A 133,464-nucleotide genomic window follows, 5' to 3' on the forward strand; every position below is an offset into this window, starting at 1 on the left:
GCTAAATGTTTGTAGGTTATGGATTCGTCTCGATGAGAGAAATTAGAAAGGTAATTTTTTATTACTTTTACTCAAGTATTTTGAAAAATAACAACTTTTTAGCAAAAAAAGTCATTTTTTGCGCTAAAAAGTGGTTATTTCTCAAAATATTTGGGTAAAAGTAAAAAAAAAAAATTATTTTTCTGATTTTTCTAGTTGAGACGAATCCATAACCCACAAAAGTTTAGCGCAAAATTAACAAATGCGAAAAAAATTCAAATAAGGACAAAATTTTCAAATTTAAGTTTAGTTCATAAGAACGCAGCCTAAGCCCACAAAAACATGAATTTGGAAAATGCCATGATATTTTCCTCAAAAACATAATCAAAAGTCCAAATAACGGAAACAACTTCTCTAAAGATTACAAACTATAGATAGGTTTTTTATGGGTATTTTTTGTGCCACCGAAGCATGTTGTGCATATTGTTACGTTAAGTAGCAATGTAGCATACCTTTTGCTTAGTGAGACTATTGAATGGTGTACAAAAGTTCAAAAATTATTCTCCGAAACATTACGTACTTTTCAGAAAAGATACATACAGCAACATTTGTATTAACAATTGTACAAACTCTCATATGGATAGTATGTGCGATTGAGGGACCTGCTGCCTTGCCCCCAAGTCACAGCAGGGCCAGCAGACCCCCAAACCTTATTTATCCAAATTTATACAAGACAGTTTATCATTTTATAAAAACATGGACCATAACTCTCCTGTGCAAAGCTAAAACAAACCTCAGAGCATCAAAAAGTCCCTCAAGTATGCCTTAAGAAGTGTAAAGAAGAAAGAGAAAAAAGGATTTAGGTGACAGAATATGCATTGCCCTGATACCCTTTAACCGGTAAGAGCAGAGTTCATGGCACTGTGTACATCAACACCAATTTGGGCCTCAGCTTTCTCCCAATCTGTGGATGCGGAGTTTAGCTTCTGAGTGAACTCAGAAAGACCCTTCTGGACCTGGACTGGGTCGATGCGGTCAAGCGGCACGGCCTCAATGGCAACTATATCTGCAAAAGAGTTAGCGTGAATAAGCGCAAACCCGCTACTGACAAAGCACTTGGTCACTTCACTGCCTTCGTGAACCGATAGAACTCCTGGTTTCAACTGTGCAATCGTGGCTACATGCCCAGGGAGGATACCTATCTGTCCAGTTGTTGATGGAATGATGACCAAGTCAACCTGCAAATGGAATGAAAACCCATGAAACTTGAAGTATCATGTTCTCTTTCTTTCTTTTATTTTTTTTCCAATGGCGGACGCATGATTTGTACTTGCAGCCCAAACCACATGTACTTCTACATTAATAACAACAAATACAGGCGATAATTTATTTTGTTACTTGTTAGTTCTGATAAAGAGGTGAGATTGATTATATATACAGAGCTATCAATTAGTTTTACACCTGAGAGCGGAAAATATATTGCTGATTATTTGGTAATTTAGGGTTTTTTTTTTCACACAGAGATCATAATTCTACGAATTCTTTTTTCACCCACAGGACTTGCAAGAACCGATCTCATAGAACTTTCTTCAAATTTACTTGAAAAATTAGTATAATTATTGGGATATTTAGACTTGTGCAAGGCCCGAGCATTTTTTGTGTCCGCCTGCTTGTTTCCCAATTTGATTTAATCGAAAAATCTATGAGTACCGACCATTGGGGGAGAGAAAACGTACCGACGGCCGCCGGCGGGCCGTCTCCGGCCACCGGACGGCCGATCCGAGCCGTTCAAAAATTCTAAAAAATAAAACCGAGGGGGTCAACGCGGGAATCAAGGGCATCCGAGGTGTTTAGGGTGCTTGATCAAAGCACCCTTTTTTCGTGTATATATGTACACACACATATATACACGAAAAAAGGGTGCTTTGATCAAGCACCCTAAACACCTCGGATGCCCTTGATTCCCTCGTTGACCCCCTCGGTTTTATTTTTAAGAATTTTTGAACGGCTCGGATCGACCGTCCGGTGGCCGGAGACGGCCCGCCGGCGGCCGTCGGTACGTTTTCCCTCCCCGTGGTCGGTACATATAGCAACACTCTTTGATTAATCGAAAAATACCAAACCTTTTGTTCAGTGAAAAAGCTACTCCTACTCTTGCATTATGCTTTCACCCTCAATTGCGATGTACGAGCGAGAAGATCCCATGTTTCTAAACGTGAATGCTTCACTTCAATAGTATGACTAGGGGTTGGGGCACACACTCCGTGTGTGCAAGTGTAGATAGGTGAGAGTGGATAGTTTTCTTTGGGGGGGGGGGGGGGAGAGGGTGGGAGTGGGTAATTGAGTTCAAATAATTTTAGTTTCTCCCCTAATAATTAATTAGTGTTGTAGTGTAAGTCGTTGTGAATCTTGGTTTTGAAAACAGGACAACATCGAAAATCACAGCTTCCAAAATTAGTTCCCCAACTATTCTTTCTCGGGGACGAAACCTACATTTCATATATGGGGAGATCATAACAGCAACAATAAGATTTTGAAATTTCAAAGTTGAAGAATATCAAAAAGTTAATTGAAATAATATACAGTACTAAACACATTATCTAGGTGCTTGTCTCAAGAGAGAATTGAATTGTGATCCTGTTTGTACCATAACTGAGATTTCCTTTTTACCCGTCGATTGGACGACACGTGGCAAGGGTAAATATAGGCAAGTAAAAGAATAGAATGGACTCACCTTAATTATTTAGAATGGAAGTAAATCGATGATGAAATTATAAAAAGTCTTGTCCGTCGATTGGCCTACACGTGGCGTATTTCTATGGCCCTTTGGTCCGTCAATCAGGTGACAGGTGTCAAAAGGAATTAAGTCCCATGATTCCACGATTAAAGAGGATGTTAACCACAATTAACAAAACAGTTTTCCTGACGTGGGCATGATCGGCAGTTGAAGAAGGTTCTTCACCAGAATTCGAAGGAGTTTTAGCTGCTACTTTGGAGGGAAGATTTGAATTCAAATTGAAGGAGGCCTATTTAAGTACAAGATAGTAGTAGTTTTAGGGATACACACAAACAACACCAATCAGGCCTTTATTTTTTCTTTTCTAGGAGTAGAATTAACGTGTAATTGTTCACTCAATCATTTCGATTGATTGTTCTTCTACTTTGAGGGTTAATAAAGTCCATTTTGTTAATCTTATTCCATACTTCATCCACTTCATTATTTGTTTCTAAAAAAGTCCTGAAATACGGCAAGGAACCAAACTCCACTTTTCACACCTACATTCCAGCAAGCTTACGATACAATTTCTCATCCATTCTCCGTCGATTGGAGAGAAAACAAGAATTTTGGCAACAGATCCCAACTGAGGAAAAAAAACAGTGCAACAAATTTAACTCAAAAAACCCTTGTAGCACAATGAATTATCAAATCAAACTAAATGAACCCAGTTGCATATACCAATAATTCAACAGAAATAATCAACCAAATGAATCCTTGCATCAGCTAACAACGAACACCATCATCATCATGAGAGAGAGAGAGAGAGAGAGAGAGAGAGAGAGAGAGAGAGAGAGAGAAAGAGAGAGAGAGAGAGAGAGAGAGACCTCCTTGTTGGAGAGTTCGGAGGAGTAAGGGAGGACAAAGTTGACGGTGAGCTTGGAAGGGATGAAGGATGGCGGCGGTGGGCGGCGCTTCATGAAGGCCGAGGGAGTCTTGGGTGGCTCCAAGTTTCGTATGATTTTCTTCCAAGCCTGCACGAACGGAGAATCCCCCTCTATTTCCGCCGGGATATCGGTGGAAAGTTGGCGGCGACACCAGTTCGCCGCCACTGTGGCTCGGGAAACGAAGCGGTGCGACAGTCGGAACATGGCGCCTCAAACTGAATGAAGACACTAGGAACACACGGAGGCGGGGGATCTGCTGCCTGGTAGGAGCAGCAGGCCCGGCCCTACCCACACCTCAAAACCACGTAGTTTAGAGGCAAAACCGTTGGTCCTTTTCTTTTGTTTTGATCTGTTGGTTTTGCTCTCCTTTGTCCACAAAAAACAATTCTCATGGGCACAAACAAAAAAAAAAGAAAAGAATAGTTATGGTCCGAATTTTGAATCGGTACAAAAATCTTATTTTTTGTGATCATTTTTTCTTAAAAAGGTCATAATTAATTATTGGCTATAATGCTCTTATATGAGAGCCCTAAGAGCATCCGTAATGGGAATAATCAAAATCGATAACCAAAATGTGCCACGTCAGCATTTGATTATCCATTTAGTTCATAATCAAACCTAACAAACTTGATTTCCACATTGGTTATTTTTGTATCCCTATTAAAAAACCCCTTACAATACGCAATACATCTATGTCCAATTGCAAACGAGTTCCAATCACGCACCCGACCACACCAAATTATTCGTCTCGATGAGACGATTCTAATGTGAGGTGTTTTTTAATTTTTTAGTTTTGAATTTGGTTATTGGGTTTGGTTATTGAGTTTTGGTTATTGGTAAAAGTTGTTAAGTTTGGTTATTCAAAGGTCAAAATTTAATGAGTTGCTAAGAGGTTGCTAAGTTTGGTTATTACAATATGAGCATTTTTTTGAGCAAACATTGCTAATTTTAGCAACCTTTTAGTTTTGATTATTACATTGTGGATGCTCTAAGAGAGCCATAGAACCAAATAAAAATCATACATTTAATTATGAGAGCCCCATAGATAAATATTATATAAATATGATTCTTTAGGATAAAATTATCCGAAAAAAAAAATATTTGTACCGGTACAAATGGATTGAAAATTGGAGTACTTAATTTTTTAACTATATTTTTAAATATATAAACCATATAAAAATTTGTGAAGAATTATATTTATAATTGGGAACCTAATGGTGGAGATTCAGGTTTTTTTTTTACCCATGAGATTTTTTTTTTTTGGTCATTTGATGCTTGCACTACTAGGGTGATAAACGAGCCAAGTAGGTAGTTGATCAAACTTGGTTTGAAAATTTAACGAGTTTCAAAAATATGTTCGAGCTTAGCTTGTTTATAAGATAAGTCAATCTTAAACGAGTTTTAATCAAGCCAAACACGAGTCAATCTCAATTAGCTTGAATTTTTTACACATACTAATCCAAAGAGCTAAGTAATAGCTTGTTCAAGCTTGGTTTGAAATCTTAAGGAGCTTAAAAAAAAAAATTTTAAGCTTGGTTTGTTTATGTGACAAACCAATCTTGAACAAGTTTTTAACGAATGAACGCGAACTCAAACTCGAGTACCTTGGTTCGTTTAACAGTCCTACACTACCATATGTCTAATTCAATTTTTTTTCCCATGAGAATTGGTTTTTGTGGACAAAGGAGAGCAAAAAAGAGGCCCAAGCGGCCAGCACATCAAAACAGAAGAAGGGGACCAATAGTTTTGCCTCAAAACTACGTAGTTTTGAGGTGTGGGTAGGGCCTGCTGCTCCAGGCAGCAGAGCCCCCGCCTCCAGGAACACACACACTCCCTCTCCTTTTATTTGCTTCAACCGAAAAATATTACTGCCACCGTCCTGAGGGTCCTCCTTTACCTTTTTTCTGTTATTTTTATCTTTTTTATAATCTTTTAATTTGTAATATTTTTTATGATTTTAAAATTTTTGTATGATAAAATTAATTGAAATCTATCAAATAAAATTTATATTGAATATTTTTAACATTATAAATTTAAAAATATAAACAATTTTTTGAAATGCCCGGAATAATAACATGAGCTCTCGTTTAGGAACAGAAAGAGTATTGGAACAGAAAGAGTATTAGTATAATTTGGATAAAGGGCTCAGAAATTTGTGATACCAAAGAATGTACAACAACATGTGAGGCCCATATTTAAATCCCAAATGAATAATCAGAACCGTTCGATGCCTTGTTCAGATGGTGTTTTGAAAAAAAATTCAACTCGCAAAACACTCATTATCCCTACTTCCAATCATTACCTCTACTTCTTATCATTACTCTCTTCACTCATTACCTCTATCTTCTCATTTATCTCTATCTCTCTTCACTCATTACCCATAAAAGCCTCGTTCCCAAACTCAAAAGAAGCACTTATTTTTTAAGAAGGCAATTTCAAGCTCAAAAATCATGTAACGTAAATAATTTTTCTATAAATATAGATCTTGTTTGATCACATTGAGATTTTTTAAACGGCGCGAAAAAAATTGAAAAATTATTTTTCATTTACATTATTTTTTAATTTGAAAAAGTGAAATAAATTGCTTATTTTTTAAAAAGGTTTCTAGAACGGTTACTCTAATTTCTCTCTTCATTCATTGCTCAAAAAACCAAACCCAAAATTTTTCAAAACACCATATGAACAAGGCATGATTTCAAAATAATTTTTTGAATAGCCCCTGCAAAAAATTAGCTCAATTGGATATGTGTAAGTGGTTGATCCACTCTTCCATCTTTCATTCAAAATTCAGGATCCAAAGAGTGACTTATTGTGTTTAGAATAAAAAAGAAGAGTAGTGATTGTATAAATTTCTGGGAACCAATTAAGCAAGTCCACCCCTAGCCATTTGTCTCACTATTCCCATAATTTATCCTATTTTTTGGTAAAATCTACGTCCACCCATTGCCATTTGTTGAAACCGGAAAATGGCATTACCATCTTTTATTTCAAATATGGCACAAAATATGTTAATATGACATTACCATTTCTCCCACTTCATCCAAGTTATGTGATTACATTTCTTTTTTTGATCCGCAGTCATGTGATTACATTGAAGAATGAAATGAGTTTAATCCAATGGTCTGGAGTTGAGATTGTGTCAAAATGGCACTGAACCGATACAACAACATTGCTATTTTCTTGGCTTTCGATATTGTGGCAAGCAAAAAATAGCCTTGGCAAAGCCAATTTAGCATAAATGAGTGGACTTGCTCCAATACGTAGGTAATTTATCTTCATACCCTCTTTTGCCTTTTCCCTCTGGTTCTAACATCTTGCAGTAAATCACTTTTTCTTGGATGGTCCTCCACAAAACCCTGTTCAAGAAACATGGAAGCAGTTTTGAGCACAGCAGCAACAGGCAAACTCTATACCAGTCATTTATTAAAACCCATGAACTCTCTACCGATCATTTAACAATCAGAACAAAATTGAAGGGAGCCGAGTGACTTTCATAGGTCAATAGACTCAATACTTAAGCACCAAACCTATCTCAGAAGTTATTTAGCTTTTGAATCTCAATTTCCATTCTTCCTCTGCTTTCCGCTCTTCTTCTCTTTCTCTTTCAGCATCTCGGGCCTGTGCCTTTTCTAGTCTAGAACTGGCTGCTTCCCATGATACAAGATTCTCCATAAAGGTTGATATATAATCTGGCCGCCGGTTCTGTGAGAGACATCATTGTTGCAACATAATCAACAGCACATGAAGGCAGGAAAAAAAACCCCGAATTTCTTATACTAAGCAAAAACTTATATTCCATTTTATATTTATTTTAAGCAGTACCTGGAAGTCAAGGTAGTAAGCATGCTGTGATGATCAAAGAAATTTTGGAATCAATTAGTAATCAGCTAATAAAAATTCTTCTTCTAGGGAAAAAACAAAAGAGGAACTCGATAAGTGTGAGTGTAGGTTACCTCCCAAATATCAATAGTAAGCAGTGGCTGCAGCAAGCGAGTGAAAATATTATAAGATTCTCAAAGCCAATGAAATGTTATGAATGAATATACGATCAAAAGTTACAAGCTACCGCCAGCAGTTAACTTATAAAAAACCCAAAAGATGGGGATAATGGGACATTTAACTAGTTAGAAAGACTCACTGAATAATCCCAGACAAGGGGGTTCACGGCATTGGGACTCTTCACCACAACGAGCTTCTTGTCCTCCTCCTTTGGAAGAGGATTTACGGCGTTTCCAACATTAAGTCTATTTGCTTTGTCTAGAAGAAAACAAAACAGGAGTTTCAGTTATTGCTAAATGTACGAAGTTAGCTAGTTATACTACAAGCAAACTGGCGGATTTTGGAACAAGGGAGCTCCAATGCCACTCACATACAAGCCAAGCCCAACCGGAACCAAATTGTGTGGCTGCAGCTGCCTTGAACTCTTTGATTAACCCTTCTAAAGACCCAAAATCTCTGTTAATCAATCTTAGGAGCTCTCCAGATGGCTTTCCTCCACCACCTGGTTTCATAGACTCCCAGAAGAAATCATGATTCCATGCCTGCAGATGGTAGAAGGTTAAAATTTGCAACTATGATGTTAAATTAACAAATTTGTGAAAGTTTATTATCAGGGATGCACATGCGAAATGGAAAAAAAAAAAAAATTTACCCTCCATGAGATGGGAGAAAATCAGGAAATTTGTCATAAAACATGCTCCAGTATTCAAAGATGAAGGACTTCATCAAATGGAGTTGACAGTAATCCTAACTACAAATGTCTGATTAAAATGGTGAGAGATTCGGCTCCACATTCAACCAAAAAAATAAGTTAATGGGCATGAATAGTTTGAGAAGGCACACGGACATGTAGTTTGTAAATTCATACTTGTGCAGCATTATTGAAAACAGGATCGAGATTTCCCTTGTTGTATGTAGCGATGATAACGTCTTCCAATGCCATTCCATCCAACTCTGTTCCCTCTATGTGCTTGTTTAAGTTCTCAACATAAGTTCTGTGGTGCCTTCCCCAGTGGTACTCCATTGTATCGCTGCTCATATGGGGTTCCAAAGCTTTCTGCCATATATCAATCAAGGAATTAACGTAGAATCCTGATAATTATATTCCATTTCAGGTGGAAAAAGGTTTCGATGTTTGAGTAATAGCACAAAAAAATCTATTGACTTCTTGATGCTTTATACAATTATTTGTGTATTTATAGAAACAAGAAAATTAATAAAGTGACATAGTGATGGATGATGGAGCAAATTGAAGCCTAAGACCAGAGACTCTAAACGAAGGCAGCACAGGCCTAATCCTATAAAGTCAACGAAAAAATGTATCAAAATAGCTACCGTAAAATGCCATATAGCTGACAGAGCTCAATTATCTTAGCTTGCTTGTACTTTTCAACCAGTAATCCGACAAGAATTTCAAAAAGAATTCTACAAGTTGTGATGATATATCAAGGAGGCTTCAGTTCAAATCTTACCAGATCATACGGAGGAGGCTTCAGCTCAAATTGGGCTGTGATCATACCAGGACCAGATTTCCCTCTACATTTTCTCTGCAACATATGAAGTAGTTACTGATGACTTGTAAGATAATCCCATATTCCCACTATTTGCAGCTTCTGGGAAATTTGTGCAATATAAAATTTTCTCTTTTATTTGAAATCGCAACAGTATCAAAAGGTAAATCTGGACCGTAAAAAACTCAAATCTGTTGCTTATTGTGGAAGCATCTCGACAATACTGAAGTAACGACTGATTATCACCAAGAAATTATAAAGTTCTGTGCATAAGGTGATTTCTGTTTCTATAATAAAAACACCAGAACCACATGTTGCAAGCTGCAGTAGGAACATTAACCAAAATTATGTCAAGGATCACATTATGACTCCGAAAGGATTCATGTAGATGATCCCAAATGATTAGGATACAAGGTTAAGTTTCGTTTAACTGTAGATCATTCAGCATCAAGTTATCAACATCCAACTTTGTCCTTTTTCCTTGTTTTGTTTTGGATCAAATGAAGTGCGTTACCACTCGCACCAAACAACTTTCGACTTGACTGGGAGAATAGAAAAGAAAATATTCATCTTTGCAGTTTGAGTAACCAAACGAGATGACCCAGTCTTCTAATCACCGATGATAGCATCTGTGATAGAATGACCAGGAAGTATACACCAAACACATCTAGCATTCACCGAAACCCATTTTTTGGTGTTTAATGAGTTCTATTCTTGAATTCAAAATTCCAGTCTTTGATTAAAACTATATCCAGAAACATCAGAGGAAACAAAAAAATTGCCGAAAACAAAGCCAGTAGTTATCCCTTCGAGTCATTTTCTCGACAAAACCCTAAAAGCAAAACCAGCTCGTCGCTCGAAAAGCAAAAAAGAAAACGTAAACTAGTTCTTGAATACAGTACAATTGATGATATACTTGAGTCCAAGTTGGGCCCAATGCACTACCAACTAGTGCACGAACAGAGTGCAAAACAACAAATCATGCGTGGAGAGAGACGATTAGCTGCGAACACGAATCAATAACGAAATTCGGGCAGGCACATTTCATCGAACACCATATCTACAGTCCCCGTTGAGTAATACAAATTCCTTTCATAGTATTTCGTAGAAGGAAAACGGTAACCGACAGTTCTTTCTTGAGAATATTGAGATGCTGAGATTACAATAATCGCAAATGCATGATGTAAAGCTGACCTCTTTGTTCCTCCGCAGAAGGCTCCGAGTTGACCCACCTAATGTTCAACCAAAGGAGAAGACAATGAGAAAGTGAGTAACAGAGAGGGGGGATTTTAGTTACCAGGGGTTTTGAAAATGTTGACCTTGGGAAGGAAGAAGTGCGCACGATAGCGAAATGGCGGAAGAAATAGCTGTTGCAACCATCTCTCTCTCTCTCTCTCTCTCTCTCTCTCTCCTGCAAAGTTTGATACTTTGGATGTCAGGAGTGGGAAGATACAAGAAACTTACCAGACCAGGTTAATGTGGCTCTGTGACACGAATTATGATTTTGAAATTTTCACCACCAGTAATACAGGGTGCGGTGCCTGCTGCGTGAGGCCCGCTCTGCTATCACTCCGATTAATTTGAAAAAACGTTGTAGAGTAGAGTAGAACAACCATAGCATTGCCCGTGGCAAAATTTTAAACATGAAGCCAATTACTTTTTTTTTTTTTTGATCAGACGAAAAGGTCTACAAGGCTACAAAGGGACTTCATTACATAAAACAGTAAGTAAAGAAAAAGGGGGGGAAGCAGTCCAACTGGGTGGAAGATTTCTTCTCTTTGCCAAAGCTGCTACATGGTGGGCAACCCCATTAGCTTGCCTTCGAATCCATCCAAAGCTATGGCTCCCTCTTCTAGCCATGTCACGGATATCCAACACCACCGCCAAAACTTCCCAGGGAGGGACCAATTCAGAAACACTCAAAGAAATGGCTTGCTTGTTATCAGATTCTATCTTGGCCTCTTTAATATCCAAAGTCTTGAGCATCACACACGCTTCTCTTATGGCTGAAAGCTCCCCATGCAAGCTTGAAGAAACCTTTACTGGCTTAGTTCTACCATCTACAATTTTCCCTTCCCAATCACGTAGAACAACTGCAACAAACCCTTCTTTTTCTTTTGCTGACATAGCAACATCACAATTAACTTTGTATTTACCTCTGTCCGGAGCCTTCCAATGAGAAATATCATCTCTATGTGGAGGGTTATCCATGTGGACATTGAGACTGTCTCTAGTACATGAAAATTCTGTCATTGCAAAATTCGCCTTTGCAACTGTTTCCAAAGGGCTGACTCCCCCTCTACTAAAGATGGCATCATTTCTTGCTTTCCAAATGTACCAAGAGATAAGAGCCACTTTGCTGAGAAAGGTGACTGCATCTTTGGAACCCAACCTTTCAAACACCTCAGAAGACCACCGTAAAACTGATCCTGGACTGCTTCTGTCACCATTTAAACAAATGTTGCATCCAAACCAAACTGCCCTCGTCCACGGGCAAGCAAAAAGAAGATGTTCTATAGATTCTGTTGCCTCATCACATAATGGACACTTACTAGAATTGGCACATCTCCTTCTATACAGATTCTCCTTGGTTGCCACTGCATTTTTACAAACTCTCCACCAAAAATTACGAATTTTACTTGGGACTTTCAACTTCCAGACAAGTTTCCAGAAGCCTTCCTTAGGTTTGAAAGAAGGCTCTGGCTTATCTGTTTGTTGTCTCAAAAAAGCCTCATATGCCAATTGATATCCAGATTTAACTGTGTAAGCCCCATTTTGAGTAAAGTGCCACACCATAATGTCATTCCTGCTTTCAAGAGGAAGAGGAATACTCGTAATCGCTTTCCCAAAACAGGGTCATTTTGGGGCTGTCAAGGGGTTCACTATTTGTGCTGCAAGGGCCGGTTTGGTATCCATTACAAAAATAAAGATGATTCAAATTGCAAGTTATTCTTAAAATATTTTTTTATGGTTCCTAAAAAAAATTAGTTTAATCTGATAACTGTTTCAGAATTTGTAGGGTACGACTGATTCAAAATTCAAAGGATGCCCTACAAATTAAAGGTGTGGGCTCGAAATTGTTCGTTTATAATCCGAACCGAGTTGATCCGAACCGAGTCTCGAGTTGCTTGTCAATGGCTCGTTTCGTTTATAGACCTACTTGTCATCCTCTACTCTATCGAACATGGTGTGAAAAGCACAAATAAGCAATAAGCACAACGAAGCAAAAACCAACGTCTAAGCCCTAAAAGGAGCAGATGTCATCATCTTCCTCTGCGATAGCCCTTAGATGAAAGGAAAGTATGAGCAAATTTTTTTTTTTTGGATAAAGAAAGTATGAGCAATTCACTTATATAATATGTATGCTTGACGATTGCTTTAAAGATTCAATTCAACAAAATCCCCCTAAACGAATCACGGATCATAACTCTCAACAACTGAGTAGCTTACTACCAAGACAGACCGACCCAAGGCTGATGTCCGCGAGGTTAGGTAATCCGACATTGAGTCACTTCAGGATGACGGAAGTCCATATCAGAAGCATCAACAAGCGCTGATGGAATCTGACAAGAAAACAGGCAAAAAGGCAGCGAATCCACACCATGGAACACTATCCAAAAATGAAGGAAAATGTAATAATCAGGACTTTAGAGCATCCACAATGTAATAATTAAATGTAATAATTAAAACAAAAAGGAAGTTTGATCTATTGCAGCTGTGCACAAAATATTGTTAATGGTCACTCTGTCTTCCCTGATTTATCTTCTACGGAGTACTAATTTGGATCTCAACATGTTCTATGAAATTTTGCTCCCGATGAACAGGGGTGAAAAGTAACTCTCTCGGAGTAATTTTCCCAACTTTTAGCACGTGAATTTAGGCATTTAGCCCCATCCTACTAACTATGGAAGAAGTCACCTCAAATAAAAAAATCAAAAAACAAAAAATAAGTCTCTTTCCAAGCAAGGAGAGATGTAGAGTGGCAACAAATCCATGATGCTCTGATATGTAAATGCGTTGATTCACTTTAATTATATTTGTTATATAGCTTAATACACATGACCGGGTTTCTAATCGCTTAAGCTTTTAGGATAACTGGTAACTTAATAATAATTGCCTAAGCTTCTAGGATAACTGGTAAATAATAATTGCATGGATTTTCTTCAGTTAACTTAAGATAACTGGTAACTTATAATAATTGGATGACTTTCTTCAGTTAACTTGGGAGTTCAGTGCAAAACATGTGAAAAGAGTTGGTAGTCCCACGGTGCGACCCACAACGACTCTAGCTTTCGGCAAGATTTTCGGTCAACCGGAGAGAAGCGATTCCCAATTTCTGAATTACTATTCAATCTCTTTTGCTATTTATTATTATGGGAAGTTCAATAAGTCCATATAATGCAAACATGATCTCATATATCAAGCAAACCCAAATTACCCAAAGAGAAAAGCTGACTTTATTTCTGAAATCAGGCACCAAAAACTACAGAAACCAGCACTGTTCAAATAATGAAGGAAAATCCAATTTAGCGACAAGCATGATATCGATTATTGATTTATTGTACACAGATTGAAGAGGAGTAACGAATGCCTCGAACATGAGCTATATTTTCACTTGTTTTTTTGGCTTCACGAGAGAAGAAACTAATTTCTCGCACGTATCTTCAGAACTCGTCAAGAAATCAAGAAATACCCAATTATGCCCAAACTCTCATCTTCTTGGGGACGAGATCTGATGTCTTTATTTGATCTATTTTGGCAGCTACAATGAAATCATTCATACTCAACCCTCCTGCAAATTAAATAAAGAAAGTACAGGTTATTTACTTTAACTTGGAATTTGGACTTGGGTGTCGTCCAATGGAGCAACTAAAAATGCCTTCAAACTACTCATTAGACACCACTAGTAAAGCAATATGTTGCTGAAGGGGATGTCGAAATACACAAGTTCGTGAAGAAAGCATGTAATGGAAGCCAGGAAGAATTGAGTTCAAACTACAACAAAATCTGAAATCTCATGCGAACAGTATTAGGACTAGCGAACTTCCATGCATATAGAGCTGTTGGAAAATGACGAACACATCCTTTAAACATGAAACTGATGGAAATTATTTATTTTCGCTGAAGAAGACTACTTACAATCTTACGTGATTTACCCACTGACCCTCAACATTAAAACCCTCTACTCTAATAAGCTTTTTGGTCATTCTGGGCAGTTTAATAGATATAAGCTGGGCTATAGTTTTCAATTTATAAACAATAAACAAGATAGCATTGGGTAAAATAAATCATTTAATTCCCATTGTCAGATTGAAAATTGGTAGTAGGAGCCTCGAGAAGACATAAAATGGACACACCTAATCTACAAGCAATCTGCATTTATATATATTTCCTGGTTTCCTTTTTTATTTTTCTTTCTCCTAAGATGAGGTCTGTACTCTGTATTTCGACCAATACGGAAAAATCACAATTTCTTCTCCCAAGTGATTCAGATATAGAGGTTGGTACATGAACAAACTAAAACAATCAGCAAACAATGATTTAGTTTTCAGTAAAGCCCACTCACCGATGGAAGCAGTCCATAGTTCAGCTCTCACTTGATTGGGCTGTTCCAAGTGCAGATTTGGGAAGTGACCTGTGACTTCTACGACCTCGTGTATTCTGTTGATGAGGTCAACCCCACATTTAAAATCTCTCAGCTTCCACAGACATTGTAATCTAAGTCCCTCTTGTTCATCTAACAGTCTCCAGCCAACAACCTATAGGCCCATAATTCAGTTTTTCATGCCCTTCAGAAAAAGAGAATCATATAACAAAATATTGGCTTAAACCTATGTGATAACTCCAAATCGAAATCATTTAGGTTACTCTAGTAGGTAGAAGCCTAAAAGGGTTTGTAATGCTTCAGCCTAGGAGACAGAATTTGAATCACTACTTGCACGACCCAAAATTCTCGTTTCATGGCTCAACTTTGACGTTTATTTTCTTTTCTCGATTCCAACATAGCAATAAACATGGGTATACGCAGTGTGAGGCAACAATTTTCCCAGTCATAGAAATTCTCAGATTGGAGTTAAAAAAAAGAAGATAGCATGCATGTGTTATAGGAAAATCGGAAGCACCACTTATAATCTTTATTCCTAATAATAGCTTTAGAGCTCAATATACAAACATAGAAAATTTTCCATTGACGGCCATTGGAGAGACCAAACACCAGTCTTAAATATAATTCTATCAGTAAAAATGCAATTTCCCGCCAGTAAGGCATGAACCCAGTGATTTTTTCGTCAACAACATTGTCTTGATGGAAAGCCTTAAAGAATGAAGCCCAATTTTTCTGAATTCATCAAAAAATGGCAATCTGGTGTATGAAGATGTGATTTTTAGAATACACAGCAAATGTCTGAGCTTTTAAAATAATAAGAAAACGAAAGATATGAAAATGGATGCTCAAACTTCTTCCTTATCAAATAAATATTCAAATGAGTTATAGTTCAATTTGCCATTCCTTTCCATTTCAACACAGACAAAAAGTTCAAGGTTAAGGAAACAGCTGGAAAAGTAAAGGGTCCTCAAGTTTTCAATTTGCATTGCTGAAAGGGTAATCCTAAAGCAGAGAACCAACAACTATACCATTGCAATGAAAACCAAAATTTGGTTCTCGAATTTCACCTTCAGCACATCTTATGACAGCTACTCCAACGATGAAATTGCTCCAACCATGCTCTAGTTCATCTTAATAGTTGGAGAACAATGTCACCATATGAACTTTTCACTACTCTTTTGCACTAAATATGTGTAACATTCCAGACATAAATCGTCGATGTCTTCTCAAACGAGACACATGTTCCATATGTTTATAACAAGCCTAAATTATAAAACAATCTCAAGGGAAAGTAGAGAATGAATTTCTTAAAAATAAACATAAAAAATATGAATTTTTTAAAATAAACATAAAAAAGATATATGTGAGGTTTATGTTAATGACTAGGCCAATTCTCCAAAAGCACTTTTTCAACTGAAATTGATACTTTGAGTCTCCAAAATGGAGAATTGGGAGGTTGGCCTAGTCAAGGCTTGAGACTTGCGGGTTTGTCCCCTCCTGAGTCTCAGGTTCGAACCTTTTAGGTGCTATCAAATTCTTCCACACAGATTACAGAGTTTTGCTCTGGCTTTAATTGGGGCCTTGGGCAGTGGGATTGGTGCCTAGGATTAGTTGAGGTGCTTGAAAGATGGCACAAACGCCTGAGTTATAAATTTTTTTTGGAGAATTGGGTTGGATGTTATGTACCAAAATTTTGAATTATTCATCAACTGAAACTACTAAAACTACTATTAGGTAAACAATTTAAGTACTAAAAAAGTCACCTTCTTTAACAGCTTCTGGGCATCCTCCCGTGAAATAGGCGGCTGCAGGGGAGAGACTGGCCCACACTCCTGCTGCGAAAGAGAAAGAGCCGATAAATTGGGGATAAGAATCTTATGCTCAGTACTACTGAAACCCAACACTTTATCACCAAACCCACTTTCTATTTCGGCCGGAAAAGGGTCTCTCCCCCCAAAATCGCCCAAAAGGTCCCCTCCCGCCGCGCGAATTTTGAAGGTTTTCTGGCCGCGAGGAGTTCGAAGAGAGGAGGAGAGTGGGAGGTAGGTGGGTGGAGAGAGAGTGGAGTGAGTTGAGGAGAGAGAGGGGAGGTGAGAGAAACATGAGAGGTGGGAGGAGACGGCCATGAGAGAGAGTAGAGAGGAGAGAGGGGAGGACTGTGGTGGTGGTTCTTATCTGAGTCTGTTGAGTGGTGAGAATGAGAGCTGTTAATCACACCCCCCGTGTCAGGGGGGTGTCTGACACCGGAAGGGGGAATTTCCCGTTTTACCCCCATCTATTTGCTCTCTCTCACCCATTTTTGTATCTCACTTATTTTATTATTGTATAAAATTGTAAATATTAATAACTTTTTTTTCACATATTTTTTTTAAATAAATTTTATATTTTTAAAATATACTCAACGAAACCTATCAAACGAGCCTAATATTGATTGTGAAATAATGTAAAACAGAAAAATTATATTTTTGTAATAGTTTAAACTGTCTAAAAAGGTTGAAAGTATTGCAAATTTCAATCCGTTTGAACCGGTAGAAAAATTTTAGTTTTCTGATCATTTTATTTTAGATAGTCATAATTAAATTTTGACTATAATGCTCTCGTTGATTAACCCTAAGAAAGTCATATAATTAAATATCTCTTAGGGTTAATCAACGAGAGTTCTAGAGTCAAAATTTAATTATGACTATTTAGGATAAAATGATCAGAAAAATAAAATCTTTCCACCGGTTCAAACGGATTGAAATTTGGAACACTTAAATTTTTAACCATACTTTTTAATATATAAACTATTCGAAGATGTTGAAATCACGTATTTTTTTAAATAAATTTTATATATTTGAAATCTATCCAATGAAACCTATCAAACAAGTCTAATATTGAATATAAAATAATGTGTTTAAATTAAATGATTTTTTGGGCCCAATATATTAACTATTTGTTTTTATTTTTTTATTCGTCATTTTTTTAAAATTTCTATATTTGAGTTTTCAAGTAAATTATGTATGTTGAATTCACTTAAATTTACTTTATATTTCTGTGAACAGTCATAAATGCAAACTAAAATCAAATTTCATTTAATTACAATTGAGTATATAGAACCAATACATGAATATAAATAAATACACAAATTTAGTCAATATTTCCGCCAAATTGTGGTCGTTGTCCCGGTGGATCTATTTGCATTACTTCGTACCACAATTGGAGGCGTGCTTCATAAGGATGAGCCCATCCATGTGCTTCATTTGATGCATTTGGCCTCCACCATATGATGATGGGTGGTACAGGGTAATGACGATATAGGAAAATTTGCACGAAGTGATTGCCATTAACACGGCCAATAGCTATATGTGTGCGAGCTGCTAATGGAACTGGATGTGAGCTCAACGGCAAGTGAGTGAAACAACTCGAAGCAATCATATCAAATGTATGCAGTACAACATTGTACGTTGATGCGATAACGAGTCCCAATAATATAGAATCCATCCAATGATCCTCAAGTGCCGATGGCTGAAAGCAACGAAGTCTTTGTAGCACCTGAGATACATAATTACGTTCTGGATAAAGCTGATCGTACAGGACCCAATTTTGTTCAATCTCTTGGATAAGGTCATGTCGTACTTGAGCCCATTCATCTTCAGAACCATAGAGTTGCGCAGCTAACGCCCTGAAACCACAATGACCGTCAGGTCGAACGTCAACACAGTGAGAAATATAACGCCGATACTGCTGAGGAAATTTGTCAACGAGGTGATCCCTCCCATTGCTCCTTCGTGATGTTGGAATACGTGAGGTCCGAGATTCTGAAGTGGATACTGTGAAGGAAGGTATGTGACCTCTATTTTGCTCATCTCTGCCTGTAGGTCGACCCCTGTGTTCTGTGTTGTATGCTGGGGGTCGAACTGTGCAACGAGATGGATCCGCCATATCGAGAAACTTGTCCATCATAGACTCTCGACTGTCGGAATCCATTTCATTTAATCTTTCAATAAGCTGAGCTGCCCTGTCGGATCGTGCTCCCTCGTCAGTATGCCTCTGGGCGTGCATTGACAACGTACTCCAGTGAGAGTGGATAGAGCTTAGCGGAATTGGTCTGTCCACAGAACGGTAAAGTGCAATATCGTGAAAGCATGGCAATCCGTGTGTCCTTTTGATTTTACAAAAGCAAAGGCCGGCTTCGTTATCAGTGCGTTGTGCCTGTTTATGGATCAAGTCCATTGCCTGTAATGAAATGCGACCTCTGATTTCACTATAAATGCCTTCATGTAGATGTATGTGCCTTGGAATGTTGAGAGATTTCTGGAACGACCCCTGAATATCCTTGAACTGACTGGTCAACATCTTTTCTATTTTCTGAAAAGATGTTTGAAGCGAGGACATGGTATCTCCCAAGTATCGTTTAAGCCTCGCATGCGCAGATTCCGCCCTGCAATTTAATAATACACTGTGTTAAATAGGAAAGTTACATAATGTATTCATTAGTGCATAACAGTAAACATTCAATGACTATAGGAAAGTTACCTTTGGCTTGAATTGCTCCCGAGGTGCATAAACTGGTTTATATATGCTGCAACAAATCGCTCTTTGTAAGGACCCAACCATATATCCCAAAGGTATTGTATAGCATTAGAGTATTGTTCAAAGTTTCCGCACATGGCATTCCACCTCTGTTGCAAAGACATTGGTGTCGATGAATGAATAAGCAACTGCCATGCCTCGGAAAACTCGTCCCACCTCGTACCAAGCATAGGGCTGCACTTCTTCATTACACACTGGTTTATGTGCCAAATACAAAGGATGTGCTGTGCCAAGGGGAAACATATTTCAATGGCGCCAAGAAGTGCCAGATCCCTATCTGAAACAATCACCGATGGCAACGCTGCCCCTTTTCCAACCATCCATCTCTTTAAAGTATCCAATGCCCATATCAGTCGCTCTTTTGTCTCATTATTCAAATATGCAAACATAAGAGAGTAAGTTTTCATTGTGGATGTGATACCCACAACTTCCAAGAGTGGAATTCGATACTCATTACTCTTATACGTCGCATCAATAATCAACACGGACGGAAAATTGACAGATAGCTCTAGGCTTGTAGGATGAATCCAAAGAATATCTGTGATTTCGTTGGTGTGTTCATTTGTAAGATAATTGTAAATGTAATGTTTCTCGTTTAATTCATTCAAGATGTACCCAATAGGAGATAGATCCCCCAGTTGCTCTTTCTTATACTGTGCCTTCACATTGTAAATACTTCTGATTCCTGTACTAATTGACGAGTCTTGTTGTCTCAGCAAATTAAGAATTTCTCGAGGCGCGGTGCTGCTAGACATGTCACGAACTAATTGCTGCTGGATTGGGGTCAACCTTGACGGGTACTCATGTCCCTCAAAACCTTCCGCTGGTTCATGGTTATGAAAACCTTTAACAACCTTCAAACTCCACATGACACCGTTTGGAGGTTGTGGTACACCTCGCAGCTTAAACGGGCAATCACATTTCTTAGTTCCAGTAATCCTTTGCATTGAATGCCCTTCTAATGGAGGTCTATACAATCCTCCCCTTTCACAAATAAGAATGCACTTTGGCATTTTGTTGCCCTTTATACTAGCAGAGTTACTTATAACAATCACAAAACCATTTTCCTTGCCAACGCTCCGCACCCAATCTACCATGACAGCTCTAGTTTCAAATATCTATAACAAAAAAAATTAATACGTATAAGCACAATGTAATATCCCGTATATTAAAAATATTGATTCTTGCATGTAAGTTTTAAGTGGTATATAAGTGAAGGTGTGTGCACGTGGAAAGCTGATATGCTTGAAATATGACAAAATAAGTAACAAATGTAACACCCATAAAATACAAAAGTTTAATTAAAAGAATTAAATTTTCGAGTGTCTTGGACTCGAGAACACCATGTATTAAGAAAAAAAATAAAAGTTATTTCATAAAACGAATTTATATTCTCATTCTGGTATTGGATTTGTTATGTAGCATTAAGTTTTTAGCAATAAAAAGTATTGACTGGACTATTTGGATATATATGCATGGATAGTCTTAGTTGTTTAAAGTTAGGCTGAGTGTGTGCACGTGGAATAAAATGGTGAAGGTGAACTATGTGCATACTTTTTCATGGTTTTGGCTATATATGCTTATAAGGATCTTAATTACATGAAAGACAATAGAAAGACAAAAGGCCAGAGAGGGAGAAACAGAGAGAGAGTCGTGAGGCAGTGGCGACTCTTTCTTATGAGTTTCATGGTGGGATTATATCAGATGATAGGGCAATTTAAGGGTGAGTGTGAGATACATATTTCTTGTTCGAGTTGCTGCGGGAAAAGAAAAAAGAAACGTGGGTCTTCTGTAACAATCCGGAACCTCAAACACCACTCAACTAAAGATCAACCATATAACGAAACGTATGTATATCTATTGCCTCTACATGATCACGTGGTTTGGTACATAGCATCACTTTTCTGGGCCATCTTTGAGTAATTTATCAAAGTAAATTATTACGGCTTCGTTCAGTTTTTTATTATGTGGTGTGGATGCTGTTTTTTTTATCCTCATTAATGGTGGAATTTACTCATTGAGTATCGAATTGGAGGTCGTGATTATCAGTGAACAATTATAGTTTTCGTTCGATTTTTTATTATGTGGTGTGGATGCTACTTTTTTTACCCTCATTAATGGTGGGATTTGCTCATTGAGTATCGATTTGAAGGACGTGATTATCAGTGAATAATAGTGAAGAGAGAATAACAGTGGTCGTCAAAATTTCATGGATTTTGTACTTTTTAAAAAAACAATAAAAAAAAAAAAAAACCAACCCCTTACACGTGTTCCACCACCCAAAACCTTAAAAATCCCTCCTCCCACGTTCAAGACTCTAGACTCAAGACTCAATACATGCAGTTGCTTCCATTCAATCCAAAACCAAAAACTGCTCCACTTTCAAAACCCACACTCCACTTTAAAGACTCACGGTGCAATAAACGGAAAAAAATAAAAAACAGAAATGCAACATTTTGTGGATTTTGTGATATTTGAAATTTGATTGTGGGTCACAATAAAAATTGTCACATATAGGACTTTTTCCATTTCGTGGATTTTTCATTTTCAAATATCAAACAGGAAGTTGTGCAAATTTTAACAAAATCTGACTTACACATGCATTATTTATAATAAATACATGCGTATTTTCTAATAACAAATACTAGAGGCCGGGGCACACGCAATGCGTGTGCAAGTCGGATTTTCACAACATTTGTGAAAATTTAATCAAACAATAAAGTGGGAAGTATTTTTACAAAAATGTTGTAAAAATCCGACTTGCACACGTATTGCGTGTGGCCCGGCCTCTGGTATAGAGTTATGGGAGACAACCGCATGAATTATTGGTGCCATATGTCATTAACCCCATACAAGCTGAAAACCCTCAAATTCTTCTTTAGCACCCACGTGCCCATCTCCATGCAAGAGTATATCTCCATTCTTTGTCATTTATCTCAAAATGTAGTCCATAAATATTTTAACTTACTCTCAACTAATATATGGTCCTCATTAAAAGTTACAATCCTTTTTTTTTTTCTTTCTTTTTCTTTTTGTACAAAAATGAGAAGAGAATCGGGTTTTACATCTTCAGTCAAGAGATGAATCAATATGCTCATTCGGTTTTCTGATTTAATCAAAGGTACGCTATCGAGATTTATACAAGATTAACAAAAATAAGTAACAAATATGTATAATAACAACAATAATAACTAACCTGGTTAGTCGTAAATTCGGCTGTGTAATCACGCCCAACGTAGGAGTTGCTCTCCCCACAAGGAACATCATTCGTAATATCGTTCCCAACTGACCAACTATCCGGAAAAAAAAAATTATACTGATCCATAATATTTTTTTATGAATTACGAAAATGAAATGAAAATTGAGAAAAATTGTGAAGATGTAATTACTCAAAGTTGCTTTCAATCTCAATGTATGCAAGAGTACACCATCATCAGATTATATAGCCAAAGGAAATGTTCAAAACCATAGCCAAGGTGCCCTGCTCTGATCTGCAGCTGCAAATGCAGCTGCTCTGCAATTTGATAAGGTGCTCAACCATAGGTAAGTTGATAAGGTGCTCTGCAAATTTTTTGTCTCTGCAAGTTAATAAGGCTCAAATACACACAAAAGCACCACATGTACTACAAGGCACCGGTTGCCTCTTCTTTTTTTTTTTTTTCGTTTCAACATCATTTTATCATAAATGGTCATAACTAAAATGATCAGGAAACTTTTTCTCTTTCCACTGATTCAAACGGATTTAAATTTGAAACACATTTTTCAACCTCGTTAGACAGTTTAAACTACGAAAAAAGTATAGTTTTGCCGTTTTACATGATTTCTTTATCAATATTAGGCTCGTTTGATAGGTTTCGTTGAATAGATTTCAAAAATATAAATTTTAAAAAAAAAATTTTCCTGAAAAAAATGTTATTAATATTTAAAATTTTATAAAAAAATCGAGAGAGAGAAAGAGGGGGGCCACGTGGGTGGGGTGGGGAGGACGGGAGGGGCGGGGGGGTTAAAAAAGTCAGACTCTGCCGTGTCGGGGGGGGTGCCTGACACGGGGGGGTGTGATTAGTAGTTTCCGGTGAGAATTCTATGGTCGAACCGTTCGTGTAACGAAACAGACAGCCAGGTCACTTATTTTGGAGCCACGGTTTGGTGGTACAATTATTGGGGTATTCTCAGAATAAAAAATGTCAGTGACACATCACCTCAACCACACTCTTTTCAAAATACCACGTCTTATTTCTCACAATTTAAAGATCGTCACCGCACCTTGCTCTTTGTCCCCTATCGGATATTTTGTCGCTATGTAAATACTTGAAAGTATCATTTAGGCAACGTAACGTGGTATTTCAAAAGTGCCAAATAATTACTTGTCTGGATATTGGTTCGGAAGTAGTTGAATCGTTTTGGCTCAAGGTGTGTCCAACTTGTCAAATTTCGCACCCTAAATAATAGTTTGCTATTTTGTGGGGGATTTTTTATTCGTTGATATTTTTATTCTTACATTATTATGAAGAGGAGCTAATTTGTCTTTTCTAAAATTTATTTTCCTTTGGCAAACTCATTTAACGAGATTTTGGACTGAAGGAAAAAAAACAAAAAAAAACAAAGAATTGTTTATCAAAAGTTTTAGAGAGACAATGGGCATGGCCGAAGTCGCTTGGCCGCTGGGTGAAAAATTGCTCTGGTAATTCTTCACTTTTCTAATATATTATCACACATTCTCTTATTGAATTTCAAAATTGCCCTTAATAATATTTACTAAAATCGGATATCTTTTCATGTATTTATTGCCTCGATCATTACTTGCCTTCATACTCTCATTTTGAAGTACTCTCTTTTTTTTTTTGAAGGCAAAGTACTCTCTTTATACTCGATCATTTAACATTTTTGTATTTTTTGAATTCATATTACTAAACAAACCAAATCCTTTCTGTGAATCATTTTTTCACTATAAAGATTAAAGAGACATCTCTTCTCGTATATCCTTTTCAAAAAAATAGAAAAAAGAAAAATACGTTCTGCCAAATATTGCAATTATTTGTTGCCCAATCAATCTTTGAGAGAACCCAAAACGCATCATCACAGTCACACTCCACTAGGAAAATTTTTCAGTGCCGGGTGGATACCACGTGGTACCCGCTCGGCACATCTGAGCCGTTTATTGCGTTTTTTGACCGCTCCGATTTAGTGAGAAAAAAATTGAGAGAAAATGTTGGGGTCAGAGGAGAAAGAGGGTTTCAATCTGAACTGTCCAAACAAAAGTGTATTGGAAGGTCCAAATATTTCGAGCGGGTACCATGTGAAATATATCCATCCAGCACTGAAAAATTTCTCCACTTCACACAATAGCAATTCCAGCAAGACTACTCCACCGCTCAACATTCAATGCTCAATATCTTACTATCGTCTCAGCAATCAATGGTCCGGATTTTTAAAAAAAACTCTTCCCTTTTAAAAATTCGGACCGTCCAAAACACTTTTGGACAGTGAGATTGAGAGCGGTGGGAGGAGCGGTAAATGTTGAGCGGTAGGATAGACTTTTGGCAGCAATTTAATCGCCACGTTAAAAAAGGCGCGAGAGTAAAGATGCAACCGTTAAGAACCCTTCACTACCCTCCCTATAAACCGCGAGTTTCATACTTGTTTCTGCACTTTGTCCTCTCTTTTTTGTGTGTGTCTGGAACTTGTTCAACTTCTTCTCCAATGGATGAAAACAACACGGTACAAATCCCATTCACGCAATCGCCACCAAACCCTTCACCTTCTTTACCCCTGCAGTTGTCCGGTTTCTTGAACGGCGACACCGTTCAGGTCCAAGGAGACACCGAGGCCTTTCAATTCGCCGTTCAATTCAACATCCACCACAAACACCACCATCGCAACTCGGAGACTCACGTCCAGTTTCCAAACGCAACCGAAGAAGACCGAACGTCTCTCAATACTGCCTCATTGTCATACCTGACTCCCGTTACAACACACAGAAATGAAGAAGAAAACGAAACTCATGGGGAACCAAGTCGTGAAGGAAGCAGCGGAGAAGAGAATGCGTTCGTTTTAACGAGGTTGAGAAGTGGAGTTCTGTCTCGGGTAAAGTATTTTCCTCCTCCGGGAACGACTACTGGTTCCGGGCATCGGAGTTTGTGTTCCTGGAAGAAACAGAGGGTGAGGATAGAGAAAGGGAAAGGGATAGCGAAGGAGACAGGGGATGTGCTCGAGAGGGTGCTCAGAAGACGTCGCTTTCCGGTTAGACCGTGCAGTTCCTACACTTTCTTTGTGACGACTACTTGGGGTGTGGCAAATTCTGAATCCTTTTCATTTGGGGAGACAAGCAAGAGGTTGAGTAAGATGTGGTGCAGCCTTCCACATGATGAGAAGAAGGTATACCGACGTTCTTCTCTCTCACCCGGGGAGTGGAGTAAAATTTTTGTCCAGAAACAAGACTTCATTTAAAAACATTCAAGAATATTTTTTTCTATTTCAAGATCAATAGATTCAATACAAGTTATTTTCCAAACGGGCAACAGTGTAACTCATCAAAGGGAAAAATAGAAGAAAAACGAGTATATGCATGCATAATATTTTTTGCTACAGTTTAGCGGTTGCAATGAACTATTTCATTAAATTTATTTTTAGGGCAGTTCTTTGAAAAACTTCCTAAACCATATATACAGAAAATAAAAAAGTAAAACAACTTGCTCGAGCGCCATGGATACAAGTATGCTGTTATTTCTACCCAATATGGCCAACATTACTTCTATATATTCCTCATGCGTACCTTAACAATGATGTAGGTATATGAAGACATGGCTCTGAAAGATAATGCAAGGTACAAACTACAACGCAACCTATGGAAGAATCAAGTGCATAATAAGGTGAATTAGAGGAACGAAAGACGGTAGCAGTTTTGATGGATTTAGCAAAGATGTGGATGATCAAAATGTCGAGTTTCAAATTGTATCTGTTTCTGTGTACCGATGAAATTATTTGACGCTTTTGTTGTATAAGCAGATCTGATCTTCAGGCAATGCAGCAGCAGGGTACATGCAGTTACTGTAATTTATTTCATGTATATTTAGTGCTATATATATGTGACATATTTGAGATGTGTTTAAACTTTTACAGAAACCTGCACTTATAGCCACTGGTTGAATGATCAAGAACAAAGCTTGAGAATTTGGGAATACGTCTAAAAATTGATATCTTAAATCCATTACTAATCAAAATCACAAGAACAAAAACAAAAACAAAACAATGGTTTGGCCCGCCTAAACACCGCAGTCAGATATGAGTTTTCATGAATACTAACTCTCAGCAGTTATTCAACAACCAGGCAAGACCATCAATTTACTGCCAAGCACCTTATTAGAGAGATACATGGATCTAGAACTCCAATTTCATTTAATATATGTTAGTTCATCAAAGCATGCAAAATTTTCTAATTCTCTGCACACACCCCTGTATTATAGAGTACATGCAGAAAGATGATGGTTTACGAACCCAAGGTTCCCAAAAACGAAAAAAAATGCATGTGGATATTTGGTAAGTTAAGAAAAGCAAGTAGCTTTTACCTTCAGAGATGCAAACAATGATATATCAAAATGGACATGATTAAAAACAGGGTCATGCAATTGCACCGATGCACAACCCCCGCGAGAGTCTGGGTGCCTGGGTGATGTAGTACATAAACAGACTCAACCCCTAACATACCACGACAGCAGGGATATGTCGAGAAAGGTTAGATGTGGCAAATAAATGTCCGGAAATGAAGCAGTGATCCACGCTCTAATATACCCTTTCTAAGGTCTAAGAGTGGTTACGCCGTTCTTTTTGTGCATAATATCAGTGCAGGAGTACTAATTTGGGGAAAGAGAAGAGTTTTAGAATCGAGGAAAATAATGAAGCAGTAGCATTGTGACACAATATCATAAAAGACCAGCTAAAAAGCAGAACAATGAAATTTCAACCAATGGAAACAGGTTTTCCTCAAGTAACTGTACATGCCCAATCAGTTCGATAAATAGATCAGAAGCCATGAGGTGGGTGCTTTACTATTTATAGGGAGAAATGCTTTGAATACACATCGAAAGGTTCATTAGCCGACAACTGCGGTTCCTGCAATTAAAGAGAGAAAGTTTAAGCATGACCCTCATTATTATCAAGAACAATATTTCATGTCAGAGCAAGATCACCCGCATTTATGGGTATTCATTAACAACAGGGCAATGCACATTTGGAAACACTGCCATAACTAACGAAAACCATTGAAAAAGTATAAATGGATGACATCTAACATTGCTTTACTAATTTGCACCCTACTTGATGAGTAATGTGCATAAGGGCATGATATAACCATTCTGTTTGACAATCTTTATAAGGACTGCATAAAAGATTATGATTTCTATGGGTAAGCTCTCGTAACGTTAATGTGCAAACTATGCTGTAGGAAAGAGAATGATACCTGTCTTATCCCGAAACCTAGGCTCCCTCCTGTTAGAAGCATAGTGAGAAGTGATGTGACAACACCACCTCCAATATCAGTATCTGTATTACGGAGGTTAGACCGGATATAAGTAAGAATATTTCCGTATGTAGTTGCTTGTCCCCGTTCAATTGCCTGGATGAAAGAAAAGGTCATTGCACCAGTGGAAGTGACTTTGGATAGAGCCTGTCAACATAAAGATTTACTAGGTTATTAGGATCACATGTTTTTTACCACATTCTCAGGGGCAAGAAAAAGAGAAAGAAACTAAGAAATTACTGAAGCATTACAGCTGTATCAGCAGAGGTTTGATCGTCATCACAGCCACTGAAGGAAATGACTTCCCCACCGCTTGTTCCTTTCCATAAGCCAGACCGAGGACGCTGGTCCTCCCATACATACCTCCCACTCCTGCATCCGAAACAATGCATGCATAAAATATAAGGTTATTATTAATTGGACTAATAACATCCTCTGGAGAGAAGAGGAGAGGATAACAATAACGGTATGGTCTTCTGAGAAAGTTGGAAATGAGAATACATCAAAAATCCTATGGTCTTCAAATTTTTTACTAACCTGTCCATCCTACAAAGGAATGGTAAATCTAACATAGTGCCACTATGACAAGCATCGATAATTGCATGAAGCTTAACCCCACGTGGAAGAGGCTTGACAATTGCATCATTGATTTCATCGTCAACAATCATTCCCTGTGTTTCGAAATCCAATGGACAGAGTGTTTCATCATATCCATCTATCTCATCCCCAGTATAGTTCCTCTGCTGTGAACCATGACCAGAATAATGAAACACCAGTGAATCCCCAGGCTGACAACCTTGTACGAGCCAATACATTGCCATTCTAATGTTGTGCTTTGTTGGGCGCCTGTAAGGATCAATTTCTTCTTCTGAAATGCAGCTCTCATAACTAAATTATGTTAGAAACATCTAACTGAGACAGTTCAAGAAATAGAATGCAGACAAAACATCAAAAGAGTCTTCAGTAAAAGTTCTTGGTGTTTTAGTTTCGTGCAACATATTGCTTCCTATAGAAAGGGACGAGCCCTACTGCAGGAGCTTCCAACTAGCAAGCAAAGCTATATTTCTAGACAAACTTGTGTATGACTATAACAAGACTTCTGGTTCTGTTGAACCTATTTGGCTTGTTTTCACAAAACTGGATGAGATGACCAAGACCAGTATACTAAACTGTTCTGGCAAAAGCAGGGTACTTCCTCTAAGCTTGAAAGGAAATGATTCAAACCTGGTATTTTACCATTTCAAAAGACTCAATATTGAAGTCCAGAGTCACAATTGTCGATATCTTCCAACAACACCCATCCAAAATGCAAGTCAATTTGCACTACATTGTAAAAGCTTTAAGAATTATGGTTAAGAATTTTCCATTTTATCTCCTTAGGTTGAATTGTCAGAAGTTAAACTTGAGAAATTGCATATTATTTGTCCCTTTTATTAGTTTATATATCTGAACCATGTATAGTCGTTAGACTCATCAACCGAGGTACGGTACTAATAATTCACCAGACACTGAACTCCAATTTAGTAAACCAAGCGAAACAAAACGCAGTGCATCCAGAATCGTATCCAAGATTCCAAGGATACATGTCACCATCTTCAACTTCTAATGGGAAAAATGAAATTAAGAGCCGTAAGGACTATGGCTATGTAGCATAGACAAGGACATGGACACAGGATTTCTAAAAATGGGGACACGACAAATATAAAATAAGTAATATTTATTTTATACCAAAGGAAATATAGTTATCGCGTCAATATATAGAAACAAGTATCATATAAAAATCATATTACACTTTTAACCCAAAATATTTGAAGTAATACACATTTACCAAAAAAATATTTTAAAAATTGCATATTTTAATCCCTGCCGTGTTCCTGTATGTGTCCCTCACGCGTCCTCCTAAAAAAGTCAATTAAATTTAACTGACACGCCACGTGGTGTGTCCCATGTGCGTTTTGCTATGTCCCCGTCTCCAACACGGGGACACACCGGCCTCTAGAAGAGTTGGTACTTCATAGGACTATGGAGTATGATAGTAAATAAAACTGGATAATGCAGAAAACCTAATGGGTAAGCATGAATTCATGAAAAACACAGAGGAACGGGATTCTCATTCAGTGGCATGTTCTTCATCCTAGGTCCAAACTTTGTGAATGAGAAAGATGTAGCGATAAAGCAAGATGTAATATGGGAAGTTTAGTTTCGAATTAAGAACAAGGTGACAATGAACGGTCCGTTCCGGTAAGGAAAATAAGTACTTATATTTCAAATAAGTACTTACGTTTTGAATTAAAGGTGATGGTATTGTAAGAGAATGACTTGTCTCGTAAAGCAGAAAATAAGTATTGAAAAATAAGAACCTTAGCGAAACAGGGCCTAAAACAATCATTCAGATGGTACTAAGGCTAACCAAGAGTTTGCAAAATCCTAACTGAGGATCTAGGCAGTCTAAATGTTGGAATAATGTTATGTATTGCTATTGGATACATTACGGTGAGTAACATTGGTACATTAGGTGAAGGTACGAAAAAAGTAAATTAATTAACCAATTCTGATACTGTAGTCTACTGACTACTGGTGAGTGACCAATTAGAAATTCATGAGAAGTTACAATTCCGCTCGAAGACGTATAATTTATCGACTCCCCCCGACAAACCTTCAGAGAATGAGGCGATTTTTCAACACTAACCTTCAGAGAATGAGGCGATTTTTCAACCCTAACAATATTCCTTTGATGGGAATATGATTCAAGATTTAGATTAAAGAAGCGGAAAGAACGAACATTTCACTTTATGTATCATTCACTAGTACACTACGCTGTCATCAATCGCTACAGCTAAGTCCGAGAAAAATACCAAAAGTAGCATCATTGAAAGGGTGTGATAGTTAGGAAAGTGCTACAGCACAAAATCCATTATGGGTGCACCCTGATAATCTCGTAACATCCATTTTGGATTCATAACTTTTGTCACGCAAAAACACAACTTCACCACAAAATCCCGTTACAAAAAAATAAAACCAGCATCTAAAATTTCACAATTTAGTCATGCGATTTTGTGTTGACATTACAGATTTATCTTACAAAAGTTGAGAATTCCATACAAATTAAGAGATTAAATTCTTTCCGGCTGCAACGGAATGGGTCCCACCGTGTGTTTGTTACCGTAATCATTCAACGTGTAAGCCTTTGGATCATCCGTTCAAAAAACTAATTTGATTGGACGTGGATTGATATATCAAAAATTGAAGTTTATTTTATAAAGTAAACTTCAATTTATGACATGGATATATGTCCAATCAGATTTTTTGAATGGATGATCTACTCTTTCAGATTACTAGATTAATGCACGATGGAACCCACAATGGTCGTGGCGGAAAACCGCGTGGTTTCTGCCGCCGCCGGACAGAATTTACGCTCCACAAGACAAGCGATCAACATAAAAGGAGAGCCAAGCGAGTTACCAGTGAGCATAAGAATGGATGATTCAGGGAACTTGAACCGGTTAGTCAGCAAGTACTTCATGCACTTGGCATCGTTGATACACCCTTTCAGCTCGTGGCGTGAGTACCAGTACGAGATCCCGCAGATCACCGCTCTCTTGCGGCCGTGTACCGACGGGGGTTGACCGGGGGTCGCGTGGTTGTACGGCGACGGAGGGTAGTATTGGTTGCTGGAGGCGGCGGCGTAAGGAGGCGGAGCGCTGCGAGGAGGCTCGGCGACGCGAGTGACGGCTTGGCACACGGCGCAGCGTATCGACTTGGCTCCCGGCGGGAGCTTTAAGGGTGTCCGGCACTCTGAACAGTCCACTAGCATCAACATTCTAGAGAGAGAGAGATCAAAAGCTTGATGATGGAGTCAATTTTTCTTGAAAGAAAGGGCGTTGGATTGGTGGAAGGAGACAGAGTAAAGACTCGGAAAGCGAGGGAGAGGGAAAGGAAAAAAAGAAAAGTGTAATTTCACGGAGATTTCCGTATCTGTCTGTTTTTCACGTAGAACCCCTTGCGTCTAAAACCGCCCAAACAAATTCCAATCTGAAAGAGGGGATACAGCCTAGAGGAGTATGTATGTATGTATTGAACAACAAGGGCATTTTGTTCAAGTTGTATAACATTTTTTGTTGATACTTAACGGTCTTTTGACGGAAGGATATTCATTGATTAACAAATAGATGAGATGTCTGTTTAGACGATTTTAAATATTAGAGGATCTCCGTGAGAATCATACATAGATGAGGGGTCTCCGTAATTTCACAAAAAAAAAAAAAAGGTACTTGACTGGGGAAAGCTCATCTCTTGGGTAAAATGTGAGTACAGGTTTTTCATGACGTATGTGTGTAATGATAGCGATTTCTACTACTGATTTAGCTTCTTTTTTTTTTTTTTTTTTAATGTCATTTCTTTTTATTTTTTTATTAAATGATTTATTTTGTAAGAGAAGATGAGTGATATTAGCAAAAAGAGGAGTAGCAAAATCAATTCCCTTTTATATATTCCAATAAATTAAGAAAAATGATAATACCAAAACTGTTTTTGTTGGTGCCAAAACTCCAATGCATAAAAGACTTGTACTAAACTTTTATATATTAGAGTTTTGGCACCAATAAAAATGGTTTTGGCATTATCACTGCCCCAAATTAAACGTATGAAAATGCTTACATCAGCCATAAACTTATTTAGATTTAGGCGTGTTCTGCTAAGGTTTTTATAATTACTTATTTTTTGTACGAGATATGTCATTCACTTATAATACATCACTTTTAATTTAAAAAATAAATACTTATTACATTTAATGGTATGGGACCATAATAAGTCAATGATTGAATCACATCAATCTTGATAACAAAATCTGTAGGTTTTACCACCAAATGGTTGGTTCAATGCGTATATAAGTATTTGAACTTCCTTACTTCATGCTTGGGCTCAACTCTTCATAATCACTTAGGCTGTGTTTAGATGAGTTTTTGATAAATTTTGTAGAGTTATAAGTGAAGAAAGAAATGAGAGTAATGATTGGAAGTAAACGTAATGATTGGAGAGAAATATAGAAAGAAATGAGAAGAATGATTGAAAATAGGGGTGAGAAATTTTGAAACAGTTCTACCCACACAGACTATTTCTACACATACTTTGCACAGATTTTTTGTGGGGCCCACTATGGGGTCCCACAAAATGATCCGAACTGTTCATTAATTTGAAAATATTTTTTAAGGAACTTCGTAAAAAATCAGCTCAATTAGATACATGTAAGTGCTTGAACCAATCTTACAACTTTTCATTCTCCGGAATTCTAAATGAAAAGTTGTAAGATTGGTTCAAGCATTTACATGTATCCGATTGAACTGATTTTTTATGATGTTTCTTAAAAAAATATTTCAAAATTAATGAACAGCTCAGATAATTTTGTGGGGTCCACTATTGTGGGGCCCCATAATGGGCCCCACAAAAAATCTGTGCAATGTATGTGTAGAAATAGTCTGTGTCGGAAATGTTTTTCGAAATTTTGTAGCATTTTTGTTGAAAATAGGGGTAATAATGGGGCTACACATAAGTATTTTTTGAGTTGAATTTTTTTTTTTTCAAACAAAGCATTAATGGGGCTAAACATACTCTTTATCACCGGTACCTTGTGAAACTTTAGCTTCAGTCTAGATATAAGTGTAATGTGAAGTAGCATAGCATATCTATTTCTGCAGAAAAAGTTCAATTAAGTTCCGACCATGTGCCATTCACGAGAAAATTTTCAGTGCCGAGCGGGTACCACATGGTACCCGTTCGATGTATTCGGGCTGTTCATTTCGGTTTTAGACAGTTTAGATTTGAAGAGAGAAAGAGGAGAGAGTGTGTGGGAGTGAGAGGAGAGAAGAGAGAGAGTATTTTAATCTAGGCCGTTCGATATATTTTTGAACGGCACGAATATGCCCGCTCGAACACCGCATCAGCCGTGGTACCCACCTGCACTGAAAATTTTCTCGCCATTCACAGAAGGAGTGAGAGATGCATGTGGGTTTATAGGCAACACACACACACCCACCCCCCCAACCAAAATACCCCCGCAATAATTCAACCCACGGCATTTTCTTATTTTTTATTTATTTACTTAATAACTTTTATATCTTTTTCCATTTTTATTTACTTAATATTATTTAAGTGTTTCAATTTTCAATCCGGTTGAATCGATGCAAAGATCTTGTTTTTTTTTTTTTTTATCATTTTGTCTTCAATGATCATAATGAATTTTTGGCTCGAAGGCCTTTCAATAAGTACCCTAAGACTTATTATTTAGTTTCAGGTCTCTCTTAGGCTGCTCATTGAAAGGCCTTAGAGCTAAAAATTCATTACGACCATTTAGGATGAAATGATAAGAAAAATAAGATCTTCGCACTGGTTCAAACGAATTAAAAATCGGAACACTTATTTTTTTACACTTTATATGTATTTTTAAATTATTTAATATTATATACGTGAGTAAATTTCTTTATTTATTGAAATTTTACTCTTATTTTTTTACTCTTATTAAAATTTTATAATTCTTTTATGTTATTGAATTTTATAATTTTGTATTTATTTATATCTTTTATCTAATTTATTTCTAACCACTTATTCAAATTTCCTTTTATCTTCTTATCTTTAACTATAACCACTCATTTAGATTTTCTTTTTATCTTCAATACAACCACACATTCAGATTTTTTTGTTATTTTGTTATTTTTAATTATAACCATTCATCCATCACCCATTATCCTTATATATCTAGCATTATCCTTCCAAAATCACCATTTTCTTCCCATTACCTCCATCTCTCTGCTTATCCCTCCAATATCACCATCTTTCCATCATCTATCTCTCTCTTCCTTCCTCTGTCACGGCTCCTCGCTCCTTTTCCACACCGGTTCGTAAAACATAGAAAAACATTATGGATAACTACAACTTGTCATTTTCAGATAGTTGGTCCGTTGAGAATGATGTTCTTAGTGGGGAGGACGTCTTCCATAATTTTCGTGACTATAAACCCGAATTCACAATTGACCAGGTTAGTTATTACTGTTGTTCTTATGCATATTAGTTATTTAATTTATAAGTACGGAAATTATGCATATTAGATTGGATCATGTTGCACTTATACATATTCTTTTTTTCTTGCTTATAGATTTTTCAAAGTAGAGACGACATGGTAACTTGGGTGCGAAGAGTCGGTAAAGAAAATTGTATTGTTGTTGTTATTAAGAAATCTGTTAGTTTAATTGGTGGCAAGCTGCCAAAGTGCATTCTTAGTTGTGAAAGAAGTGGAAAGTATAGATCGGCACGGAATGCAGTTGAAGGGCAATTCTCGCAAAAGAATACTGGGACAAAAAAATACGAGTGCCTATTTGAGCTGCGAGGTATACCAATACCTCCAGCGGGTGTCCTGTGGGGTGTAAGGGTTGAATGTGGTCTCCATAACCATGAAACAGCAGAATATTTTGATGGGCATGAGTACCCGTCAAGGCTAACACCAGAGGAGAAAGAAATTGTGCGCGACATGGCGGACAACACAGCGCCTCGTGAAATTCTTAGTGTTTTAAATAAAAAAAATCCGTTAAACACTACATATGCCCAAAGCATATACAACCTCAAATATACAGATAACATAGCAGAACGAGACGGTCTAAGTCCTATTCAGTTTGTCTTGAATCAACTAATACAGAAAAGATACCTCCATGAATATCGTACAAATCCATACACCAATGAAATCACTGATATTGTTTGGGTTCATCCTCAAAACCTAGACTTATTTGTGAACTTTTCGTCCGTATTGGTCATTGATGTCACATACAAGACCAACGAGTACCGGTTACCACTATTGGAGATTGTGGGTACCACATCCACAATGTGCACTTACTCTCTCATGTTTGCACATCTTACAAAATGAGAGGGTAGGGAACTTGACATGGTCCCTGAGTATCTTAAAGAAATGGATGCTTGGAAGGGGGCATTGTTTGCCATCGGTGTTTATTACAGATCGAGATTTGGCGCTTCTTAGCGCCATTGAAGTATGTTTCCCTTCGGCACGTCACATTCTTTGCATTTGGCACATCAATCAATGCATAATAAAGCATTGCAGAAGGGTCCTTGGTCCGTCGTTTAACGACTTTAACATGTCATGGTACTCGCTTATTAATTCTACGACTGAAGCATCTTTCAATCAGAAGTGGAATGCCATGTGCGATAACTATAAACAACACCCGCAGATTTTACAATACATTTTCAATACATGGTTAATGCTGTACAGAGATAGATTTGTGGCAGCATAGATAAATACGTGTATGCACCTCGAAAGCAATTCAAGTCAGAGGTACAGTTACTTTATGCATTGTTACCTTTACTATTTCAATTACGTACATTATTCTACTACTCTAAAGAATATTTCTGTAACTTTCGTATTTAAACACAGTTCATTATTATATTACAGGGCAGAGTCCGCACATGCAAAGCTGAAGCTATATTTGGGGGGTACTATGTCATCCTTACAACAAGCTTTTAAGAAAATAGATAAGATGTTGAAAAATCAATTCGGGGACATTCGGAGGTCATTTCAGAGATCTATCAACATCCCTCGCCATTGGCAAATACATGACGAACTTTTTCAACAAGTAAGAACTTACATTTCATTAGAGGCAATGGAGCTCATCAATGTTCAACTACAATGCGCTGAAGATGCATCCTACCTCCAGTTCCAATTGCGCGACTGTACAATAAAAATTACACACGGATTGCCATGCAAACATGATCTTGCATATTACCGTTGGTACTCCATGCCAATTCCGATTCAGAGTATCCACGATCATTGGATTAAATTGTCCATGCGCGCGCCCATTGTGAATGACGAGGGAGAACGACCGAACAGAACATATGAAGTTATAGACAGATTACGTGGGATGGATCAATCTACGCGAGAGCACATGATAGATAGGATTATCGATATGACGGATCCATCTCAGAGCACAGATCGAGGCCCAGCTTATAACACGGCTCATAGAGGTCGACCTACTGGTAAAGAAGAGCAAAGTGGACGACGCATTCCTTCCTTTATAGAAGCATCGACTTCATCATCTAGGGTCGAATCTAGGAGACGTGGGAGGGGCGATGGAGTTCGCAAAACTCAAGCGAACTGTGTTGAATTTTCATTTCCATCCATCCCTACCGACTACATTCAGCATTTACCCCGAGCTTATGAGCATTACATTTCTCACATTAATGACGTCCGAGATGATGGCCATTGTGGATTTAGGGCGATAGCCGCTCATATAGGGTATGGTGAAGATTGTTGGGCTCAAGTTCGAAGAGATATCATTAATGAGATTGAACAAAATAAGGATCTATACGATGCGCTATATCCAGAAATAGATTGGGCAGACCACCTAATACGGTCTTTAAATTACTTTGAAGATTCGGCACCAGATGAGTATTGGATGAACGCTATGAGTATGGGAGTTGTCATCGCTTCGGCGTACAACCTTGTTTTGCATACATTTGATGGGCTTCCTTCAGATTGTTTTACTCACTTTCCATTGAGATCCCCTTCAGTTCCAGTCCAAGAGCTCATTGAAATAGCTATTGCCCGTGTTGGGAACAATCACTTTGTGCAACTTTTCTTGCAACCTCATTACCCTGTACCACCCTTCCTAATATGGTGGTGGAACAATGCATCAGACCAAGCTAAAACATGGGCTGCTCGTTATGCAACACGAATTAGTTTGTGGCAAGAAATAATGGATACAAGACCAAGAGGGACAGGAGCAGAATTTGGTGGAAACATTGATTAGAAATTGAATTTTCATATATTTTCACTCTTCGATGAAATTAGTACAAGTTATGTTTGGTTTGATTAATTAACATTAGTACAAGTTATGTTAATATAAGTTATATTTTAATTATTCATTTATTAATTAAAATTATAGTAAAAAGTCTTTTAAAAGTAAAACAAAAAACTACTAAAAGTAAAACAAAAAAAAGCTAGTAAAAGTTAAAAAAAAAAACAATAACAGTAATTAAAGTTTTTTTATAAGTAAACAAAAAAAATTAGGAAAAATTAAAAAAATTAAAACAGTAATTAAAGTATTTTAAAAGTATAAAAAAATAGTAAAAGTGTAAAAAAAATAAAACAGTAATTATTTACTTTTAAAAGTAAAACAAAAAAAAAAACTAGTCAAAGTGCAAAAAATAAAAACCGAAAAAGAAGGGAAAGAGGGGAAAGGCAGTGGGGGCTGGGGGTGTGAGGAGGGGTGCGAGAAGAGGGTCTCGGTTTATAATGGCAGAAGTCACTAAAGTTGTATTACTTTTTTTTTTTTTGGAGTAATTTGGTGTTTCACTTTCTAAAATTATTTTTTTTGGAAAAAAAGAGTAATTTCAAACTCAAATATAATAAAAAATAAAAAATATTTTTTCAATTTTTTTTTGCACCGTTTAAAAGATCTTAATAAGATCGATCAAACAAGATCCATATTGATAGAAAAATTATTTGCATAAATACATAATTTTAATAATTTTTGAGTTTGAAATTATCTTTTTTTTAAAAAAGTTACTTTTCCACAAAAGTGGAACACCGGAAAAGTTGTACTACTTTTTTTTTTTTTTTTTATAATTACAAATTGTACTATTTGCTTGGAATTAAAACAAAGAGAATAAATTCTCTTGGTCAGGGTTGGAAAACCGGAAGCGGGGGGCTGCTGCCCCAAGGGGAGCGTGCTGCTGTGCCCCGTTTGTGGGCCCATCCCGGTCTCGTTTCGATGATCGGAAGCGTTCATTTTGTAGAGCTCATCGAGTAGAATATTTATGCAAAAAATCAGCTTAATTGGATATCATTAAGTGCCTAATCGAAACCTTTTTATCTTGAAAAGAATGGATTCAAAACACTGGATCAAATCCACTATAACCCATGGACCGAGAGTTATATGGGCTCCGATCAGCACTTAATGATATCCAATTAAGCTGATTTTTTTTTTAGTTGTTCTACTCGATGAGCTCTACAAAATGAACGCTTCCGATCATTGGAGCGAGACTAAGTTAGGCCCACAAACGGAGCACAGCAGCACGCTGCAGCAGCACCCCGTGTCCAAACCCCAGTTTTCCTCCAAACCAATACTCCAATATTTTGCCACATCATCAACCAAGAAATGGAAGAACCGCGTACTGTTTGGTACGGACCTCTAACTTGGGTTACACAACAGTACTACTCCTCCTGCAAGCCAAAATAACCACTCAAAAAGTTTTTGTTTTTATTTATTTTTACAATAACCGATCAAAAAAGTTTGAGTATGATAACCTTTTTTTTTTTCTAACGGCCCAGAGGTGTTTGGGTTAGTTTACGTGGACCTCAACTATTTCTCTTTTCAGTCTGATCAAAGACAGATCATTTACGCCGGAATTACGGATAAAAAAAAAATCTTTGTTCATGTTATATAATTATAAAGCAAATACCTGATTATGAAAGCCTTAGAAATAACTATTATTTATGACCCTCAGGTTAAAATGATAAAAAAAAGAAGATGTTCACACTAGTTTAAATAGATTAAACATTGGAGCATTTAAATTTTTTAGACTGTTTATATATTAAAAAATATAGTTAAAAAATTAAGTGTTCTAATTTTTAATTTGTTTGAACCGGTGAGAAGATATTAATTTTTTAATCATTTTATCCTAAATAATCATAATTAAATTTTTATCTATAGAGCTCTTATTGTAAAGACCTGATATTAATAATAGTTATAGAAAAAAATTATTTTTCTCAAAAAATTATTTTTGTCATCACACTAAATTTTATTCCGTAATCGATCATGTGCGCACGTACCTGACGAGTGATTTTACTAGTGTGTGCGTGTGTGTTCCGGAACAAACCGAGAAAAATAATTTTTGTCATCACACTAAATTTAATTCCTTAATCGATCATGTGCGCACGTATCCGACGAGTGATTTTACTAGTGTGTGCGTGTGTGTTCCGGAAGAAACCCTTCCCCACTTTTTTTTAAAATTTTTTTTCGGCTGAGAGAGGGAGAGACACAATCCCCCATTTCCTCCCTAAATCCCTCTCCTTTCAACAAATCATTTTGGCGCTTCGGTTTTTATTGTAGAAACTTTATATCCATCTCAAAATCAATTAGCAATAAGTGGAGATGTCCCAGATGTTATTAAATGATTACCTATTTCACTCCCAGGTAATGTGAGACTCTATTTCCTTAACATTCTCCCTCATGTGCAGCCGCGTTTTGAGGTCTGTCACGTGTGGCCACTTTTGGGTCCTATCATTGTGCAGCCTTTTTGCTGGTCTATCATCGTAGGGTGTGGATTGTAAATTTTTTAAAATATGGGGTGGAACGGGCCCTGCTCCGATACCATGTAGAAACTTTATATCTATCTCAAAATCAATTGGCAATGAGTTGAGAGGTTTCACATGTTGTTAAATGATCACTCATTTCTACTCCCAAACAATGCGTGACTCTATTTCCTTAACATTTATCCTCCATGCAAACCCAACCCAATATATATTTCCCTTCGGATGATGTTATGGTGTCCCCGGTCATTTTGAGGACACCGTAATTTTTTACATAACTTTACTATTATGAGTATAACTAAAACCCATTACAAGTATGACAGAACCCAAACAAAACATAAAATATCAAAAAAGTCAACCAAGGCATAACCAAATCCAATCAAGGCATGACAAATAAGTTATGTCTTTTTATGATTTTGTTATACTTGTAATGAGTTTTGAATATACTCATAATTGCTAACTTTATTGTGTCCCTAAAATGACCAAGAACACCGAAGTCATTCCCTTTCCCTTCTCTCTGTTGATAAGATCCGAGGATACACTTAGGTTAAAGAATAGTAATAAAATGATTAATTGTTCTCTTCTATGTTTTGTCAATGCATTTCAATTATTGTATCTTGTTACTTGTAAGTTATGGGTTCAGGTGGGTTTTGGCTATTGAGCGTTATCAATCACGGTACTACGTTGCCCTGGTAACTCGAATGCCATGTATTAAAGACGGAACAAAATGGCGTAGACAAGGAATGATTTGATATTGACTGAAGAAGATATTATCGAACTCCAGTTACACCCTTAATTGTTCTATAATTTCAATTAACTATTTTAATACTCCATTGTACAGTAAGAGAATTTGGCAAAATACTTTAATGTTAATACGTTGTGATTTGACTGAAATTGACAGAACTTTTGGGATTTTAATTCTTCAAAATGGAAATCTATTTAGAAATCTTAATTCAATATTTTTTTGATTGGGTGTCACACTCACAATTAAGTATCTGCTCTACAGAATTTCAAATAAAGAACATATATTTAATTATAAGAGCCTTAAAAGAAAAAAAAATTAATTATGATCATTTAGAATAAAATAATTAAAAAATAAGATTTTCGTACCGGTTCAAATCAATGTAGTCATACCATGAACAAAGTTTTTTTTTTTTTTTTAAATCTCCTAGTTTCGGTATGGATGGCCTATGTTTGATTGAACAAGGGAGAGAAATAGTCAAGACGCTTATAAACTGACCCAAATATTTTTTATTGTCGAAAAAAAGGGTTATCAGTTTAAACGGGTTAAAATAAAAAAACTTTTCAATTGGTTTTTGGTTTGCAGGAGTAGGACTAGTAGGAGGAGGAGTACAGTAGGTTTAACCCAAGTTAGAGGACCGAACCATCAAGTACGTGATTCTTCCATCCCGATACAAGTTGATGATGTGACAAGATATTATTGGTTTGGAGGAAAATAGGGGTTTCCCAAACCTGGCGGAGAGAATTTATTCTCTAAAACAGAACATAGAAAATCCTCCAGCCTAAGTTACCAAAAAAAAAGAAATACTTATGGATTCGTACGGATTATAGATCACAATCTACCCACAAACCAATAGCTCTGAAACATGGCAAAGAGATGAAGAAGAGATCCACCACTGTGGTACAAAAGACAATGCAACATATGCAAGAATCAAGTGCATAACGTACCAACTACCACGACAGCTGCAGTTACATCGATCTTTTTTGCGCATAAAATCAGTGCAGAAGTACACAATTGGGGAAAGAGATGAGTTCAGAATCGTGAAAAATAATGCAGCACTGACAGTGTAACACCATAGCGTAAAAGACAAGAACAATGAAAATTTTCAAACAATGGAAACGAGATTTCCTCGAGTAACTGTACATGCTCAATCAGCTCTTTTAATAAATCATAAGCCATGAGGCGAGAGTGCTTTACTCGTTATAGGGAGAAAGGCTTTGAATACACATCGAAAGGTTCATTAGCCGTCAGCTGCGGTTCCTGCAAAAAAAAAAAATAACAGAAAAAAATTTCATGTCAGAGAGCAAGATTACATTCATTTACCGGTTTTCTTTTAAAAACAGAACGATGCACATCTTCTCCCCTTCTTGCTGGTCTCTTTCCTTGGATTAAAAAGAAGGCAAGGCCTAATGGCATCATTGTTTAAGCAGCTGAAAAGAGATCTTAATGTCTTTACTGGGTTACAGGAGATTTAGAGGTGGAAGAGTAGCAACTAGTAGGTCTTTCCTAATATCTGTCTTACAACCTTTAAGCAGGGCCCCTCGAAAGGAATGGTCTAAAGAAGAACTTTTCCGTTGGCCCTTTTTTCCACAGTTGGCAATTAGGCTTTCTTTTTCGATTGGAGATGGAATTCCAACCTAGCTTGTCCTTTGCGATGTACTAGTCCTTTCTTCTTACAGTGATGATAGTTCAGTCATTCAAAGCTCCTAAGCTCCTGATCCCATAAGTCTCCATGGAACCCACTCACTTCTTTCAATAATTCATGGATGCTTGTTCAGGTTATCCAGGGCCAATAAGTACTGGAAATCTAGTAGGAAAAAAACGGAGGGAGGCATGACCAGAAAATAATGATCTTCAATATGGGAACTTACAAGCACCAGAGATGACAACATAATACCGCAATCATATACAGCAGCTTCAATACTAGTAATCTCTCCATTGAATCACTAAACTATAATCGTAGGAAAAGATTTAGACATTTCAAAACCAAAAAAGCTAATTTTTGATTTTGAGAACAAGAAGAAACTTAAATACTGCTTGCTAACTACCAATGTCATAAGTTGCAAGAGTCATTTGTTGCTTGCAATTTCAGTCAGAATCCATACAGACGGATTGAGTAGAAAGACGATGACAACTAAACCCATGGTTGCCCGTTCTGCATATTTACTATGGCATTGGGGATAACTACCGGATGAAATTTAGATATAACCATGAATATGATGCTAAAGAAGGCTGCAAGTAGGGAAGATTAGGGTTGGAGAGCAGCCACTCTTATACTACCCAATTAGGAGCCCATTTGACTGACCCCTGTCCGACCCAACTCGATCCACCATGGTTCCAAGGCTATCAAACAAAGCTTAGATCAGGTTTCATTAGGAAAGGTTGGTTGGTGCGAAGTACATGAAGTTTGGAGAATGAATATTAGTGAATTTGTCATCTTCTAATTCCTCAAAGTACGGCCGTGTCGCCCTAATTCAGTTGGAAGTAGGAAAACTGGCACAGACTATCAACTCCTCCAGCTATGGCTGTGTCACCCTAGTTCAGCTGGAAGTAGGAAAACCCAACGGCCCGATTGGACTCAACCACCTACCTAACCTCTTAGAACATGGAGACAACATGTCTTGGACACGATCAATATACTATCGATGAAGGCAGAATTAGGATGGCTTTTGCCTAGGTAATAAGGTTACACAAAGAAATTGTGAGAATGAAAGCACCAATTTTGTATATTTGGTATCACTGTTGAGCATGAGATCAGGGAGTAAGAAAACCCCTTCAAGGAGTTTGCTGATGATCAAGCTAAATCGCCAATAGAAAAAATGGTCAAGCTCAATTGCTAACGCACACGAGGATTATCTAGTAAACTGCCCTTCTAGGCATGGGAGTCTTTCCATATTGGCATCTACGACTACAAGTATTACAGCACCACATTGCGGCCTTGTGAGGTGGCATGTGGGCCAGAACATATCTCCACAAGTTCCCCTCTCGGATTGTGCTATGTGACTGAGGCAAGCGTGCAAAGGTGATGTGCAAAAGTGCATAGTAAAACCATTCCTTTTGGAAATCATTTATGAAGATTGCATAAACGGGTGAGCCTCTTAACATCAATATGCAAACTACGTTGTAGGAAAGAGAATGATACCTGTCTCATCCCCATACCTAAGCTCCCTCCTGTTAGAAGCATAGTGAGAAGCGATGTGACAACACCACCTCCGACACCTGTATCTGTATCTGCATCTGCATCACGGATGGTGGATCGGATATGAGTTAACATATTCCCGTACGTAGTTGCTTGTCCCTGTTCAATTGCCTGGATGAAAGAAAATGTCATTGCACCTGTAGAGGTGACATGGGATAGAGCCTGAAACATGAAGATTTACTAGGTTATTCGTATTCCATGAGACTTAACATATTCAGACATTCTTAAAGGCAAGAAAAAGAGAAAGAAACTTTAAGAAATTACAGATGTATCAGCAGAGGTTTGATCGTCATCGCAGCCACTGAAGGAAATGACTTCCCCACCACTTGTTCCTTTCCATACGCCAGATCGAGGACGATGGTCCTCCCATACATACCTCCCATTCCTTCACCCCCAAACATTATTGCATGCAGAAAACATAAGGGTATTAATTGGACTACTTAAACATCCTTTTGCGAGAAAGAGAAAAGTAGAACAATAACAACGGTATGGTCTTTTTAGAAAGTTGGAAGTGAGAGATGCATCGAACCGTATTCAAACTTTTTACTAACCTGTCCATCCTACAAAGGAATGCTAAATCTAACACAGTGCCACTATGACAAGCATCTATAATCGCGTGAAGCTTAACCCCGCGCGGAAGAGGCCTGACGATTGCTGCATTGATTTCACTGTCAATAAGCATTCCCTGTGTTTCAAAATCCAATGGACAGAGTGTTTCATCATATCCAGTTATCTCATCCCCAGTATAGTTCCTCTGCTGCGAACCATGACCAGAATAATGAAACACAAGTGAATCCCCAGGCTGACAACCTTGTACAAGCCAATGCATTGCCATTCTAATGTTGTGCTTTGTCGGGTGCCTGTAAGGATCAATTTCTTCTTCTGAAATACAGCGCTCATAAAATAAATCATGTTAGAAGCGGCAAACGGAGACAGTTCAAGAAATACAATATGGATAAAACATCAGAAGTGTTTCACTAAAAGTTCTTGGTGATGAATAAGTGCAACCTATTGCTACTTACTAAATTAAACGAGCCCTACTGCAGAAATTGCATAGCCGAAAGAGTGTACCGGTGTGGTATCTAGTAATCAAGCAGAACCTGAGGAAGTCGTTGAAGGTTGTTCACTTTACATATCTCAACTATAAATAGTCTTCAGGGCCGACCATGATGTTTGGGTTGTCCAAGACCCACCCCAACCTTAGTTGCCTACTTACTCTTAAGCTGTAAAAATTAAAAAGACAGAGAATAAAAAAAGAAAAGAAAAGAAAAAACTAAGGTTACATTGTGCTTCTAGCTTGAATTACATCAAAAAATCAAAATTAAAGGGTAACCCCGGTTATAGTGCTTTATGATTAGCATGATTCATCAATTCAAAGAAAATAACTTCTCTCTCACTTTTTGAAGCAATGTAACTTTTCTCTTAAAATTTTGCTCTGATATTTTTTTTTCCCGGTTTTATTTACTTTTTCTAATTATGGATCTTGACCAGCGGAACATGAAATATATAAAAATATGAACTGAAAACTAAAAAAGTTTAGATAGGACAACATAGTTATACGTACAAGTTCATCCAACGGGTAAAATGATACCAATGTGAACATAGTTATACGAACAGGTATGAAGCATCGATACGTATAAATAAGCATCATATAGACATCATATTACATGGAGTATTTTACCCAAAATATTTCAAATAATACACATATACCCCGAAAAAGCTTTAAAAATTTATATATATTTAACCCTTGCCGTATTCCTATACGTTTCCCTCTCGTTTCCCCGTCTTGTCCCCCATGTCTCCCTAAAAAAGTTAATTAACTTAATAGACATACCTTGTGGCATATCTCATATGCATTTTTTGCCGTTTCCCATGTCATGAAGACACGCCGGCCTTTAAGTGTGTCGGTGCCTTATAAATAACAATTATATACTGTGCTCAAGAAACAAAAATACTAGAGAATATTTTGAATGGGAAGGATATAGCAATAAAGCATGATATTAGAACATGGTCACATATTGACGGCATTCTTTTAAACTTATAAGTTTGGAACTTATTTTGATATTTTTTACTTTTCGTAACTTTTTGTATAGCTTTTTGACGCAATTTTAAAGGCTAAGCCTATCAAAAAAAAAAAAAAAATTTAGAGGCTAATTGCTCGTCTCGACAAGACGAATCGAAAAAGTATACAAATATGGATCGATGTTGAAAAAATTCAAATAAGATGACACTTAAGCTCTAAAAGACAGCTGTTTGATACTTTTTTCGTCTTTAATGAATTTTTTTTTTTGCTTTTGGTCATAATTTTGTATTTTTGGACTCCTCTTGTGGAGACGGATGATTAATTCAAAAAAAAATCACGCGAATTTAACAAAAATTTAGAAAAGACGAACAAAACATACAAACAAAAAAATAAGTTACGTATAGAAGAACTCAGCCAACTAAAACCAATCATATGAAATGTCAGTTAGGCAAATTATAGTAGTACGGGACTTGCAAGATCCTAAATCATGATCTAGGACATTACCTATACAACAAAATGATTTTGTTTGATAGATCTTAATGAGTTTTTTTATACAAAGTTTTTAAAATCACTTAAAAGATTATTGATTGTAAGATATAATTAATTAAAAAATTGACACGCACTTTCAAAAAGGACCAACAAATTGGGACGGAAGGAGTAGTGTAAAGCATGAGCATAGGAAAAACACCCGACTTGCATGGTTCTCTTTGTACTACATATATTTTGGCCAAAATAAGCTACTTGGCTTATATTTTATTTTTGTTTTTATTCAATTTTTTTCATATATGTTAGTTTTGCGTAATTTCTTTTTTATGAATTATTGATTCAGATTGATGAGGGCAATCGAAAAAATAAAAAATTATGACACGAACTCAAAATTTTTGAATAGAGAAAAAATAAGCCAAAAGGACAGATTTTTTTGTCTTATTTTTGTCTTTATTTAAAAAATTATAAGTTTTGATCATAACTTTTTACTTTTTCGATTCATCTCGTCGAGATAAATCAATAATTCACAAAAATTAAACCCAAAGGTAACAAATGCGTTTTTTTTTGAATAAAAACAAAAAAATAAGTCATGGCTTAACATGTATCTGCATTCAGTACGCCACAATTATAGAGCTAGAGATAACTCTAAGAAAAGTATCAAAAGTCGCATCATTTCTGTATTTAGGACTTGGGGTCTTTGTAGTGTAGAGGTGCATTACACGTGTGTAGCGCGCGATCCGAATCGTCCGTCTCTAACATTTAATAGTCCAAATTCTATCTCAGTACATCTCAACATTTAATAGTCCAGATTCCAAGCTTTAGAGTTAGCGCTGTGCTACCATCCATTTTGGATGCCAACCACTTGGGTGCACCCTGATAAAATCATAACATCCATTTTAAATTTGTAACTTTTGCCCCATATATCAATTCATCACATCATACCACAAAAAAAATATCCCGTAACCAAACAATAAATCCACACCTAAATATTACTACATACTTATATCGGACCGATTCAAACTTATGCGATTTTGTGTCAACGTTCTCTGAATCGTTCCAATTTTTTCGTATATTCCGAAGGGACGATTTGTTTTTTGTCAATGTTAGTATCAAATATACTAGTATAAAATAATGTGACAAAAGAGAGTGCATGTGGTATGCACTCAAAAGGAAAAATGATGGTTAATGACGTGTTTTGATAATTAATATCCGTCAAGGATATTTTCAGCATTAACAATTGTTTTTAGCATGTTCGGTGTGTATTAATTATCAAAACATATCCTGAAATTACCAAAGATACTGGCGTACGTTGACTAAAATTTGCCTAAAGCCAGCACCTAGAATTACCAAATCAATCCAAATGCACAAATTCAGACGAGCGATCGATGAACGTAAAGGGAGAGCCAATTGCGAGTTACGTACCAGTGAGCATAAGAATGGAGGACTCGGGAAACTTGAATCGGTTAATCAGCAAGTACTTCATGCACTTGGCATCGTTGATACAACCTTTCAGCTCGTGCCGCGAGTACCGGTACGAGATCCCGCAGATCACGGCCCTCTTGTGGCCGTGGGCCGACGGGGGTTGACCGGGAGGCGCATGATTGTACGGAGACGGAGAAGCCGGTGGGGGGTAGTATTGGCCGTGGCCGTGCCTGGAGGCGGCAGCCGCAGCGTAAGGTGGTGGCGGAGCGCTGCGAGCCGGAGGGTCGGCGATGCGAGTGATGGCTTGGCATACGGCGCAGCGTATGGAGTTGGCTCCTGGCGGGAGCTGTAAGGGTGTCCGGCAGTTTGTACAGTCTACTAGCATCAACATTAATTCTGTAGAGATAGAGAGAGATCAAAAACTTTTAGAGAGGGAGAGAGGTGGCGATGAAGAGTCAAGTTTAGAAAGAATGGGAATTGGAATTGGTAATTTGGTAGGAGGAGATCGAGGGAGAGAGACTCACAGATCAAAGAAAGCGGGGGAAAGAGATGGGGAAAAAATACAAAAATTTCTTAACTGGGGAAAGCTCATCTCGGGTAAATTAATGTGATCAGTACAGGTTTCGATGGTGTAAGCAAATAAGGATGCGATCACCTGCTTAAGGTTATTTAATTTATTCCGTTTGAGAATAAAAAAAACATACATATTAATTCTAGTTCCACCTTGTGTTGGAGATTTGATTTTACATTACAAATTTTTTGGTCATAGTACTATGGTAAGTATATTATTGTGAGTGGTAGGAATTAGGAAAGATATAAGTATTGCTTCTCGTATGCCAGCTTTAGCCTCCTGATCCAGTCTATATCCTCTGGTGACCAATTGCAGCAGCACAAGGAAAGGAGCAGCAACGCTAGCTGGGGACGTCACGTCGAAGGTGGGCTGGAGGGGTACTCCTAAATTCAAGCTAGTCTTCTTCACGCAAAAACTACTCCCATTAATAAGTGGACAAGTAACAACATATTTCCTTCTTAAAAACTCCAAGGACTTTGGTTAAGTGGGCATGAAAAAATAAATAAGTGTTTGAATTCAACATGAGTCAAACATTCCAAAGTCAACTGAAGAGTTTGCCAAATTGTTAACTTCATGACCTCAAATTAGTCAGAATGCCACAAGCTGGCTTGGAGATTAAGTTATCAAAAAAAAAAAAAACATTGGAGTACCTTTTTAGGAGCATCTCCAATAGTGATTTTTGGCATGAATGGATAATCCAATAGATATGCCTTTACTCATGCCAAAGCTGATGTGACTTTGAAACCTCTCACTCCCATACAATTTTGACTAGCTACCTCTCGACTTGTCAATTTTTGGAAACTTACCTTTAATTGGAAGTTCAAAAACTTACCGTTGAAGTTCAAAAAGGAATTCTGCCATTGAATTTTTTTTCCCTTTAAGTTTGAGTATTTTTTTGACTTAAGGGTTGGAAAGGGAGAGATTGATATCCAATTGAAAATGTCAAAATATCACATAAGTCTTAAAAAAAAATAAAAAAATTTGACATCACCAATTTGATATCTTCTGTTGGAGATGCTCACGTACTTTTGACAAATGATTCGATCTTGAAATAGCTCATGCCCGACACGCGACCCTCAATGGCACCGTGCCGATTTCAAGTTTAATTTCACGGAATCACGGGTACTAAATGGATAAGAGAACCCATCTTGACATTATCCATGACATGAGCCGAATTTCAAGCAGTTTTTGGGTGCCCGTAGGGTGCCACACAAGTGGTACTCCGTCAGTGATCCAGACAGTTTAAACGTATTTTGGACGGTCTGAATTTTAGAAATAGAAAAAGAGAAGGGATTGGTGGGTGAGGGGAGGGTGAGAGAATAAATCTGAGGTCTCCAAAACAAGTTTGGACGGTTCGGATCGCCGATGAATACTGCCACGTGATACCAGCTTGACACCCAAAAATTATCGTAGAATTCCACATTAGTCAAATGTCACATGGCCGAGTACTTCCACCCCGTCATCTACGTGGCATAGAGCTGTCTAGGGTTGGGCTTCTCCATGTCTAGAGACTAGGGCCCAATCAGCCCAATGACTAATTAGAAGGAAAAATGATGACTCAGAACGTGTTTTAATAATTAATACCCGTCAAGGACAAACTAAGAACATTTATTAATGTTAAAAATGTCTTTGACGGGTAATAATTATCAAAATACGTCATTGACCGTCATTTTCCCTGATTAGAATGCCTCATCTTCTCCACTCTACGTACGATCTAAGCCCTAATAACGACCCAATGCTACGAACCTTATCCAACCACCTTCTGTGGCCGGGCCACGATCAGGCATCCTCTCAAGCGGACTTTGGGCCAAGCCCAATAAGCGCGGTCCTTATTGAGAACCGCATTAAGTAATGGAAGGTTCAATAGTGGCCTTTGTCTCCCTCAAGCTTGTCTGCAAAACCAGCAACTGCTAGTGCCGCTCGGTTTAATTCAGCCGGATGACACTCCAATGCCAAGTAAGTCCGTTCTAGGCATGAGTCCTGTGACATCACTTGAAACTATTTTTTACATGGGAGATGTAATGTAAGACGCTGTGTGTAGACGTGGCTGAACATACTTGCCCAAAATGCGATTGGGTCGCTACAACTGATCCGATAAGCTGCTGGGCCATCTCTCCGGTCTGGCACGCTCCGGCCTGGCCTGGCGCTATGGTTCCATGGACTAGACACGAATGTCATGGGCTCCGGTGAACGGTTGGGTCGTCCGTATGGCCCGCATGCTTTGAACAAAAACCAACTTTTACTTGATTTTCTTCTTTATTCATTTGATTCTTTCCTTTTTTTTCATTGTGGAAACCAACCATGCATGAGAAGGCAAAGAAAAAAAACCAATTATTTTCTCTACGTTTTACTCAATATCCCAAAATAGCAATATAAATTACAGACAATAATAAGCCATCTACGCAACAGCCACTGTGTCTTCCCCTTGCTCACGATCCTCTCACTCACCACTGTAATTAACTCTGTTAAGAGAGACTACTGAACTGAGCCTGCTGAGAACATACGATTCATTTATTTAATCGTCTATGCCCACTGATTATGTACAAAACTCTTTAGATTTATGTTTTAGCGGGCCTAGAAGTTAGAACTTCTACTTGTTTTTTGGGTGTACCGCACGCCCATACGAATTTTTTGATTATTTTTATGAATTTTGCGGCCCGAGATATGAAACTTGTGATAGTTTATTTTACGAACTACTCTCTCCGTTCCCATTTACAGCTAGGCCACTAAATGAATCTGATTGTGCATCCCAAACCTTCAGGGGAGCTAGCACAGTCACACCAATTACGGCCTCCTACTTACTCCAGAGTACTCATCCTGTGCGAAATCAAACCCTAGACCATCCATCCCAAGAGTCCCAAAGCCTCAGCATCCGTCCCCATTTTATACTCCCTTTTTGATATTCCAACTTAATAAGGGGACATAATTATTGCATGTTTGATCACTTGATTTTTCAATTTTACCCTTCAATCTTTTTGGGAGTGAATTGGTGCAAAATTATGCTTTTGTGATATCAGTCAATTGGTGTTGATTTTCCAGCCATTTAGGTGCCAAAATAGGCAAAAACAGAATGAAACTCTTACTCCAAAAATCAAGATCAGGCCAACAAAAGAGAAAAAGCAGGTCATTTTTAAATTCAAAGTTTCTCTCAAAATTTGTAGGGAAGGGTATAATGGAAAATTCACTACAAGAAATTACACCATTCACGACTAACAGTTTAGTCGGCCAAAGGTAGGATTTTAGTCGGCAATTAGCTTTTCCGACTAAAAAATTTGGTCGGCAATTTAGTGGGGAATTGCCGTCGGCAAAGGTAATCGCCGACTAAAAGAAATTTAGTCGGCATATGTTGGTTTTCCCCGACTAATTATTTAGTCGGCTAATTTTAATTATTGTCGACAAAATATTTAGTCGGCAAAATTATTTAGTCGGCAAATATTATTTAGTCGCCAACATTTTCGTGAAATTTTGAACTGGACGCCAAAACTTTCTCTTCGCCGACTAAATGTTTAGTCGGCCAAATGAGGATTTATGGGGAAAATAGTTTAGGGGACTCTAATTGCGCCACTATTACATACAAATTCTAAACTTTATTAATGTGAATTTTTTTTAATGCTCAATCTGAACTGCAAAGATTTCACGTCTTACCAATTATAGCATTATCCCCAAAATTGGAGGTCATTCGATATCAGCGACCATATGATCAGAAGACTTTTACTATGTCCAGAAGCATTAAAGTATTATAGCACACCACTCGAGGCCCACTTGAGGTCTTTTTACGCGATCAGAACCATCCATCTTTTAATTTATGATGGGTTAGATCATTCTTACCAATATTATAGTTGATTGCTTTTCACTAGACAATTGATCGAATGAAAAATACTATTTTTCTAATGAGTTCATGTCTTGATAAAGGGGTTTTTAAAACCTGATCGAGCCGTAAATTTACGAGGATGAATAATTCAACAAGTGAAACAAAATCAACGGTCTCGATCATCAAGATTGTCTTGTGATCGTATGGCTATTGTAATAACAAGTACAACATAAGACTTAGTTGACTTCTAAGTAGATGAAAAGTATATAATGTAAAAGTAATTGTCAAGTTATTTTTATAATCTTCGATCTTAATCGTTAGAATTTCACGTTTTATCAATTATAGTATTGTCGCCTAAATTGGAGATCATTCGATATCGGCGACCACATGATTGAAAGACATTTAATGCATTCCGAGACATTTAAGTGTTATACTGAACCAATTGAGCACCGCTTGAGGTTTTTTATGGTAATCGAAATCATCTATCTTTGACGTAATATGAATTTGATCAATCGTACCAAGAATGAAGTTAACCGCATATGGGTAGATACTTGATCGAAAAGAAAAATTCTTTCTATTTTAGAATTTGCATGCCGATAAGAGAGTTTCTTTAACCCGATCGAGCCAAAATTTTACGATAATCTTACAATTAAGAAGAAAAAGAAAAAGAACGGTTTCGATCCATTAGGTTGCATCATGATCAATGTACACGGAACAAATATTTCCTTTCTTGAAATTTTATTAAAGGGGGAAAAATTGTTATTCGGTAAATATATTTCATTTATTGTTTTTTAAATTGGGAAAAAAAGAATATTCACCAACCAAATGTATGTTTAGTTGGCAAACATTAATATTCCCGACTAAATTATTTAGTCGGTAAATGTAATTTCATTTATTAAGTTTTCAAACAGAAAAATATTAATATTCGCCGACCAAATATATTTTTAGTCAGAAAAAATTAATATTCTCGACTAATTAATTTAGTCGGTAAATTTAATTTCATTTATTAAGTTTTCAAACAGGAAAATATTAATATTCGCCGACGAAATATATTTTTAGTCGGAAAAAATTAATATTCCCGACTAAATAACTTAGTCGGTAAATGTAATTTCATTTATTAAGTTTTTAAACCGGAAAAAATTGATATTCGCTGACTAAATTTATGTTTAGTCGGCAACAATCTAACCATTACCGACTAAATGTTAGTCGGCCATAAAAATCCCACCATCCTGCGTATAATTTCTTGCTTGGCGCCTTATTTTTAACGACTAAAATAAATTTTGGTTGGTAAAAATAGTTTTTTGCGACAAAATAATACTTAGTCGGTGATAGTTTTGTATTTTGCCGACTAATATTGTTTTAGTCGGGAATGGTTTTACATATGCTGACTAAATATATTTTAGTCGGAAATTTTAGTCCGGAATTGTGTAATTTCTTGTAGTGATTTCTCGACTATTACCCATCTAGTTTTTTAAAGTGGGACAAAAAATTTGGGACAACAAAAAGTGGTAATTGGGACTAAAAATGGTGATGGAGAGGAGTATTTTTACTCCTTTTATGATTTTTGGGGCGCGTATAATGAGATTCTTTCTGGTCAAATTCATATGAACTTTTCTTGTTACATTTACAAATTTTTGTGGTCAAATATATGAACTTTTCTAACCCAATCGGCCAATCTATTAATTTTATAACTGAAAAATTTGGCGAGTTCAAAAAATGACGATACAAAACTTATGAGCTTTTAGGGTGTTGGTTTAGTATTACTATTGTGGTGATTAATTTGTGAATTTTTGTAATCCAATATACAAGTTTTTTAGTGTACAAACACGAGTTTTTGCATATAATGTACAATTTTTTTCCTCCCATAGATTGGTAAATATAGTTGCACACATTTTTGCAACTTCTGATTTTGTGAGTTCTGGTATCCGTACTTAGGTAGGTAGACCTCCTGTAGGGTTATTGGATCTTCTGTTGGATGATAATCATCTTCTTTGATGTATTGCTATGCTTTGTTTTATCAATGAAAGTTTCTACCATGTTAAAAAAAAATAAAATACAGAAGTGCATATCGTCAGTGGTGGACCCAGGATTTTATTCCACTGAGATCAAGCTATGAAACATCTACAATATATAACTTTGCACTTGTACAAAATGACTCGGAAAATAACAAAAACAATAGAACAATAACCAAAATCAGATATCTATTTATAAAATGTTGATTTCCTTTCACTTAGGCCTCGTGGCCCTCATCCATGTTCCAGAAACAATGAGTTCTAAAAAATAGCCACAAACTCTGATTTCCATTTCCATATTCATTATCCATGTAGAGAGAAAAAGTATTTAGAGAAATAAAGTATTTGTGGTTGAAATCCACTTTGTAAAAAAGGAAAAATGGGATCTAAACTACTCGCCTGTAAAACGGGTCTGTTCCCGGTCCAGCTCCAGTCGAGCTTATCGGCGGTAGCGATCGAGATTCGAGGGTTTCTAGATTTTTTTTCATAGGGTGAGTTCCTCCATTCTTCATTTTTTTTTTCAGAGAGAGAGAGAGATATGAAAAAGTGATTGGAAAGTAATAAGGGCAACATTATAGTTTGGTTGCAGTATAGGGGCAAAATGTTTGGGGGAATATTTTATGAGGCAAATTTACAGAAATACCTTCAAAACTAGTATATTACTTCTTACAGAAATTTTGCACTAAATGGGTTCAGTGGACCCCCCTTGCCTCAATGTCAATCCGCCCCTCATATCGGACGTCCCATTTTAGAGGTAAGTATTATATCCGTGCCCTGTTTAAAAACATACAAAGGTCCGTAGAAAGTCCACGGTGTCCACCTAGTCTATCGATCTCAAGCTAGAAAGAAATTAAAAAGGATCGATCCTTTAGGATTCATAAGAACTACTGGAAATCATATGACCCATACGATGAAGAATCGAACTTTTGATTTGACAATATTACTGTCACTCTTGTTCCTGGGTTTACTTTTCATCTTCATCTCCACAGCTCCCTCCAGTCTCAACACTCTATTTTCCTGCCATAAGCACCAATACCATTCCTCAGCCATGGTAAGCTTCTTAGTCTGTGTTTTGTTTCAACTGTGTGAATTATACAGGATGCATGTGTAATGATTTTTACATGTATTAATAGGTACTATTACTGAATTTTGAAACTCCGCGTTACTGATACACACTTTGTTTTACATGTTAAGATGATCGTTCACAGAGACGAACTCGACACGATTTTAGCGGAGACGGCAATGGAAAACAAGTCTCTAATCATCGCCATGGTAAACAAAGCCTACGTGGAAGGGGACAGGTCGATGCTTGATCTATTCATGGATGGTTTCTGGCTTGGCGATGGTACATGGGGGTTAGTAGATCATCTTTTAATCGTGGCCACGGATCAAGTGTCGTACCAAAGGTGCAAGTTTCTCCGGCTTCATTGCTACAGGCTTGAAACGAACGTTGTCGATTTCGATGGGGAGAAGATATACATGTCCAATGATTTTATCAAGATGATGTGGAGGAGGACTTTGTTTCTTGGGGATGTTCTCAAGCATGGCTACAACTTCATCTACACGGTACGTACGTATGTTTGATTGCATAGAAACTTGATTTTTTTTTCCAAACATTCATGAGAATTCACACTAGTCTATATTAAGGAGAAAGAGAAAATGTAAGAGGAGGAAAAAGAGAGGTGTGGTTACAGCCCTCGCACTTGGCGAGGTTCGAACCCTTGGCTCTCGGGTGGGGCAACTTAGGCACCGGGCCAGTCCTAGTGACACCTGGGGAAACGAAAATATATGATGGGCACACGTACGCTTCTCAGCCACTCATTTATAGCATAATTGGGAAAGGAAATAACCACTTTGGCTTCCAAATATGGCCCGAACGCAACTGCAGTTGATTTAATTCTGTTATCACATAAATATCAAAACTCAAAAAATTCAAGCAACCCATTATAAACTTAATTATTTTTATAACTGAATTTGGCTAAGGTAATTTTTTTTTTGGTTTCTCGGCTAAGGTACTTTACTTCTCTGTAAAGGTCATATATATTTTCTTGTGTTTAGAATCTGCAAATCATACTATGCAAGTTTGAACTTTAGTGATCTTTTGAGATTAGTTTTATCTTTTCAAAATTCTTATTTACAAAGTGGGATAGACACGTACTAAAAATTTGTTTTGGACCTGCACTGTCTAGGAAGGAATTAGATCCTCTCCGGTCCTTAATTTGATTTGGACGGAACAGTTCATTGTTGCAAATACAATCAATAGTTCGAATTTGCTTAAATATTCTTACTAGTAAAACCAGTACTATTATCGGAGAGAAGTATTTGTGCAAATCTAACCAATGATTATAACGATGTAAGGTTCAGATTTGGATTGTCTTGTTCGATCCAAAACTTGGACTAAATAGATTCATTCTGAACTAGTCTAGGAAGTGCCAACTAGGCTACAAACGTACAACAAATAGAAAGTTGACTTTATATACTCCCTCCGTTCCATAATATTTGTCCGGTTTGCAAAACGGAGACGTAAAAATAAAACTATTTTTGTAAGGAAAGTTGAAAAAAAATTCAACAATTTACTAGATCTCGACGAGTTATTTTAACTTATGAAAAAAATTTAAATTTTTTCTCGAAAGAAATGCATTATTTTGTAGTCCTCGTTTCGCGGACCAGACAAATATTATGGGACGGAGGGAGTAGTTTGTCCTTTTCTAAGATTAATCAGCTTATTTGTAGCCGAAGATATGGGATCGAAATCACGAAATCACATGGTCGATTGTGGAGTAATTGTTTTATCAAGGTAATACGAATTTAGAAAAGTCATTTTTCAACATACTAATCGATACTCGAACGGAAGTAGAATAATTGTTAATTCTTGGGCTTCGAATCCAATTATATTTTATGTAGGCAGGGATTGCATGGTTTCAACTAAATTTATTGTTAGGAGTACATTTCTTTTAGATTTTTCAAAAGTTTGTTAGTTTTTTGGTTTTCTCTTTTTTCAATTCGTCTCGCCGAGAAATTTAGAGAATAAAAATGTATTGTCAAAAGTCGAACAAGAATTACTAAAGGCAAAAAATAACTCTAAATATACAATTTTTTAGATTACTTTTGTCTTCTTTATTCTTAAAAAAAAATTGGTTGATGTTTTTTGCTTTACATATAATCATCGAAATATTTTCAGATTAATTGTATATTTTTTTTCCACCAAAAGCTAAAACAACGAACATAAGCCATTGTATACTAAACAAATTTAATTCAGTTTTAACTCCACCGCAGTAATCGATAAAAGTTTTCATACAAGCGGATAATTGACATTTGGGAAAAAATGTATATTTGTGGAGAAGCTATTGACCAACAGGCACTGCAAAAATTGGGTGTTTTTTTTTTTTTTGACATCTAGCCCGCTCGTCAAGTTTGGAATGATATTTAACGATTCCCAAGGATTCGTTTGATTAGAGTGAAAAAAGAAACTACAAAAACGAGGGGGAAAAAATGATATTTATTTGGGTGTTTGATTACATGAAAATAGTTATAAAAAAAAAGTGCTAGAAAGTGATTTTTCTTGTACAACGCGTTAAATCTTTGTGAAAGTTGCCACCTCTTATGATATTTTCTATTATGTCCGTAATTTTCCATTTTGTATGATGATCTATAATGTTTATTAAGGTTAAGTTAATAATTATCAATATTTTATTGCAAGAATATTCTAAAGAAAATCTTAATGAAATACATAGAAGAAATTATTAGGAGTAATTATTTTTCCCTTTTTTTTTTCTTTCATTTTAATTTCTATCATTTTCAGCATATTAGATTCTTATTTTTTTTATCAACAAACAAAGTAACATTAATATTGCATTAATAACAATAAAAACATGGAAAATGCTGATTACCTCCCCGCCCTTAGAGCGGAGGTTAATAGGTAAAAATAGCATCGATATCCACAAAAAGTTTTTTTTTTTTTTTTGAAACAGCAAAAATATTATTGAAGATAAACTCGATAATGGGTACATCTAGGGAAAAGAAGAGGGGAAAAAAGAAAGAGGAGAGAGGGAGGGGGGAACTTCTAACAAGAAATTGCAAAAAGACAAACTCCAAACCACCGATACCAAATACAACAAAAATCTTCTAGTCAAAAGCATTAAATCAGCCTTCCTTCTGTGAATTTGCATCCCCACCAAGCTAGCCTTCCATTTTAGAGAGCATTCAGTAGGGTAAGCAAAAAGGAGGATTGATTGGAAAATAAGCCAGCACCAGCAAAACCTCTTTTGACAGAAACATACCCATCAAGACAGAACAGAAACACTTCCGCATATAATAAGCAACCATCAGCATCAAAATCCATTGTAATCTCAGAGTATGCATCAGATTTTCAGTATCCAAACTCTTAGCCCTCCAATAGATGGAGTTGGAAGAGTGACCAGCGTACCAATCCATCCATTTTAAGGAGCAGCCAGTAGGCTGAAAGGTAAGCATTGGAATTATACTTGTGAATCCAGAATCAGCAAAATTTCTTCGACTGTAATACCCATCAAAACATAACAGAAACATCCTCATCAATCGACCTCATATCCACCTATCCAAATCCTCAGAATCCAACATCAACTGGTGGATAAACTCAGAAGCCATATATATAAATCATCACACACTGTTGAGAAAAATGGATCGAAACACAAATATAAACATGCATTTTAATCTCAGAGTCAAGTTTTCATTATCCAAACTCTTAGCCCTCCAATATATGAAGTTGAAAGAGTGATCAGCCAATCATTATAATCAGTAATATTGAAAATCATTCCCAAAGATCGCTTAGCCCTCCATAGATTAGGAGTTGAAAGAGATGTCAGAAACAGAGATTTTCCTCCAGAAGCAGCTCTTAGCCCTCCAGAAGAAAGAGATTCAGAACCTTGCAGCTCAAGCTCAATATAATAGTTCTGTCCCACTCACAAGAGAAACCAGCAGAGACCACAAGATTCTCTTAGCCCTCCAAACTAAGAGTTGCCGTACTCTGTACTTTTGGAAACCAGCCATCTTCCTCCAAGCCTCACTATTTGATAGTTGTAAAATTGTATTAATATTCGTGAGATATGTATTGATGTCCGAACTTGTTTAAAATTATTTGTGTATTATCCTCCGTCCACTGGGCGGAGGTTAGCAATACCGTAAAAACATTACAAGAGGGAGGAGGGAAAGAAAAACAGAAAATGTTGGCGCGAAGTCAACAAAACGAGAAAATAAATACCAAAATCCCATGAATTGCTCCTGCCATGAATAATGCTATCGAAACACACGTTTTACGCTGGCAAAAAAAAAATTTTGCGGGCGACCATCTCTACCGCCCTAAACCCAGTACCGGCCGCACTGCCACCACAAACTCCTCCACCACCAACCGCCACCAACAACAACTCCACCAAGAAACCTCCAGTCCGCCGCCACAAATTCCTCAACCACACTCTCAGATGCAGCACAAAACGCCCCAAGCAAACACCTATAAAAACCCCCAAAGACCATCTACCGGAACTAACACCACCGTTACCTCTCAAAATGGGGAGAAGTTTTTGGGTGACGAGCGGTACGCGTCGGCACTCCGGACCGTCCAAATGTGTTTTGGACGATCTAGATTTATTCTGTCTCTCTCCCCTCACCCCACCTCTCTCTCTCCTCTTTAATTTTCTCTCTCTAAAATTCAGACCATCCAAAATATATTTGGACGGTCTAGAACACCGACAGATACCACATGTGGGAAACAGGAAGGAAAATTGTTCTGCTCACAAAAACTTTTTTTAAATCTCTCTTTCTTGTCTTACCCGATTTTCTCCTCTTTTTCCTTCGTAATTCTTCTGGTTGGGATGTCTGGCTGACTTTCTTTTTCATTGGCCATTTGATAACCCCCCTCTGTTATAAAAAAAAAATGTCCACTACGAAAAACTAAAACTTTAAGAAAATTTCATTTCATTCAAAAAAGAAAAATCAATTTTTTTTAACAAATGAAAAGAACCATTGATGTTTCGTAACTTCGGATAAAAAGTTTGAATCCTTTCGACGAAAAGCATATTATTTATTACATAGCGGACATTTTTTTTTATACATGCAACTGGAGTATTTATTTGTGTTTTCATTACTTAATATTTGAATTTGATTATCTATTTCATTGAGTGCAGGACATTGATGTATTATGGTTTAGGAACCCATTTTTCATTCTGAGCTCAAACGAAAAGATAGACTTTCAAATTAGTACCGATAGATTCAGAGGGCCCAAATCCAATCGCATCAACACCGGTTTCTACATGATCAGGTCAAACAACAAGACAATAGCATTGTTCGATAATTGGTACGCGAAAAAAGACGACTTCGTCAGAATGAAAGAGCAGGACGTTTTGGAGACACTCATGAACAATGGTTTGTTTGGAGACTTAGGACTAAATGTTAGGTTTTTGGACACACTTTATTTTAGTGGCTTTTGTCAAAATAGCAGAGATGTTGGAGTTGTGGTGACCGTTCATGCGAATTGTTGTTTCACTATTAGTGCCAAGGTGGCCGATCTAACGGCTGTAATTCATGATTGGAAGAGAGCTAAGGGTTTATCTGCCAACGAAACCTCGACATTTCAATGGTCAAAGCACGTAGCCTGTAGAAATTCTCTGAAGAAATTTAATAAGACTTCAGCTTAACTTGGACTTTCTTTTTTTAATCATCAGCTTAGCTTGTATGATCCTATAAAATCGTCTACTATTGTTTAAAGAGAGGTTGGTGATGCAAAATTGTTACATTGTAATGTTACTCGAAAAGTGCAAGAATAAAATCAAGTTCCACAAACCTGGGATCCTTTTGTCGATAAGGAACAACATATGTGTTGTCCCTCCAAAACGACGTTGTTTTGGTACAAGCACACCTATACAACAGCAACCCGTTATTTTGGTGTTCCATAGTAAGAGCATCTCCAAAGATCGATGCTACTATAACAAAATCAAAATGAAATTATATTTGAAAAGTCGTGTCAGTAGAGTAAACTAGCTTGTTACATCACATTTGTTGTAGTTTTCTCACTTTTAATTATTTATTTATTTATCAGCAAAAGAAAAAATATAATACGAATCAATACATGCAGATACATCATGGGGAAAACAGTAGCAGCAAAAAGCAAGTACAAAAGTTGAATAACACAAGAAGATAGAGAAAAAGGAAGGCAGAATCCTCTTGAATCCATTATCAACTGTATATATTGAACCCCACCTCATTCCTTCCCAACCATATGGATCTGAGCTTGATACTTGGGCTTGGTCCAGTAATTCGGGTGTTTTCTCAAACAAGTCAGCCTATTCTTTACTTAAGAGCCATTGCAGTACAACTCCTCTCACTGATTGGAAATGGGTTTGGAAAATTAATGCCTACCCGAGTGTTATTTATTTTGTTTGGCTTGCTATTCAGGATAGGCTTGCTACTAAAGTTTTTCTTGCGATCCAAAATATTGCTGATAGTGATCTTAGTCCAGCTGGTTGCTCGGCTCAGGTGTCGACTTCTCATGTGCTAAGGGAGTGTGACTCTGCTCAACAGATGTGGTGTGGTGTCGGAGTCCCTTACACTGTTAGGAGGTCTTTTCTATGGTGCGGTTTATGAATTTTTGTAATCCAATATACAAGTTTTTTAGTGTTCAAACACGAGATTTTGTGATAATGTACAATTTTTTCCCCCATAGATCGGTAAATGTAGTTGCACACAATTTTGCAATTTCGGATTTGCGAGATTCTGGTATTCGTACTTGGATAGCTAGACCTCCTGATTGGTTATTGAATCTTCTATTGGACGATAATCATCTTCTTCGATGTACTGCTTCTTTTTTATCAATGAAAGTTTCTACCATTTAAAAAATAAAATAAAATAAAATACAAAAGTACGTGCATATCGTTCACCCCATTTTAGAGGTGTGATTTGTATCCGTGCCCTGTTTTCAAAACATGCAAAGGTCCGTAGAAAGTCTACGGTATCTATCTCAAGTTAGAAAAAGCATCCTTTAAGATTTGTAAGAATTACTGGAAATCATATGACCCATACGATGAAGAATCAAACTTTTGATTTGACAATATTGACTCTTGTTCCTGGGTTTACTTTTCACCTTCTCTCCACAGCTCCCTCCAGTCTCAAGACTCTATTTTCCTGCCATAAGCATCAATACCATCCCTCAACCATGGTAAGCTTCTTAATCTGTGTTTTGCTTCAACTATGTGATCAATTAGTAATATATATAGGATGCATGTGATGATTTTAATTACATGAATTAACTGAATTTCGAAACTCCGATACCACCAATCCGAACTCCGTGTTACTGATACAAACTCTGTTTTACATGTTAAGATGATCATTCACAAAGACAAACTCGACACGGTTTTAGCCGAGACGTCAATGGAAAACAAGTCTCTAATCATCGCCATGGTAAACAGAGCCTACGTGGAAGGGGACAGGTCGATGCTTGATCTGTTCATGGAGGGTTTCTGGCTCAGCGACTGTACATGGGGGTTGGTAGATCATCTTTTAATCGTGGCCGCAGATCAAGTATCGTACCAAAGGTGCATGTTTCTCCGGCTCCATTGCTACAGGCTTGAAACGGACGGTGTCGATTTCGATGGGGAGAAGATATACATGTCCAATGATTTTATCAAGATGATGTGGAGGAGGACTTTGTTTCTTGGGGATGTTCTCAAGCGTGGCTACAACTTCATCTACACGGTACGTATGTTTGATTGCATAGAAACTTGATTTCTTTTCCAAACATTCACGAGAATTCACACTAGTCTATATCAAGGAGAAAGAGAGAAAATACTAGACTTTTTTTTTTTCCAAACATTCATGAGAATTCAAACTTTCCCATATATATATATGAGAAAGTCTACAATACACACCCCTTAAGAGGATGTACAATATGCACTTATTTTATAGTTCATTCATAACATTTTAGTGTGTTTTGTAACTTTTGTTCTAGAATTTATAACCTTTCAATAGTACAATTTGTAACATTTTCATTATGATTCATAAAGTTTGAGTGTATCTCGTAACTTTTATACAATTCGTAACATTCTCTACAATTCATAACATTTTGGGGTATGCATATAATACACACTCAAATAAGGGGCGTGTATTATAGTCTTTCCCTATATATATTAGTAAATGAGACGAAAAATGATAGTTACAAAAATGTTCTACCTGAATAAAAGTTCGTAAGTACAGCCCGATAAATATTGATACCAATAATGCACGCATGTTTTGGGCCAAACCCTTTAGTTTACTTTAAGTGTTTTTTTTTTTTTTTTTTTTTAATTTTTTGACATCTAGCCCGCTCGTCAAGTTTTGGATGATATTTAACGATTCTTAAGGGTCAATTTGAGGAGAAGTCTACCATCTGACTTACCAAAACAAGTCTAATGCTTACACAAATCAATTTATTAACTAAATCCGATTGACTTGAGGGGTTCAAACAGTGAGATGCCAGTCAAGTTTCCTGTGATGAATGATGCAACCTAGTCTATGGGGAGTGAATCCCAGCGTAAAATTAAAGGGTGAAGCCTAAGTCCTAACGGATACCAGGTGAGATACCAAGCTTCCTTTGACAGAGTGGAACAAGCATTATCTAACATAATTGCATATTAATGTGCTTGGACAACTCTGCTTAAGAGCTTTGAGCGTTGTTGTTGTCTTTGCAACAACTTGTCTCTCTCTGTTTGTAATCAGAAATTTAGTAAACTTTGTTGTACCACTTTCAGACCTCAGAGATTTGTACATTGAAGTCGAGTTGACCATTTTATAGTCAGTGAACGATACACCACAAGTATCAGCAAAAAATCAGAATCCAATAAAATGACAAAGAAAAGCAGGCACGGTGAACAAACCTTGTGGTAGATACCATCTCGACAGAGTGTGTATTTTTCGAGGCAAGTACTCCAATCTCCTTGCCCCGGTTCACACCACCACAAGTCAATCACCTAAAAGCCAATTTCCAGTTCAGTACATGTATGAAAACAGATAATTATGCAAATGTCTTCCTCCAAAATAGGAAAACATGCCTATTTAGGACTCATTCTCAAATGATGTATGACCTGTGAATAAAAAGGAGAAATATGGGGAACATTGATCACCAACAGTGTTTTTGACAGGTTACTGGATTGGGATATTTGATCCCATTTATCCCATCTGAAGTTATGTCTTCTATTTACACTTTGTCTTATGTCACCTACTTAAAGTTCTCAATGATACAATAACTTCAGTTTTTCATTTCTGGATCATGCAACTTTTGGAAACAATAACTTCAGTTTTTCATTTCTGGATCATGCAACTTTTGGAAACAATAACTTCAGTTTTTCATTTCTGGATCATGCAACTTTTGGAAATAAGTAATCTTCAGTGATTTAAGGAGACCAAAAAGTCGAATAGGAATCCATGAAGAAATAATCCGAGTTCTTAAAGAGTTCTGACCCCTTTTTCAGTGTATTTTCACCTTTTTATATAGCCTTGCATAAGCTTCCCATCGCTGTAGTTGGTCAGAAGATCTTCTATCAGCTACTGCTTCAGACGTTGTGAGTCCAAATCTGAAAGCAACAAGCAGTCCCCTTCCATCCTTATCCACCCTGGAAATGAAACCCTTGTAAAAAGATAATTAGAAAAGGAAAACCATGTACTTCCTGCATATAATATAAACCTGTCCAACCTGACAATAACAGCAGCAACTGACTTCCCTCTACTCTAAGGACTGGATGTCCAACTTTCAAAGAATTATATTTCCAAAATGTATTATCTTCAAAAGAACTTTGATCATCTATATCTTTTGCGAGAGATGACGATGCTGGTATTTCAGAATCACCAATGCTTCCGCTGGGAGGAGGCTTGTTCCCTGTTTCTTTATAAAGCAGTGCGCAGCAAGTCCATGCTCAGCACACTCGTGCATCCTCTACATTAACAGCAAGTATTTCTATCAGCTGAATAAAAATTGATCTGATTACAAGAATGCGATAAGACTGGCACCTGCGTTCTTATTTGAACTTCCAAAGGAGAGTTGTCAGGACCTTGTACAGCAGTGTGCAGAGACTGCGATTGGAAAAGGAAAGTCACTTTTGAGAACAGTTTTGAATATATTTATGTAGATATTCAAACTCATACCAACAAAGTGGAAACTGATATGACCTGTAAGCAAATCATTTGAAACTATACCTCCTTTCCAATGTATATTGACAGTTTGCTTAGATAGGAAAATATTTTCAACAATTAGGTCAATAATTATAGCATGCATTGATTTGAAAGTTTTCAAAATACCATGGCAGGGTTGCCTAAACTGAATAAACTCGTGATATTAGTAAGGCAGTTCATCTTCTGTACAAGATTACAACCAATGAAAAGGGAATTCTAACCTGATATCCACTTGGCTTTGGATTAACAATGTAATCATCAAATTCACCATCAATAGGGGTCCAAAACCTGCACAGAGGGGAAGGAAATGTTAGTGACTTCTCAGTCACTGACATGCAACCTAAGCATTCCTGAATGCCTTGAATTGTTATTGATTGATCTTATGAAACCCTTTCTCTCAGCATTAACAAGAAAAACAAAACTGAAATACAGTCAGACAACCATTAAAATACAAAAATAAAATAAAAAATCCTGCTTCGCAAAGACAGAGGATCAGAAAGTTTTAGGTTTAATTCACCTATGCACAATGTTGAGAAGATTGTAACAACAATGAACTGCCTCTCCATGTAAAGTCTCATTCTTATCCCCAACAACTACCCTCAAAGCACGGGCATCATATACTTTATCAATCCCAACCTCTTTTCGTTTCATCTATGACAAGTGCAAATAAAAACAGAAAGTCAAGTAAGGAAATTCAGGTGAGTACTCTATGAGGCTTACACAACCAAACTTCGGGCAATAAGATGAACTTAAACAAAAGCCACTTCAAAAGACAGATGTGAGAGCAGGCACACACACACGAGAGAGAGAGAGAGAGAGAGAGAGAGAGAGAGAGAGAGAGAGAGAGAGAGAGAGAGAGAGAGAGAGAGGTGGAATGCTATCACAAAGGTAAAAAGAAAAGAAAATGAGATGGAAACACAGATCCATACTCCACAAAAGTGCCAGTCCCTCCATCTGGTAACAGGTTACTTCCAACAAATGACATTAAGATTTTAGACAGATAACGGTAAGATAGTAGGATTGAATTACCACTACAAGGGGAATATAATAAACAAAACGTGAATTTTTTTTTGGATAAATGTGAAATTAATATAACAGGATCACTTTTCATGACTGTGACAAAAATGTTAGAAGAATCCAGGTAACATTATAAAGATCATCTTTTGTGACCACTTGCCTTGTTAGATAGATAGACAAGCTAAGAACCACGAAACGAAGAAACTAAAAATGTTCACCTACATCAAGGCAAGATTGTTGACTTAAAGCATGGAGAGAACGATCTCAAGGCTAAATTAAAGGCCAAAAATGTTTACTTAAGCACGAAGAGAATGATCTGAAGGGAATGTGCAACATCACGAGATGGCTGTATCTCTTTGATGAATGCGGTATCGAAGTCTGGTTTCATTTGGAAAAGAGGACATTTTCGCCCAAAAAATTGTGAAGTATTCCTCGTAACGAAATCCCAGTGAAAATTTTGCATTTCGCTTTTGCAGTTGTCTTGAACTTCATGGTGGGTGCATGGTCTGTCAGTTTTTATTGTATGCGAAAAAATCCACCAATACCTTACTGTAGATCCTGTACAAGCTTTTTAAGCAGCTAGACAAAATGACTTCCATCCCTGGCACATAACTGCAACATAGAACAGAAAGCAAAGTCAAAGATGTGTTACCACAGTGCCAGCAATTGCTTCCAGATGTACAAAACATGATTTTTCAGAGTACCAATTATTCTAAAAATCAACAACAAGAATCTTGACAATGGATAGACAGAACATACGAAGTTGATATAAGTAACTCCCACTCAAGTGCTTCCTCACAACCAACAAGTGATGCTAAAGCAATTCCAGCATCCCTTACAACTTTTGGTTTTGCTTGAGACTCTGAACTTGTTTTAAGATTATGAAGGAAGTTAATTCGTTATCTTCGATCAAGCAAGACATCAAATGGAAGCACACCCTGCAAAAGTTCCTGAAAATAGAATGCAAAATAATTTTTTTAGGTTAATGGCAAGAGAAAAATTACCCTGCAAATACACAATCAAAAGCAACATATCCAATTGTGAAAGAAGAAACTTCATATTACGTTCTCCTGAAGTGTTAGCACCTCTGCTACCACCACTTCAATCACAAACTTACGATTCCATGAAAGAATAAACTATGCCTTGTTGACAGCCGTTTGAGTTATGAAATTGCATCTAGCAAGTAGCAAGGCGAAGGCCACAGGATCTCTTATGGAAAAAATAATTGCAAAATCTTATTCCAAGTTAGAATCCTATCTATTTATCCACCTAATTCTGAAAGGGGAAACGGACTAGACATTTACAGAAGAAAGATACTCCAAGTTGCGTCTTAAATGACATGAGCGACCAGGTTCTGACCCATTTTAACAACCATAGGGCACAAGAATTGCAACTAGCACTCTCACCCTAATGCTTGCGTTGTCCTCATCTATTGACATGGACCTTTCGTAGGCAAGAGTGGAGTCTTTTCCAGTTGATGGCACAAGTGAGCTGGCTTTTGCAGGTATTCTTCGCAGATTGCCTGCCCTGTTGGTAGGGCTCCACATTAAAGCCAGGTCAGCTCGCATTCGACGGAAAATTTGAGGCTGCAACTATGATGCACAGACACGGACACGGGGACACGGAAATTCTAAAAAAATGGGGACACGGACACTGCGGGAGACACGCCACGTGTATATTTATTTATATTTTTTTCAATTTTTGTCCAAATATAAATGGCAAAATGTGGACTAAACGAAAATTCCATAGTTCCAATACCATTTAAACAAAACAAGACATCCATAAGTTCAATACAACCTTATTGAAAAATTACAAAAGAGAAGTGAAATTGAGAGAACCATTTTAAAGTCCGAAGAACCGCATCAAGAAATACAAAGAACTCCATCTATTACCAACATGAAACAGCAAAAATCATGAAAGGAGCATAGAGCCGTTACATGGTCCTCATGTTATGCAGACGATCAGCAAGCTTGATCAGCTCCACACGTGGATCATCAACCCTGCCCTGGAGCATGACTCGTAAATTATTTGCCTGGAAGACAGTGCAAACCATCAGAAATAGAATATTAGAGCAGGCATAGGCAATGCATTCTCCTTTTGTACAAGAAAGAACGGTAATAGTCATACTTCTTCATCAACCAATATGTAGTTTGCTAAATGTAAAGCCACGATATTTTACAGATTGCCTTTACAAATCAAGCACAAATTTGGGATAGAAATGAACTCTTCTTTCATCCCTCCATTAAGTAACTCAGAAATCTATTTAAATACTCCATGGAAAACAAATTTGCACAACGGGAAGTACACAACATTTTGCGATGATCAGTTTTACAAACACAAGCAACGTGAAAAGTCAAGGTAGCATTAAACTATGAAAGAGGCAGGCAAATAGGACCAACAGTAGTTCATGTTAACAAGAGTAATCATTTTAAGAAACCTGAACCACCAAAATTGCAGATTAGGATGATAATCACTTTTCTATCCATAGAATACTGTAATGGGGATAAGGTCTTCACTCCACTTTGGATTATGCAACTGAAAAGCACCATACAGAATCACCAACAAGCATTACATCAGCACTACTACATTCTTTGGACTATTTTGTTAATATCACTAACGTATGTCATACGATTATCCCATCCAAAAATTTGGTTTCCCATGCAAACATTTGACCAAGGGGAAAACCAATGAAAGGAGTATATAAACCCATTGGGATTTACAGCTTCTGTTTTATAGCTTCAAACGATGGTACGTACCACTAAATAAACTTGTTTTTTTATCATGATAGAACAAAGTATATACACAGTCTTTCTAGTTTCTTTCCAGCTTGTTTCCACAGCTTGGCTGATAGTTAACTCCCTATACACAGAAAACTTACCGCTTCATGACCAAGGGTGCCGTGACTCATGTTAACCCTCCAGTGTCTCCTCAACAACTGCAGAACAAAGTTATCAGTTGACACAAGATGAATAACACAAACAGCATGAGAAAGGGCAGCAGCGCAATATCAAAGCATGCAAAATGAGTCAACGATGTATACGAACATGAATTACGATTTACCCACGTATTTGAATGAAACATCAAGATGAGATAAATAATTGGAATAATGCCAAAAAGGGCTCATCAAACGGCCTCGAGAATCCATGATAACCGAAAGAGCATAAGTTAGTAAATTTTCAACCCTTAAGCATTTTAGCTTAAAGTTTAAAATACATATACCATCAGGTACAATTATCATATATCACATACCACCACTTATGGTAAGTGGAAAGCATTTCGGATCAGACCCATATGGGGCCTACTATATCCAAATCCCTCGTCACTAACGGGTTTACACTAATAGGCATCGCCTGACTGGCTATTACAAATCTATCCCATACACCTAGCAGTTAAATTACATGAATAGCGTAATGATTCACAATTATTGGAGACGGTTATTTCTTGCTAAATGCCAAAAAAGGATCAATGCTGCAAAAGTACTCTACCAGATTGACATAACTTAACCTGGAAACTCCAGCTTTCAACTTTGCTACGTCATCACCAAACTCTCTTTCTATGCTGTCCAAACTTTCACATGTATCATCAACCATGTCATGGAGAATCCCGGACACAACTGTATCAATAGCCTGTCCACATAGCAAAAACTCAGTAAGTGTTTAAATATTGGACTGTTAGACTCATACTAGATACTGCACCGCAATAGCAAAAGATGACACCTACTTGTTTTCCAGTTGATGGAACCAATACTGCTATGATTCTTCCTGCGTGTATACAATGAGTCAAATAAGGGTCTCCCATTTTCCGTAACTAGCCATGTTGAGCTTTCCTAGCAAACGCAATTGCCTCTGCCCCTGCCTTCAAAAAATTGGCATCTTATAGCACTTCAGCAATAGATCATATGCAATCAAACAATGCAAGTAGAGATGGTAAACCTTTGCATCACTAAATATGGGATACCCTGTTACTTTCTACTTTTATGTTTCAATGTTCTGTTTTATTTCTCTTGGTGTGACAAAGCAGTTTTAACTTTTATGGAATGGAAAGGAAAGTCACAACTAATGCCATAGACAACTGAGACAGTAACTTCTTTCTTTGGCTCGTTCCTCGTCCACCTGCTTTGTGTAGCATTACACCCAAGTTCCGCCTGCTCCCGAAACATTGGCCAAAGCAAAAGATCAAAGAATACAAACTTAGAGTATGATTACTGGGATAAGATGCTCAAAGAAAAGGGCAGACCATATATCAAAGTGTCAATCATTTCTTACTGGCTAATTAGCATGCTTATGTGGATAATAAAAGTCCTAGATACCAGTTCCATTACCTTGTACATCTGGCATAACCACAGGACCGCTCACGTTGAAGTATCATGGTAGCTGCACCAAAGATTGATCCACCCAGAGAAGTGTTGAATCAGTAAAACGATATTTCTCCAAACGAAATTTTGCATGTCAAAAAAAGGAAAAGAACTTTGATGGGGAAATAATGCTTTTCTGGAAGACAAAATTCTCCCTGTGGTCAGTGTGCTGATAGCAAACTACCAAGAATCTGTCCTTTCATCAGCTTGCAATCTATATGCATAACGGAGACTCTGTATATGAGAAGCTAAATTGAATATCCCACAAAGCCAGAAAGTTCTTTGGCGCTGAGAACCAAGGACAAAATGGAATCATTCTGATTGTGCAACCAGTCACTCCTTCCCTGATCTTAAACCTGCGGGTGATCCTTCTCAAGCTTCTTTCTCTTCTACAAAAAGCTCAACCGCTTCCCCGTAGTTCTTTCATAACAAATGCATTTGTTTCAGGATGAGAAAAATGATGTCATGTCACGCCTTGTCTTCAATAAAACCCTGATGCATTTCTCCTTAACTGCCCACAGGTGGATAAATTCTTACAAAACCCAGCTCACCAGTAATTGCCACAAGAGCATTCACCATTCCTAAAATGATGAAACCTCTTCCCATCTCTCACAACAATGTCTCTTTCTACCACCTTTGACATGAACTTGAACGCATTATGGCAATCCCCACATATCCTAAGGTTCTTGAACACCCTAACTGTGGCTCCATGAGGAAGTTTTAGGAGACCAAATACAACTGCAAGCTTCTCACTGTGAGTTGATAAACCATGTTGTTTTTTATCGGACCCCACATCATGCAAAGCATACTTGGTGTCAGGAACACACCCTAATTCCCTCATCTTCATTCCCAACTCTTCAAGATAGTTGTACACTGCTTGCACCTCAGGGTGTGCTGTGTCATCCGCCAAGAATACATGTACCTTGTTTTCAACCTCAACCCAACTACAACCGGGCTCCTTCTTAACCCCTCTGTCCCTCATCAACTTTCTTACTTTTGCCATGTCATCCCATCGACCCACATCAGCATACATGTTCGACAAAAGGATGTACGTTCCATCGTGTTGAGGCCTCAGCTCCAATAATCGTTCTGCCGCCTGGACCCCTAAATCCATGTTCCCATGAATTCGGCAACCACCAAGGAGAGCCTCCCAAATTGGTACACCTAGCTCAAAAGGCAGTCTTTGGATTGCGTCCTCTGCTTCAGAGAATTTTCCAGCTCGACACAACAAATCAATCAACCGGGCATAATGATCTTCATCTGGGCGTATACCATATAATCCATTCATGGCATTGAAATAACTACGTCCTTGGTTAACTAAACCTGCATGGCTACAAGCAGAGAGAATAGAGAGGAAGGTTATCCGATCAGGTAATATTTCTTCCTCCAACATCTGTTCAAAAAGCTCTAGAGCTTGAGCACCATGCCCGTGTTGCCCTAAAGCAGCAATCATGGCATTCCAAGAAACTGAATCCACAAAAGGCATTGTCAGAAACAAACAGTGCGCAGCCTCAACAACACCGCATCTTGCGTACATAGTTATTAGTGCATTGCCAGCTGAGAGGCTTGAATCAAACCCTAATCGGACAAGCTGTGCATGGAGCTGGCGTCCATGCTCCAATGCTGCAAGCACAGCACAAGAAGAAATAGCTCCTGCAAATGCATAGTCGCATGGCTTTAATCCCTCTAACTTCATCTGGTTAAACAACTTCAGACCTTCTTCCCCCAACCCATTCTGGGCCATTCCTGATATGATTACTGTCCATGTCAAAAGGTTCCTCTCTGGCATCTCAATGAAAAAGGACTTAGCTTCATTAATTCGCCCAGCGCTCACATACGTTGATAAAATTGCATTCCACGAAACAAGGTCTCTTACGGGCATGTTATTAAAAATCATACGTGCTTCATCTACTTTGCCACATTTCCAGTACAAGGTAATAAGTGCATTATCAACAGACAATGAAAAGTCCCGCGAAAGTTCGTCTTCCATTCGTAGAATGTACGCGTGCACTTGCTTCCCAAAGAGGAACAATCCAGCACTAGCACAAGCGCTAAGAACGCTAGTGTATGTAAATTCATCAAGCTTTATTCCCGATAGATTCATCCTTCTAAACATTTCCAATGCCTCACTCACAAAGCCATTATGCACGTAACCTGAAATCATGGCATTCCAAGCAACCACTAACTTCTCTTCCATCCCTTCAAAAACTCGACGAGCTGTATCCAGGTCACCATTCCTGACGTAACCCGTAATGATTGTAGTCCATGTTAATTCATCTCTCATGGGCATCTCATCAAAAAGCTTTCTAGCAGCACCCATCAACGAAGACGAAGACACTAACGGAGAAGATGCACATTTCACGTAAACCGATATAAGCGCATTCACGACCGAAGTCACCAACCCAGTTCCTGACTTCACAACTGCACAATGCAACTGCTGGCAATGGGTTTCTCGATCCGCTACGAGGGCCAACGCGGACAGGACGCTAGTAAAAGTGAAGTTATCGGGCGGGAAACCCTCCCGCCTCATGTCACGAAAGAGTTCGATAGCGGCATGACCGTCCTCGTCATGGCAGTGGGCCGTGATCATGGCATTGTAGAAGACGGTGTCCCTCATCCTCAACGGGGTCGTGTTAAATATCTCCAGGGCCACGTCTGGTTTTCTAGAAGCAGAGTATGCGGCGAGCATTGTGGTTCTTGCGACGATGTCCGGTAGGGGAATTTTGTCGAACAGTTGGTGGGCGGAGACGAGGTGGGAGGATTTGCAGTAGACGTCAATGAGGCGGTTGAGGATGTGACCACGGGGTTTGAAGCCAGAAGTGGTCATGTGGGCGTGGACGCGACGGGCGTGGGGGTACGAGGTGGGGCTGTGCGGGCAGCATAGATGGAGCTGGGTTGCGTAAAAGTTGGCCACGGCACGGCTGTCGCAGGGATTTATGGATTTGGATGCAGCATTCTTCATGTGGAGAGAGAGAGAGAGAGAGAGCCAGTGAAGGCAGTGAGCCAGTGAGGTAACAAGCAAGAAGGCTTATTAACCTTTTTTGGTTTCCAAAATATTAAAAAAATCCCAATTTAGTCCCCAATGTAATAATAGGAGCGATTTTGTCCCTAATGTTTCAATTTTGTTCCAATGTAGTCCCCCAGTCAAACGCTGCTACCCCGAACCGTCAAAACTAGGGGCAACCAAGACATTTCACACCATCCAAACACCGTTGAAGCCAATTGGTACACCAAGGGATCTGCCTTACCAATTTCTCAACTCCCAATATCTGAAAATCACATGTTTGAACTGAAATTTGAAGAATCTGGTAGTGAAATGTTCATGAGACGACGTTTAGATATTAATTTGAAAACTTCCCACGCCCTACTTACATTTCCACACCTAGCATACATGTTAATCGAAGAAGTTACAAATAACCACATTTCATATCATAACCATTAGAACAACAACCCAGTTCATGAGCTCCCACCTGAGAACAAGACAAGACAGTCACCAAAGTAGTCGAATCGAACCTAACACCTGAATCCCGCATCCGGTGAAACAACCAATTGCCTTGACTGAAAAAAGGCTGGTTTTTTGGTTGAGAAATAAAAGAAATTCATATTCATAATAATGGGTGGTGTGAAATGTCTTGGCTGCCCCTGGTTTTGATGGTTTGGGGTAACAGCATTTGACTGGGGGACTACATTGGAACAAAAGTGAAACGTTAGGGACGAAATCACTCCAATTATTACATTGGGGACTAAATTAGGATTTTTTGAATACTTTGAAAACCAAAAATGTTAATAAGCCAAACAAGAAGTGTAAAAAAGGTAACCCCTACTGAAGAAGACCTGGCTTGTTTAGATGATGAGTACTTCGAGAGCGACCCCTGTTTTACTGATGACAAGAATGAAGATTGCAACCTTTTCGATTATGAAACGGTGGCATCACCCGAAGAGATCGCTCAAGCGAGAAAGATTGGAAGATAAAAAAAAAGGGGGCAATATCGATCCTGCACCCAAGTGCGTTCACATCACGGTGAGGAGGGAGGAGAACAAGGAAGAACCTGTGAAGTATCCATCGACTTGTAGTACTACCACATCGTGATCAATAAAATTCTTGATGGAATAGAGAAGAGGAAGGAGATCAATAAAATTTTTGATGGAATAAAGAAGAGGAAGGAGGAAGAGATGGGAAGGGCCAACGTTGACGAAGATATGAAAAATCTCAAGATCAAGGACGAGGAGGAGAAAGGAATGCTAACAAGTAACTAAGGGAGTGGCACAATGGCAAAATCAACTGTCTTTTTTATTAAGTGGAGGGCTAAATTGTGTTTGGAACCTCATGAAAATGAGAGAAATTAAAGGGAAAAAAAGAAGTGGCAGGAAAATTTTAGTCTGCACAAAACTTGGATATGCTATGTCTCTCCTTTTTCTCTCCAAGCCAAATAATGAAAGAGATTTTTTTTTTTAAGTTTCCTTTCTTCCCTTTTCTTTTTCATAAGTTTCAAAGGAAACCTAGAGATTCTGATTTTGGTGCGCGGCGGTTCCCAAGCTATTTTAGAGACCATCATACTCGAAGTCGTTAGATATCACATATTACATTTTATATAAGCTCTCAGTTTGGAAGGTCTATAATTCAAATCTCACAAAGTACAAAGTGGTGTTATTATCGCATTATATTCTTACGGTAGTATATATCTTACCTCCCTTTTTCCTTTCTGTTAAAAAATATTTTTATTTTTATTTTTTTACGAATTAAGCTACTTCAAAAGATGTCAATATAATATAAGAAGTGAGATTTATTGTAATTTTTTTAGTTACTTAGAGATATGGAAAAAAAATTAATAAAAAGTCTACAGTTCCATTATTCCCATAATTGTAGTTAAGAAAAATGCTTAAATTTTTAGATTGTATGTTCGGTAGTCAAGATCTTAGTTTTATAAGTGTTTGAAACCTCAAAGGCGCTGTTAACTTTTAAAGGACTAATCCATAGACTTTAACTGGATCTTCAATTAGCAAACAATTAAATTAATTTATAATAAATAATCGTGGTGCAAGTAAGCTGACCAAAATACCTTAAATTGAAAAAAGGCTTCGTGGACTCACACTACTACAAAAGAATTGAATCATCAAACGTAGCTCTCTTCGGTTAGCAAACAATTAAATTAATTTATGAATTTATTCTCTTAATTGCTAATTTAACACTGTTAAATTTGAATTTTAGACAAAAATTAACACTCTTTTTTGGACACTTTCCCAAATATAACAAGTCCTAGATCTCATTTTGTAGATCTTTACAAATAAAATTCAAAAAATAACTTTTAAGAAAAACATGCGCAATAAAAGTTTTTAAACATTTTAATATTTAAAATATGAGCTGTGAGTAAGTTGTCTCTGCGCAATTTCAGCCATCCGTTTTCATAATTAATGATTGAGATATATTATTAAAATATTACCGGTATTAAATGTCTATTAACAATAATAGTTTATTTTTAATTTAAACTATCCAAATACAATTTTGGACGTGCGAAATTGAGCGTTGTACGGAGTAAATTTTATTTACGGGAGGCACTGCTAAAAAGTTGTCTTCTTAGTAAAATAAAAAGGAGAGAGATAAGTGAGAGAAGGAGAGAGACTGATGTAAGAGAGAGGAGAAAAGGAGAATAAATTAATCGGAGAGAGAGAGAGAGTGAGTTGTCAAACACAGATGCCTATTGCCTAGGTGACTGACTAGGTTCTGTCATACAATTACAGATGCTACGTACGTTATCATTCATCCACTATATTATTCATTATATTTTTATGGGATTCATTCTGAATTCTAAAAAAATATATAAAAAAATGTTCATAAATTTTAGAATAATATTTTGTGGAGGGCTCTGCAAAAAATCAGCTCAAATATCGGTAAGTATTATTTCTTGATTTGTAAAGGCGAAACTGCTCAACTGAATAGTTTTGCTCCTACGAATCAATAAATAATACTTATCAATATTTGTTGGAGCTGATTTTTTACAGGACTCCATAATATATTATTTTAAAATTTATGAATATTTTTTTATATTTTTTTAAGACTCGGAATGGGCTCTACAAAAAATGTAATGAATAATATAGTAATTGGATGTAATGCATCTAAACTTATTGCCGTATGAATTGGAACGGTAAAATGATGGGGTGTGCGTGCCTGTGTAAAGTGTAAAAGTGAGGTAAGAAAAAGGAGAGAGACAGAAATGTGCCGAAAAAAGAGGGAAGGGAGGCGCGAGCGCTGGGTCAGGACCTCTTGGAAAATTAATTGTGTGTATTTGTGCGTAAAGACCTAATGGGACACAATCCACTTAGATAGGACCGGATGAGAAGAACCCCTTTCCACTTTCACTTTGGTCATTTGTGGCCATCTTTGCTAGTGTGGGACTGTGGGCTAAACTATCCGCGGGCCTTAATGGGCCGTAGATCCGTTTAAGAATGGGCCAAGATGAGCCCATGATGAAGATGATCCTTTCCTCTTTCTGGCTTTCGCGGAATTGTTTGTTCTTCCGGCGATTGAACAGCTCCGAATAACAGACGGAAATCTAGAGGGAGAGGGAGATAGATTTCTTCGAATAGGTAAGTTCTGCATTCGTTTTCTAGGATTTAGTTGAATTTCTTTTTTATCGTCTAGGATTTCGTTATATCAGCCTCTTTGGATTTTTAGAAATGGTTAGATAAGAAAGGAAGAGCCATTTCTCATCCAAACTCACAATTTTTTGTCGGAAAGGAGAAGGGCCAATCAAAATTTTTAATTTTTTCACTTTTCTCTCTTCATTTCTCACCAAGATATATACTCAATCCAAATGAATGGTTTGGCTAGAAACCATAACCATTTATTTTATTTTCTTGTCAAAATCCCTCAATCCAAAGGGGCTAGGGTTTTGCTCCCTTCTAACGGAGGCGGAGCCAGGATTTATTGACAGTAGGGTCGTCAATTATCTATATCATGTATGATTTATTTTTCTTACTTGACAATTGAAAAATAATACACTACACTGCTAAAGAAAATGTAGATATGTAATCATACTATGCAATTCAAAACTTGACCTGGACGATTTTTCATATGTCGAAATCAATGCATGATAGCCTCATCGATAGCCTCATCTATAGTGTTAGTTAGAGACAGCCGCACTGCTTCCACAAACTTCTCCACCGCCAACCGGCACCAAAAACACCTCCGCCAAGAAACCTCCAGTCATCCCACCGCCGCCATAAACGCCTCAACCACACTCTCAGATGCAGCACAAAATGCCCCCAGCAAACACCTATAAAACCCCCAAACACCATCTACCGGAACCGACACCACGGTTGCCTCTCAAAATGGGAAAGACGAAGGAAAATTGTTCTCCTCTCTATAAAACTTCTTTTTATATTTTTATTTTTTATACAACTGGAGTATTTATTTGTGTTTTCATTACTTAATATTTGAATCTGATTATCTATTTCATTGAGTGCAGGACATTGATGTATTATGGTTTAGGAACCCATTTTCCATTCTCAAATGAAAAGATAGACTTTCAAATTAGTACCGATAGATTCAGAGGGCCCAAATCCAATCGCATCAACACCGGTTTCCACATGATTAGATCGAACAACAAGACAATTTCATTGTTCGATTATTGGTATGCGAAAAAAGACGACTCTGTCGGAATGAAAAAGCAAAACGTTTTGGAGACGCTCATGAACAATGGTTTGTATGGAGACTTAGGAGTTAGGACTCAATGTTAGGTTTTGGACAGACTTTATTTTAGTGATTTTTGTCAAAATAGTAGAGATGTTGGAGTTGTAGTGATTGTTCATGCTAATTGTTGTTTTACTATTACTGCGAAGGTGGCAGATCTAACAGTTGTAATTCATGATTGGAAGAGGACTAAGGATTTATCTGCCAATGAGACCTCGACATTTCGATGGTCAAATCACATAGCCTATAGAAATTCTCGCAAGAAAGTTAATTAGACTTCAACTTAACTTGGACTTTTTTTTTGTTTTTTGTTTTTATCATCAGCTTAGCTTGTATGATCCTATAAATTCATCTAGTATTGTTTAAAGAGGGGTTGGTGATGCAAAATTGTTACATTATAATGTTACTCGAAAAGTGTAAGAAAAAATCAAGTTCCACAAACCCGGGATCCTGTTGTTCCTAAGGGCCTTTAAAACGACATCGTTTTGGTACAATTACACCAGTTCAACAGCACCCCGTTTGGCATTCCATAGTAAGAGCATCTCCAAAGATGCTACTTTAACAAATGCAAAATGAAATTATACTTGAAAAGTCATGTCAGTACAGTAAACTAGTTACATCATTTGTTGTATTTTTCTCACCTTTTTTTTTTAATCAGCAAAAGAAAAAATATACTAATACGAATCAATACAGGTACATCAAGGGGAAAGAGTAGCAACTAGCAAAAAGCAAGAACAAAAGTCGAATAACACAAGAAGAGAAAAAGGAAGGCAGAATCCTCTTGAATCCATTATCAACTGTATAGATCAAAGAATATCAAAATTCTGGGTTTGTTCGTTTGAGAGTCTCAAAATCTATGCGCACGGTCTTTAATAAATTTTATCTATCTAATTATCTATCTCTATCAACTCATTATTCTTAAAAACTTCTATCGAAATCCAAACCGACAGAATCACATTTTTTCCAAATTCGATCGCGAATCCATTATCAAACCAAATCGACTCAGTGGCATAACAATTCGTGTGTTTCAATCAATCTTTTTGCATGCGTTATGTGTGTTAGTTCGGTCGTATCCCAATAGCTTTAACTTTTTTGAATTTTGAGAATCCCCATTTATCGAAACATCTATATAATCCCTTCAATTAGTAGACTTTGATCTATAAAATTGTACTCTGTGCAGAAAAGCTTAACTAGAAAAATAAATTTATCTCGGGAGTAAAACAAAAATGTTGACCGGATACCATCCTAGCTAGGTCTGAGAAAGGAGAAATGTTTGGGTGCCGACGGCCTACCATGTGGCGGTATCTGTCAGCGATTCCAATTGTCCAAACGTGTTTTAGACGATCCAGATTTATTTCCTCTCTCTCCCCTCACCCCAAAACTCTCTCTCCTCCTTTCCTACCTCTAAAATCTGGACCGTTCAAAATATGTTTGGAGCGATTGAAATCGCCAACGGAGTATCACGTGTGTGGTACCCGTCCGGTACCCATAAACTTCTCCCGAGAAAGAGTGGGTTCGAGAAAAGCTTCTTTGGGAGATGTGCATAAAAAATTACTTGATCTATTCCATTTCTTAATTTTATGAGCTCTAAGCCTAGATTTGTGGACCTAAAATAAACTTCTACTCCTTTTTTATAAAACTGCAAAGTTCCGTAGTACTAGGAAGTCCACGGCCGATGTAAATCTCAAGGTAGAAATAGGAATCAGGGACTCACGGCGCAGTATAGTAAATAATATAGCAGCAATTTATTTTAACAATTAACGGTTTGAATTTAAAAGAATTTGTTTTAAATCTGAACCGTTGAAAATATCTTTGGACGATGCAAATTTTCAATGCAAACTCACTACATACACCCTAAAGTGAGTTTGCAGGCGCCCGCGGGAGGGATCCTTAGAAATAAGATCCTTTCGGATTCGCAAGAGGTACCGTAAATCACAATCTAGCTACCAGAACAGAGAGATGAAGAGATCCTCTACCGCGGGTTTCCCCCATTACACGCAATCGAATCATATTATGACCCACAAGATGAAGGAACGAGCTTTCGATTTTACAGTACTGTCACTCTTGTTCCTGGGTTTCCTTTTCATCTTCATCTTCTCCAATCCCTCCAGTCTCAAGACCCTCTTCTCCAGCTCTAATCCCGAATGCAAGTCCTCAACAACCATGGTAATTAGCTTCTTTCTTTTTCCTTTTTCTTTCTTGGTTGATCCCCCCATTGGCCCTTATTAATAACGAGTTGTTTTGGGAATTAATCACTGAAACATAGTGGCTCCAAGAGTTTCTTGGGGGGTGAAAGAGAGTCAAACTTGTAAGCTCGAGGGATGTATAATAAAAATCACTTGAAAGTGGTTAATTCAGATCAACCACTTGGAATCAATAAGCATTTTTCTTGCCATATAACACAACCTCCCATCTGGCATCTGCTTATAGTAGTACCCATATCACTGATTTACACATATTCAGTTTCGACGATTTATCAGTTATTATGGATATGATCATGATTTGCTAATGCTACAATCAGTTAAAAAAAAGAAGCAGCTATAATCATATAACAATTTTACGACTGTGAACAGTTATTTCTTTTATCAATTTGTCAACGACATCTTTTCATTAACTTATTTCCTACCGGGAACACCCCATTAAAAGTTTCTGGTTGTACAACAATTGTTTCATATATCACGAAGATAAAAGTAGAAACGCGTACAGTAGGAAGAGGAATGTATTGAGAGAGCTTCAATCTGAATTAGTAGATAGTACTAAAGAGAGTTCGGAACTCTTGTAAAACAAAAATAAAAATCGAGAGTTCAGAATTCCTTCACGGCTGCACCTCTATTTGAAAGATACATCCGTCATAATTGCTCATATTACCCGAAATGTGACCATTTTATTGATACGACTATTTACGCATTCTACAGATGAAAATGATTCTTCACCGAGATGAACTCGATGAGGTGTTAGCTGAAACATCGATGGAAAATAAGACTGTAATTATCGCTATGGTAAACAAAGCCTATGTGGAAGGGGACAAGTCGATTCTTGATCTATTCTTGGATAGTTTCTGGCTTGGCGATGGTACTCAGGGGTTAATAAATCACCTTCTAATTGTGGCCACGGATGAAGTATCCTACCAGCGATGCAAGTTTCTCCAGCGTCATTGCTACAGGCTTGAAACAGATGGTGTAGATTTTGCTGAGGAGCAGTTATACATGACTAAAGATTATCTCGAAATGATGTGGCGGCGGACTCAGTTTCTTGGTGATGTTCTTAAGCGTGGCTACAACTTCATCTTCACGGTACATTTCTTTGGTTTCATGGGAACTTAGACTTTCTTTAAAACATATTTATGAGTGAGTATTAGATTGTTTACCACCAATTCATCTAAACGCTTAAACTATTAGAGAGATGCAAAACTTTATTATTTATATTCTCAATATGCTCCTCATGTGTAGCCGAGCTCTTCTTCATGGCTAAACATGTGTAAGTCTTAATCATTAGGTAGGCGGTGAGGTTTGAATACAAGATCTATTGCCTGCTCTGATATCATATTAGATTGTTAACCACCAATTCATCTAAAAGATTAAATTTTTTTTTGATAACTATCTAAAAGCTTAAGTTATTAGAGCAAAAGAAAACTGTATTATTTATATTTTCCAAATGAGAATATACACTAGCATGTGGTTACATTTCTCGCACTTAGCATATTTTTTTGCACTTATTGGTCTACATGGTGGACAATCTGTTTGACATGAAAGGAGTTTTTTCTTTTTCCTCCTTTTTCCTTTCTTTCTTTACTTAATATTTAACTTGATCAATTATTTCATTGATTGTAGGACACCGATATATTATGGCTTAGGAATCCAATTTCCATTTTGAACTCAAACGAAACGATAGACTTTCAAATCGCCACCGATTTTTTCAACGGGTCCAATTCCGACCACCTCAACAATGGTTTTTCAATTGTCAGATCGAACAACAAGACAATCTCATTGTTTGATTACTGGTATGCGCAAAGAAAAGACTACGGTGGATGTACTGAGCAGTTCGTGTTAGTGACGCTCATGAAAAATGGTTTGTTTAAAGACTTAGGACTCACTTTCAGGTTCTTGGACACACTTTATTTTAGTGGCTTTTGTGAAAAGAGCAAAGATGTTGGGGTTGTGGTAACTGTTCATGCTAATTGCTGCCGTACTATAAGTGCCAAGGTCGCTGATCTAACAACTGTAATTCACCATTGGAAGAGGGCTAAGAAGTTATCGGCCAACGAGACGTCAACATTTCGATGGCCAGAGCATGTAGCTTGCATAGATTCCTGGAAGAATTACACAAATCCTTGGTGATGGAAAATGGATAAATCATTCTTACAGATAATTTACGGATTGTAAAAGTGCAAAGATGACGAAGAATTTGTTAATATCGAGTTTTGCCAACTCTTATTTCATGCCATATATATGCTGTTGGATTTATTCCAATTTGTGGACCAACATATTCATTTATGTTAAAAAGTTCTGGATTATTTCGACTATCAAATATTATGGAGTATTTGTTTGGGACCCATTTTGGTTAGTGATCACCATTTAGATAATGGGTCATTTTGGTGGCACCTAATTTTTGTAGTATATTTGGGTTAAGTGTGGGCTTGTGCTTTTGTGTATATTTGGACCCATAATAAACTGGGCCATTTATAAGGCACAAGAGGAGTATCATGCTCTCATCCTCTGTGTGTGTGTGTTTGGCTCACTAAAACACATACTTTTGAGCATTCAGGAGAGAGAGTAATAAAATTGTAAAACACCTTCTTCTCTCTCCACAAAAGGCGAAGAATGTTCTTCTTCTTCTTTTCTAATCTGATCAATCAGCTTGCAGCATAAATAAGGGCTTGACTCTTTTATTTAAGAACATGGCAGCTCCATTTCTCGCAAGTATGTGCTTGAATCTCAAGTTTATTTCATATGTCATGGATTGTAGCAAGATATTAGGGCTTGTAGTTGTGGAATTTTTAACATATGCATCTTGTTTCTGTGGGCGATTTCTATGTCCATGAAATCATTGTTCATTTTTAGGTTCGCAATGAAATTGTAGTCCTCCTTATGTGAAGCTATGTAGGCATTGTTTTGCCTTCGGAGAGAGAGAGATCGAAGAAGTAAGAACACACATATGTTGTTGTACCTGTATACCGCAATTTCTTCGACGTTCGCTTTGAACTCTCGAAATGTTATATTCGGCTCTACCGCAGGTAAATCGAGTGCAGTATGTTCCGTTGTGACGTAGATTATTTTCATTGATTAGTACTACTACTTTATTCACTTTTCAACTGTAGTAACCCAAACCATCTCTTCATCAAAAGTTGGAAAAAAGGAAGAAGAAAACCATCTCAGGGCAACCAGCGTACAAGTGTGCTGGGACCACACGACCAGGGCCACCCTGAGCCTCTGCTTTGTTTGGTTTGTATTTTGAAAAGTTTTTTGAAAAATAGTAAGGATAATAAGTGAAGAGAGATAGAGAGAGAAATGTTGGAAGTAGGGGAAATCTAGGGGGAATTTTTTGAAAAATTCTTTTTGAAAAGGGAAGAGAACAAAGCATGATCATTCTAGACTTTTTCACTCCCCGAACAAATTCCCAAATGCTTATGTTGTTTGAGAGGGAAGAATAACTTTGTTATTTACTGGATCACGGGCACACGTACGCGATGCACATGTAAATTAAATTTTTATGGTGTCTTCCTAATAAATAAATAATATTAAAGGATAAATGAGAAATTATTTGTCAAAATGAGCGTGGTTAAAGGTGAAAAGTCAACCCCATCCTATATTGCTTAAAGTTGTAAATTTTGATGGATATATTTAACCCAAGTTGAACATAAAGGCCCAAATCCCTTAGAATTTTGGTTTTGGACTTTTCTCTCTGCACACAGTCTTCAATAATTTTTTTTTCTCAATTATTACTCTAATTTCTCTCTCCATTTCTTTCACTCATTACCCAAAATCCAAAACCAAAATACTGAAACGAACATGGTCATGTTTAATAGGGGAGAGGGTATGGAACTTCGACCTACTTTCCACACAGGCGCGTGCTGCCCAAATGAAACCATAAACCTTCAAATCACTACAGATAAATTCAAAGGTGACGATTGGTTTGAATCTAACCACGTCGACAAGTGGTTTGAATCTAGCTAACCACGTCAACACTGGTTTCTACACAATAAGACAATTTCAATGTTTGATTCTTGGTATGTGAAGAAAGATAACTCGATCCGGCGGATGAAAGAGCAAAACGTTTTACAGACAGTCATGAATTAATAATGGTTTTGTTTAGAGACTTTTAGGATTCAAGGTTAGTTTTTTTGGACACACTTCAATTTAGTGGCTTTTTTGAAAAATAGAAGAGATGTTGAGGGTTATGGTGATTGTTCATGCTACTGTAATTGAGAGTTGTAGCATAAGAGCCAGGGGCTAGCTGATCTCGTAGTTTCATTTTGCATGATTAGAATTAAGGGCCAAGGTCTTATCCATCTACAAGGGTTCAAAATTTGGATCTATTGTAAAAGCACGTAGCTGGTAGAAATAACTGAAACAACTGGAATTATTGAGAAATCCGCTTAAGTTGGAGTATGAGACTAAAATTTCATCTATTTTTGTTTCCTGAGGGGTTGGTGATGCAAATTAAACTGTCACATTCTTGCTATAACGCCGTGAAAATTTGATTTGTTATAGAAGGAATTTAACGAAAAAAGCGAAATAATTTCAGCTATTTCACTAAAGATAAAGTGTGGCTCGGAAATTAAAGTTACATTATTATAACTCGTGGGTTAATGAAATATATTTTCTTGAAATAAAAACATTAAAGAGAGTTAACAAAAAAAAAAATTTACAGAAAGACGGCTACATTCTACGGATAAACCCGAGGTTCCATCGACCCCTTAGTCCGGACGCGGGGGCTCTGCTGCCCAGGGTGGGCAGCAGCCCCTACCCACACTCACACACACTCACACACGGCACCGTTTTATCAAATGAAAAAAAAAAAAAACTCTTCCGTTTGCAATTCTATGGAACAGAATCGTGATTATGAGAGCCTTAGAGTTAAAATTTAATTATGTCTCTTTAGAATAATATGATCAGAATAATAAGATCTTCACGTCAATTCAAACGGATTGAAAATTGGAGTACTTAATTTTTTAATCATATTTTTAATATATAAACGGTCTAAAAAATTAAAAAATTAAGTGTGCCACTTTTTAATTCGTTTGAACAAGTACGAATATCTTATTATTCTAATTATATTATTCTAAAGCATCATAATTAATTTTTGTCTCTAGAACTCTCATAATTAAGTATCTGCTCTTATTTAGGATCTTGTAGATCAGAAACGTGATTATGAGAGTCCTATAGACAAAAGTTAATTATATCTCTTTAAAATAATATGATTAGAATAATAAGATATTCGTACTTGTTCAAACGAATTTGTTCAAACGAATTAAAAAGTGGCACATTTAATTTTTTAGACCGTTTATATATTAAAAAATATGATTAAAAAATTAAGTGCTCTAATTTTCAATCTGTTTGAATTGACGTGAAGATCTTATTATTCTGATCATATTATTCTAAAGAGACATAATTAAATTTTAACTCTAAGGCTCTCATAATCACGTTTCTGCTCCATAAGATTGCAAGCGGAAGATTTTTTTTTTTCTTTGATGAAACGGTGCCGTGTGTGAGTGTGGGTAGGGGCTGCTGCCCACCCTAGGCAGCAGAGCCCCCGCGTCCCCTTAGTCCTCTAGTTGATCTCAACTCCATTAATTTACACCTGGTGTGAAATGTTAGTGAAAAAAAAAAAAAAGAAGCACAAGGCTTGTCTGCAGTCACGTTTGGACTGCAGAGGTGCAGTTGGAGTGTTCGCAACCGTCGGATGATATTTTTACCGGTCGAGATTAACAAAAAAAACTTTTCCGAAGAATTTTTTTTAAAAATCTGAACCGTTGAATGCAAAGATGAATGACTGTGATACAACTGCATGAGCTCTCTGCAGTTGGATTGCAGAGAAGCCGGATCCAAAAAGAATACCACCATTTACCCCAATGCATGAAATAGCGCTATGATAATTCTATAATACTCAATAAGCCCCGTAAGCGCAAAAAGTAACACACGTCTATTAGAGGGGTCATAAGGAGTGACATTGAATAAATAAATCCATGGGGACACTCCGGCCGAACAATCCCTCTCTCACGATGACGCTTCCATGACTTGAATTCATGACTACCTGATTTTGATACCACTTATCAGATCGCTTTTCCACCATATCTCCTAAAATCAATTGGTATTAGGAAGGCTTTCAATTAAGTCTTTTTTATTAGAGTTTGACATCGCACACGCAAATATGTTTCTAGAACATAAGTGACATTGTATAACCAAATCCATTGAGATATTAATTTTGGGCCAACAAGTAGTGTTCGCTAACATATTCCAAGTTTGTGTAATCAAGTTCACTAAAATAGGTCTTAATCCGTCTATTAACAACGATGATATCATTAAACATCCATTAATTAGAAGAGTACGTAGCTCGGTGATGATCAAAAAAGAAAGGGAAAAAGAAGAAGTCGTGATCTTAATTTCGAGATTAGTTTTATATTTTCATAGTCTTTATTATATATAGGACAACGTGTGAAAGACACATTCTAAAATATTGTTTTGGATTTGGACTGGCAGTATTTTTGGTTTAAAAAGTGCCAACTTAGAGTAAAACCTACGTACGGATCAAAAGAAAAAAGAAAAGAAAAGAGAGAGAGAGAGAGTAAAACCTACGATGAATATAAGTGAACTTTTAATTCGGAAAGTCTAAGCTTACCGATCCAAAATTCCGATCGGAATCCCAACGCCCCGCCGGGCACACTCCGACCACCGGACGGCCGATCCGAGCCGTCCAAAAATTTTATAAAAAAAAACCGAGTGGGCTCGCACGAGAATAAACGGCATCCGACGTATGTAGATGGCCGATCCAAACAATCCATTTTTGTGTTTGGATCGGCCAAAAATGGAGTGTTTGGATCGGCCAAAAATAGAGTTCTTGGATCGGCCACCTACACATGTCGGATGCCGTTTATTCTTGGTTAGGCCCACTCGGTTTTTTTTTATAGAAATTTTGAACGGCTCGAATCGGCCGTCCGGTGGCAAGGATGTGTTTGGCGGGGTGTCGGAATTCCGATCGGGATTCCTCTCGTCGGGAACTGTAGCACCACTCCTTTTAATTTCTGTGTATTATTGAAGTTGACTACAGCTAGAGAGCATTTCCAGAAAGCTTAGGTGCCGTTTCGAATGCGCGGTAAAAAGAACTTTAAGAAAATGAAAGTTTTTCGAATTCACGTATTATAAAAATGAAAAATAATTTTTTGATTTTTTTTTGAATTGTTTAAAAGATCTCAATGAGATCTATCAAACAAGATCCATATTGATAGAAAAATTATTTGCGTAAATACATGATTTTTAAGCTTGAAAAATCTTTATATTCCTAAAGTTCCTTTTACTGTTCATTCCGAACACCCTTAAGGGATCAAGTGAGAAATACGTGCTCCCGTTTGTAGATTCCGTAAACCACCAATAATTTTAAGTCAACCCTTCTAATTTACATTCTCCCACTTCAAATTTAATAATTGTCCCTTAGCATCGAACACCAAAATACATATTTTTATGTACCCAACTTGCCTATGAATATGCGGATCAAAAAAAAAAAAAAAACTTGCCTATGAATATGTAACGTCGTTTTCAACGAGTTATTATTATTATTTTTTTATTTTGGGAAACTAATCCATTTATAAAGCAAACCAACCAAAACAAAGAGAGGACCCAACTACAAGGAACCAAACAGGCAGCTCTAACATGAACCTAACTGCCTAATGAACGATAAAAAAATCTTATCTCGTGTTTCTTTCTTTCACTTGTTTTTCTTTTATTACAATTGGGCTTCTAAACAAATTGTATGTAGGCAGTGATTGGTTTCGACTTAATTTGGGGTTACATTTCGAGGTTTTTTTTAATTTTTTTTTTCTAGAGTTTGTTAGTTTCGCATACTTTTTCAATTCGTTTTGAGGAGAAAAGTTTAAAAAGTAAAAATTACTATAAACATGGTATTCTAAACATGATAACCAAATGTGGCCACCAAAGCACGGTCTACTCCACTAAGGTTTTAAGAGCATCTCCGGTCCTTACCCTTTCCCTTCTTCAAAGTTGGGTCAAATTTTGAGAAAAAACTTATTTTGGGTAGAAGTATCTCTAATTGAAAAACCCTATTTGGACCCAAATTTATCATTTTTTAAATATCCAATGGCATTCATGTAAATAAGATAAGAGAGAATCCTCAGATCAGTAGCTCCACTCCGGCAAAGCTCCAAACGTCTCACGTGCAGGTTGGAAGAGATGAGGTGGAAGTCGTTCGGGCCATTTTTTGATGAGTCGTAGCAGAGGGAGATGTAGGCGTCGTTGAGCTTGAGAGCGTCATGGAGCGAATCGAAAGAGCTCGGGCAGGACTAGGTTTCGAGACATGAATATACAATGAGGTGTGGATGTGAATTTGTATCTACAATGAGAGAGAGAGAGAGAGAGAGAGAGAGAGAGAGAGAAGCGGAAAAATGGATATGAGTCTGGTTTGTCTCAAATTTGGAAAAGAAAATGGGTAAAACCCAAAAATGAGGAAGGGTTTGGGTCATGATTGGAAATGAGTTTTTGATGATTTTACCCAAAATTTTGGTTTGAGTCTTAAAATGGGTCAACACTGGAGATGCTCTAAGGGTCCTTAAGTGAACCCTTTGGTTCAAAAAATAGACTAAAATTTTGTACTGTATATGTTTATTTCGTGTGTGTGTAATTTGATATTTCTTTCATATTGTCTAGTCTGAATTAGCCCAACGAAGCCACATCTTTAAATTTAGTTGAACATGTGAGTAAGTAGATCATATATCTCAACGGACAAAATAAAATAAACTCAGCCTAAATTTTTTTTTTAAACCAAAATGATTACCTTTATTGATTTGTTTATATTTTTGTCTCCACTGAGTTAAAATCCTGTAGTTGCCCCTGCGACATAACATTGCTATTCTTGTTTTTTATTGTCTGCACATTCTGTGTTGGTTATAGGCCGATTTAATTCTCAATAACTTTACGGTTTCCATAACCTGTGTATAAAGTCCATGGAGTCGGCCAAGTACCAACTCCATCTTCTAGGTATAAAAAGGATACTTTGGATTCGTACGAATTACTACTCCTGTAGCTAATACCCCTACCCAGCACAAACCACAACTAAGAGATCGATGAAGAGCTCCTCTAGTACTCTGGAGTTTCCCCCTTGCCAACAATCGAAACTCGATTCTTCTTCTGTGACGAAGAAGAATCGAGCTTTTAAATTCACAATATTGTCCCTCTTGCTCGTCGGTGTACTTTACATCTTCATCGCCACTCCTTCTAGTTTCAAGCCTCCCCTTTCCAGCCCCAGGTCCCAATGCAATTGCTCAACCACGGTAAGCTTCTTTTCTTTGTCTTTCTTGGTACCCATTTGCCATTGATCAGTACTTGAGTTGTTGCGGGAGTCATTGGGTGGCTCCATTAATGGTTTTTTTTTTTGGGTGGAGAGAGTCGTACTGTTGAGCTCAAAGAATATCACTTACATGTGGTCTTGCTTTCACTCGATCAACTACTTGGAATCGATAAGTGTTTTTCGTACGATACACAAGCACATATGGCATATACGTTATACTAGTATTTTGTTATTATGATTTCTTTACATATTCGGTTTCAATTATTCATATATCAGTTATTATGGATGTGATGATTTTACGTGTATGGTTCAATTTTAGTTGTAATCAAGCTAACACTATCACAATTTTACAATTTTACAACTCCGAATTGTTATTTCTTAATGTAGTAACCAATATTGTAAGTTATCAACTGATATACTAATACATTCAAGAAATAATACAAAAAGCGAGATTTCAAAAATCAGGTACCGCTTTAGAAGATATATCAATTATAGATAGTTGTACGTTACAAACCCAAATGTGTTCCTATTATTGATACAGTCTATTTGATTACATGATCTACAGCATAAAATGGTTAATTACCAAGATGAACTCGACAAGGTTTTAGCCGAAACATCGACAGAAAACAAGACTGTAATTATCGCTGTGGTCAATAAAGCCTATGTGGAAGGGGACAAGTCGATGCTTGATCTATTCTTGGATGGTTTTTGGCTCGGCAATGGTACTCAGGGGTTAATAAATCACATTCTAATTGTGGCCACCGATCCAGTATCCTACAACCGGTGCAAGTTTCTTCGGCTTCATTGCTACAAGCTTGAAACAGAAGGTTTAGAATTTGTTCATGAGGAGATATACGGGTCTGGAAATTATTTCAAGATGATGTGGAGGCGGACTCAGTTTCTTGGGGATGTTCTCAAGCGTGGATACAACTTCATCTTCACGGTACGATTTTATTTTCCAAGAGAAACAGAAACACAACTTGTATTGATAAAGTCATATACAAATTGTGCGGCTCATAGGTTTGAAAACAACAAAACAAAATACAAATAAAGAAACAAAAAATATAACAAAACAAAACAAGAAAAGCTGAATGAAGTTAACTTTGGTGTCGGACTCGTCAATCTGCTCAAAATATTCTTTTCCCATTGAGGTTGTTTAGTGATCACTAACAAAATACTCGTTGATATCTAATAACTTGCAAAACAAAGTTTGCAACTCTTTTAACAAACTCATATTTTTGTACTTATCGTTCTACGTAGTGAACAATCTTTCTTTCTGACACGAAAGGAGTATTTATTTGTTTTTATTTACTTAGTATTTAAATTTGATCAATTATTTAAATGATTGCAGGACACTGATATATTATGGCTTAGGAACCCATTTTCCATTCTGAGCCCAAACGAAACATTTGACTTTCAAATCGCCTGCGATGGTTACCAAGGGAACAAGCCCTGCGCTGTCAACAACGGTTTTTCCATTGTTAGATCGAACAACAAGACAATTTCATTGTATGATACTTGGTATGAAAAAAGAAAAGTCTACGTCGGAAAGAACGAGCAGGCCGTTGTGGAGTATCTCATGAGAGATGGTTTGTTCAGAGACTTAGAACTCAATGTTAGGTTTTTGGACACACTTTATTTTAGTGGCTTTTGTGAAAATAGTAGAGATATTAGGTCTGTGGTGACTGTTCATGCTAATTGTTGTATTACTATAAGTGCTAAGTTGGCTGATCTAACGACTGTGATTCATGATTGGGAGAGAGCTAAGAAGTTATCCACCAATGAGCTGTCAACATTTGAATGGTCAGAGCACAAAGCTTGTATAAATTCCACAAAAAATTGGTAAGTATGTATTCAAAAGTTTCAAGAAATTGTATGATCTTTGGATTTCATTTATGAATTGCAAGAACGACCAAGATTTGTTAAAATTGAGTTTCACCGACTCTTCTTGTTTCCGTAAGCAATTTCTATGTTCTTGAAATCGTTGTTCATGATTTTTATGTTGGTAATTAATCAAAATTGTACTCTTCCACTGTAGACTCCATTGCCGCGATTGAGAAGTGATATACATTTTTCTTCCTTGGTATATTATGCACCCAGCACCCCATAACATTTATCAAAAAAAGGCACGACATTCACCTCAAAGAGACATAACATATTATCACAAAGAGAAGAAACTATAACATTTTGAACTGAAAAGAGGCATAACTCTTCATCATAAAGAGGCCAAATATGTCACCATAAAGAGGCTTAACATTATACCGCAATAAACATAGCACATATATCGGTGCATACGGTCCATAGGTCTAAGTAGTTTCACGCCCCAAGACAGAGCACGACCCAAGACATAGTACGGCAGTGTGTCGCCTCACGACATCCCCACTTCCCATGGTTTATGCAATTTGATGTTTGAGTTCAATACATCATTTGTTCTAAACCTATTGGTGTTGGGGAAAGTTTTAATTAAGTACTTTTTTTTTTGTCATTCAACATCGCACTCGTAAATCTATTTTTGAAAGAGCCACAGGGAGTGATAGTGTGTAACCAAATCATGGAGGCACTCTGGGCCTAACAATGACTCTCTGACTCTGATCTCACTTGTCGGACTGTTTTTTCACTATCTCTCTTAAAACCAATTAGTGTTATAGAGGATTTCAATTGAAGTCTTTTTTATGACATTCAACATCACACATGCAAGTCCGTGTTTAGAGAGGGCGCAAAGGATTATATTGTGTAATATCCATAAGTGTACTCTGGGCCCAACAAGTAGTGTTTTTTATACTATACTAACATATTCTAGGTTCGTTTCATCAAGATGCCCACAATATTTCAATGAAATAGGTCTTAATCCGTCTATTAACAACAATGATCAATAAATTAGACATCCATTAGAAGAGTAGCTTGGAGATGAAAAAAAACAAGTCGTGATCTTAATTTCGAGATTAGTTTTATATTTTTATTATGGTCTTTATTTATAGGACAACGTGTGAAAGACACATTTAAAAAGTGCCAACTGGAGTAGTACAACCTACTATACGATAAAAAAGTGGACTTTTAACTTCCTTGTATATTGGAGACTTGGAGTTGACTCCAACTTAATTAAGAACTTCTCCAAATAGAAAGTTGATTTTTATTTCCAGCTTAATTTCAAGAACACCTTCTTAACTATCACTTTTTTTCAACATTACTCCCAATTATCAAAACCAAGTAACATCACCCCCTTGGTCCAATTCTGTTAGCAAATATTAACGTTTTGGATGAAAATTGATAATTTGGGCAGGAAATGAAATTCTAAACCTAAGGCCCAGCTTGGATGGAGTAAAAAGGGGAGGAGAAAAATAAGAGGGGTTATATGAGAGGGGTCCACTCCTTTTCCTCCGTTTGACATTTCAATTTTGTTTCCCTATTATTTCTTATCCCCTCTTTGTTTTCCCCAGTTCTAGGGATTGTCCGGTCTTAATTTTGGGCTCCTCTTGGAGTTGGGGTTCTCAAAAATAATCCGGGTTTGGAGGGGTGTTTAATTTGTGGACGAAAATACCCTTCATTATCCCCTTTCCCCATCTACCATTCAACCAATTTCTACTCTCCATTCTACCCAAAATCATACTTTTCATTCAAACCTATCCTAAAACTCCTTATTTAGTTTCAGGACTCTTTTAGGATGCTCATTGAAAGGCCTTAGAGTTAAAAATCCATTATGACCATTTAAGATAAAATGATTAGAAAAATAAGATCTTCGCATCAGTTCAAACAGATTGAAAATTGGAATAATTAATTTTTGACTATATTTTTTAATATATAAAGAGTGTAAAAAAAAATAAGGGTTCCAATTTTTAATCCGTTTTAACTGGAGTAAAGATTTTAGTTTTCTGATCATTTTATCCTAAATGGTCATAATTAAATTTTGACTCTAGGGCTCTCGTTGATTAGCCCTAAGAAAGTCGTAGAATCAAATATCTCTTAGAGCTAACCAACGAGAGCCATAGAGTCAAAATTTAATTATGACCATTTAGGATAAAATGATTAGAAAACTAAAATCTTTTCACCAGTTCAAACAGATTGAAATTTGGAACACTTAATTTTTTTTAAAAAACCGAATTTTATAAAAAAAAGGTGTTAATAATAATACTAAATTCGTTAATTTGTTAGTTGAAATAAATATTACGGCTTAAATTTTTGAAAATATAATTAAATTTGCAATTACATATAAAATGTAATACATAATTAATTTAGGAACTGCACAAGGGCAAAAGGGTCATTTGACAGCTTTTTATATCATCCACCCTATTAATCCCTCATCCAAACCAAGTATTTTATTTAATCCTCATTCTTTAATACCTCATCTAAATAATCTACTATTTAATCCCCCTAAACATCACATCAATATGGGTCATTTCTTATTAACTAATATCCCATACTATCTTATCCCCCTTATTAACTAATACTCCCAATTCTTTCCCTACATCCAAACGGGCCGTAAGAATTTTGGATTTGGATTTTAATCATTATTCTATTTTGCTCTAATCATTACTCTCATTTTTCTCTATATCTCCTCAATTATTACCCCTATTTTCAATTATTACTCTATTTCTCTTTACACTCATTATCTACAAATCAAAATCCAAAATCTCAAAACGAATGGATCAAAATGCCTTTCACATTGGCCGGAGAATTAGCCCTTGGGGTAGCATTTAATTATGCCCCTTACCTAGACCCATTTGATCTCCTCGCCCTCTTTACTCAATCCTACCCTTCTCCCTCAACTCCACCACAAGATCTACCATTCCATCCCTTCTCTTCCACTTCTGTCATCTCCTTTCCTCGGCCCCCATATACCCAGTTCTTCTTTCTCTCATCTCCTTTCCTCTCCTGTACTCCACACAGTACCCACATCTCCTCTCCTCTACTCCACACACCACCCACATCTCCAACCTTAAACCAAAAACTTGAATTCCACACATACACTTTGAGCAGCAGCTCTAGTTATACCAATAACTACTCACAGCACGATAAAGATGAAAGATGCGGATGTGGATGGAAGGTAGTGATGAGAACATTATTGATTGTGAAAAATTCCGGAAGAAGGTTCCTTGATGGTATCTGTGATGCCCCATGTAGACAAATGGCCCAATATCGCAATTTTGATCTACAAGCCACACCACACGAAGGAAAATTGTTCTCCTCTCTATAAAACTTCTTTTTATTTTTTTATTTTTTATACAACTGGAGTATTTATTTGTGTTTTCATTACTTAATATTTGAATCTGATTATCTATTTCACTGAGTGCAGGACATTGATGTATTATGGTTTAGGAACCCATTTTCCATTCTCAAATGAAAAGATAAACTTTCAAATTAGTACCGATAGATTCAGAGGGCCCAAATCCAATCGCATCAACACCGGTTTCCACATGATTAGATCGAACAACAAGACAATTTCATTGTTCGATTATTGGTACGCGAAAAAAGACGACTCCATCGGAATGAAAGAGCAGGACGTTTTGGAGACGCTCATGAACAATGGTTTGTTTGGAGACTTGGGAGTTAGGACTCAATGTCAGGTTTTTGGACACACTTTATTTTAGTGATTTTTGTGAAAATAGTAGAGATGTTGGAGTTGTAGTGACTGTTCATGCTAATTGTTGTTTTACTATTACTGCGAAGGTGGCAGATCTAACAGTTGTAATTCATGATTGGAAGAGGGCTAAGGATTTATCTGCCAATGAGACCTCAACATTTCGATGGTCAAATCACGTAGCCTGTAGAAATTCTCGCAATAAAGTTAATAAGACTTCAACTTAACTTGGACTTTTTCTTGTTTTTTGTTTTTATCATCAGCTTAGCTTGTATGATCCTATAAATTCGTCTAGTATTGTTTAAACAGGGGTTGGTGATGCAAAATTGTTCCATTGTAATGTTACTCGAAAAGTGCAAGAATAAAATCAAGTTCCACAAACCCGGGATCCTGTTGTCTCTAAGGGTCTCTAAAACAACGTCGTTTTGGTACAACCACACCCATTCAACAGCACCCCGTTTGGCATTCCATAGTAAGAGCATCTCCAAAGATGCTACTATAACAACTGCAAAATGAAATTATATTTGAAAAGTCATGTCAGTACAGTAAACTAGTTACATCATTTGTTGTATTTTTCTCACCTTTTTTTTTTAATCAGCAAAAGAAAAAATATACTAATACGAATCAATACAGGTACATCAAGGGGAAAGCAGTAGCAGCTAGCAAAAAGCAAGAACAAAAGTTGAATAACACAAGAAGAGAAAAAGGAAGGCAGAATCCTCTTGAATCCATTATCAACTGTATAGATCAAAGAATATCAAAATTCCGGGTTTGTTCGTTTGAGGGTCTCAAAATCTATGCGCACGGTCTTCAATAAATTTTATCTATCTAACTATTTATCTCTATCAACTCATTATTCTTAAAAACTTCTATCAAAATCCAAACCGATAGAATCACATTTTTTCCAGATTAATTCGATCGCGAATCCATTATCAAACCAAATCGACTCAGTGGCATAACAATTTGTGTGTTTCAATCAATCTTTTTGCATGCGTTATGTGTGTTCGGCCGCATCCCAATAGCTTTAACTTTTTTGAATTTTGAGAATCCCCATTTATCGAAACATCTATATAATCCCTTCAATTAGTAGACTTTGATCTATAAAATTGTACTCTGTGCAGAAAAGCTTAACTAGAAAAATAAATTTATCTCGGGAGTAAAACAAAAATGTTGACCGTATACCATTCTAGCTAGGTCTGAGAAAGGAGAAATTTTTGGGTGCCGACGGCCTACCATGTGGCGGTATCTGTCAGCAATTCCAATTGTCCAAACGTGTTTTAGACGATCTAAGTTTATTTCTTCTCTCTCCTCTCACCCCACAACTCTCTCTCCTCCTTTCCTACCTTTAAAAGCTGAACCGCTCAAAATATGTTTGGAACGACTGAGATCGCCAACGGAGTATCACGTATGTGGTACCCGCCCGGCACCCATAAACTTCTCTTGAGAAAGAGTGGGTACGAGAAAAGCTTCTTTGGGAGATGTGCATAAAAAATTACTTGATCTATTCCACTTCTCAATTTTATGAGCTCTAAGCCTAGATTTGTGGACCTAAAATAAACTTCTACTCCTTTTTTATAACAGAAAGTCTACGGTTACCGATCGGAAAATTCCGATCGAAATCCCAACGCCCTGCCGGGCACTTTCCGGCCACCGTATGACCGATCCGATCCGTCCAATAATTCTAAAAAAAAACCGAGTGGGCTCACGCGAGAATAAATGGCATCTAACGTGTGTAAGTGGCCGATCCAAGCACTCCTTTTTTGGCTGATCCAAACACTCCGTTTTTGGCCCATCCAAACACAAAAATGGAGTGCTTGGATCAGCCACTTACACACGTCGGATGCTGTTTATTCTCGCGTAAGCCCACTCGGTTTTTTTTTATAGAATTATTGGACGGATCGGATTGGACGTCCAGTGGCCGGAGCGTTCCCGGCGGGGCGTCGGGATTCCGATTGGGATTTCCCGATCGGTAACTGTAGACTTACTCTTTTTATAAAACTGCAAAGGTCCGTAGTACTAGGAAGTCCACGGCCGGTGTAAATCTCAAGGTAGAAATAGGAATCAGGGACTCATGGCGCAGTATAGTAAATAATTGCAGCAATTTATTTTAACAATTAACAGTTTGAATTTAGAAGAAATTCTTTCTAGAAATAAAACTCTTTTCAAAAAGAATTTTTTTTAAATCTGAACCGTTGAAAATATCTTTGAACGACCGCAATTTTTCAATACAAACTCACTACATAAACCCTAAAGTGAGCTTGCATGCCCCCGCGGGAGGGATCCTTAGAAATAAGATCCTTTCGGATTCGCAAGAGGTACCGTAAATCACAATCTAGCTACCAGAACAGAGAGATGAAGAGATCCTCTACCACGGGTTTCCCCCATTACACGCAATCGAATCATATTATGACCCATAAGATGAAGAATCGAGCTTTCGATTTTACAGTACTGTCACTCTTGTTTCTGGGTTTCCTTTTCATCTTCATCTTCTCCAATCCCTCCAGTCTCAAGACCCTCTTCTCCAGCTCTAATCCCGAATGCAAGTCCTCAACAACCATGGTAATTAGCTTCTTTCTTTTTCCTTTTCTTTCTTGGTTGATCCCCCCATTGGCCCATATTAATAACGAGTTGTTGTGGGAATTAATCACTGAAACATAGTGGCTCCAAGAGTTTCTTGGGAGTGAAAGAGAGTCAAACTTGTAAGCTCGAGGGATGTAAAATAAATCACTTGAAAGTGGTTAATTCAGATCAACCACTTGGAATCAATAAGCATTTTTCTTGCCATAAAACACAACCTAGCTCCCATATGGCATCTGCTTATAGTAGTATCTATATCACTGATTTACACATATTCGGTTTCGACGATTTATCAGTTATTATGGACGTGATCATGATTTGCTAATGCTACAGTCAGTTAAAAAAAAGAAGCAGCTATAATGCTATAACAATTTTACGATTGTACTTTCTTCTAATAACTTGTCAACGACATCTTCTCCTTAAACTTATTTCCTACCGGAAACACCCCATTAAAAGTTTCTAGTTGTACAACAATTGTTTCATATATCACGAAGATAAAAATAGAAATGCGTACAGTAGGAAGAGGAATGTATTGAGAGAGCTTCAATCAGAATTAGTAGATAGTACTAAAGAGAGTTCGGAACTCTTGTAAAACAAAAATAAAAATCGAGAGTTCAGAATTCCTGCACGGCTGCACCTCTATTTGAAAGATACATCCGTCATAATTGCTCATATTACCCGAAATGTGACCGTTTTATTGATACAGACTATTTACGCATCCTACAGATGAAAATGATTATTCACCGAGATGAACTCGATGAGGTGTTAGCTGAAACATCGATGGAAAACAAGACTGTAATTATCGCTATGGTAAACAAAGCCTATGTGGAAGGGGACAAGTCGATTCTTGATCTATTCTTGGATAGTTTTTGGCTTGGCGATGGTACTCAGGGGTTAATAAATCACCTTCTAATTGTGGCCACGGATGAAGTATCTTACCAACGGTGTAAGTTTCTCCAGCGTCATTGCTACAGGCTTAAAACAGATGGTGTAGATTTTGCTGGGGAGCAGTTATACATGACTAAAGATTATCTCGAAATGATGTGGAGGCGGACTCAGTTTCTTGGTGATGTTCTCAAGCGTGGCTACAACTTCATCTTCACAGTATGTTTCTTTGGTTTCATGGGAACTTAGACTTTTTTTAAAACATATTTATAAGTGAGTATTAGATTGTTTATCACCAACTCATTTAAATGCTTAAACTATTAGAGAGATGCAAAATTTTATTATTTATATTCTCAACACGCACCTCATGTGTAGCCGAGCTCTTCTTCATAATAAGCAGGCTAAACATGTGTAAGTCTTAATCATTAGATAGGATGTGGTTCAAATACAAGATCTATTGTCTGCTCTGATATCATATATATTAGATTGTTAACTATCAATTCATCTAAAAACTTAAATTTTTTTTTTTGATAACTATCTAAAAGCTTAAGTTATTAGAGCGAAAGAAAACTTTATTATTTATATTCTCCAAATGAGAATATACACTAGCATGTGGTTACATTTCTCGCACTTAGCATATTTTTTTGCACTTATTGATCTTACATAGTGGACAATCTGTTTGACATGAAAGGAGTTTTTTTTCTCCCTCCTTTTTCCTTTCTTTCTTTACTTAATATTAATTAACTTGATCAATTATTTCATTGATTGTAGGACACCGATATATTATGGCTTAGGAATCCAATTTCCATTTTGAGCTCAAACAAAACGATAGACTTTCAAATCGCAACCGATTTTTTCAACGGGTCCAATTCTGACCACCTCAACAATGGTTTTTCAATTGTCAGATCGAACAAGAAGACAATCTCATTGTTTGATTACTGGTATGCGCAAAGAAAAGACTATAGTGGTTGTACTGAGCAGTTCGTGTTGGTGACGCTCATGAAAAATGGTTTGTTTAAAGACTTAGGACTCACTTTTAAGTTCTTGGACACACTTTATTTCAGTGGCTTTTGTGAAAAGAGCAAAGATGTTGGGGTTGTGGTAACTGTTCATGCTAATTGCTGCCGTACTATAAGTGCCAAGGTCGCTGATCTAACAACTGTAATTCACCATTGGAAGAGGGCTAAGAAGTTATCGGCCAACGAGACGTCAAGATTTCGATGGCCAGAGCACGTAGCTTGTATAGATTCCTGGAAGAATTACACAAATCCTTGGTGATGGAAAATGGATAAATCATTCTTACAGATAATTTACGGATTGTAAAAGTGCAAAGATGACGAAGAATTTGTTAATATCGAGTTTTGCCAACTCTTATTTCATGCCATATATATGCTGTTGGATTTATTCCAATTTGTGGACCAACATATTCATTTATGTTAAAAAGTTATGGATTATTTCGACTATCAAATATTATGGAGTATTTGTTTGGGACCCATTTTGGTTAGTGATCACCATTTAGATAATGGGTCATTTTGGTGGCACCTAATTTTTGTAGTATATTTGGGTTAAGTGTGGGCTTGTGCTTTTGTGTATACTTGGACCCATAATAGACTGGGCCATTTATTAGGCACAAGAGGAGTATCATGCTCTCATCCTCTGTGTGTGTGTATTTGGTCCACCAAAACACATACTTTTGAGCACTTAGGAGAGTGAGTAATAAAAGTGTAAAACACCTTCTTCTCTCTCCACAAAAGGCGAAGAATGTTGTTGTTCTTCTGTTCTAATCTGATCGATTAGCTTGCAGCAGAAATAAGCGCTTGACTCTTGTATTTAAGAACATGGCAGCTCCATCTCTCGCAGGTATGTGCTTGAATCTCAAGTTTATTTCATATGTCATGGATTGTAGCAAGATATTAGGGCTTGTAGTTGTGAAATTTCTAACACATGCATCTTGTTTCTGTGGGCGATTTCTATGTCCATGAAATTATTGTTCATTTTTAGGTTCGCAATGAAATTGTAGTCCTCCTTATGTGAAGCTATGTAGGCATTGTTTTGCCTTCAGAGAGAGAGAGATCGAAGAAGTAAGAACACACATATGTTGTTGTACCTGTATACCGAAATTTCTTCGACGTTCACTTTGAACTCTCGAAATGTTATATTCGGCTCTACCGCAGGTAAATCGAGTGCAGTATGTTCCGTTGTGACGTAGATTATTTTCATTGATTAGTACTACTACTTTATTCACTTTTCAACTGTAGTAACCCAAACCATCTCTTCATCAAAAGTTGGAAAAAAGGAAGAAGAAAACCATCTCAGGGCAACCAGCGTACAAGTGTGCTGGGACCACACGACCAGGGGCCACCCCGAGCCTCACTCAATCATTCCAGACTTTTTCACTCCCCGAACAAATTCCCAAATGCTTATGTTGTTAGAGAGGGAAGAATAACTTTGTTATTTACTGGATCACAGGCACACGTACGCGATGCACATGTAAATTAAATTTTTATGGTGTCTTCCTAATAAATAAATAATATTAAAGGATGAATGAGAAATTATTTGTCAAAATGAGCGTGGTTAAAGGTGAAAAGTCAATCCCATCCTATATTGCTTAAAGTTGTAAATTTTGATGGATATATTTAACCCAAGTTGAACATAAAGGCCCAAATCCCTTAGAATTTTGGTTTTGCACTTTTCTCTTTACACACAGTCTTCAATTATTTTTTTTCTCAATTATTACTCTCATTTCTCTCTCCATTTCTTTCACTCATTACCCAAAATCCAAAACTAAAATACTAAAACGAACATGGTCATGTTTAATAAGGGAGAGGGTATGGAACTTCGACCTACTTTCCACACAGGCGCGTGCTGCCCAAATGAAACCATAGACCTTCAAATCACTACAGATAAATTCAAAGGCGACGATTGGTTTGAATCTAACCACGTCGACGAGTGGTTTGAATCTAGCTAACCACGTCAACACTGGTTTCTACACAATAAGACAATTTCAATGTTTGATTCTTGGTATGTGAAGAAAGATAACTCGATCCGGTGGATGAAAGAGCAAAACGTTTTACAGACAGTCATGAATAATGGTTTTGTTTAGAGACTTTTAGGATTCAAGGTTAGTTTTTTTGGACACACTTCAATTTAGTGGCTTTTTTGAAAAATAGAAGAGATGTTGAGGGTTGTGGTGATTGTTCATGCTAATTGAGAGTTGTAGCATAAGAGCCAGGGGCTGATCTCGTAGTTTCATTTTTGCATGATTAGAATTAGGCCTGTCAATGGGCCGGATTCGATCCAGATCCGACAGATCCGGATCCGGATCCGATAAGACACAATCCGATCCGGATCCGATAAGACTCAAATCCGATAGTGGTACTCCGGATCCAAAAATCGGGATCTGATCCGAAAATCCGAATCTGATTCGGAAACTTCTTTTACTTCAAAAATTTTAGCAAAAAAAAAAATATTTTTTAATTATTTTCCGAAAAAAAATTTAATAGAAAATAAAAATAAAAATACAACTTCTTAAACATTTTTTTTTTCAAAATAAAAATTTTACTATTTTTAAAAAAAAAATTAAAATTTTAAAAAAAAATAAAGTTTGGATTCGGATTGATAACGGATTTAATCCGATCCGATCCGGATCCGTATTGAATTACCGGATTCGGATTATCGGATCGATGTTATCGGATTCGGATCCGGATCGGATTTTTCGGATCGGATCCGGTCCATTGACAGGCCTAATTAGAATTAAGGGCCAAGGTCTTATCCATCTACAAGGGTTCAAAATTTGGATCTATTGTAAAAGCATGTAGCTGGTAGAAATAACTGAAACAACTGGAATTATTGAGAAATCCGCTTAAGTTGTATGAGACTAAAATTTCATCTATTTTTGTTTCCTGACGGGGGTTGGTGATGCAAATTAAACTGTCACATTCTTGCTATAACGCCGTGAAATTTTGATTTGTTATAGAAGGAATTTAACGAAAAAAGCGAAATAATTTCAGCTATTTCACTAAAGATAAAGTGTGGCTCGGAAATTAAAGTTACATTATTATAACTCGTGGGTTAATGAAATATATTTTCTTGAAATAAAAACATTAAACAGAGTTAACAAAAAAAAAAATTTACAGAAAGACGGCTCCATTCTACGGATAAACCCGAGGTTCCATCGACCCCTTAGTCCTCTAGTTGATCTCAACTCCATTAATTTACACCTGGTGTGAAATGTTAGTGCAAAAAAAAAAAAAAGAAGAAGCACAAGGCTTGTCTGCAGTCACGTTTGGACTGCAGAGGTGCGGTTGGAGTGTTCGCAACCGTCGGATGATATTTTTACCGGCTGAGATTAACAAAAAAAACTTTTCCGAAGAATTTTTTTAAAAAATCTGGACCGTTGAATGCAAAGATGAATGACTGTGATACAACTGCATGAGCTCTCTGCAGTTGGATTGCAGAGAAGCCGGATCCAAAAAGAATACCACCATTTCCCCCAATGCATGAAATAGCGCTATGATAATTCTATAATATTCAATAAGCCCTGTAAGCGCAAAAAGTAACACACGTCTATTAGAGGGGTCATAAGGAGTGACATTGAATAAACAAATCCATGGGGACACTCCGGCCGAACAATCCCTCTCTCACGATGACGCTCCCATGACTTGAATTCACGACTTTCTGATTTTGATACCACTTATCAGACCGCTTTTCCACCATCTCTCCTAAAATCAATTGGTGTTAGGAAGGATTTCAATTAAATCTTTTTTATTGGAGTTTGACATCGCACACGCAAATATGTTTCTAGAACATAAGTGACATTGTATAATCAAATCCATAGAGACATTAATTTTGGGTCAACAAGTAGTGTTCGCTAACATATTCCAAGTTTGTTTAATCAAGTTCACTAAAATAGGTCTTAATCCGTCTATTAACAACGATGATATCATTAAACATCCATTAATTAGAAGAGTACGTAGCTCGGTGATGATCAAAAAAGAAAGGGAAAAAAAAGAAGTCGTGATCTTAATTTCGAGATTAGTTTTATATTTTCATAGTCTTTATTATATATAGGACAACGTGTGAAAGACACATTCTAAAATATTGTTTTGGATTTGGACTGGCAGTATTTTTGGTTTAAAAAGTGCCAAACTTAAAGCATCCGCAATGAGAATAATTAAAATCGATAATTAAAATGTGCCACGTCAGCATTTGATTATCCATTTAGTTCATAATCAAACCTAACAAACTTGATCTCCACATTGGTTATTTTTGTATCCTTATAAAAAAACCCCCCACAATACGCAATGCATCTATGTCCAATTGCAAACGAGTTCCAATCACGCACCCGACCACACCAAATTATTCGTCTCGATGAGACGATTCTAATGTGAGGTGTTTTTTAATTTTTTAGTTTTGAATTTGGTTATTGGTAAAAGTTGTTAAGTTTGGTTATTTAAAGGTCAAAATTTGATGAGTTGCTAAGAGGTTGCTAAGTTTGGTTATTACAATGTGAACACTTTTCTAAGCAAATATTGCTAACTTTAGCAACCTTTTAGTTTTGATTATTACATTGTGGATGTTCTTAGAGTAAAACCTACGTACGGATCAAAACAAAACAAAAAAGAAAAGAGAGAGAGAGAGAGAGAGAGAGAGAGAGAGAGAGAGAGAGAGTAAAACCTACGATGAATGTAAGTGAACTTTTAATTCGGAAAGTCTAAGCTTACTGATCCAAAATCCCGATCGGAATCCCAACGCTCCACTGGGCACACTCCGGCCACCGGACGGTCGATCCGAGCCGTCCAAAAATTCTATAAAAAAAAACCGAATGGGCTCGCGCGAGAATAAACGGCATCCGACGTGTGTAGATGGCCGATCCAAATAATCCATTTTTGTGTTTGGATCGGCCAAAAATGGAGTGTTTGGTTCGGCCAAAAATAGAGTTCTTGGATCGGCCACCTACACATGTCGGATGCCGTTTATTCTTTTTTCAGACCCACTCGGTTTTTTTTTATAGAATTTTTGAACGGCTCAGATCGGTCGTCCGGTGGCCGGGGTGTGCCTGGCGGGGTGTCGGGATTTCGATCGGGATTCCTCCCGTCGGGAACTGTAGCACCACTCCTTTTAATTTCTGTGTATTATTGAAGTTGACTACAGCTAGAGAGCATTTCCATTATATTCAGAAAGCTTAGGTGCCGTTTCAAATGCGCGGTAAAAAGAACTTTAAGAAAATGAAAGTTTTTCGAATTCACGTATTATAAAAATGAAAAATAATTTTTTGATTTTTTTTGCATTGTTTAAAAGATCTCAAGGAGATCTATCAAAAAAGATCCATATTGATAGAAAAATTATTTGCATAAATACATGATTTTTAAGCTTGAAAAACTTTTATTTTCCTAAAGTTCCTTTTACTGTTCATTCCGAACACCCTTAAGGGATCAAGTGAGAAATATGTGCTCCCGTTTGCAGATTCCGTAAACCACCAATAATTTTAAGTCAACCCTTCTAATTTACGTTCTCCCACTTCAAATTTAATAATTGTCCCTTAGCATCGAACACCAAAATACATATTTTTATGTACCCAACTTGCCTATGAATATGTGGATCAAAAAAAAAAAAAAAAACTTGCCTATGAATATGTAACGTCGTTTTCAACGAGTTATTTTTTTTTATTTTTTATTTTGGGAAACTAATCCATTTATAAAGCAAACCAACCAAAACAAAGAGAGGACCCAACTACAAGGAACCAAACAGGCAGCTCTAACATGAACCTAACTGCCTAATGAACGATAAAAAAATCTTATCTCGTGTTTCTTTCTTTCACTTGTTTTTCTTTTATTACAATTGGGCTTCTAAACAAATTGTATGCAGGCAGTGATTGGTTTCGACTTAATTTGGGGTTACATTTCGAGGTTTTTTTTAATTTTTTTTTTTCTAGAGTTTGTTAGTTTCGCATACTTTTTCAATTCGTTTTGAGGAGAAAAGTTTAAAAAGTAAAAATTACTATGAACATGGTATTCTAAACATGATAACCAAATGTGGCCACCAAAGCAAGGTCTACTCCACTAAGGTTTTAAGAGCATCTCCGGTCCTTACCCTTTCCCTTCTTCAAATTTGGGTCAAATTTTGAGAAAAAACTCATTTTGGGTAGAAGCATCTCTAATAGAAAAACCCTATTTGGACCCAAATTTATCATTTTTTAAATATCCAATGGCATTCATGTAAATAAGATAAGAGAGAATCCTCAGATCAGTAGCTCCACTCCGGCAAAGCTCCAAACGTCTCACGTGCAGGTTGGAAGAGATGAGGTGGAAGTCGTTCGGGCCAGTTTTTGATGAGTCGTAGCAAAGGGAGATGTAGGCGTCGTTGAGCTTGAGAGCATCATGGAGCGAATCGAAAGAGCTCGGGCAGGACTAGGTTTCGAGACATGAATATACAATGAGGTGTGGATGTGAATTTGTATCTACAATGAGAGAGAGAGAGAGAGAGAGAGAGAGAGAGAGAGAGAGAGAGAGAGAGAGAGAGGCGGAAAAATGGATATGAGTCTGGTTTGTCTCAAATTTGGAAAAGAAAATGGGTAAAACCCAAAAATGGGGAAGGGTTTGGGTCATGATTGGAAATGAGTTTTTGATGATTTTACCCAAAATTTTGGTTTGAGTCTTAAAATGTGTCAACACTGGAGATGCTCTAAGGGTCCTTAAGTGAACCCTTTGGTTCAAAAAATAGACTAAAATTTTGTACTGTATATGTTTATTTCGTGTGTGTGTAATTTGATATTTCTTTCATATTGTCTAGTCTGAATTAGCCCAACGAAGCCACATCTTTAAATTTAGTTGAACATGTGAGTAAGTAGATCATATATCTCAACGGACAAAATAAAATAAACTCAGCCTAAATTTTTTTTTTAAACCAAAATGATTACCTTTATTGATTTGTTTATATTTTTGTCTCCACTGAGTTAAAATCCTGTAGTTGCCCCTGCGACATAACATTGCTATTCTTGTTTTTTATTGTCTGCACATTCTGTGTTGGTTATAGGCCGATTTAATTCTCAATAACTTTACGGTTTCCATAACCTGTGTATAAAGTCCATGGAGTCGGCCAAGTACCAACTCCATCTTCTAGGTATAAAAAGGATACTTTGGATTCGTACGAATTACTACTCCTGTAGCTAATACCCCTACCCAGCACAAACCACAACTAAGAGATCGATGAAGAGCTCCTCTAGTACTCTGGAGTTTCCCCCTTGCCAACAATCGAAACTCGATTCTTCTTCTGTGACGAAGAAGAATCGAGCTTTTAAATTCACAATATTGTCCCTCTTGCTCGTCGGTGTACTTTACATCTTCATCGCCACTCCTTCTAGTTTCAAGCCTCCCCTTTCCAGCCCCAGGTCCCAATGCAATTGCTCAACCACGGTAAGCTTCTTTTCTTTGTCTTTCTTGGTACCCATTTGCCATTGATCAGTACTTGAGTTGTTGCGGGAGTCATTGGGTGGCTCCATTAATGGTTTTTTTTTTTGGGTGGAGAGAGTCGTACTGTTGAGCTCAAAGAATATCACTTACATGTGGTCTTGCTTTCACTCGATCAACTACTTGGAATCGATAAGTGTTTTTCGTACGATACACAAGCACATATGGCATATACGTTATACTAGTATTTTGTTATTATGATTTCTTTACATATTCGGTTTCAATTATTCATATATCAGTTATTATGGATGTGATGATTTTACGTGTATGGTTCAATTTTAGTTGTAATCAAGCTAACACTATCACAATTTTACAATTTTACAACTCCGAATTGTTATTTCTTAATGTAGTAACCAATATTGTAAGTTATCAACTGATATACTAATACATTCAAGAAATAATACAAAAAGCGAGATTTCAAAAATCAGGTACCGCTTTAGAAGATATATCAATTATAGATAGTTGTACGTTACAAACCCAAATGTGTTCCTATTATTGATACAGTCTATTTGATTACATGATCTACAGCATAAAATGGTTAATTACCAAGATGAACTCGACAAGGTTTTAGCCGAAACCTCGACAGAAAACAAGACTGTAATTATCGCTGTGGTCAATAAAGCCTATGTGGAAGGGGACAAGTCGATGCTTGATCTATTCTTGGATGGTTTTTGGCTCGGCAATGGTACTCAGGGGTTAATAAATCACATTCTAATTGTGGCCACCGATCCAGTATCCTACAACCGGTGCAAGTTTCTTCGGCTTCATTGCTACAAGCTTGAAACAGAAGGTTTAGAATTTGTTCATGAGGAGATATACGGGTCTGGAAATTATTTCAAGATGATGTGGAGGCGGACTCAGTTTCTTGGGGATGTTCTCAAGCGTGGATACAACTTCATCTTCACGGTACGATTTTATTTTCCAAGAGAAACAGAAACACAACTTGTATTGATAAAGTCATATACAAATTGTGCGGCTCATAGGTTTGAAAACAACAAAACAAAATACAAATAAAGAAACAAAAAATATAACAAAACAAAACAAGAAAAGCTGAATGAAGTTAACTTTGGTGTCGGACTCGTCAATCTGCTCAAAATATTCTTTTCCCATTGAGGTTGTTTAGTGATCACTAACAAAATACTCGTTGATATCTAATAACTTGCAAAACAAAGTTTGCAACTCTTTTAACAAACTCATATTTTTGTACTTATCGTTCTACGTAGTGAACAATCTTTCTTTCTGACACGAAAGGAGTATTTATTTGTTTTTATTTACTTAGTATTTAAATTTGATCAATTATTTAAATGATTGCAGGACACTGATATATTATGGCTTAGGAACCCATTTTCCATTCTGAGCCCAAACGAAACATTTGACTTTCAAATCGCCTGCGATGGTTACCAAGGGAACAAGCCCTGCGCTGTCAACAACGGTTTTTCCATTGTTAGATCGAACAACAAGACAATTTCATTGTATGATACTTGGTATGAAAAAAGAAAAGTCTACGTCGGAAAGAACGAGCAGGCCGTTGTGGAGTATCTCATGAGAGATGGTTTGTTCAGAGACTTAGAACTCAATGTTAGGTTTTTGGACACACTTTATTTTAGTGGCTTTTGTGAAAATAGTAGAGATATTAGGTCTGTGGTGACTGTTCATGCTAATTGTTGTATTACTATAAGTGCTAAGTTGGCTGATCTAACGACTGTGATTCATGATTGGGAGAGAGCTAAGAAGTTATCCACCAATGAGCTGTCAACATTTGAATGGTCAGAGCACAAAGCTTGTATAAATTCCACAAAAAATTGGTAAGTATGTATTCAAAAGTTTCAAGAAATTGTATGATCTTTGGATTTCATTTATGAATTGCAAGAACGACCAAGATTTGTTAAAATTGAGTTTCACCGACTCTTCTTGTTTCCGTAAGCAATTTCTATGTTCTTGAAATCGTTGTTCATGATTTTTATGTTGGTAATTAATCAAAATTGTACTCTTCCACTGTAGACTCCATTGCCGCGATTGAGAAGTGATATACATTTTTCTTCCTTGGTATATTATGCACCCAGCACCCCATAACATTTATCAAAAAAAGGCACGACATTCACCTCAAAGAGACATAACATATTATCACAAAGAGAAGAAACTATAACATTTTGAACTGAAAAGAGGCATAACTCTTCATCATAAAGAGGCCAAATATGTCACCATAAAGAGGCTTAACATTATACCGCAATAAACATAGCACATATATCGGTGCATACGGTCCATAGGTCTAAGTAGTTTCACGCCCCAAGACAGAGCACGACCCAAGACATAGTACGGCAGTGTGTCGCCTCACGACATCCCCACTTCCCATGGTTTATGCAATTTGATGTTTGAGTTCAATACATCATTTGTTCTAAACCTATTGGTGTTGGGGAAAGTTTTAATTAAGTACTTTTTTTTTTGTCATTCAACATCGCACTCGTAAATCTATTTTTGAAAGAGCCACAGGGAGTGATAGTGTGTAACCAAATCATGGAGGCACTCTGGGCCTAACAATGACTCTCTGACTCTGATCTCACTTGTCGGACTGTTTTTTCACTATCTCTCTTAAAACCAATTAGTGTTATAGAGGATTTCAATTGAAGTCTTTTTTATGACATTCAACATCACACATGCAAGTCCGTGTTTAGAGAGGGCGCAAAGAATTATATTGTGTAATATCCATAAGTGTACTCTGGGCCCAACAAGTAGTGTTTTTTATACTATACTAACATATTCTAGGTTCGTTTCATCAAGATGCCCACAATATTTCAATGAAATAGGTCTTAATCCGTCTATTAACAACAATGATCAATAAATTAGACATCCATTAGAAGAGTAGCTTGGAGATGAAAAAAAACAAGTCGTGATCTTAATTTCGAGATTAGTTTTATATTTTTATTATGGTCTTTATTTATAGGACAACGTGTGAAAGACACATTTAAAAAGTGCCAACTGGAGTAGTACAACCTACTATACGATAAAAAAGTGGACTTTTAACTTCCTTGTATATTGGAGACTTGGAGTTGACTCCAACTTAATTAAGAACTTCTCCAAATAGAAAGTTGATTTTTATTTCCAGCTTAATTTCAAGAACACCTTCTTAACTATCACTTTTTTTCAACATTACTCCCAATTATCAAAACCAAGTAACATCACCCCCTTGGTCCAATTCTGTTAGCAAATATTAACGTTTTGGATGAAAATTGATAATTTGGGCAGGAAATGAAATTCTAAACCTAAGGCCCAGCTTGGATGGAGTAAAAAGGGGAGGAGAAAAATAAGAGGGGTTATATGAGAGGGGTCCACTCCTTTTCCTCCGTTTGACATTTCAATTTTGTTTCCCTATTATTTCTTATCCCCTCTTTGTTTTCCCCAGTTCTAGGGATTGTCCGGTCTTAATTTTGGGCTCCTCTTGGAGTTGGGGTTCTCAAAAATAATCCGGGTTTGGAGGGGTGTTTAATTTGTGGACGAAAATACCCTTCATTATCCCCTTTCCCCATCTACCATTCAACCAATTTCTACTCTCCATTCTACCCAAAATCATACTTTTCATTCAAACCTATCCTAAAACTCCTTATTTAGTTTCAGGACTCTTTTAGGATGCTCATTGAAAGGCCTTAGAGTTAAAAATCCATTATGACCATTTAAGATAAAATGATTAGAAAAATAAGATCTTCGCATCAGTTCAAACAGATTGAAAATTGGAATAATTAATTTTTGACTATATTTTTTAATATATAAAGAGTGTAAAAAAAAATAAGGGTTCCAATTTTTAATCCGTTTGAACTGGAGTAAAGATTTTAGTTTTCTGATCATTTTATCCTAAATGGTCATAATTAAATTTTGACTCTAGGGCTCTCGTTGATTAGCCCTAAGAAAGTCGTAGAATCAAATATCTCTTAGAGCTAACCAACGAGAGCCATAGAGTCAAAATTTAATTATGACCATTTAGGATAAAATGATTAGAAAACTAAAATCTTTTCACCAGTTCAAACAGATTGAAATTTGGAACACTTAATTTTTTTTAAAAAACCGAATTTTATAAAAAAAAGGTGTTAATAATAATACTAAATTCGTTAATTTGTTAGTTGAAATAAATATTACGGCTTAAATTTTTGAAAATATAATTAAATTTGCAATTACATATAAAATGTAATACATAATTAATTTAGGAACTGCACAAGGGCAAAAGGGTCATTTGACAGCTTTTTATATCATCCACCCTATTAATCCCTCATCCAAACCAAGTATTTTATTTAATCCTCATTCTTTAATACCTCATCTAAATAATCTACTATTTAATCCCCCTAAACATCACATCAATATGGGTCATTTCTTATTAACTAATATCCCATACTATCTTATCCCCCTTATTAACTAATACTCCCAATTCTTTCCCTACATCCAAACGGGCCGTAAGAATTTTGGATTTGGATTTTAATCATTATTCTATTTTGCTCTAATCATTACTCTCATTTTTCTCTATATCTCCTCAATTATTACCCCTATTTTCAATTATTACTCTATTTCTCTTTACACTCATTATCTACAAATCAAAATCCAAAATCTCAAAACGAATGGATCAAAATGCCTTTCACATTGGCCGGAGAATTAGCCCTTGGGGTAGCATTTAATTATGCCCCTTACCTAGACCCATTTGATCTCCTCGCCCTCTTTACTCAATCCTACCCTTCTCCCTCAACTCCACCACAAGATCTACCATTCCATCCCTTCTCTTCCACTTCTGTCATCTCCTTTCCTCGGCCCCCATATACCCAGTTCTTCTTTCTCTCATCTCCTTTCCTCTCCTGTACTCCACACAGTACCCACATCTCCTCTCCTCTACTCCACACACCACCCACATCTCCAACCTTAAACCAAAAACTTGAATTCCACACATACACTTTGAGCAGCAGCTCTAGTTATACCAATAACTACTCACAGCACGATAAAGATGAAAGATGCGGATGTGGATGGAAGGTAGTGATGAGAACATTATTGATTGTGAAAAATTCCGGAAGAAGGTTCCTTGATGGTATCTGTGATGCCCCATGTAGACAAATGGCCCAATATCGCAATTTTGATCTACAAGCCACACCACACGAAGGAAAATTGTTCTCCTCTCTATAAAACTTCTTTTTATTTTTTTATTTTTTATACAACTGGAGTATTTATTTGTGTTTTCATTACTTAATATTTGAATCTGATTATCTATTTCACTGAGTGCAGGACATTGATGTATTATGGTTTAGGAACCCATTTTCCATTCTCAAATGAAAAGATAAACTTTCAAATTAGTACCGATAGATTCAGAGGGCCCAAATCCAATCGCATCAACACCGGTTTCCACATGATTAGATCGAACAACAAGACAATTTCATTGTTCGATTATTGGTACGCGAAAAAAGACGACTCCATCGGAATGAAAGAGCAGGACGTTTTGGAGACGCTCATGAACAATGGTTTGTTTGGAGACTTGGGAGTTAGGACTCAATGTCAGGTTTTTGGACACACTTTATTTTAGTGATTTTTGTGAAAATAGTAGAGATGTTGGAGTTGTAGTGACTGTTCATGCTAATTGTTGTTTTACTATTACTGCGAAGGTGGCAGATCTAACAGTTGTAATTCATGATTGGAAGAGGGCTAAGGATTTATCTGCCAATGAGACCTCAACATTTCGATGGTCAAATCACGTAGCCTGTAGAAATTCTCGCAATAAAGTTAATAAGACTTCAACTTAACTTGGACTTTTTCTTGTTTTTTGTTTTTATCATCAGCTTAGCTTGTATGATCCTATAAATTCGTCTAGTATTGTTTAAACAGGGGTTGGTGATGCAAAATTGTTCCATTGTAATGTTACTCGAAAAGTGCAAGAATAAAATCAAGTTCCACAAACCCGGGATCCTGTTGTCTCTAAGGGTCTCTAAAACAACGTCGTTTTGGTACAACCACACCCATTCAACAGCACCCCGTTTGGCATTCCATAGTAAGAGCATCTCCAAAGATGCTACTATAACAACTGCAAAATGAAATTATATTTGAAAAGTCATGTCAGTACAGTAAACTAGTTACATCATTTGTTGTATTTTTCTCACCTTTTTTTTTTAATCAGCAAAAGAAAAAATATACTAATACGAATCAATACAGGTACATCAAGGGGAAAGCAGTAGCAGCTAGCAAAAAGCAAGAACAAAAGTTGAATAACACAAGAAGAGAAAAAGGAAGGCAGAATCCTCTTGAATCCATTATCAACTGTATAGATCAAAGAATATCAAAATTCCGGGTTTGTTCGTTTGAGGGTCTCAAAATCTATGCGCACGGTCTTCAATAAATTTTATCTATCTAACTATTTATCTCTATCAACTCATTATTCTTAAAAACTTCTATCAAAATCCAAACCGATAGAATCACATTTTTTCCAGATTAATTCGATCGCGAATCCATTATCAAACCAAATCGACTCAGTGGCATAACAATTTGTGTGTTTCAATCAATCTTTTTGCATGCGTTATGTGTGTTCGGCCGCATCCCAATAGCTTTAACTTTTTTGAATTTTGAGAATCCCCATTTATCGAAACATCTATATAATCCCTTCAATTAGTAGACTTTGATCTATAAAATTGTACTCTGTGCAGAAAAGCTTAACTAGAAAAATAAATTTATCTCGGGAGTAAAACAAAAATGTTGACCGTATACCATTCTAGCTAGGTCTGAGAAAGGAGAAATTTTTGGGTGCCGACGGCCTACCATGTGGCGGTATCTGTCAGCAATTCCAATTGTCCAAACGTGTTTTAGACGATCTAAGTTTATTTCTTCTCTCTCCTCTCACCCCACAACTCTCTCTCCTCCTTTCCTACCTTTAAAAGCTGAACCGCTCAAAATATGTTTGGAACGACTGAGATCGCCAACGGAGTATCACGTATGTGGTACCCGCCCGGCACCCATAAACTTCTCCTGAGAAAGAGTGGGTACGAGAAAAGCTTCTTTGGGAGATGTGCATAAAAAATTACTTGATCTATTCCACTTCTCAATTTTATGAGCTCTAAGCCTAGATTTGTGGACCTAAAATAAACTTCTACTCCTTTTTTATAACAGAAAGTCTACGGTTACCGATCGGAAAATTCCGATCGAAATCCCAACGCCCTGCCGGGCACTTTCCGGCCACCGTATGACCGATCCGATCCGTCCAATAATTCAAAAAAAAAACCGAGTGGGCTCACGCGAGAATAAATGGCATCTAACGTGTGTAAGTGGCCGATCCAAGCACTCATTTTTTGGCTGATCCAAACACTCCGTTTTTGGCCCATCCAAACACAAAAATGGAGTGCTTGGATCAGCCACTTACACACGTCGGATGCTGTTTATTCTCGCGTAAGCCCACTCGGTTTTTTTTATAGAATTATTGGACGGATCGGATTGGACGTCCAGTGGCCGGAGCGTTCCCGGCGGGGCGTCGGGATTCCGATTGGGATTTCCCGATCGGTAACTGTAGACTTACTCTTTTTATAAAACTGCAAAGGTCCGTAGTACTAGGAAGTCCACGGCCGGTGTAAATCTCAAGGTAGAAATAGGAATCAGGGACTCATGGCGCAGTATAGTAAATAATTGCAGCAATTTATTTTAACAATTAACAGTTTGAATTTAGAAGAAATTCTTTCTAGAAATAAAACTCTTTTCAAAAAGAATTTTTTTTAAATCTGAACCGTTGAAAATATCTTTGAACGACCGCAATTTTTCAATACAAACTCACTACATAAACCCTAAAGTGAGCTTGCATGCCCCCGCGGGAGGGATCCTTAGAAATAAGATCCTTTCGGATTCGCAAGAGGTACCGTAAATCACAATCTAGCTACCAGAACAGAGAGATGAAGAGATCCTCTACCACGGGTTTCCCCCATTACACGCAATCGAATCATATTATGACCCATAAGATGAAGAATCGAGCTTTCGATTTTACAGTACTGTCACTCTTGTTTCTGGGTTTCCTTTTCATCTTCATCTTCTCCAATCCCTCCAGTCTCAAGACCCTCTTCTCCAGCTCTAATCCCGAATGCAAGTCCTCAACAACCATGGTAATTAGCTTCTTTCTTTTTCCTTTTCTTTCTTGGTTGATCCCCCCATTGGCCCATATTAATAACGAGTTGTTGTGGGAATTAATCACTGAAACATAGTGGCTCCAAGAGTTTCTTGGGAGTGAAAGAGAGTCAAACTTGTAAGCTCGAGGGATGTAAAATAAATCACTTGAAAGTGGTTAATTCAGATCAACCACTTGGAATCAATAAGCATTTTTCTTGCCATAAAACACAACCTAGCTCCCATATGGCATCTGCTTATAGTAGTATCTATATCACTGATTTACACATATTCGGTTTCGACGATTTATCAGTTATTATGGACGTGATCATGATTTGCTAATGCTACAGTCAGTTAAAAAAAAGAAGCAGCTATAATGCTATAACAATTTTACGATTGTACTTTCTTCTAATAACTTGTCAACGACATCTTCTCCTTAAACTTATTTCCTACCGGAAACACCCCATTAAAAGTTTCTAGTTGTACAACAATTGTTTCATATATCACGAAGATAAAAATAGAAATGCGTACAGTAGGAAGAGGAATGTATTGAGAGAGCTTCAATCAGAATTAGTAGATAGTACTAAAGAGAGTTCGGAACTCTTGTAAAACAAAAATAAAAATCGAGAGTTCAGAATTCCTGCACGGCTGCACCTCTATTTGAAAGATACATCCGTCATAATTGCTCATATTACCCGAAATGTGACCGTTTTATTGATACAGACTATTTACGCATTCTACAGATGAAAATGATTATTCACCGAGATGAACTCGATGAGGTGTTAGCTGAAACATCGATGGAAAACAAGACTGTAATTATCGCTATGGTAAACAAAGCCTATGTGGAAGGGGACAAGTCGATTCTTGATCTATTCTTGGATAGTTTTTGGCTTGGCGATGGTACTCAGGGGTTAATAAATCACCTTCTAATTGTGGCCACGGATGAAGTATCTTACCAACGGTGTAAGTTTCTCCAGCGTCATTGCTACAGGCTTAAAACAGATGGTGTAGATTTTGCTGGGGAGCAGTTATACATGACTAAAGATTATCTCGAAATGATGTGGAGGCGGACTCAGTTTCTTGGTGATGTTCTCAAGCGTGGCTACAACTTCATCTTCACAGTATGTTTCTTTGGTTTCATGGGAACTTAGACTTTTTTTAAAACATATTTATAAGTGAGTATTAGATTGTTTATCACCAACTCATTTAAATGCTTAAACTATTAGAGAGATGCAAAATTTTATTATTTATATTCTCAACACGCACCTCATGTGTAGCCGAGCTCTTCTTCATAATAAGCAGGCTAAACATGTGTAAGTCTTAATCATTAGATAGGATGTGGTTCAAATACAAGATCTATTGTCTGCTCTGATATCATATATATTAGATTGTTAACTATCAATTCATCTAAAAACTTAAATTTTTTTTTTTGATAACTATCTAAAAGCTTAAGTTATTAGAGCGAAAGAAAACTTTATTATTTATATTCTCCAAATGAGAATATACACTAGCATGTGGTTACATTTCTCGCACTTAGCATATTTTTTTGCACTTATTGATCTTACATAGTGGACAATCTGTTTGACATGAAAGGAGTTTTTTTTCTCCCTCCTTTTTCCTTTCTTTCTTTACTTAATATTAATTAACTTGATCAATTATTTCATTGATTGTAGGACACCGATATATTATGGCTTAGGAATCCAATTTCCATTTTGAGCTCAAACAAAACGATAGACTTTCAAATCGCAACCGATTTTTTCAACGGGTCCAATTCTGACCACCTCAACAATGGTTTTTCAATTGTCAGATCGAACAAGAAGACAATCTCATTGTTTGATTACTGGTATGCGCAAAGAAAAGACTATAGTGGTTGTACTGAGCAGTTCGTGTTGGTGACGCTCATGAAAAATGGTTTGTTTAAAGACTTAGGACTCACTTTTAAGTTCTTGGACACACTTTATTTCAGTGGCTTTTGTGAAAAGAGCAAAGATGTTGGGGTTGTGGTAACTGTTCATGCTAATTGCTGCCGTACTATAAGTGCCAAGGTCGCTGATCTAACAACTGTAATTCACCATTGGAAGAGGGCTAAGAAGTTATCGGCCAACGAGACGTCAACATTTCGATGGCCAGAGCACGTAGCTTGTATAGATTCCTGGAAGAATTACACAAATCCTTGGTGATGGAAAATGGATAAATCATTCTTACAGATAATTTACGGATTGTAAAAGTGCAAAGATGACGAAGAATTTGTTAATATCGAGTTTTGCCAACTCTTATTTCATGCCATATATATGCTGTTGGATTTATTCCAATTTGTGGACCAACATATTCATTTATGTTAAAAAGTTATGGATTATTTCGACTATCAAATATTATGGAGTATTTGTTTGGGACCCATTTTGGTTAGTGATCACCATTTAGATAATGGGTCATTTTGGTGGCACCTAATTTTTGTAGTATATTTGGGTTAAGTGTGGGCTTGTGCTTTTGTGTATACTTGGACCCATAATAGACTGGGCCATTTATTAGGCACAAGAGGAGTATCATGCTCTCATCCTCTGTGTGTGTGTATTTGGTCCACCAAAACACATACTTTTGAGCACTTAGGAGAGTGAGTAATAAAAGTGTAAAACACCTTCTTCTCTCTCCACAAAAGGCGAAGAATGTTGTTGTTCTTCTGTTCTAATCTGATCGATTAGCTTGCAGCAGAAATAAGCGCTTGACTCTTGTATTTAAGAACATGGCAGCTCCATCTCTCGCAGGTATGTGCTTGAATCTCAAGTTTATTTCATATGTCATGGATTGTAGCAAGATATTAGGGCTTGTAGTTGTGAAATTTCTAACACATGCATCTTGTTTCTGTGGGCGATTTCTATGTCCATGAAATTATTGTTCATTTTTAGGTTCGCAATGAAATTGTAGTCCTCCTTATGTGAAGCTATGTAGGCATTGTTTTGCCTTCAGAGAGAGAGAGATCGAAGAAGTAAGAACACACATATGTTGTTGTACCTGTATACCGAAATTTCTTCGACGTTCACTTTGAACTCTCGAAATGTTATATTCGGCTCTACCGCAGGTAAATCGAGTGCAGTATGTTCCGTTGTGACGTAGATTATTTTCATTGATTAGTACTACTACTTTATTCACTTTTCAACTGTAGTAACCCAAACCATCTCTTCATCAAAAGTTGGAAAAAAGGAAGAAGAAAACCATCTCAGGGCAACCAGCGTACAAGTGTGCTGGGACCACACGACCAGGGGCCACCCCGAGCCTCACTCAATCATTCCAGACTTTTTCACTCCCCGAACAAATTCCCAAATGCTTATGTTGTTAGAGAGGGAAGAATAACTTTGTTATTTACTGGATCACAGGCACACGTACGCGATGCACATGTAAATTAAATTTTTATGGTGTCTTCCTAATAAATAAATAATATTAAAGGATGAATGAGAAATTATTTGTCAAAATGAGCGTGGTTAAAGGTGAAAAGTCAATCCCATCCTATATTGCTTAAAGTTGTAAATTTTGATGGATATATTTAACCCAAGTTGAACATAAAGGCCCAAATCCCTTAGAATTTTGGTTTTGCACTTTTCTCTTTACACACAGTCTTCAATTATTTTTTTTCTCAATTATTACTCTCATTTCTCTCTCCATTTCTTTCACTCATTACCCAAAATCCAAAACTAAAATACTAAAACGAACATGGTCATGTTTAATAAGGGAGAGGGTATGGAACTTCGACCTACTTTCCACACAGGCGCGTGCTGCCCAAATGAAACCATAGACCTTCAAATCACTACAGATAAATTCAAAGGCGACGATTGGTTTGAATCTAACCACGTCGACGAGTGGTTTGAATCTAGCTAACCACGTCAACACTGGTTTCTACACAATAAGACAATTTCAATGTTTGATTCTTGGTATGTGAAGAAAGATAACTCGATCCGGTGGATGAAAGAGCAAAACGTTTTACAGACAGTCATGAATAATGGTTTTGTTTAGAGACTTTTAGGATTCAAGGTTAGTTTTTTTGGACACACTTCAATTTAGTGGCTTTTTTGAAAAATAGAAGAGATGTTGAGGGTTGTGGTGATTGTTCATGCTAATTGAGAGTTGTAGCATAAGAGCCAGGGGCTGATCTCGTAGTTTCATTTTTGCATGATTAGAATTAGGCCTGTCAATGGGCCGGATTCGATCCAGATCCGACAAATCCGGATCCGGATCCGATAAGACACAATCCGATCCGGATCCGATAAGACTCAAATCCGATAGTGGTACTCCGGATCCAAAAATCGGGATCTGATCCGAAAATCCGAATCTGATTCGGAAACTTCTTTTACTTCAAAAATTTTAGCAAAAAAAAAAATATTTTTTAATTATTTTCCGAAAAAAAATTTAATAGAAAATAAAAATAAAAATACAACTTCTTAAACATTTTTTTTTTCAAAATAAAAATTTTACTATTTTTAAAAAAAAAATTAAAATTTTAAAAAAAAATAAAGTTTGGATTCGGATTGATAACGGATTTAATCCGATCCGATCCGGATCCGTATTGAATTACCGGATTCGGATTATCGGATCGATGTTATCGGATTCGGATCCGGATCGGATTTTTCGGATCGGATCCGGTCCATTGACAGGCCTAATTAGAATTAAGGGCCAAGGTCTTATCCATCTACAAGGGTTCAAAATTTGGATCTATTGTAAAAGCATGTAGCTGGTAGAAATAACTGAAACAACTGGAATTATTGAGAAATCCGCTTAAGTTGTATGAGACTAAAATTTCATCTATTTTTGTTTCCTGACGGGGGTTGGTGATGCAAATTAAACTGTCACATTCTTGCTATAACGCCGTGAAATTTTGATTTGTTATAGAAGGAATTTAACGAAAAAAGCGAAATAATTTCAGCTATTTCACTAAAGATAAAGTGTGGCTCGGAAATTAAAGTTACATTATTATAACTCGTGGGTTAATGAAATATATTTTCTTGAAATAAAAACATTAAACAGAGTTAACAAAAAAAAAAATTTACAGAAAGACGGCTCCATTCTACGGATAAACCCGAGGTTCCATCGACCCCTTAGTCCTCTAGTTGATCTCAACTCCATTAATTTACACCTGGTGTGAAATGTTAGTGCAAAAAAAAAAAAAAGAAGAAGCACAAGGCTTGTCTGCAGTCACGTTTGGACTGCAGAGGTGCGGTTGGAGTGTTCGCAACCGTCGGATGATATTTTTACCGGCTGAGATTAACAAAAAAAACTTTTCCGAAGAATTTTTTTAAAAAATCTGGACCGTTGAATGCAAAGATGAATGACTGTGATACAACTGCATGAGCTCTCTGCAGTTGGATTGCAGAGAAGCCGGATCCAAAAAGAATACCACCATTTCCCCCAATGCATGAAATAGCGCTATGATAATTCTATAATATTCAATAAGCCCTGTAAGCGCAAAAAGTAACACACGTCTATTAGAGGGGTCATAAGGAGTGACATTGAATAAACAAATCCATGGGGACACTCCGGCCGAACAATCCCTCTCTCACGATGACGCTCCCATGACTTGAATTCACGACTTTCTGATTTTGATACCACTTATCAGACCGCTTTTCCACCATCTCTCCTAAAATCAATTGGTGTTAGGAAGGATTTCAATTAAATCTTTTTTATTGGAGTTTGACATCGCACACGCAAATATGTTTCTAGAACATAAGTGACATTGTATAATCAAATCCATAGAGACATTAATTTTGGGTCAACAAGTAGTGTTCGCTAACATATTCCAAGTTTGTTTAATCAAGTTCACTAAAATAGGTCTTAATCCGTCTATTAACAACGATGATATCATTAAACATCCATTAATTAGAAGAGTACGTAGCTCGGTGATGATCAAAAAAGAAAGGGAAAAAAAAGAAGTCGTGATCTTAATTTCGAGATTAGTTTTATATTTTCATAGTCTTTATTATATATAGGACAACGTGTGAAAGACACATTCTAAAATATTGTTTTGGATTTGGACTGGCAGTATTTTTGGTTTAAAAAGTGCCAAACTTAAAGCATCCGCAATGAGAATAATTAAAATCGATAATTAAAATGTGCCACGTCAGCATTTGATTATCCATTTAGTTCATAATCAAACCTAACAAACTTGATATCCACATTGGTTATTTTTGTATCCTTATAAAAAAACCCCCCACAATACGCAATGCATCTATGTCCAATTGCAAACGAGTTCCAATCACGCACCCGACCACACCGAATTATTCGTCTCGATGAGACGATTCTAATGTGAGGTGTTTTTTAATTTTTTAGTTTTGAATTTGGTTATTGGTAAAAGTTGTTAAGTTTGGTTATTTAAAGGTCAAAATTTGATGAGTTGCTAAGAGGTTGCTAAGTTTGGTTATTACAATGTGAACACTTTTCTAAGCAAATATTGCTAACTTTAGCAACCTTTTAGTTTTGATTATTACATTGTGGATGTTCTTAGAGTAAAACCTACGTACGGATCAAAACAAAACAAAAAAGAAAAGAGAGAGAGAGAGAGAGAGAGAGAGAGAGAGAGAGTAAAACCTACGATGAATGTAAGTGAACTTTTAATTCGGAAAGTCTAAGCTTACTGATCCAAAATCCCGATCGGAATCCCAACGCTCCACTGGGCACACTCCGGCCACCGGACGGTCGATCCGAGCCGTCCAAAAATTCTATAAAAAAAAACCGAATGGGCTCGCGCGAGAATAAACGGCATCCGACGTGTGTAGATGGCCGATCCAAATAATCCATTTTTGTGTTTGGATCGGCCAAAAATGGAGTGTTTGGTTCGGCCAAAAATAGAGTTCTTGGATCGGCCACCTACACATGTCGGATGCCGTTTATTCTTTTTTCAGACCCACTCGGTTTTTTTTTATAGAATTTTTGAACGGCTCAGATCGGTCGTCCGGTGGCCGGGGTGTGCCTGGCGGGGTGTCGGGATTTCGATCGGGATTCCTCCCGTCGGGAACTGTAGCACCACGCCTTTTAATTTCTGTGTATTATTGAAGTTGACTACAGCTAGAGAGCATTTCCATTATATTCAGAAAGCTTAGGTGCCGTTTCGAATGCGCGGTAAAAAGAATTTTAAGAAAATGAAAGTTTTTCGAATTTACGTATTATAAAAATGAAAATTAATTTTTTGATTTTTTTTGCATTGTTTAAAAGATCTCAATGAGATCTATCAAACAAGATCCATATTGATAAAAAATTATTTTCGTAAATATATAATTTTTAAGTTTGAAAAACCTTTATTTTCTTAAAGTTTCTTTTACTGTTCATTCCGAACACCCTTAAGGGATCAAGTGAGAAATATGTGCTCCCGTTTGTAGATTCCGTAAACCACCAATAATTTTAAGTCAACCCTTCTAATTTACATTCTCCCACTTCAAATTTAATAATTGTCCCTTAGCATCGAACACCAAAATACATATTTTTATGTACCCAACTTGCCTATGAATATGTAACGTCGTTTTCAACGAGTTATTTTTTTTTATTTTTTATTTTGGAAAACTAATCTATATAATAAAACAGAGCTGTGTTTGAATTCAAAAGATAACCAACGCTCCAGATTTATCTCTTTCTCCTGTATAAATCTCTACCCTCCATTCTACAAAATGGCATGTCCGTAAATTGATAACTTTTTTTGACCATTTTCTAATCACACATTCCCCTTTTATTTTCTATTTTGGAAGAGAATTGGGGAGTAAACGTAGGGGGTGTTCCAGATAACCTTCCTTTTTAAAAACTTCTTTTTCTTCAATTTTCAAACTCAAATATAATGAAAATGAAAAATAATTTTTTGATTTTTCTTGCACCGTATAAAAGATCTCAATGAAATCTATCAAATAAGATCCATATTGGTAGAAAAATTATTTGCGTATACAGATAATTTTTTGGCTTGAAATTATCTTCTTTTTTTCAAAACCTTCCTTTTGTTTAGTTGGAACACCACCGTAATTGCTAAATTAGTGGCAAAAGCTAATTGGCCAAGACAATTGCTTAATTACAGTAAATTTTCGTTAAATCTTTCAACGAATTCTTTTAGTTATTAAATCTTTGATTTGGTGGGTAAATATTTCATCCATTGAATCCGTATATTTTGGACCATTATATTGGTACATATTTTTTAAACGTAATTAGTTTTTGAATTCGTATATACGGGTAGTATAGCCAGCGACATATTTGAAAAGAATTAATGAAATGAAACCTAAAATACTCCTTCCGATTAAAAAGAAAACATTTGGCCCTTCTAATTAAAATTCAATTTGTATGTATCTCCAAACATTTGAAATCCCATGATTTATGGGATCGATTATAAACTAAAAAGGAGAATACGTACATATATGGAATTGATTTAGTCTATTTTAAATCCATAGATCGATAATTGAAAAGGAATCCATAGGTAATTGACTTAGTCTTTTTAAAAGGAGAATTACGTACATATCACTTGGGATATAGACAAAACTGTATATAAGGAGTCATTTCTGCCTCCTATTTAGGCATTAGGTAAAATATATAAGAAGTTCACAATCTAAAAGGAATATACCTTCTATTTAGGAATGTGTGAGTGATTGGTTCCCTGTGATTTCCTTATCACATAAGATTTAAATTTTAGAAGATTTAAACTTATCACTACGTTTTAGAAGTCCCCGTTTCTTAGAAGACCAACCTACTGTGTGCAATTGATACCTTCTATTTAGAAGTCCACATTTTTTGGGTTTGTTTGTCACATGCATAGATTTTCCATGTCCTCCAACTTCTGAACGACCATTACCTATAGTGAGGTAAGTTCGATTTTTTTTAGTACTCACTAAAGTTCGATTTCTTTCTTGAACGATTTTTAATCATATTGGGTTTCTTTTGCCAAAAATAACTTCCTGAACGACCATTATCGATAGTGATATAAGTTTGATTTTTTCAGTTCTCATGCAAGTTTTATTTTTTTCATGGACGAATTTTACTCATATTGGGTTTCTTTTGCCGTAAATTAGGAGTTTCTTGACTAATTTTTTTTTAGTTTTATTGCAAGGGATTCAAACATCAAAGGATTTTTTTCATTTCTCATGCAAGTTCAATTTTCATATTGGGTTTCTTTTGCCGAAAATTGGAAGAAAAAATATGAGTGTGTGAGAAATTTTTTTTTTTGACAACCTTGCATGGGTCTTTTGCGTTAATTCTAACTTTGTTGTTTATTCTACCATCTTCTTACTTTCTTTTGTTGTTTATTCTACCATCTTCTTACTTTCTATTATTTTACTACAGGAAAGATCACAAGAAATATATTTAGAGAATTCTTGCGTTGAGCTTAAATTCGAGGTACTGCAATTTTTTTTTGGATTGCTATCCTTTTTCATGTAGAGCACTCACAATGATTTTGTTGTTAAACTTATAAACATTTTAATTAGGTTCATGGCCAATTTTATTTGTCGTTTGGAACATGCATGCTGACTCCTTCATCATTCTTTACAAAATCGATAAGGGAGGACTGTGTTTGAATCCAAAAGACAACCAACGGACCAGAATGTCCCCTCTATAAATCTAGACTGTTGGTTGTTCAAGGGTTATCATCATCACATTTTGGTAACCGGCTAATCAAAAAAAAAAAAGGATCCCTAAGATTGATTCCCTGTGATTCAGGGATTTAATTTTTTACTACATTTAAAAGGATGCATGGGATTGATTCCCTGTGATTCAGGGATTTAATTTTTTACCATATTTACCAAATATTGACATTTAAACTTTTATTGATTATCACAAAAATTGGAAAATATTGCTTATAGCCACATTTCCGGGTAACAATGGATCCCTGTGATTCAGGGAATTAATGCCGAAAATTAGGGTGATTTTCAAACGTTTTTTTTTTTAACAGTAAGGTTTGCTACTTCAAACATTTCATTTTTTCTTTTTTTTTTTGACATAGGAAAAGAAAGAGTGCAAAACTAATTAACGCCCTATTCTTTTTTTTTTGAACGGCAACACCCTATTCTTTTTTCCCTTGATAGTTGTCAAAACAACATTTTTTTGCAAGATTAACAAATGGAGTAATTGTAAACCTTTTTTCTCATTTTTTTAAACTTCGTTTCATTAGAACATGTGTTGTTATTTACACTCTTTTAAACATTACCATATATGCATCGATGAAAATATTATGATGTTAACCAAACACATCGCAAACTGGAGTTTTGTGTTCCTTTTTTTTTTTGTCACTCATTTAATATTATGGGAGTCTATATATATCTTTAAAATGCTTTCTGTTGTTATTCCCATGATAACTTTTGACTATTACTCTTTTTCAAATTTCAGATAACTTCTTGAGACTTAACTAATCATGGACAATCTAAGCGTCTATGGCCATGTGAGTTGAACCGTTTCATTTTATACCTTGGTCGTAATAATCAAATTAATTGTTTCCTTTGCATTCGGTGAATTCTTCATTTTCTTATGCGGCTCGACGGTAACTTGCAGAAAATGTAAGAACTATTTACTCAATTGCATTGCTTAATTTGATTTTATATATTTGCTTTGTTTTATTTTTTCAGTACAAAGGTTACGTGTCTTCGAGAAAAAAATGTAATTGTGGTGATTCATGATGAGCAAGAAGTTAATCGTATTTTTATGCATGGGGTATGCCTACCAATGCCATTATTACTTTACTCCCTCTGTACTGTAAGGGATCAACGAATTGATAAAAGGGATGTGGTGTCATACAATACATACCTTTCGAGAAAATATAATTCTCATATCAATGTGGAAGTTTGTCCTGGAATAAAATCTGTTAAGTATATTCACAAGTACATCTACAAATTAAGGTCATGATCGTACCATGATGGTGTTGAGGGACAAATAAACAAGATATAGAATTAAGGTAACTATTATTAGTCATCATTTTACTTTTACAAGAAGAAATTTTTGCTCATTAATTATTTTTTTAGGCTGTTATTCATGTTCCTAATTGTGCTTTTTGCGGCTCGGATCACTTTGAGCGGCTCGGATCGTTGCAATTCGATCAGGAAAGGGGAGTCCCGCATGGTAAGGCCGTGCGGGATCCCTTAGGAGATCCGGACTGATAAGATATATATAAATTATAGATAATTGTACGTTACAAACCCAAAATGTGATCGTATTATTGATACAGTCTATTTGATTACATGATCTAACATATTCCAAGTTTGTTTCATCAAGTTGCACTGAAATAGGTCTTAATCCGTCTATTAACAACGATGATCATTAAACATCCATTATTTGGAAGAGTAGCTCGGTGATGATCAAAAAAGAAAGGAAAAAAGAAGAAGTCGTGATCTTAATTTCGAGATTAGTTTTATATTTTTATAGTCTTTATAGGACAGGACAACATGTGAAAGACTGGCAGTATTTTGGTTTAAAAAGTGCGCGCCAACTTAGAGTAAATCCTACGGATCCAAAAATATATAAATAAAAAGAATAAAACGTACGACGAATATAAGTGGACTTTTAATTTCTGTGTATTATTGAAGTTGACTACAGCTAAAGAGCATCTCCATTAATTGAAAGTCTATGTGCATTCTATTTAACTTAATTTTTTTTTCATTTTGCGCATTTTGTTTTTTGTTTTTTGAATTTTTGTTAGATATCGCGTGATATTTTTTGGATTAATCATCCGTCTCAACGATAGGAGTCTATAAAGTACAAAATTATTAGCGAAAGCAGAAATTATTCGCTAAAGACAAAAAATAGTATCAAACAACTGTCTTGTTTGTCTAAAGTGTCGTCTTATTTAAATTCTTTCAACATCGGTCTATACTCTTATACTTTTCGAGAGACGAACAATTAATTCTAAAAATTACGACGAAAACCTAAACAAAAGTTACTAAAAATAAAAAAAAGAACCGTGCTAGCCACACATACATCTGTGCACAGATTTTATTGTGGAGCCCACCACAGGTCCCACAAAATGATCCGAGCCGTTCATTAAATGTAAAATATTTTTTCAAGAGGCCCCGTAAAAAATCAGCTCAATCTAATGCCTATAAATGCTTGATCCCATTATCTAAATTTTCATTCAGATTTTCGGGTAATGAAAAGTTAGATGAGTAGATCAAGCATCTATAGGTATTGGATTGAGCTGATTTTTGACGGGAACCCTTAAAAAAATATTTTACATTTAATGAACGGCTCGGATCATTAGTGTGGAACCCATAGTGAATCCCACAACAAAATCTATGCACAAATTGTATGTGTGAACAGATTTATCGTTAAAATAAGTTACAGACTTATATAAGTTAAAAAGAACGCAACCAGTTTCCCTTCTTAATAATATAAACTTGCCAAAGAGAATCTTCAACAGATTTCTCAAACAGCATATTCAGAAAACTTAAGGGATCAAGTGAGAAATATTTGCTCCAGTCACCCTTCTAATTTACTTTCTCTCACTTGAAATTTAATAATTAATTGTCCCTTAGCGTTAAAAACCAAAATATTAGTATTATTTTTATGTACCCAACTTGCCTATGAATATGTAACCCCGTTTTCAACAAGTTATTTTATTTTATTTGGTAGACACCCTGGACTACTCCATCTTTTCTAGTATCTATCTAGTCTAGGAATAAAAAGGATACTTTGGATTCGTACTGCTCCTGTATCTAATACCCATACCCACAAACCAAAACTCAGAGATCGATGAAGAGCTCCTCTAGTACTCAGGAGTACTTTCCCCCTTGCCAACAATCCAAACTCGATTCTTCTTCTACCACAAAGAAGAATCGAACTTTTGAATTCATAATATTGTCACTCTTGCTCGTCGTTGTACTTTACATCTTCGTCGCCTCTCCTTCTAGTTTCAAGCCTCTCCTTTCCAGCCCCAGATCCCAATGCAATTGCTCAACCCCGGTAAGCTTCTTTTCTTTTCTTTTTCTTTCTTGGTACCCATTTGCCATTGATGATCAGTTGAGTTGTGGGAGTGCGTCACTGGGTGGCTCCATTAATGGTTTTTTTTTTTGGGTGGAGAGATTCGTACTTGTGAGCTCAAGGAATATCACTTACATGTGGTTGCCTACTTTTACTCGATCAACTACTTGGAATCGATTAGTGTTTTTCTTACGATACACAAGCACATATGACATATACGTTATACTAGTATTGTTATCATGATTTTTTTACATATTCGGTTTCAGTTATTCATATATCAGTTATTTATGGATGTGATGATTTTACGATTTTAGTTGTATCAAGCTAACGCTATCACAAATTTTCAACTCAGAATTGTTATTTCTTAATGTAGTAACCAATATTGTCAGTTATTAAGTGATATTATAAACTCAAAAAATAATAGAAAAAGTGAGATTTCAAAAATCAGGTACCGCTATTTAGAAGATATATCAATTATAGATAGTTGTACGTTACAAACCCAAATGTGTTCCTTTTATTGATACAGTCTATTTGATTACATGATCTACAGTATAAAATGGTTAATTACCAAGATGAACTTGACGAGGTTTTAGCCGAAACATCCACAGAAAATAAGACTGTAATTATCGTTGTGGTCAATAAAGCCTATGTGGAAGGGGACAAGTCGATGCTTGATCTATTCTTGGATGGTTTTTGGCTCGGCGATGGTACTCAGGGGTTAATAAATCACATTCTAATTGTGGCCACCGATCCAGTATCCTACAACCGGTGCAAGTTTCTTCGGCTTCATTGCTACAAGCTTGAAACAGAAGGTTTAGATTTTGTTCATGAGGAGATAAACGGGTCTAGAAATTATTTAAAGATGATGTGGAGGCGGACTCAGTTTCTTGGGGATATTCTCAAGCGTGGCTACAACTTCATCTTCACGGTACGATTTTATTTTCCAAGGGAAACAGAAACACAACTTGTATTGATAAAATCAGATATAAATTGTGCAGCTCACAGGCCTGAAAACAACAAAACAAAATACAAATAAAGAAACAAAAAATATAACAAAACAAAACAAGAAAAGCCGAAAGTCAACTCTAGTGTCAAACCCGTCAATCCGCTCAAAATATTCTTTTCCCGTTGAGGTTGTTTAGTGATTACTAACAAAATACTCGTTAATATCTAATAACTTGCAAAACAAAGTATGCAATTCTTTTAACAAACTCATATTTTTGTACTTATCCTTCTACATAGTGAACAATCTTTCTGACACAAAAGCAGTATTTATTTGTTTTTATTTACTTAGTATTTAAATTTGATCAATTATTTAAATGATTGCAGGACACTGATATATTATGGCTTAGGAACCCATTTTCCATTCTGAGCCCAAACGAAACATTTGACTTTCAAATCGCTTGCGATCGTTACCATGGGAACAAGCCCTGTTCTGTCAACAACGGTTTTTCCATTGTCAGATCGAACAACAAGACAATTTCACTGTATGATACTTGGTATGAAAAAAGAAAAGTCTACGTCGGAAAGAACGAGCAGGACGTTGTGGAGTATCTCATACGAGATGGTTTGTTCAGAGACTTAGGACTCAATGTTAGGTTTTTGGACACACTTTATTTTAGTGGCTTTTGTGAAAATAGTAGAGATATTAGGTCTGTGGTGACTGTTCATGCTAATTGTTGTATTACTATAAGTGCTAAGTTGGCTGATCTAACGACTGTAATTCGTGATTGGGAGAGGGCTAAGAAGTTATCTACCAATGAGACGTCAACGTTTAAATGGTCAGAGCACAAAGCTTGTAAGAGGAAAAATTGACAATTATTCCAATGTTTCCTTAAACTGTATGATCTTACGATTTCATTTATTATTCGTTAAGATCTAGTTTCACCAACTCTTATTTTATGCCAATGAGACGTCAACATTTGAATGGTTAGAGCGCACAACTTGTATAAATTCCACAAAAAATCGGTAAGTATTCAAAAATTTCAAAAAATTGTATGATCTTAGGATTTCATTTATGAATTGCAAGAACGACAAAAATTCCACAAAAATCGTTGTTCATATTTTGTATACGTTCGTAAATAAATAATCAAATTTGTACTCTTCGATCCACTGTAGACTCCATTGCCCGATCGAGATGTGATATACGTACATTTTTCTTCCTTGGTATATTTGGGTCAAGGTTACTATATGCACCCTGCACCCCATAACATTTCAAAAAGATCTGTGACATTAACCACAAAGAGACATAACATGTTATCACAAAAAGGAGAAGCTGTAACATTTTGAACTGAAAAGAGGCATAATGTACTCTTCATCATAAAGAGGTCAAATATGTCACCACAAAGAGGCGTAACATTGTACCGCAATAAACATAACACACATGTATCGGTGCATACGGTCCATAGGTCTAAGTAGTGTCACCGCCCAAGACAGAGCACGACCCAAGACATAGTATGGCTAGCTTAAGTCATAGCGTGTCTCGCCTCACGACATCCCCACTTCCCATGGTTTATGCAATTTGAAGTTTTAGTTCAATACACTATCTGTCCTAAAACCTATTGGTGTTGGGAAAAGTTTCAATTAAGTATTTTTTTTATGTCATTCGACATCACACTCATAAATCTGTTTTTGAAAGAGCCGCAGGGAGTGACAGTGTGTAACAAATCTATGGGGGCACTCCGGGCCCAACAATGACTTTCTGGCTCTAATACCACTTGTCAGACCGTTTTTTCAGAATTTCTCCAAAAACCAATTAGTGTTATAAAGGATTTCAATTTATGACATTCGACATCACACACACAAGTCTGTATTTAGAGAGGTCGCAGGGAATTATATTGTGTAATCAAATCCATAAGTGTACTCTGGGCCATAACAAGTAGTGTTTAGTAAACACTGTTTACTATACTAACATATTCTAAGTTCGTTTCATCAATTAAGTTGCCAACAATATTTCTCACTAAAATAGGTCTTAATCCGTGTATTAAACAACGATCATAAATTAGACATCCATTAGAAGAGTAGCTTGGAGATGAAAAAAAAACAAGTCGTGATCTTAATTTCGAGATTAGTTTTATATTTTTATATTATGGTCTTTATTTATAGGACAACGTGTGAAAGACACATTTAAAAAGTGCCAACTGGAGTACAACCTACTATCCGATGAATAAGTGGACTTTTAATTTCCTTGTATATTGGAGACTTGGAGTTGACTCTAGCTTAAGAGCTTCTCCAAATAGAAAGTTGATTTTAGTTCCGGCTTAATTTCAAGAACACCCTCTTAACTATCATATTTTTTCAGCATTACCTCCAATTATCAAAACCAAGTAACATCACCCCATTCGTCCAAATCTGTTAGCAAATATTAACGTTTTGGACGAAAATTGATAATTTGGGCAGGAAATGAAATTATAAACCTAAGGGTTTTGGATTTGGACTCTAATCATTATCTTATTTCCCTCTAATCATTACTCTCATTTTTCTCTCTATCTCTCTTCAATTATTATTCATATTTTCAATCATTACTCTATTTCTCTCTATACTCATTACCTTCAAATCCAAATCCAAAATCTCAAAACGAACGGGATCAAAATGCCTTTCACATTGGCCGAAGAATTAGCCCTTGGGGTAGCATTTAATTATGCCCCTTACCTAGACCCATTCGATCTCCTCTCCCTCTTTACCCAATCCTACCCTTCTCCCTCAACTCCACCACAAGATCTGCCATTCCATCCTCTCTTCCATTCCTGTCATCTCCTCTCCTTGGCCCCCTCATACCTGGTTTTTCTTTCTCTCATCTCCTTTCCTCTCCTGTACTCCACACAGTTCCACATCTCCTCTCCTCTACTCCACACAGCACCCGCATCTCCAACCTGAACCCAAAAATTCGAATTCCCCACATACACTTTGAGCAGCAGCTCTAGTTATACCAAAAACTACTCACATCACAATGAAGATGAAAGATGCGGATGTGGATGGAAGGTAGTGATGAGAACATCATTGATTGTGAAAAATTCCGGAAGAAGGTTCCTTGATGGTATCTGTGACGCCCTATGTAGACCACTGGCCCAATACCGCAATTTTGATCCACAAGCCACACCACATGTCCTAAAATGCTTAAGCCAAAGATACTAGTAGTAGCCCATAAGATTTGTTATAATGCCCAAAATCATCTATGTAGACTTCCGATGGAACGGGGCGTTACAATCTCCCCACCTTTATATAGCCTCGTGCTCTCGCGAGGGATTGAGCCTTAAGATCACCAAACCAACAACCATATCAAACCAAAGTCCAAGGCCCACATGATCGTGTACACGAATTGCTCTGATACAATTTTGTGACGCCCATGTAGACCATTGGCCCAGTACCTTAATTTTGATCCACATGCCACACTACATGGCCAAAATGTTTAAGTCCAAGGTACTAGTAGTACTCCCTCCGTCCCTTATTTAGTGTCTAATATTCCATTTTGGGTTGTCCCTTAATAAGTGTCCATTTTGTAAAATTGAGGGATAAAAGTTGGTGTACTGTCTATTTTGTCCCTAAAAGTATATTTTATTTTGAAAAGTTAGTGAGTAAAAGTTAGTGTTTTTTTTTTTTTTTGGGTGGAGAGATTCGTACTTGTGAACTCAAGGAATATCACTTACATGTGGTTGCCTACTTTTACTCGATCAACAACTTGGAATCGATTAGTGTTTTTCTTACGATACACAAGCACATATGGCATATACGTTATACTAGTATTGTTATCATGATTTTTTTACATATTCGGTTTCAGTTATTC

The 133,464-nt window shown here is 36.7% G+C and overlaps 16 protein-coding genes and 2 pseudogenes across 19 annotated transcripts; 10 read left to right on the forward strand and 8 right to left on the reverse strand.

The window, feature by feature from the left end:
* Positions 1-707: 707 nt before the first annotated feature.
* Positions 708-3,870, reverse strand: LOC131320680 (ATP synthase subunit delta', mitochondrial-like). Its single transcript, XM_058351467.1, has 2 exons — positions 3,583-3,870; positions 708-1,217 (listed from the first exon to the last, which is right to left on the reverse strand). Exons 1-2 carry the CDS (start codon positions 3,844-3,846, stop codon positions 873-875), a joined length of 609 nt encoding a protein of 202 aa, XP_058207450.1. The 5' UTR covers positions 3,847-3,870; the 3' UTR covers positions 708-872.
* A 2,768-nt stretch (positions 3,871-6,638) lies between these two features.
* Positions 6,639-10,757, reverse strand: LOC131320679 (superoxide dismutase [Fe], chloroplastic). 2 transcript variants are annotated; one of them, XM_058351462.1, is made up of 10 exons: positions 10,472-10,757; positions 10,347-10,384; positions 9,114-9,188; positions 8,510-8,698; positions 8,012-8,183; positions 7,781-7,899; positions 7,596-7,622; positions 7,465-7,488; positions 7,170-7,344; positions 6,639-6,998 (listed from the first exon to the last, which is right to left on the reverse strand). In XM_058351462.1, the coding sequence occupies exons 1-9, from the start codon at positions 10,530-10,532 to the stop codon at positions 7,186-7,188; spliced, it is 864 nt and encodes a 287-aa protein (XP_058207445.1). In that variant the 5' UTR covers positions 10,533-10,757; the 3' UTR covers positions 6,639-6,998; positions 7,170-7,185. The 2 variants fall into 2 exon arrangements, with proteins under 2 accessions (XP_058207445.1, XP_058207446.1); XM_058351463.1 differs by lacking the exon at positions 7,596-7,622.
* Positions 10,758-13,586: 2,829 nt separating this feature from the next.
* Positions 13,587-16,963, reverse strand: LOC131320681 (probable pterin-4-alpha-carbinolamine dehydratase, chloroplastic). The gene is made up of 3 exons (XM_058351468.1): positions 16,521-16,963; positions 14,719-14,911; positions 13,587-13,944 (listed from the first exon to the last, which is right to left on the reverse strand). The coding sequence occupies exons 1-3, from the start codon at positions 16,881-16,883 to the stop codon at positions 13,850-13,852; spliced, it is 651 nt and encodes a 216-aa protein (XP_058207451.1). The 5' UTR covers positions 16,884-16,963; the 3' UTR covers positions 13,587-13,849.
* Positions 16,964-17,783: 820 nt separating this feature from the next.
* LOC131321256 (PKS-NRPS hybrid synthetase cheA-like) lies at positions 17,784-20,429 on the reverse strand. Its single transcript, XM_058352259.1, has 3 exons — positions 19,276-20,429; positions 18,081-19,180; positions 17,784-17,791 (listed from the first exon to the last, which is right to left on the reverse strand). The coding sequence occupies exons 1-3, from the start codon at positions 20,427-20,429 to the stop codon at positions 17,784-17,786; spliced, it is 2,262 nt and encodes a 753-aa protein (XP_058208242.1).
* Positions 20,430-24,792: 4,363 nt separating this feature from the next.
* Positions 24,793-26,437, forward strand: LOC131320682 (uncharacterized). Its single transcript, XM_058351469.1, has 2 exons — positions 24,793-25,707; positions 26,121-26,437. Exons 1-2 carry the CDS (start codon positions 24,847-24,849, stop codon positions 26,208-26,210), a joined length of 951 nt encoding a protein of 316 aa, XP_058207452.1. The 5' UTR covers positions 24,793-24,846; the 3' UTR covers positions 26,211-26,437.
* Positions 26,438-27,183: 746 nt separating this feature from the next.
* Positions 27,184-31,918, reverse strand: LOC131320684 (metacaspase-1-like). The gene is made up of 5 exons (XM_058351471.1): positions 31,310-31,918; positions 28,385-28,715; positions 28,099-28,219; positions 27,788-27,994; positions 27,184-27,441 (listed from the first exon to the last, which is right to left on the reverse strand). The coding sequence occupies exons 1-5, from the start codon at positions 31,665-31,667 to the stop codon at positions 27,382-27,384; spliced, it is 1,077 nt and encodes a 358-aa protein (XP_058207454.1). The 5' UTR covers positions 31,668-31,918; the 3' UTR covers positions 27,184-27,381.
* A 2,842-nt stretch (positions 31,919-34,760) lies between these two features.
* LOC131321257 (uncharacterized) lies at positions 34,761-40,047 on the forward strand. The gene is made up of 4 exons (XM_058352260.1): positions 34,761-34,877; positions 34,995-35,734; positions 36,297-37,467; positions 40,039-40,047. Exons 1-4 carry the CDS (start codon positions 34,761-34,763, stop codon positions 40,045-40,047), a joined length of 2,037 nt encoding a protein of 678 aa, XP_058208243.1.
* Positions 40,048-41,827: 1,780 nt separating this feature from the next.
* Positions 41,828-48,596, reverse strand: LOC131320683 (metacaspase-1-like). Its single transcript, XM_058351470.1, has 5 exons — positions 48,027-48,596; positions 44,647-44,977; positions 44,360-44,480; positions 44,039-44,257; positions 41,828-42,156 (listed from the first exon to the last, which is right to left on the reverse strand). The coding sequence occupies exons 1-5, from the start codon at positions 48,415-48,417 to the stop codon at positions 42,097-42,099; spliced, it is 1,122 nt and encodes a 373-aa protein (XP_058207453.1). The 5' UTR covers positions 48,418-48,596; the 3' UTR covers positions 41,828-42,096.
* A 6,565-nt stretch (positions 48,597-55,161) lies between these two features.
* On the forward strand, positions 55,162-61,222 carry LOC131320685 (uncharacterized protein At1g28695-like). Its single transcript, XM_058351472.1, has 3 exons — positions 55,162-55,471; positions 55,615-55,986; positions 60,579-61,222. Exons 1-3 carry the CDS (start codon positions 55,319-55,321, stop codon positions 61,086-61,088), a joined length of 1,035 nt encoding a protein of 344 aa, XP_058207455.1. The 5' UTR covers positions 55,162-55,318; the 3' UTR covers positions 61,089-61,222.
* Positions 61,223-62,817: 1,595 nt separating this feature from the next.
* Positions 62,818-64,667, forward strand: LOC131321258 (uncharacterized protein At1g28695-like). The gene is made up of 2 exons (XM_058352261.1): positions 62,818-63,141; positions 64,563-64,667. Exons 1-2 carry the CDS (start codon positions 62,818-62,820, stop codon positions 64,665-64,667), a joined length of 429 nt encoding a protein of 142 aa, XP_058208244.1.
* A 92-nt stretch (positions 64,668-64,759) lies between these two features.
* On the reverse strand, positions 64,760-70,404 carry LOC131321259 (probable GTP diphosphokinase RSH2, chloroplastic; annotated as a pseudogene).
* LOC131320686 (pentatricopeptide repeat-containing protein At1g25360-like) lies at positions 68,238-73,940 on the reverse strand. 3 transcript variants are annotated; one of them, XM_058351475.1, is made up of 6 exons: positions 70,928-73,940; positions 70,663-70,718; positions 70,327-70,461; positions 70,092-70,232; positions 69,485-69,541; positions 68,238-68,638 (listed from the first exon to the last, which is right to left on the reverse strand). In XM_058351475.1, exon 1 carries the CDS (start codon positions 73,920-73,922, stop codon positions 71,508-71,510), a length of 2,415 nt encoding a protein of 804 aa, XP_058207458.1. In that variant the 5' UTR covers positions 73,923-73,940; the 3' UTR covers positions 68,238-68,638; positions 69,485-69,541; positions 70,092-70,232; positions 70,327-70,461; positions 70,663-70,718; positions 70,928-71,507. The 3 variants fall into 3 exon arrangements, with proteins under 3 accessions (XP_058207458.1, XP_058207457.1, XP_058207456.1); XM_058351474.1 differs by having other exon boundaries at positions 70,092-70,219; positions 70,663-70,750; XM_058351473.1 differs by having other exon boundaries at positions 70,663-70,750.
* Positions 73,941-80,535: 6,595 nt separating this feature from the next.
* Positions 80,536-83,177, forward strand: LOC131320688 (uncharacterized protein At1g28695-like). Its single transcript, XM_058351476.1, has 3 exons — positions 80,536-80,816; positions 81,566-81,943; positions 82,481-83,177. The coding sequence occupies exons 1-3, from the start codon at positions 80,610-80,612 to the stop codon at positions 82,985-82,987; spliced, it is 1,092 nt and encodes a 363-aa protein (XP_058207459.1). The 5' UTR covers positions 80,536-80,609; the 3' UTR covers positions 82,988-83,177.
* A 6,719-nt stretch (positions 83,178-89,896) lies between these two features.
* On the forward strand, positions 89,897-92,095 carry LOC131320689 (uncharacterized protein At1g28695-like). The gene is made up of 3 exons (XM_058351477.1): positions 89,897-90,150; positions 90,733-91,110; positions 91,519-92,095. The coding sequence occupies exons 1-3, from the start codon at positions 89,944-89,946 to the stop codon at positions 92,011-92,013; spliced, it is 1,080 nt and encodes a 359-aa protein (XP_058207460.1). The 5' UTR covers positions 89,897-89,943; the 3' UTR covers positions 92,014-92,095.
* A 5,926-nt stretch (positions 92,096-98,021) lies between these two features.
* On the forward strand, positions 98,022-99,499 carry LOC131320690 (uncharacterized protein At1g28695-like). The gene is made up of 2 exons (XM_058351479.1): positions 98,022-98,301; positions 99,046-99,499. Exons 1-2 carry the CDS (start codon positions 98,095-98,097, stop codon positions 99,451-99,453), a joined length of 615 nt encoding a protein of 204 aa, XP_058207462.1. The 5' UTR covers positions 98,022-98,094; the 3' UTR covers positions 99,454-99,499.
* An 8,707-nt stretch (positions 99,500-108,206) lies between these two features.
* Positions 108,207-113,437, forward strand: LOC131321260 (uncharacterized protein At1g28695-like; annotated as a pseudogene).
* A 2,048-nt stretch (positions 113,438-115,485) lies between these two features.
* On the forward strand, positions 115,486-118,166 carry LOC131320691 (uncharacterized protein At1g28695-like). Its single transcript, XM_058351480.1, has 3 exons — positions 115,486-115,768; positions 116,513-116,890; positions 117,443-118,166. The coding sequence occupies exons 1-3, from the start codon at positions 115,562-115,564 to the stop codon at positions 117,947-117,949; spliced, it is 1,092 nt and encodes a 363-aa protein (XP_058207463.1). The 5' UTR covers positions 115,486-115,561; the 3' UTR covers positions 117,950-118,166.
* Positions 118,167-128,412: 10,246 nt separating this feature from the next.
* Positions 128,413-130,562, forward strand: LOC131320692 (uncharacterized protein At1g28695-like). The gene is made up of 3 exons (XM_058351481.1): positions 128,413-128,663; positions 129,232-129,609; positions 130,011-130,562. Exons 1-3 carry the CDS (start codon positions 128,454-128,456, stop codon positions 130,494-130,496), a joined length of 1,074 nt encoding a protein of 357 aa, XP_058207464.1. The 5' UTR covers positions 128,413-128,453; the 3' UTR covers positions 130,497-130,562.
* The last annotated feature ends 2,902 nt before the right edge of the window (positions 130,563-133,464 follow it).

This window comes from Rhododendron vialii, chromosome 3a (assembly GCF_030253575.1).
Source record: "Rhododendron vialii isolate Sample 1 chromosome 3a, ASM3025357v1".
NCBI lineage: Eukaryota > Viridiplantae > Streptophyta > Magnoliopsida > Ericales > Ericaceae > Rhododendron > Rhododendron vialii.

Bases quoted from the DNA above. Each gene is read 5' to 3' on its own strand.
- LOC131320685 (XM_058351472.1), top strand. From the start codon at position 55,319: ATGACCCATACGATGAAGAATCGAACTTTTGATTTGACAATATTACTG. The intron at 55,472-55,614 runs GTAAGCTTCTTA...TTACATGTTAAG, and splicing joins AATACCATTCCTCAGCCATG to ATGATCGTTCACAGAGACGA. The intron at 55,987-60,578 runs GTACGTACGTAT...CATTGAGTGCAG, and splicing joins GCTACAACTTCATCTACACG to GACATTGATGTATTATGGTT.
- LOC131320682 (XM_058351469.1), top strand. From the start codon at position 24,847: ATGTTGAGCGGTAGGATAGACTTTTGGCAGCAATTTAATCGCCACGTT. The intron at 25,708-26,120 runs GTATACCGACGT...ACAATGATGTAG, and splicing joins TTCCACATGATGAGAAGAAG to GTATATGAAGACATGGCTCT.
- LOC131320690 (XM_058351479.1), top strand. From the start codon at position 98,095: ATGAAGAGATCCTCTACCACGGGTTTCCCCCATTACACGCAATCGAAT. The intron at 98,302-99,045 runs GTAATTAGCTTC...CGCATCCTACAG, and splicing joins GCAAGTCCTCAACAACCATG to ATGAAAATGATTATTCACCG.
- LOC131320683 (XM_058351470.1), bottom strand. From the start codon at position 48,417: ATGTTGATGCTAGTAGACTGTACAAACTGCCGGACACCCTTACAGCTC. The intron at 44,978-48,026 runs GTACGTAACTCG...GCTGTATTTCAG, and splicing joins CTCCATTCTTATGCTCACTG to AAGAAGAAATTGATCCTTAC. The intron at 44,258-44,359 runs GTAATTTCTTAA...TTCATGTTTCAG, and splicing joins AAACCTCTGCTGATACATCT to GCTCTATCCCATGTCACCTC.
- LOC131321258 (XM_058352261.1), top strand. From the start codon at position 62,818: ATGGAAAACAAGTCTCTAATCATCGCCATGGTAAACAGAGCCTACGTG. The intron at 63,142-64,562 runs GTACGTATGTTT...TGTTTTTGACAG, and splicing joins GCTACAACTTCATCTACACG to GTTACTGGATTGGGATATTT.
- LOC131320689 (XM_058351477.1), top strand. From the start codon at position 89,944: ATGAAGAGCTCCTCTAGTACTCTGGAGTTTCCCCCTTGCCAACAATCG. The intron at 90,151-90,732 runs GTAAGCTTCTTT...CATGATCTACAG, and splicing joins AATGCAATTGCTCAACCACG to CATAAAATGGTTAATTACCA. The intron at 91,111-91,518 runs GTACGATTTTAT...AAATGATTGCAG, and splicing joins GATACAACTTCATCTTCACG to GACACTGATATATTATGGCT.
- LOC131320691 (XM_058351480.1), top strand. From the start codon at position 115,562: ATGAAGAGATCCTCTACCACGGGTTTCCCCCATTACACGCAATCGAAT. The intron at 115,769-116,512 runs GTAATTAGCTTC...CGCATTCTACAG, and splicing joins GCAAGTCCTCAACAACCATG to ATGAAAATGATTATTCACCG. The intron at 116,891-117,442 runs GTATGTTTCTTT...CATTGATTGTAG, and splicing joins GCTACAACTTCATCTTCACA to GACACCGATATATTATGGCT.
- LOC131320680 (XM_058351467.1), bottom strand. From the start codon at position 3,846: ATGTTCCGACTGTCGCACCGCTTCGTTTCCCGAGCCACAGTGGCGGCG. The intron at 1,218-3,582 runs GTCTCTCTCTCT...TTCCATTTGCAG, and splicing joins CCGAACTCTCCAACAAGGAG to GTTGACTTGGTCATCATTCC.
- LOC131320679 (XM_058351462.1), bottom strand. From the start codon at position 10,532: ATGGTTGCAACAGCTATTTCTTCCGCCATTTCGCTATCGTGCGCACTT. The intron at 8,699-9,113 runs GTAAGATTTGAA...GATATATGGCAG, and splicing joins AGCCTCCTCCGTATGATCTG to AAAGCTTTGGAACCCCATAT. The intron at 7,623-7,780 runs GTGAGTCTTTCT...CGCTTGCTGCAG, and splicing joins CCCTTGTCTGGGATTATTCA to CCACTGCTTACTATTGATAT.
- LOC131320684 (XM_058351471.1), bottom strand. From the start codon at position 31,667: ATGTTGATGCTAGTGGACTGTTCAGAGTGCCGGACACCCTTAAAGCTC. The intron at 28,716-31,309 runs GTAACTCGCTTG...GCTGCATTTCAG, and splicing joins ATCCATTCTTATGCTCACTG to AAGAAGAAATTGATCCTTAC. The intron at 27,442-27,787 runs GTATCATTCTCT...CTTTAATTGCAG, and splicing joins TAGGTTTCGGGATAAGACAG to GAACCGCAGTTGTCGGCTAA.
- LOC131320688 (XM_058351476.1), top strand. From the start codon at position 80,610: ATGAAGAGATCCTCTACCGCGGGTTTCCCCCATTACACGCAATCGAAT. The intron at 80,817-81,565 runs GTAATTAGCTTC...CGCATTCTACAG, and splicing joins GCAAGTCCTCAACAACCATG to ATGAAAATGATTCTTCACCG. The intron at 81,944-82,480 runs GTACATTTCTTT...CATTGATTGTAG, and splicing joins GCTACAACTTCATCTTCACG to GACACCGATATATTATGGCT.
- LOC131320686 (XM_058351475.1), bottom strand. From the start codon at position 73,922: ATGAAGAATGCTGCATCCAAATCCATAAATCCCTGCGACAGCCGTGCC.
- LOC131320692 (XM_058351481.1), top strand. From the start codon at position 128,454: ATGAAGAGCTCCTCTAGTACTCAGGAGTACTTTCCCCCTTGCCAACAA. The intron at 128,664-129,231 runs GTAAGCTTCTTT...CATGATCTACAG, and splicing joins AATGCAATTGCTCAACCCCG to TATAAAATGGTTAATTACCA. The intron at 129,610-130,010 runs GTACGATTTTAT...AAATGATTGCAG, and splicing joins GCTACAACTTCATCTTCACG to GACACTGATATATTATGGCT.
- LOC131321256 (XM_058352259.1), bottom strand. From the start codon at position 20,429: ATGGTAGATTGGGTGCGGAGCGTTGGCAAGGAAAATGGTTTTGTGATT. The intron at 19,181-19,275 runs GTAACTTTCCTA...ATTAAATTGCAG, and splicing joins GGGAGCAATTCAAGCCAAAG to GGCGGAATCTGCGCATGCGA.
- LOC131320681 (XM_058351468.1), bottom strand. From the start codon at position 16,883: ATGGCCGTCTCCTCCCACCTCTCATGTTTCTCTCACCTCCCCTCTCTC. The intron at 14,912-16,520 runs GTGACTTTTTTA...ATGGGCCTATAG, and splicing joins CCCAGAAGCTGTTAAAGAAG to GTTGTTGGCTGGAGACTGTT. The intron at 13,945-14,718 runs GTGAGTGGGCTT...TTTAATTTGCAG, and splicing joins ACTATGGACTGCTTCCATCG to GAGGGTTGAGTATGAATGAT.
- LOC131321257 (XM_058352260.1), top strand. From the start codon at position 34,761: ATGGATAACTACAACTTGTCATTTTCAGATAGTTGGTCCGTTGAGAAT. The intron at 34,878-34,994 runs GTTAGTTATTAC...TCTTGCTTATAG, and splicing joins CCGAATTCACAATTGACCAG to ATTTTTCAAAGTAGAGACGA. The intron at 35,735-36,296 runs GTTTGCACATCT...ATTATATTACAG, and splicing joins ATGTGCACTTACTCTCTCAT to GGCAGAGTCCGCACATGCAA.